The sequence below is a fragment of the Neopelma chrysocephalum genome, unplaced genomic scaffold, assembly GCF_003984885.1.
Source record: "Neopelma chrysocephalum unplaced genomic scaffold, ASM398488v2 Primary Assembly neopelma1_42b, whole genome shotgun sequence".
In the NCBI taxonomy this organism is placed as follows: Eukaryota; Metazoa; Chordata; class Aves; order Passeriformes; family Pipridae; genus Neopelma; species Neopelma chrysocephalum.
Window position 1 is genome coordinate 3,841,079 of NW_020897701.1, and position 144,179 is coordinate 3,985,257.

At 40.6% G+C, this 144,179-nt stretch overlaps 4 protein-coding genes across 7 annotated transcripts in view; 1 reads left to right on the forward strand and 3 right to left on the reverse strand.

Moving 5' to 3' along the window:
• Positions 1 to 751: 751 nt before the first annotated feature.
• Positions 752 to 29,785, reverse strand: UBA6 (ubiquitin like modifier activating enzyme 6). The gene is made up of 34 exons (XM_027676980.1): positions 29,667 to 29,785; positions 29,226 to 29,353; positions 27,143 to 27,205; positions 25,548 to 25,642; positions 24,690 to 24,718; positions 23,808 to 23,902; positions 23,170 to 23,281; positions 22,039 to 22,119; positions 21,344 to 21,466; positions 20,344 to 20,467; positions 18,977 to 19,080; positions 18,039 to 18,101; positions 16,916 to 16,992; positions 16,191 to 16,257; positions 15,640 to 15,783; positions 14,932 to 14,999; positions 14,583 to 14,661; positions 14,308 to 14,388; positions 13,862 to 13,939; positions 12,380 to 12,561; positions 11,702 to 11,807; positions 10,896 to 10,985; positions 10,705 to 10,785; positions 9,991 to 10,119; positions 9,068 to 9,119; positions 8,899 to 8,962; positions 8,616 to 8,685; positions 7,884 to 7,955; positions 6,620 to 6,737; positions 5,514 to 5,707; positions 4,280 to 4,407; positions 3,427 to 3,514; positions 2,963 to 3,057; positions 752 to 1,037 (listed from the first exon to the last, which is right to left on the reverse strand). Exons 3-34 carry the CDS (start codon positions 27,181 to 27,183, stop codon positions 902 to 904), a joined length of 3,066 nt encoding a protein of 1,021 aa, XP_027532781.1. The 5' UTR covers positions 27,184 to 27,205; positions 29,226 to 29,353; positions 29,667 to 29,785; the 3' UTR covers positions 752 to 901.
• Positions 29,786 to 36,265: 6,480 nt separating this feature from the next.
• On the reverse strand, positions 36,266 to 75,701 carry LOC113964664 (transmembrane protease serine 11E-like). Its single transcript, XM_027677170.1, has 10 exons — positions 75,514 to 75,701; positions 67,730 to 67,851; positions 66,912 to 67,030; positions 53,826 to 53,893; positions 50,436 to 50,599; positions 41,324 to 41,362; positions 39,531 to 39,726; positions 38,453 to 38,712; positions 37,575 to 37,717; positions 36,266 to 36,427 (listed from the first exon to the last, which is right to left on the reverse strand). Exons 1-10 carry the CDS (start codon positions 75,675 to 75,677, stop codon positions 36,266 to 36,268), a joined length of 1,437 nt encoding a protein of 478 aa, XP_027532971.1. The 5' UTR covers positions 75,678 to 75,701.
• Positions 75,702 to 83,963: 8,262 nt separating this feature from the next.
• Positions 83,964 to 99,685, reverse strand: LOC113964663 (transmembrane protease serine 11D-like). Its single transcript, XM_027677169.1, is given in 10 exon segments — positions 83,964 to 84,125; positions 84,528 to 84,670; positions 85,015 to 85,280; positions 85,506 to 85,686; positions 86,749 to 86,787; positions 87,768 to 87,931; positions 89,517 to 89,584; positions 90,010 to 90,125; positions 91,355 to 91,478; positions 99,593 to 99,685. Coding segments are annotated over 10 exon segments (1,356 nt in total).
• Positions 99,686 to 128,171: 28,486 nt separating this feature from the next.
• Positions 128,172 to 144,179, forward strand: part of YTHDC1 (YTH domain containing 1) — a 21,233-nt gene continuing 5,225 nt past the window's right edge. For 2 of the 4 annotated variants that reach the window (XM_027676988.1, XM_027676987.1), the window contains exons 1-11: positions 128,172 to 128,291; positions 132,193 to 132,294; positions 132,915 to 133,243; positions 133,376 to 133,730; positions 135,010 to 135,099; positions 135,602 to 135,655; positions 136,255 to 136,349; positions 138,186 to 138,294; positions 138,395 to 138,512; positions 139,616 to 139,700; positions 141,595 to 141,761. In XM_027676988.1, the coding sequence (XP_027532789.1) occupies positions 128,264 to 128,291; positions 132,193 to 132,294; positions 132,915 to 133,243; positions 133,376 to 133,730; positions 135,010 to 135,099; positions 135,602 to 135,655; positions 136,255 to 136,349; positions 138,186 to 138,294; positions 138,395 to 138,512; positions 139,616 to 139,700; positions 141,595 to 141,761 (1,532 nt within the window). In that variant the 5' untranslated portion in view covers positions 128,172 to 128,263. The remainder of the gene's footprint in view (positions 128,292 to 132,192; positions 132,295 to 132,914; positions 133,244 to 133,375; positions 133,731 to 135,009; positions 135,100 to 135,601; positions 135,656 to 136,254; positions 136,350 to 138,185; positions 138,295 to 138,394; positions 138,513 to 139,615; positions 139,701 to 141,594; positions 141,762 to 144,179) is intronic. The other 2 variants (XM_027676991.1, XM_027676990.1) reach the window with 1 other exon arrangement.

Here is a 144,179-nt window from a genome sequence, read left to right on the forward strand (position 1 = left end):
TCTTCGTTCGCGAAGATGGGCCATTATTATTATTATTATTTATGACAAACATCCAGAGACGTTTGCCTTTTCCTCCCTTTAAAGTCACCATGTGCTATAGTGATTTTAATTTGGTGAGGGCAGAAAGGCTCAATCACATTTTCTCTTTCTTGAAAACAGTTTTATTGTTGAAAGTGCTAATTCAGCTCTCTGATAGGTTTTCACTTTCCCCATACTGCAGTATTCTGCAAAGAACAGTCTCAGTGCAGATAATCAACAATTCCGGCTCTCTGGACTTCAGCAGAGTTTTGACAATTTACACCTGTTTCCTAGTTTTCCATGTTGAGACTGACATAAGATAGCTGCTCTGGCCACAGCACCACTAAACAGTGACACAATAAAGCAGTTTGTCTGCTCTTAAGTGGGAGTCTAAGCCTTTTGAATGGATTAAATCTCATGTGTAGATGGAAAGAATGAAATTCTTGTTTAAGAATTAAATAACATATGAAATGGATTTAAGATGTTCTTAGAACACCAGGAGCATAAAATGGTGGTTTCCCCATTTTTTGCACTCTTCTCTAAGCAGTCCCTAATTTGCACATGGGGACCATTTGTTAGGTTCACCATTCTTCTTGCTTTCTTCAGCTCCCCGCAAATCAATACAAATCTTGTCTTTAAGGTAAGGACTGTACTGGACATTCCATCTCACAGAGTGACCAATCCTCCTTTGAGCAAACAGGTTTGAAGAACACAGGAGCAGAAGAGACACAAATCCAGTTTGTCTTCAGTGCAAAGCCACTGATTTTCACCATTTAATTAAGGCTTCACCAAAAAGAAATACATAGTACCATCTTTAATAGCTGAAAATTAGCACACTCCTTTGAGAACAAATGGTCCATGAGTGACTTCTGTGTCTCTACCATCAATTGTCTTCCTGACCAAAGTAGTATCTCACTGGGGGCCCTGGCAAGTCTTCTTCTCCATCAGTCTCTGGAGCAAATGATACTGTCAAATCCACATACTTCTTATCAGTTGATGGTTTCACAAGTTTTTGCATCCTATAGAGAAATAAAGCAGAGTTTGTTAATATGCTAGAAGGAGGATTGGCAGTGGGAATTCAGGATCAGATTAGGATGAATTTCACTGCCAGCAATATATACCGGTCTAACACACTACAGGCCAAATTAAAATGAAGAATTAAGCAATTAAGCCACCTTTAAATTTTGACACAAAAGCTGTTTCTCCACCCAAGATCCAGCAAATCGTATTCAATTTTCTTGATAAAGGTAGCCCATTAGCGAGCTACTGCATCGTTCACCAACAAGTGATCAGTACAAAAGAGAAGAGCATATGGCCAGTTTTGGATGGGATTCCTCACAGACATAATTTTTCTTTGGCATCCCAGAGAGGCACAAGGCAAAGTTAGATTTCTGTGTAGGGTTTCAGTCAATGAGGAGGAATGAGTTCTCCGTCTACCAATAACGGCCCGTTTTAGTACATTAGGAAGAACCACTCCAGTGCAGACACCAGATAATAAGTTCTGATGGAAAGTAATTCTATTGGGGTTATGGCATTAAGCCCTTCAATTTCAAAGGTGAATAGTGAGGAGGGGAAAAAATAGCCAAGATCTGGGACTTCTTCCTTCATGACCACAAAGTGAGTTTGAAATATGTAAGCATGTCACATATTAGCGCAATTTCCCTCCTTTGCTCTCTGCAGTCTCAAAAGCTACAGCCAATGCTTGGAAGTTGCACACTGGAATACTGAAGCAGGTCAGCCGACCTCACTTTCATCACATATCTGTAGATGGCTCAAGATTATTTTCTTGCTAACCTGGAGCACTTATTCATGAGGCCAGCTCAAATGCTATGAGGCTGAGGAAATACAGTCAATCATTTCTATTCCTCACAGATCACTTAAGAGAAGGATTTCCCTTCTGGGTATACTTTAGTATGCAGGCCAAAAAGCTGCTTTCCCCAAAGCACTTGTTTCCTTGCAAGAACACAAAGCATTAGCCTCTTCTCAGCAGAGATACTGAGATAATATTTATTTGCATGAGGAAGTCCCAAGCTACAGAGCAAGGCAGATAACTTGCTTTTAAGGAGCAAGAAAACTTGCTTTTAAGGAGTATGGCACCAGTTAATGCTGCAATTCTGAAACGAAGAAAGAGTCTGGTAATGCTTGTCATATTACAGCATGATTTTAAGCAACTTAAGGAAAAACAAACACACAAGACAGATCAGAGTTTGCTGTGCAAGTATCTTTTGGGACTGTTTGTAACAGAACCCCAAGTTGCTGCTACTACATGGAAAGCTTGAACCAAGTCTCAGAGTGGTAAGAAATCCTGATATTCACAAGGCAGCTTCACACCATACCTTTGACTTCATTACATACCTCACTCATTCAAAATTATTTATACAGCTGTAAGAGAAGGCATATAAACAACTTCTTTTTAACTGGCTGTAAATTCTCATCTTAGTATGCCAGGCACTCCGAAGGTAGTACCAGCTTAAAAGCTCTTCTCTCCCAGGAATTTTGAAGTAGCTTGCTCATACTACTTTGCCTGATATTACCTACTGGCAGACCTTCAAAACAGGTACTGATCAATGCATCAGCAATAGCTTTAAGCTAGTTTCAAAAGGTTCTAAATTGTTCCACTTGAACCACAGTACATTCTTCCCCCCCAAAAAAACCCCAACTTATTGTCAGACTTCTTCAGCTTTCTCATTCTGGTATTCATCAGTTAGAGCAGAATTTTGGAAGTCTCCTGCCCTCATCATAGAAGTTAATTCACTTTCTCTTTTTTATTTTCTTTTTGTTTTCCAAATGAAAGAAATTATCTTTTTTCTTTCCAAAATATTAACAACTAGCAACCACTTCGAGGGAAAACACTGTTGTCAGACACACATCCTTATGATATAACCAATGAGCGTAATTTGTATGTGCATTTGCATCACTCAACCCGTTTTCCAGTTATACTCACGTGAACTTTAATCTTTTAATATGGCCTGGCATCACAGGAACATACAGCATTTTGACTCCTTGTACAACCATAGTTGGTTCAATTCCATATTTCTCCTGGAATTCACAAATTAAAGCTTATTAAAGGACTAGAACAGCTGCCCAAGGCAGCAGATATTACTGCTGCTAATACTACAAGCTAACTATTCAAATCCATAGAATCCCAACCAGAAAACTTGCTAGTGCATAGACTCTGACAGAGTTTTATTAAGATACATTTGAGCCAAATGAATTAACAAAGAATTTGAAAATAGGCTTGGATGTGTTTACTTAGATACATTCCCATTGACATTAATTATTACTAAAACTATTCTGGTTTGAACAATAACTTCATGAAAGAAAAAAAACAAAAGCCAAACCAATAACCCAAAACAAGAAATCCCTTTCCTCTTGTCTTGTACTAACCCAGTACACTAGATAACTTACTCTGACAGCATTTATGAAGTCCAACAGAGTAAAATCCTCTTTCCCATGAATTGTCCACCTGTCCCAGATGGTAAATGAAATCCCATTTCTGTTTTAAAAAATGAAAGGTTTTTCGTTACTTTAGAATGTGAACTCAGGCACTTCCTTTAAATGTGTCTTGAAGAACCACCGTGTCCTTTAGGAGGTGCTGTTTTATCTTGAGCAAAAATCTCCTCCCTCTCTGCTGCTGTTTCTCCAGCCTTCTTACCTTGCTAAGCACAAGACACAGTAAGAGCTCCAAGTAAACATGGTATCTGGCAATGAAGTTAATGAGCTTTCAGACCTACTGAAAAATAGCTCTTGTATTGAATAAGATGCAAAAGTGTCCAGGATGTTTCCTAAGAACAATGCCAGATGTCTAACTTCTCTAGATTTTTAAAGCCTCACGAGTAACAGCTTCCACTGAAAACAAAACTAAGCCCTTAAACCCACTATATTTTAAATTAGGATGGATGAGTATGTGCTGTATTTTCCAAAATGCTTGAGCAATGCAGTACTAAGAGGATCACTTACACTTTTAGCAGTATATGGTAAATTGATAACAGAGTGTGATAGCAAGCATGAAGTGATTCATCATTTTACAAGTTTAAAAAACAACAACAAAATTTTTAATATCTATGATGTTTAATTGAGTATGGTCATGAACTGTGGTTCCATCATAGCTTTGCTATGTGAGCACGTAAGGCCTTAATCTGGTTATCTGGATTTAACAACTATTCAAACTTCACATTTGTTTTAATGACTCAGCAAGTTTCAGCATCAATTAGCAGATTTCAAAATACCACCCTTGCCCTTCTGCCATTGTCCTTCCTACCTGATTTCCGTTCTTCTTACTTCAGCAGTTTCTGTAAAGACCATTATGGGAATGGCTAGGTTCAGAAAACAGTTCTTGTATGCATCAGCTGGGTAGCCACCCACAACTTTGATGAGTTCCAGTGCAACCTGCAGTAAATGAGAATTTACTTATTAGGTTTTAGGTACTGTGTAATCAGTATTAGTGTAGTTATAAGGCCAGCAACTACAGAGAAAGTTGTTAATGAGATTTGGCCTTTGTACAATCGGCAGAATAAATAACATCTGGAAATGCAACCCACTATGCCACAGAAATAAATTCTGTTGTTCCCAAGAGAAATACTTAAAACAGTGTTCCTAATGTAGGACTCTTTCAAAAACTGTTTAATTCAAGAAACCATCTCAAAGCTTGAAGTTCTGTTGAGATGCACAAATGTGAACTACTACAGAACAGATCCTCTCTACCCTTGGCAATGGCGCTCTGATGGAAGTTCTTATTAATGGCAGAAAACAAACCAAAATGCTGATTTCCAATTCTTTGTGTCCAGCAAATCAAAAAGAAAAGCACCAAAGGCTTAGCATGTTAAGGAAACTTCCCTGTCTGACCATCCAGGAGCCACTCTGGTAATCATGTTAACAGATTGTGCTGGGGCCGAAGCCCCTTCACAGCAGGTAGCTTCTCAGCGGGTGCCCTGCTTGACTCACTACCCATCCCACCCTCACAGTCTTCATTGGCTCAGCCCTGGGTTTCCCACAGCAGAGTCTCAGACCTCTGGTTCCTTTAAGTAATTTTATCATAGTACAACAACAGAGTAACAGCACGAGCTGGTGCCTCTGGAAAGAGACCCTAAACAAAGGACTATCAGGGCTTTTGTACCCTCACAGTCTGTGTGCTCAACAGTCCAGGGTCTTCCAAATGAGTCCTCAAAGCTCCTGCTGTGTCTCTTGAGTGTTCTTTCACCTGGCTGGAGCCACAGGTCCCCATGCCCTTTGTTGTCCAAAGTTCACGATCTCTTGCCTAGGGTTCTCGCCACCCTGAGCTCAAGCTTCTGCTGGCACTGCAGCTGCACACCTGCACTGAATGTGTTCCACAACAACCACATCTAGAACCAAACATGACCTTTTGTATTGGTACATAAGAAGTAAATCCATTTCTTTAAATGAGGCTCTGTCAGGGTAGCACTGTACCCACACAACAGTAGTTTCAGGCAAGAAAGAGTAAGAGAAATAAATATGCACTTAAAAAGCATACTCACCAGCCCTGATACTGCAGCAGTAGCTGTTGCAATGGCAGGAATAATCTTTCCTGCAATGCGCTTTGTTTTGAACCGATCTGCTGCTTCAATGTTGTACATCTTGGCTCGCAAGTTTGATGCGGCTGTTATGAAATCTACATGTCCATTACTATCATCATCTTTTTCAAAGGATATGGGCTTCATTTGCAAGTCAGCTGCTCATTAAAAAAGAGAAAAAAATATTATTAGAAAACTGAAAATGTCCTAAACATAGGAACCAGAATCTTAACAAAACAAAAATCTCACATCCTGGAGCTTGGTTTCTTACTTGTTTTCCTATACTAGAAGTAGAAATGCCCCATCAATACCACTTGTTAAAAGAGCGTAATAAGAGAAATATCAACAGAGCTCCATAATTTTATTTTCCTTGCAACACCAGGAATAAATTTTGGACAGTCCTTATACGCCCCACCTCACTATAGCTCCAACCTGTGAGAATTCCCTCTATAAGCTTTGTTTATCTGCAACCCTTTCACTATGGACTCAGTAGCATGGGAGTCCAGAGTTTTGGGTTGACACTCCAATGGATGTGTTAGAGATAACCTAATCATTCTCCTCTGTGTTCATGGGCTAAAAAAGCTGGCATGTAGTTTTTGCCCAATGACTTCTTCATGTGGCCAGGCACAAAAGTGGGATCTGAGCACTCTCATTTTAACATATCTAGAAGATGCTGAGGAAGACTCCAACAGACTTAAGGATAATTTCAGATTGATTCCTCTAAGTAGTAACTCTCAGCCTTCTCATACCAGAATTGTTTTCAATCCATCTGGGATCTAGCCAGCACACTTTCCCTCCTTAAGAGTTCATTTGCTGCTGCTGCCTGCTTGCTGTCATCAGTGTTGTAATTACATACAAGGATAACAGAGAGCCTCACAATTTGCAGGCATCTCAGAAATACAGAAGCATAAAGTAATGCCAAGCAACAGGGCGGATATCTGCATAGCACTTCAGAAGACTTTAGACACCAGCTCTGCTTCTTGCAGAATTAAAGACCTGAATGCCGCTACTGGCAGTGCAAATGCAAGACATTACTGAGCTATGAGGTCTCAGAAGTTTGCACTACTTACCTTCCAGAGCTTCATTGGATAGTATAGACTTCTCCAGCTGGAAAATAGCATTTCTTTCATCCTCACTGCTGACTGGAACATGATCTGGTTTTCTTGCGGTTTCATCAGTCTGTACAACCTGCAAGTGTGTGCAGTGCTTGAGTAATAAAATACATGAACTTCAGACAGCACGAGTGTCAAGTGTACTAAATTTTCTGTCTTCCCTGCAGTCTTTCCTCCTCAGTTCAAGAGAGACATAGATTTACTGGAGCAAGTCCAGCCAAGGGCCACAAAGATCATTAAAGGACCGGAGCATCTCTCATCTCTCCCCTCATCTCATGAGGGGAAAGTACAGAGAACACAGATAAACTCTTTTCACTGGTGGCCAATGACAGCACAAGGGGGTATGGGCACAAATTGAAGCAAACAAAATTCCTTAAGAAACATATAAAAATACTTTAAAGAAAAAAAACACAAAAAACCACAAAAAAACACCCCAAGCAAAACTGTGAGGATGGCTGAACACTGGCAGAGGCAGCAGAGAGAGGGTGTGGAGTCTATTCTCAGAAATATTCAAAACCCAACAGGATACAGTCCTTGATGACCTGCTCTAGCTGCCCCTGCTTGATGCAAGGGGATTGAACCAGACAGTCTCCACAGATCCCTTCCAACTTCAACCATCTGTGATTCCAAGTCACAATACCAGTTTGGCCTCATAAGGCAAGCATTCAAAAGACAAGTGTTAACACTGCAAGAAAATATGAAAACACCCTGGAATACTTGATAATTTTAAGTGGTGACAAATGCTAGCCACTGCACAATAATGTTTAAGCTACTCTGAAATTAACACTTCAAAAATAAACATAAAAGTAATGACACTTCCTTTATATTAGCTAGAAAGAAATGACAAATTGACACTAGTCTTGGATTGTTTTAAAGTTGCTTATGAGTAAAATTTTACTACTTTTATTAAAATAGTATAGACTCATGTAAACTTAAAAAAACCTTGCAAAGTTACAATCACACTCATGCATGGAAAACAATGGTATAACAAATCATTTGAAAAAGGCAATCCCCCTCCATCATTTTCCATTTAGCATCTGGTACATAGATACCATAGCTATACCAAGTTAAAGCAGTCCTCTATGCCACAGTCATATTTCCCCAAAAAGCATTATAATTTGTATTTATTTCTCATTAGCATTGATGCAAGAAGTAGTTGAAGATGAGGGACACTGTTTGTGGAATATTTTATTTTTTTCTTTAAACTAAATATCACACTTACTTTGTTTGAAGGTCTAAACTCTGGTACTTTCACAGCTGAAATAATACTCAAGATAGTTTCCTCTGACAAATCCTGTTAGGTTTTGAAGAAAAACAATTTAAATTCACATCAATGCAACAAGACTGTATATCCAGTAGCATTTCAAAGAACACCAAACCCAAAAAATCTCACAAATATTCAATGATGTTTCAGTCAAACATCACCATTAAAACACCAAGTGACATTTCAGTTACTACAGCCACCCAACTGGTGGGAAGTGCCTAGCACTTGAAAACTCAATAGAAGTGTAAATGTGACTTACAGGAAGTTCCAATTAGAAAAGAAAAAGGGTAACAAGAAAAACAAAGGATAAGCAACATAGAGGCTGTGAGTAGTACAAAATAAAAACCCCAGAGTGCAGCTAAGACACTTAATTGAAAAAATGCCTTATAGAGATCTTTTTTCAGTTCAGTAGCTATATTGCACAGGAAATAGGTGCATCAGAATAATAATTCCCAAGTTCAGTGCTTACTGAAAAGATCGAATACATCGCGCATTTCTTCTCCAGATTACAGATTCGAATATAGACGAAGAAGTGTAAGCAGTTGCTGAACAGCCAGTGCTGAAGGACAGATTACTTTAAGAATCACTTCAATCAGTTTTTGGAAAGAACTGACAACCACACATCAGGCCAAAGCTGAATACATACAACTAAGTTATGCACTGGGAACACTGTTACAGTACATGGATTACCTTTTCAGTGAAAGGAACACAGTACACTGTTGCGAAGAGTTTTGCTGCACTCACAATGAAACCATAGTGCCTAAAGAAAAGAGAAAGATTTTTGGTTGGTTAGTGAAAGTATGAGACAACTCACCAAATTTGCCACAGATTTGTAAGACTGTGCACTTACACCCATCGATACCAGTTCAACTTCTAGCGCTATAAAGCCACTGCCTTGCACTTTCTGCTGTAGTTTGAGTTTTATAGATGCTATAAAACATCTAGAAAGCATCTGTGGCAGTACTATACTTACAAAGGATCATTAAATTCAAACTTCACTGGGAAAGGTGGCCTCTTTGGTGATTGCCAAAACAAACCTGTTAAGAAGAGAGAATTAAGATGAAACCCTAAGTAACCAGGAACAGCAACACATGACGTATGCCTTGAATTCACAACAGGCACAAGGGGGCATTTGCACTTACTTCCATCTTTTAATCGTGTATCAAGGGGAAAGGAATGAAGGAGCTGAAGAGCCTAGAGGAAAAGTCAGAGTAGCTCTAGTAATTTGTCATATACAGATGGACATGACCACACTAAATCAAACCTTCTTTTTAGTAATGACATGAAATCTCGATACACTCCAAATCACAGCTGAAGTAATTCAAAGAGTTAAGAAAATCTAAAGAAAACTGTGTCAAGACAGACAGCTAAAGACAAGTACTACTGGACAGCAACTTGCCCATTCATTCACAGACAATGATGACAATGTCACCTCATCTGTACAAAGTCCAAACAAGACACTTAATCCAAGAAGCAAAACATTCCCCCACCCTATTGTCACTTTAAGATTATTGCATACAAATTCACAATTGGGAATGCAACATTTTGTCAATGTGACAATTACCACCAGGGCTTCCATAGGCACAGGTATGCTTATCAATAAGCATACATCTTTCCTACAAAATTATACACATACTTTAAGCAACACTGTGGACCAGATTCTCAGAATGACTGGCTCTTATTTCAGACAACCTTTGAGAAAATCAGGGTTATGAAGCTGAGTTCAGTAACAGAAGTTTAGTGCAGGAAACAAAAATCTGTTGTCCTTTAGTGAAAGACATCTGATAATCTCACTGTTTTGGAAAATACAGTACCTAGTAAGCTGGAAAATTGCCAAGAAAACTGCTTGGAGACTACTGAACAGAGCTACTAGAGCGAGTTAATAAACCAGACCTAGAAGTGCTACAGTACAAAGGGATGCAGCATTTTTACATTTCAAGTACCTCTCATTATTTATGAAGAAATGGAAGTGAGTGCCTAGATTTGGACACCTAGTTATTAGAGCTACCAAGTTTTCTAAAATCCTCATCAGTCCAGTGCCACCTCATTCACAGGTCTTACCTACCTTATGGCTAAAATACTTCTCAAATTTTACTCTTGCTAGTTCTACACATTGAGTCCAACTTCGGGGTCTTCTACTGAGCGTTTTAATAACATGAAAACAGCCTTCTAAGCTCTCTCCTGATTTTATTCTCTAGATAAAGAAATATGAAAATGTTAAAACAGACAAGATTCCTTCAAATCCAGTCAAACAGTAAATATGTTTTTAGTAATCCATAGGCAAAAGGAAACAGAGGGTCAATTTGTGAAATATTATCCCTTATGTGATCCTCTTCCTGGGTTTTTTTCCCCAGGTGCTGTGGTCTACTTGATTTACTTCCACCCAGCCCTATGGACCACAGGCTATGACAGTCACAAGAAAAGATAGTAAACATTTGAATCTAATTTATTACATAGTTGAATTCACTTCAAACTCAGTGTATTTTTTCCAGATAATTACACATCAGTGTGACCTATACTAATCACACGCTAGCAGTGCCTCAGTCCTTCTGATATTTCTACATCATGTACAGAGGATGTGAGCTAGAGACACTTTTAATTATGAAACACACCAGAAATACTGTTCATCTGATGATCAGCTAACGACTTGGCCAAAAAAGTCTTTAGGTTTTCTGGAAAAAGTCAGAAACTAACCCAAATCTCACGGAATTTAAATAGGAACAAAATCCATAAAGCAGTAGTTTAAACCCTGTATTTTACCCTGGCAACATTCCCTTACCTGTAAAACTTCTTCTGCTGATGCATAGGTTTGCCAGAATTTGTTAAACAAAGAAGGCTTGTGAGAAAACGAACTTTCAAACTATAAAATAAAAAGAACAGATATGGTATTTTGCAAGAAGTATATCAGACCCCTCACCTTTCCAAATACACATTTAGTTATGCTGAATCCCAGTAAGCTTATTCCATTACCTTATCTCTTGCCCACTGTATTGTATGCTCAATGGCAGCTGGGAAAGACTTCAAGGTGCAAAAAGGTATTTCTTCTTCCGGTGGATCCCGCTGTAATTAAGGAAGGTTGCATGTAAATGCAGACTTATTAAAGTTTATTGCTAATAATAGCACCAAAAACTTCTAGACTATAGGTTTAAAACTCCGCTCTTGTAATATACAAAATGGCTTATTTATGCTTAGAAATTTGCTTTATGGACACTAATATTATCACTTCCTCTGTATCAAGAATTGTCCAAACTCAACCCTGGAAAGGAAAACTGAACTCTAAAACACAAACAACAGGTCAGACTGCCAGTCAGCTTTTCCAAGATGTGCAGTCCACATTCACATACACTCTCAGCATGAAATGCACCCTTTCATACAAGGCCAGAAAGACTTCTTTATAGACACCAGCAAGACTGTTAGGATGCTCAAAATCCTGCCTCTGTGTCCACATGGCATCATTGTACAGTGTTCTCAACCAGTGAATTTCTACCTTATAAAGGCTGTGTTATAAAAACTTAAATAGAGGAATATTGCAAGAGCTTGAACGTTCATTTTCCCCTGTCCCGTTCAAACAGAACTGTTCTGTGTGCTTGTAAAGAACTGCTCAAATTTTATTTCCTTTTCTTCAGAAATCAAGGAAGTAATTTCTTTCCTAATAATACTGTTCTTCAGCAGCTCAAATAGGCCACTTATTTTAAACAGACACATAAATGATTAAAGAATCAGAGGGCATTATGGGACTAACTACAGAAGGTGCGCGATGGTCTTAAAACACTTACGTGACTATTATAGGACTCTGTCAGATGGGGCACAATAACTTCTGTGTGTCCTTTTGTTCCCATAGTTCCAGAGTCTATAAGAGGACGCAGGTTTGCTACACAACGACTGACATGGAAAGACACAGACTATCAGCACACAGCGTAATCACTACACTCTTGTCTTGCAGACGTTACTGGATAGTAACCAGTTGTCTCTAGGCACTTTTAGAGGAGTGGAAATCTTACACCAAACTCAGGAAGAAATTAAATAAGAAGAGCTATTCAAGTTAGATCAGGATACCATAAACTTGAGCCTATGCAGATTATGAGCATTAGAAATTATTTTTCAATGTAAACATCTCTATTTTTATATTTTAATACATATTTTTATGCACAAATAATTCAGCTTTCAGACCGCCACAGTATTCTCCCACTCATCAGAACTTAACAGCTATTCAGTTTCAAGAACTCACTCCAAGGCTTTCTACTATGTGAACAGTAGCAGTTGCACAATAGCAGAGTTGGTTTCCACCTTGAGTATAAACCTCTTCCTCCCCCCAGCCTATAAAGGAACAAGGTAAATCAGAGCAATTTGCTATCAAATCTTATAAGCAGTTCCAAGTCAGGAAGAATAAGAACAGAAAAGCAGAGCTCACATAGAGCATGAAAAGCAGCCCTTGCTTCCTTTCCACACCCTACCTATCAATGTATCTCCTTGCTTCAACATTGTCCAAAGCGGTTACAATCACATCTTGCTTGGTATAGAATTCATCACTGTAAGTATTCTCAGTGGCTGGACAAACTTTATTAATATCTGAGTCAATCTTTATGGAAGGATTGATGTTCAGAGTTGCTTCTGCTGCAGTATAGCTCTTAGGTTTCTGAAAGTATGAATACAGAGATATATATAACTATGACACTGAGACTGAGATAAAGAACAATATTGAGATAAAGAACATATTAGACACACAAATATTGACTTCATTTGCTGATCAAACAACAATTCTCTGACAGAAATGTTAGTATGCAAAACATAGAATACAGGAAATTTTTTAATCATATACCTCCCTCATTGATATATATCTTATTAATATAGGAGTTTTTTATTTTTAGTTTTGAAGTAGTGTGCCAGAGATCAAATGGTGGAAGTGCTTGAATGGTGCAGAAGTTTATTGAGTAACTAAAACTGATGCCACATGCTGCCTCTCATGCTCTCAAAATGCCCTAAGAAAGGAGCAGTTCATGACTGTCAGAGGATAAACCCATTAGTAACTGTGACCATGTCTATGCAGCATAGACATCAAACACCTGCGAATAATCACATTACTGCAAGGTAATCCATACAAAGCCAATTTCAGAAGCTAAACTGAGAGTTCTTAATCTACCTGATACTTCTAGCCATACTACATTCAGTTATCTAGGGATCAGCACTCAAGACAGTGTGGCTTCTGAAAGCTTGAAGGATTCACATTCCATTTATCTATCTATCCAAAGTGTAACCTGTTCCCAGATTTGCTACACATAAACAGGAGGCAGAAAATTCAGCTGCTGGGTTTTGGGCAGGGGAAACCTTTTTCCACATTGTTGTCAAGATCTGAGCCACCTTTTTTATTTTGTGCTGTGTTTGCAAGTTCAAGGATGTTCTCTCTGCTTCTAAGGAATTAACAGCTGTGTCATGCACTTACTGAATGTACTTTTTTTTTCAAAGATATTTATCAGCTTAATGGAGACTGAATGAAGTCAGAAGATAGCAACTTTGGTGAAGTTCCATCAGCAGTAGCACTACTGAGGTCTATTGAGAACACTTCTGCCAGCACTGTCTGCTTTCTGTTGTTTTATTTTCCCTGAATTTCAATGCTATAGTAAAGTATTTCTGACATACTAACCCGTGGTAACTTCTTATGCAACACAGCACTCCTGATTGTCAAGTCTGAGGGATTTCATTAGTCAGACACCAGTACACATTAAGATTAGATGATCCAATTTTGCTCAACTGACACCAGTGATAAGTGGGATGCCATTGGAGTTCTAGATATTGTTTTTTAAAAGCTTGGATTTCATTATAGCCTTTAAGTCTTTTCTAGACAGAAGTACAGACACTCACAATTCAGCTCGCTGTGAAGACACAGGACAGGGAAACACAACAATAGTCCAGAAAATTTACTGAATAAGAAAGCCTACCTGTATGTGATGAGGTCGAAAAAGAAACTGCCTGTTCAGATTGGATTTCTCTATCAAGTCTGGATCTGTAATTGTAACCTAAGTCAGAAGGGGCAAAAGCAACAGCTGAAGTTACAACTTAAGTGTAGCACTGAGCAATGATACTGATGCAATCTCTACAGACACTTTCAAAACAAAGCACTGCTGTTGGCATCAGTTCTGGCTAACAGCTCTGCCTATCCTGACTGATTAAATTTTGTTTTAAAATCAAAATACAGAAGGACTGTATTTTATGTGTTCTGTTTCTAATTGCACACTTCTTCCACTGTATGCCAAGGCCATTGTACCCTCTGCACAGAGATCAACTTGAAATAAGACTCAGACTTTTAACATTTTTAGTAATTTATTTAATTATTCCTTATCACATTACTTTTTAATAAGAGAAGCAAGGTTAACAGGTGACTTACCAATCCTTTGTCTTGCCCAGTACCAACACCAAGAAGTGCAAAGTTTTTTAGCATTTCACAGCCTATCGCTCCACAGCCAACCTAAAGAAAATCACAATTTAAGTCAGATGCGTAAGTGAAAACCATGAAAACAAGTATAATAGAGAAGTCCCATTAAAATTTTGGACCATTTATTCTGTAATGGCACACATCAGAACTACCCTCATTATTCTGAAGACAGTTGACATTAGTTGTATCAACAAGGCACTTGCAAAAAGTGTGTCAGTCATACTCACCAAGAAAACATTCAAATCATGGAGCTTCTGGCACAGAGAGTCTCCAATACAGGCCCTCAAGGCATCATACCTATCTCCCCTATGCAGGCACAGGAGATAAAAACAAGAGAATAGCAAGTTGCCATTTATCATGGTAATACCATTGATGCCAAACTGCACTTTGACATAATTAAAAAAGTCAGATGGAAGCTATCATTCCTGTTCCTCCAATGCTCAAATAGGACATACATTCTTAACTCCAAACCCATTCAGTGCTGCAAACAGCACTGAATTAACTTTAGAAGACATCTTCCGTGCCTGCTTGAGACTCAGATCTGTACATAAGCCAGTAGATTGTAGTTGTATTTACCGTGGGAGAAATTCTTCAGAGCCCACCTTCTCTAGAGGCGTTACAATGTCTAACACATCTATATATAGCTGCAAAAAACAAAAAAAAAACCAAAAAAAAAAACCTGTGAAAAATAGTAATGTTGTTTTAATTTTAAAAACTATTTTCTATGAACAACAGTCTAGAAATTTAGAAACACTAAGTTTTTACTGTCAGCGGAAGACTATACAGCATTTGGTACCCTACTGTTTATTTCAGGAAAAAAGCAGGAAAAAGCAACTAGACACAGAGGGGAAAAAAGCTCACTCAAATAGGTGAGCTGCAAGGACAAGCATGTTACCCCTCCAAGACTGTGATGTTTTTTAATCTAACTGTACTCTGATATTTATCCTCAGAGTCTGAAAGTACTGTTCTTATGTATAGTAGCTTAAGCTGGCACCTGCCCTATATCACACCTTTGCAGCCATGAACTAACAAGCCAATGCTCTCTTTGCTTGTGTGAAAAAATGTGCTGTGTGAACTCCAGGTACAAAAAATTTTAATAAAACTGGCTGTACTTTTATTGTACACATAAAAACATTGTGTTTTTTACTAAATTTAGCCTTGAGTCTTTTTTTTTGTTTCCATGTTATAGAAGTTGTTCAGGTTATTTTGATCATACAGCACTTATACACAACTATCCATTCATAATATGTCAAAATAAACATCCAAAAACAAAGACAGTCTTACCCACTGCTGCAATGGAGAAAATTTTCCCGTTACTGCTTTCAAGACTTCCTGGCTAGCAACACCACCCACTGCTGCAGCCAGAGGAGGTAGAAATCCCTGAGCAGTCCGAGACAGCCATTTTACCACATCACCATTTACCTGAGGCTGAAAAGTAAGACATGGTAACAAATTTATCCCCTCAACGAGCAAAGTCAGTTCTTGACAGATTCACAGATTATTATTCTTCAGCAAAAGACAAATTATTTCACTCTGACTAGCAAAAAAGTTTCCAGCCAAGACAGATCTACCATATATCCTGCATTTGTCATATGCATTTGTTTAAAAACTGGATTCATATAGCCACAGGATTCAGCCTTCATGTCAGGTGAACATTCAGCTGAACCCTGCTGAAACACCATTCTGTTCCCTTGCATGGCCTTCAGAAAGCCAGCTGATCCATCTAAAGATGGATCCAGAGACCAGAACAAGGACCAACAACTAAAGCATGACCTTTAGGCAACTAAATAAGCACATTAAAAAATTATTTTTAATGACAATGATTCCTTACTCACTTTATTTTCCAGTGTTTCACTTATAGACATGGCTATTTTCAGCATTTCCTCAGCATCCTGAAGGCATCTAGACATCAGGGTAGAAACAATAATGATAACTGCTTCTAGAAACATGATCAATGGAAGAAAAAAGCAATGCGTACAGTAGGAAGAGTCTGGAAATTTACATTGTCTTTAACGGTGAGCATTAAAGATGTACTTCTAAACGTTAGAGTTAGCTCAGGAACAAGAGTCTCAGTGTAAAAGCCCACGTACAAGTAGAGTTTTAAGATTTACACTTTGTAAGTAGTTTTGCCTCATTTAGCTCAAAATTATGCAAATAAAGAACTACAGCTGAATAAAAAAATACTGAAAATGAAAACCAAATCCTTCAGATCTTTTTTTTTTTTAACCCATACACTACAAGATAATTCAGGATCACTGAAACAACTCTTCCATATTAATCACACAATGTGAAAAAACAAGAACAGAGAAGGCCTTCCTCCATAAGCCATTTCTGTCTACCTGTGACCAGAAAATGTCATTGCTACATTGGGAAGGCCCTGTCACACACCCAGATGCATGCAATAGGTAACATTTTTCATCTAGATTTCAACTTTTCATTTCTGTGGTCTATTAAAGTACCAGACAGACAAGGTACCCTGCTACACATCAAACCAGTAACTAGAATAAGAGGAGAGATCTGTCTGATACAAGGCTTAGCAAAGACAAAACTGCTGCATTACCCAATGTTCGGTCTGCGACCAAAGTTCTCCTGGAAGTGGTTCAAGGCAAGCATGGCAACATGGATCTGCAAAGGAGTCTGTTAAGACAACAATAACTGTTGATCAGTTACAAACTAGAGAAAAATTAAAGAAACAAAAGCAACTATTTGAACTCTTCTGTTACTATTTCACTTCCTTGTCTCTTAACCACAATGCTCAAAAAAAGTTTTTAAACAGCATTAAAAAGTGAATTTGAAATACCTTACACTAACGTTTTTACAAGAATTATTACTCAGTGGTAATGTAATACCCTTCAAGCACATTCAGCAGCCATTTCAACGAAGTCCAACTGAAGAGTCCTCAAAAGAATTTAGTGCTGAAATTGGAAAACGAAGTAATCTTCTTTTAACTAGACATTATAATGCATTGCATTTTGTCAAGTGTCAATAACAATGCCCAGCATCAAGGGTGAAAAGTAGAAAATCTTAATAGGTAAGTCAGAGCCTATATTATCATACAAACAAAAAAAAATCATTACATCAACATTGTTTAGTTTAAAATTTTAATAAGCCAGCGACTTACAAGCCTTCCATGTCCATAATACTTATCTAAAAGTGCAATAGAGGCAAATACTGCTAGTGTCCTCTCACAGATTTTAAAAAGATCTCTGAATCATTTTTTTTCAAAGAAATAAAAAAAAAGTATCCTTACACTATTAATTCCAGTTTCCAAACCACCTATGACCACCTTTTTATGATTTTCCCAGCTTTGATATCAGTGTGATTTCTTTCAACTAATATTATTAAATATAGGAAAAAAATTATTGTGTCGCTTGCAAAATTTCCACTCTCCTGAATTAAAGACTTACCAAAAGCTGAGATTTTAAACAGCAAAGGTGGCTGAGCTGTGCATTTACAACATACTTGTTGCAAATCATGGATAACAAGCCTCTGTGGTGATCTAAATCATAATGTAAATTCTGTGTGACTACACAAACTGATACCTCACTCTTCACACTTTAAAATGGTATTTAATTAATACAGAATAGTTAGGAAATTATATTATTCTAAACATAAAGCTACAGATGACAACATGTAGTTTAAATATTAAAGCACTTATGCCCATATCCCCACATTCTGATTACCTCAGGCTTGCTAAAATCTGCAACAAGGCATAATGGATTTGTTATCTGCTTCTCCAACCGTTCCTGGAAAAATAGAATTCATGACAACAACACACTACTTAAGAACACAACAGTAGCTGCTATCTGAAAAACAATACTCTTTCTGTAGAGACTAAGAAACAAATCTTTTCTTACTAGCATTGCTATTACTCTCTATTATTAATCCACAAAAGATGCTTAAAATAATCATCTACTGCAAGTTCTGTCTATCAAAAAAGGTCAGAGAGAGGTTTCACATCCTAGTGTCAAGACTCATCTTCAAATGGGTGCAATTTTTGGGGTTGTCCTGTACAAAGCCACGAGATGGGATTCCATGATCCCTGTGGGTCCCTTCCAGAAAAGGATATTCTATGATTCTAGGAAACTGCTCTGAGGTCAGTTACCAGGGATTTTATTGGCAACTGGCTGTTTGCTTGCAGAACTTCCCCACTCCAGAGGAACAGGAAGTTACTGCTTCACAGAGATAAGATACAGTGTTGTGCATTCTCACATCAGAAGCAGCTGGTCCTCACTCCCAGCTCTTTAGAAGAATGTTTGAGGGCAGTCAGGATCTACTTTCTGCAGGCCCATAAAGGCAGCATGTGTATTGCAAGCCCTCTTACACAAATTCACCCAGTTGTCTCTTCTCAGAAGGCCACCAATAAACCACATATTTGTAGACCTTTCTGAAGCCTATCCCAGTGTTAGGCTGCCCATAATTATTTTTTTTCTCTACAATGGTAGGTAACTTTGAAGTATTTCCTATTCTCTGTCGTTTAATAAATCAATATCACTATTCTCATTCAATAAAATTAAGTGAACCGAAATAACTGTTAACAAAATCATGTATCTGCTGAACTCTGTTCCAGTGCTCAGAACATTAACGCTCAAGAACTCAGCTATGTCAAGCACACACTTACAAAGTAAAACATCTTGGGAGTCTTCACTTGCACAGCTATGCCTCCGTGTAAGTAAGGCTCCATTTCTGATGTATCACCAATGCTGAAGGAATAAGGTGACACCACTGAAAAGACAAGAGAATAAATAGTGACTGATAATTCAAAGTGTCATTGGATACTACAGTTCTGTATACAACAACGTGGGGTTTTGCCAGTGCTTTTTGTGCTGTAATTTTGTAGTGTGTAACCTTGTTTTGAAAGCATAAAACACAGTTGATCCTCGTAACAGGATTGTCCCTCTGCCAGTTTCTGGGTTAAAGTATTAGTTTCACATGATCTGTTATGAAATGACCTTTTTTAAGTGGCAGCAGATTTAAAAAGAATTCTGATGACCACAGCTCTGTAACAAAAATGAAATCACACTCAGTTTTATTTACACTGTGCACAGCAGTGTCCAGAATATTGCTCAGAGTAGGATTTTAGCCCTGTGATGAGAAAAACAGGAAATCAAAAAGGGCAGTTGGACCATTTTGTCACATCTTCCCCCTCATACACGTGAAGCATGGTTCAGACAAAAAGACACAAAAAATGTTAATCCATTAACATTAACAAAACTGAAAACAAAAGCTAGGCCACGATTAAGAAGAAGAAACTGGCCACAGCATCAGCACTAGCAAAAACACATGGGTCCAGAGAAAAAAGATTCAATCACATGTTCCAAGGGTATTGTTTTTTGCCTCAGATCACAAAATAGTTAAAAACAACCAACCAACCCCCACCCACTTGCTCTCTCTTCTCCTCCGAACAAACAGGCATTTTGATCTGGGAACTGCAAAATTCCCCAGCATCCAAAAGGAACCAAGTAGTATGCCTTGAGACATGCACACTACAAGCAGAACAAAGCAGAGTAGACATAAATAATGAAAATAATTTCGAAAGCATGCTTAGAATGAGAGCCATGTCAATGCATTGCTGTACACTTAAACTGTCACCCAAAAAACCTACAAGGCAAACAGTGACACACAAAGTGGCATCCAAAACCATGACAGAAACACAGGCATTACAGGACCCTCCAAAAACCAAACCAGTTTCATCAGCCAACTAATGATGAAAGCTCAGAAGCTGCCAACTAGATTCCACTGGCTAAGCATTTCCATTGGCTCCTTAAGTGGCAAGAGTTAACTCCTCAGTGTTTGGAAAGACTTTACTAAATGGAAATGGAGTCAAGATAACACTAGAAAGAGCTTTGTACCAAAACGCAATTTTTTTAATGCAAGCTCACTGGAGGTCTGCATAATCCAGCACTCCTCTGGCTACAGTAACTAACATTACAGTGAGCTAAACCAGGCCAAAAAATAAATACCTACCAAATGAGTCAGCAAGTTTACCTGTTATTTGGTGTGTAGATCCATTTAAGCATGACATTCCATTAACTTCCCGAAAGGTTAAGAACTGTCCTGTTTCAAGCCTGTGTGGATGATTTTCAAGGCAAGTGACAATACCAGGATTTGACTGAAATAAAAAATGGCAAAGTTAGCAAGGAGGAAAGCATCTTGTGCAAAGGGGTCATTTTTTATTGTAGGCATATAGCTTTTTGGCTACTGAAACTGCAGACTAATACTTTTTACACCTCATTTCTGTCATAGTAAGAGAGTTACCTATGACAACATTTCCAGTCCTACTACTTTCAATTTAAGTGTTTCTGTAACACAAACTTCCTTATTTTCACTGTTTACAGGTCTCAGCATGTTTGCAGACTCCATTTGTTATTTCATACCAAATTCATTGTTCTGTTCTGAAATGGCAGCAAATTTATATCTGTTTTCCAAACCAAAAGTACACTACATGTACAAAGAAATTTTCACAGGCACTAAGAAATAAAGTCTTGTGAATGGTCCTTATTACTCCATGCTTCCTTTCTGTCTGATCTCCTTCAAAAAGACACCCCAAACTCATTCTTGAAAGTCAGGAAGTTTACAAAGCTGGACATCAGCATACAGGATACACAGCCTCAGCAGATCACAAAAGACTGTATGTGCCACAGTTTCTTATAAAAAGAGCTCTTTTCATGCCTATTTCAGGGCTTCCTTAGAAGATTTATCCTAATCCCACTTAAATTATGTCCTCTTCTCTCTACATCTCATTTCTTTCTCTCTCTCCAATTAAAAAATAAAGGATTCAGTACTGTGATGTTACATTGGCAGTAACAACCAGGAGGTATCAGTATGCTCTACAATGTTAACATGGTTGGTTTTGATTGAGACACAAGAATGAAGTAACTTTGTTTGCCTCTGACATACTGCCAATTTTAAACTGCTTTTTCAAATAGCCAATAACAAGTCATTATTAAAAGAAAAGAAAAGCAGCGCAACAACTTTCTTCCCTTACCTGTGTTATATTTGAAATGAAGATCTCCTTTGGCTCTTCTCCCGTTGTATCCAGCACTTCAAATTCATCACCAAAGTCACAAAACAAACGTGAACATACTCCATATACATCTGCACTGATAAACTACAAGAAAAGGTAAAAATCATTAGTATCCCTAGAACAGCACAAGTCAAAGGAATGATGCCTTACATCGAACCTTGATGAAGGCTAGTAGGTTTAACTTCTGTGGTGGAAACCTGTCATGTACTTAGGCCACTGACTACATAGCACAGCATTCACAACAGACTTTGAACTTGCACAAGCATTTCTGAACCCATACACAAAAAACAGGAATCACACCAATACAGTGAAATATTGCCATTTCTACTACTGTTACATTCAATCTCAGCACATTCTTCAGTCTCAGCACAGTCCTTCAGAACAATTGTGAGTTAACAGTGAAAACTATTTCTTCAACACTATTTTTTTTTCAATTAAGAACCAAGCTATGGTTATCTGTAGTGGTATCCAGATAATACCAGACACACATACAGAGTAGCAGCATCATATTTCCAAAACTTCTACTGCTCTATCAACATGCCATCTGCATAGAATATAGACCTCATAACCAGCTTTCTTCATTTTTGGAAAGAACATGCTGGAGGTTCAGAATGCTCATTGTACAGATTATTCACATCCTTCATTTTTTCTGTTACCTTGATAGGTGGCTGCTGAGCATGACAGAAGTCATTAATCTTCTTCTGCAGCAACAGACTTACTTCAGTCAATATGACACACTGTGAACAAGAACAGAAATACTTCTACGACACTGAAAGCAATCAATATCTTCAGGCTATGGAAAAAGTAGTACTAAGAGTAAGTTACTCAGGTGTCCTGACTCCTATCCCCCACACATAGCAGAGACAGCAGTCCTGAGGAAGTTCTCTCATTTGAACAGGCTGGTTACTGCTTCTCAAGTTCTGAAAACAAAATGAGTAAGAGTAGGAACAGCAAATTCTCTTTTTTTTTTTTACTGCAGCTGTGAAACTCAAAACTTAATTAGAACATTTACCAAAACAATTATGGATAATCTCAGCAAAAATGCAGATCTTTATTTTAAGATTAAAGCTAACAAAACAGACACAAATTATACTCATCAGTGCACACCAAGAAGTCTACATAAGCTTCAAGTACTGGCGCTCATAGAATTGCAGACATACAATTTCTGCAAGCATTCTTTTAACATCTAGGATAGTATTGGGTCCCAGTTACACATGGCTTATTGTAGCTGGGACATTCAGAAACTTGGTGTGCTTGCGTATAAATGCCAGCCATACTGCAAAGGCTCCCCACTGTTCTCCTGCACACAGGCAGGAGATAAGTGACTGACCAACTGCAAACATCCCCACTCCACCACAGAGGTGCTTGCGTTTCATTAGATACATACATACATAAATGATCTTTCTAATTATACAGCCTGTGTTTCTACTGCCTGGAATACAGCACACAGAATATATGTAGAGCATCTGTGCTATGCAGCTGCAAAAGAAGGTCACAGTTTCACATTCAAACAAAAAAAATTGTATGACAACCCCACTTAGCTATTTATTGTCATAGTAAATTCAATAATAAGTGTCATAAGAAAGTGCTAGGAACAAACACTGCTTCAGCCTTGGAAAAAAACAAGCACAACACTTTCACTGGTATAAATACAAGACCTACTTCTTTCTTTATAATCCCCTCAGTATGTACTTTAAAGTTTCTCATTTTATTTACTTCCATAAAAAAAACCCAAAGTCGCTTGCTCTGAGCCAAATACACATACAACTGCTTTAAGAGTGACATACCTGGTACTGCTTCAGAAAAGACAGATCTGTGGTTTCATCTAGTGGCACAGTTGATGCCGCTACATGGACATATGGATTGAGTTCTGCAATATGATGAAGTGTGGCCTCAGCCCTGAAAGAACAGCAATTTTCATATTTTTTATATAACTACAAAATATATTTTCAAGACAGAATTTCATTCCACGCATGCCCTACAAGAGTCCCTCATGAAGTTCCCTGGCAACAGTCATCAACTCTTATTCACACTCAAATTCCTAGCAGGTATGAGAAAAAAACAGCTCTGTCCAATATACAGCAGGACTCACTGATGGTCTGATGTCACGACTGTTGTATAGTCTTGTACGGGTGTCTGAGAAAGCCCAAGGAAGAAATGTACAGTGGCCCCCACCATTAAATTCACATTACAAGCTCACAATAACAAGAAATGAGATGTGTAACTCAGAACCTCAGTCCCAATCTAGACTTCCTCTAATATCTACCTGGGCACTGTACTTGAGCCAGCAACTCCAGGCTAAGGGTTTAACAGGTATTTGATATGTATTAGTAGCTCTTGGATAATGAAATGTTACTTTTGACATTGATGAAACTGTTACTCCTAGTCAAGTTCAGTCCTCCCTCACTCCAAAGACTTCACCAACCTGTTCCTTTGATTGGTAACATCATCTTCGTGGATGAAGAAGTTGATCCCCAAATCCCATTTAGTGCAGTGCTTAGTGTCATGAACTGTAAGAGCCTAAGAAAGTTCAGCAAAAAGCATTTACTGGAAGAAGTGTACATGGTCACAGCACCCAAAAAGATGGATTAAGTCCCACATAAAATGCTGGAGGACCAGCAGTACAGAAGATTTAGTTGTAGCATGTATACAAACAAGCTCTTCCAGCCTCTTTCCCAAGAAAACTCTTACTCTTTGAGAGACAGAAACACATATCCAATATGCACTTCATTAAGCATTTCCCTCACAGTTTGCTGTGATGACAGCATTTAAATATCAAAGATGATTTTTGCCAGACTGTGATACAGAGGCAATTGTGATCTGTAAATTAACGGACTCAGAAGCTTTTTTTATATGGGAAGAAAGAATTTTAAAAGGCTTCTCTAATAAAATTAATCCCAGCAGCACATGAGCAGATGTTAGATTAAAACACTCAACCATTCTAACGACTACACAAAAGGATTCTGATGGATGACAAAATAGGATAATGTATTTTGAATAGCTTGGCTTTTGAGTTAATATCACACTATTTAGGAGAAGCCACTTCGTACGAAAGTATTCAATATCTGATCAGCAGCTGGATAAAATATTCTACGAGTTATTTCATAGTGCAGGGGACATTAACGTGAGAATCTGACCACACCACTAGAACATCCAGATAATTGAAAGTTTCCACTCCCAGGTTCTCAAATGTTTTGCAGTCCTTCTACTGAAGAACAGATTCAGAAACCTAAGATTAACTAGGTAGTGTTGTGCCTTTTTCTCGTGCTCACCCAAGAAGATCCAACAACAGAACTGTTTTACATACCTTTACCCCAGCCAGAATGATATTTTTGGCTGAAACAAAACAAAAACAGAGTTAGGGACTGTTGTAGGTTTCTTGTAAATCTGTAACTGGATAGTTATGTAGGTGGACAATAACAGTATGTCATTGTTAAGAACTTCATAGCTTAACTTTTTTTTCTCTTTTACATTTGGCTCAAGCATTCTACAGCACCACTGAAAGCAAAATAATATGTGCAAGGTTAAAAAAGCTCTCTACATTTGTCGTTTGTCAGCTGTTCATCCCACAATTGTGTGATTACAGAGATACTAATGCCAATAAACTGCAAAACCCCATGACTGTTCTGGTATCTGGTGCAGAGAACCATTACAGCCAACTGAAGAGGTAACACCCCAGGTACGAACCAGCCAAGACATGTCTTGTTCATAAAGAGTAAGGGAAATTGTTAAGGAGTTTCTTGCACCAGGACAGTATTTTTCACCAAATTGCACTGTTCTCCTACCTCCCACCCTCCCATTTCCTACCCGAGGATAATTTGGGCTACAGCTGTTCTGTACTACATTCATTTATACTGATGCCTAAAGGAATAACTTGAATTATCTACCGTAAACCTTCACCCAAGACACAAGGTTTCGGGTAAAGCAATCTGGCCCGTGGAAGCACATTTTAAAGTAAAATTTGAAATGTTGTTCTAGTAAAATGATAACTTAAGTCCAGGATCGTTCCTGCATCTGCTATGTTAGTCATGTGCATCATGCACATATAAATTCACCCAGATACTTCAGATATGTTTATTATATTTAAAATTAAGGTCTACAAGAATTCTGTGATAGTCTATTTACATACACTTGTGTCTCCTTAAACAAATGCTATCTAACTTACCAATCTCCACACCAAGACCACCTATACCACTCAGGAATACATGGGACTGAGCCATCTTCTGCATTGCTGTGTCTCCAAGAACATACCTCTGACGACTACAGCAAAGATAAATTCAGATCAAAACACAATAGAAACAAAGTTAAGAGCATATTAAAGCAAGTTGAGAAATCCTAGTAATTAAAAAAAAAGTTCAAATGTTTTCAGTTATTCTATTATCCTAATAAGTCCCTAATCTGCAATAGCAAGTTCTGCAGGTGAGTGTGCATCATTAGTGACACACACACAGTTCTCTTTACCAACCCTCCATCCAACACACAACTGAGGACATAAAATGTGTATCTGAACTCTATAGTTCTTCAGGAAATAAATGCAGATCAAACATAATACTTGCACTCACAATCCATGTAGTGAAATGCATTTAGTACAGAGCTTGTCAGCGCCAGGCTTTAGAGAATATAAATAACTTTTCATTTTAAATCAATGCGAAACTTCTTCAGGATTATAGTTTTGTGCAATTAACTACTGAAGACACAAGCAAGCAAGTAAAAGAATTTGTTATCAGAAAACTTCAAACCAGAGAATGTCACAGCTGAACTCTGAAAGACTCCTAGCTTCCAACTATACAATTAAACCATTCAAAACACCACCTTTTTCACCAAGGAAAAGCATGACTTTCATGAGACTACTGCCAAATAGTGTAGTGATACTTACACCACCAGAATCACTGCACTAAATTAAAGAGAAGCTTAATTTGTTCAGCATACAAGTATTTTAATTTTTTTTTAATATACAAAGAAGCTTTTCATCCCACCACACTTCCAGGGATGCCATTTGTTCCAGTAGAGATTCTCTGAACTATTGCCATGCCAAGTATCTCAAGACACCCCCAGTTAACAAATTAAACTAAAACTAATAACAAAATAAATAATTTAAAAAAATCTACAAAAAAGTTCTTCAAAATCCAACACTCTGAAGTCCGGAGGATAAGACAGATACTGATGATGTTTATGAGGACCAAGAAGCACGGCAAAAACTGAGGAATTAATGAAATTATGAAGGAGATAAACTACATAATGTAGAAAAGGCGAAAAGAAGGTAGTGAAAGAAGATGGAGAACAAGAAAGAGAGGAATATATACTTTGTCAAAGAAGAAACAAGCTACAGGCAGAAAGAAATCCATATTATAAATAGGAGAAGTATTATTCCTGTTTTACAAAAAGTAAATATCATTGATACTACTGAAACTCTGTACAACTCCATAATATTTACCTATACTTTTTACTGGTCAAATACTAATAATGATCAGAAAACACCTGTTACGAGCCCAATAAAGGAACAATTTTAAGAAAGACAGATTGCATCTTCAATTCAACCGGTTCCCACCACTTACTTAGCAAGAGGTGGGTTCTGTTTCACTGGCTGAACACTTTGGGGTTTTTGCATCAGAAAAGGTGGGACACAGCAGCACAAGTATCCACACCTTTAACTAACTGGCAGTAGAGAGTGTTTTCAAGCCTTGTCTTCAACATTACTGCATGCAAACATGAGTGTTCCTGAAAAGTCAGGAGGAATGCTTAAAAGTTGGATATTCTTACCTGTACAAAGCATCATCAATTTCCATAGAGTCTGCTGCCATGATGCAATGTGATTCGTTTACACTGGAAGGGTTACAAAAAGAAATCAACTGGTTACATTGGATGCAATTTCACAGTTGGCACCCTTCCCACTCAGTTCTTCACTAAAAGAACTGAAAAGCATGTAAGTGATGTTACATAGGTATGATTTTGAACATTAGGAAGCCTGTAGAACACCACAGCACCTAGGTAATGAAAACACACAGGAGTCAGAAGACGAGCACCCTAAATCTTTGATAAATGCTTTCAAAATACAAACAGATATATTAATTTCACCACTGAGGAAATGCAAGACTTATTTCTTGTATTTGCTACAGTTAGATTTACTGAAAGTGCAACTTCATTTTATATTAACAGCTTCAAGCTGATTAACATGCATCTACCTGATCACTGGGTTTTTCTGAAGATAGGAGATTCCCGAATTACAAGAAATAGCTATTTATGCTGCATTATTTCCATGCTAATTGAAAATCCTTATGAAACAAGTTACTGTGTTAGCTAACAGAAGAAAACAACACCCAAAGATCCAAATTAATGCAACATTTAACTAAGGCACGCAGTTAATTCAATAGGATTTTAAGAAAAAAACATAATTTGTGCTATTGAGACCTTCAGCCACTAGCAAGGACTTTTTCATTGCTAAATTAGTGATAACTAAACACCAAGATTAGGAATAAACTACCCTGGGCAGCTTGTTTCTTAGTTATGCAGGCTGGGAATTGGTGCTTCCTGAACCTGGTAGGTGACTGACATCAAATGCAGGATGAGCAAAATAGATCCCACGTGTACCCTCGGACACAACTGAGGTTCCAGGTCACACAGCTTATTTCAATTCCCTACAAACTGCCTTGGAAACCAGACACAGCTGACAACCCTACCTTCTGAAAAGCACTAAAGTAGCACAGCAAGACAGTTACACTGGACACAGGCCACAAATCTCATAAGTTAAGCTCTTCCACAGAATGGAGAGTAACTCCTGCATGTAAGCTGGCACACAAGACAATCAACACGAGGCACCTCCACCACAATCTACACCACTAGTCACTCAGTGCAGCTCCCGTGCCCCTACACAAGGGCTGAAGACAAGCAATGCCTTTGTTACTAGACCATCCTAGGACCTAGAGCTCAAGCCAGAGTGCAACACACCCCATCTTACAGTCAGAGGCTTCAGTCCCTGCTTAAAAAAAAGCCTTCATTTCAGTCACTGCCTAGGACACAAGACTGGAAGTTCCCCTCACAGCAAGCCAGCATCATCTCGTGACAGAGCAGAAAAACAGTCCTAGAGCTCTTCTGCTCCTCCACAATCCCGCTCCACAAACAGCACTGACACTCTGGGACTATCCAACATAAAATGAGTGTGGTACTAGGGTAGGGAAGGTGATCTACCCCTGAACAAAAACTCAGCTTTCTCAGCTGTGGTTGCTGACTGCTGTCTCAATGCACGCGCCCTCCCAAACAGTCTTCTGTAAACAATTAGGCTGTGCAATCAACCAACAAGAGAACCTTCACCACCTATATCTCGCAGATTTGTCTGACAGTGGCTCTTCCCATGCATTTCTTAATTCCCTATTGTCCTCCTGCATTCCCAGTTACAGCACTGAGATGCTGCCAGTGTATCCATCAAGTACAGCAAAACAGATCCTTTGACAAGGAGGACTTGATACTACAGTCAAGTGACTCTAGGACAAACTTTGGTTAATGTATTCCCACATCCAAGTTGTATTTCTCATTCTAGTTTAACCAGCATTGAATCTGTTTCAAATAAATGCATGTAAAAAAGCCATTCTAACATTATGTCCTAATTCTTACCAGAGGTTCGACCTTTATACACTTGTCTATTTCCTGTTAAAAGCTACCGCTATAAGTTTTAATGCCAGGCTTGTATTTAACTGCGTAATTAATTTTTTTAAGCCTCAGCTGCTTGTATCACATAACCCAGGGACAAATTGAGAAGCTACATGTTATCAAGAAGGGCTAAGATGCTCTGAAGAGCAGCGAAGGCACAGGAGCTGTAGTGGTGTGCTGGTTTCACAGTGTTCCTTACCTCCAATCAGTGCCAGGTTGAAGCAGTGGTAACTACTTGTTGTTCAGCACGCTGGGATGGCAGGGAGGCCTGGACTCATCCCACCTATCCAGAGATTCCAGCGGTCGATCCCAGCCGATGCAGGCTCCCTGTTCAGTCGGCGGAGAAGAGAGAACGTAAGAGAGGACGCTCAGACCCACAACTACTGCCCAGCCGGGCCAATGGGGGCACACTGACACCTCGGATCTGCAGCGGGAAACCCAGAGTCCACCGGCTATGCCGAAACCAACCCGTCCCGGGTCCCAGCAGAGCCTGGCGGCTGCAGCCCCTACTCGACGCCCCGGCTCTCGGGGCGCTCCTGCGGCGCTGGGCACCGCCACCCGCCCCGCCGGACCATCCCGGACGCGCCACGGCCACGGCCCCACCACCCGCCTCGGCGGCTCCGGCGCCGCCCGCCCTCACCCCGCGGCGGCCGAGCGCGGAGATCCAGGCCCGAGCGCGGCCGGCGGCGGCGGGGGAAGAGGCAGGAAAGGGGTGGGAAGCGGCGGCGCCGGTGCCGCGGCGCTTCCCCGCCTGCGCCGACATGAGGGGCCGGGCCGATGCCGCCCCGCCCGCTCCGAGGAGGCGCGTCCGGCGAGACATGGCGGCAGCGAGCGGCTGCTTGGGAAGCGGCCGAGTGGGGGCGCAGAAGCTATTAAAAAAACACTATTTTCTGCCCAAGAGGTAAGGCGTTGTGTTGCTAAAAGTAAATAAAAAAATAAATAAAGTAAATAAATCCCGTATTGGTGCAAGCATGACCACTTTATACCACGAAGAGCGCTTCTGGGCCCTGCTCTTGAGGTACCTTCCTCAGCATCTTGCAGGAGAGCAGCAGCATGGTGTCACCTAACACAAAAATGGGCAAAGTTTCATTCAAAGGGGATCGGGAGCCAAACTGGGAATTTCTAGGGATTATCCAAAGCCAAAGAGGAGGTTTGGCAAAGAGTAGTCAAACCCAAAGTACATCCCATGCCAATATGGTGAGTAGGCTTGTGGAAACATTTTCTCTTGGTTTTTTGGTGGCAATCAACCAGGAGAGAGCAAGCTGCCACAATCACCATGCTGCTACCACCACCAACTCAACATCACTCCTATAAATCCAACATCATCTCCTGTTAATATTTTCTCTCTCAAACTCTTATTAAGATCACAGCACTGCCCACCTTCCCATCTTGCAGTTTAATTTCCCTTCACCTTAAACCTTGACTTCCCTTCTGTCACCCCTGATCATTGGGGTAGGTGAGAGGAGTTTAAATCGTTCTTGATACCATTAGCACATCTTATCTAGAATAGGGATTCATGCCCTGAAAAGTGTCCTTTCATGCAGTGTATAGAGAATAGTCACCTTGTATTTTAAAATATTTATAACTTCAGGAAAAAAAAATAAACCACAACCAAACCAACCAACTACCTGGATCCTACAGTACACAAGGAAAAAAAAAAAACACACACACACAAAATAATTCAAACAAACAAAAAAAAACCCCACAAGCTTTTTCTTTATCTTTTTTCTTTATCTGTATCTAGGGGTTTAGGGAACTTCTAAGGGCAAGAAGACCCAAGCTTTCTTCTCTTTGTGAGTATCCAGTGCATTATTCTGGCATTTACCTCTCTCTAGTAGAATTCTAGCAACCCTCAAGATTTACACCTCAGTCCAACAACACAAACAGCCTTTGTACTCAACTGGTAAGAAAGACTAAGAGCATCTGGACAACACAGTGCTTGTACAAATTTGGGCTACGCTTTGGCAGGATCAGATTGAAAATACTTGTCTACTACACTGCTTTTTTGACAAGCAGAAATAATTGGAGAAGATGTGGGCAAATTTCAAAGAACCACTAGAGGCCACTAGAAGTCTGAAATGCCGGACTGAGAGACGGGATAAAGGGAGAAAGCCGTTCAGGATGTCGACTGTAATCCTTACCAGTAAAGGAATTGATACTAAGGCTGATATTTGCTTTGTAGCTTTTTCACATGATGTATAAAAAATCAAAAATACAAGAATTAATTCCATTATTTCAATATAGTAATTTCAAAGAGTGCACGTATCTAATGAACAGAATTACCAGCAGTCCCTGTGCCCATGGGTTTGGGGTGGAAAATGAAGGAGAGTTTAAAGACAGCAAAAAAAATGTCAGTTTCATGCTTTTTTGTCACTTAGCTAATTTTTAGTCCTGTCAGTGATTTTTGCCTTTAATTTTTTGTATTTTTTCCTAAAAATGAACCTGTTAATTTTTTTCTTTTAAGGTTAAACTAACCATTCTTATTTTCATGATCTTACCAGTCAAATGTGTTCTGAAAAACAATAATAAAAAAATCTTCTACCTACCATCTTTCTGTCGAGGTCATTACGTTTTTTAAGATAACAGTCCATTTCCAGATAGTCATCTGACGTGAAACAGATTTTGCATAGTCATAGCAAATACTGACAAGCCTTTTGCCTAAGTGGAGAAACAATATTCAGTTAATTCTTTTAACTGAACAGTAACAAAGCAAAGACTAACGACGAATATAGGCATTCTAAGATAAAGTGCCAAATAAAAGTGGACAGATTCTGCTTACCCCAGAAGCCAAAGAAACTTGTTTCCAAATGCATCAATTAGATGGTGTACCCAGGAACCCTCTAGGTTGATGATACCAAATCAAAAAACATACAGTTTTTTCCCTACTTTTCCAAGACTGGAAAATTGGAAACATCTGGAGCCCTTTGACCTTTCTTTTTCCACTTAGCCTTCTTATTAAAAAAAAATATATAGCATTAAAATCTCAGTAAATCTCACTAAATAAATTCATTTTAAAGGGAACCTCTACTCCATGTTTGTATTTTATTAAAATCAGCTATAGTTTTTGATACTGGCAAAAGGTAAGAAGCAGTGGTCTCAGTTTACTGACTTACTGAAACAAGGAGCAGAATGTGGCTGTGGCCAGGAGAAAACCGCCACCTCCAGACTCAAGCCTACTCATGTCCCAGATCTCTGTAACTTCAGTTTATGTGCACCACTGTAGATCCACTGTAGATTCATTCTGCATGCAGGTATTGAATACATCTTTAGAGTCAGTATTTTCAAAAGGAGCTGAAGCTGAAATAGCTGTAAATCTCCTTTCCAACTGGTGGGAAAATCCAAGACACTGATTTCTTTTTTTTGTCTTTTTATTTCTTGACTTCCATGTGAGATGTCACATTCTTCATGTGGACCCCAAAGTGGGGATTTAGGGGGGGGAGATGCATTTGTTTCCCTGATCAATATAGTTAATAAGCAAATTAGAAAACAAAACTCATGTAATTTTTTTACCTAAAAATGTGTTATTTGAAAATACTAAGGCAAACATAATTCAGTTTAGCACATAGGCCTGTTCAGAAATTACCGTAAATCTACATCAACATCCTTCAATGGCTTTCCAAACATCCTGCCATAGGCTATGGCTTGCCATCAGCTCTTGAAGGAGCAAGGTGCTGCCTGGCAAGGCTTTGTCTCCTCTTTTTGGCACAACGTGCAGTGTAGGAGTGTTTTGATGGCATATTTAAAGGGACTCCAGCTTCCCAGTGGGGTGGGCCAAAGGATCTTGCCACTTAAAGCTGCTCTAGCAAGTGACACCTTCCTAGAAACCATGTTAATAAAGTTGATAAATCCAGATAAACAAGGCCACCAATTACATAAGCTGATTTCACATTGAGCTGTGCTTGAATGTATTTCCAAAAGCAAGAGCCAGCTTTTCCATGCCTGTGCATCTCTAATACAGGCTGAAAGTTGCCAGAAAAACATTCACTGGGTTAAATAATGGCTTTTGGCTCTCAACTCTTCTAATTTGTTAACAGGAACAGCAGATACAGAATTGAAGTTTGTACAAGCTTTACTTACATAATGCATCCCAATGACAGATTGATGTCATTCAACTAGATCTGCTCACATGATTAGGCCTTGTGCAATCAGCCTCTTCTTTCTTTCCTAATTCTGCTCCAAGCTGAAAAGTAGCATTGAGTAAGCCTCAAACAACTCAATTTGAATAAGGAGAAGCTTGGAACACATTTTTTTGATGCTTTAAATCTACCTGGGAAATCTCAAGAGAATTGGTACCAGCTGCATAGAGCTCCCCATAATGAGTTCCCAGGAATGCAATATCACAAAGGTAAGGGGTTTTTCGAAGGGCAGAAGCAAGCTGGTGAATTCTTGGATGAAGCTTCAGATCCATTCACAAATTTGCATAGTGCTATCTTAACTATGTTCACCTCTGAGTATTTTAAAGAAGCAGATGTCCCGCCTTGTCTTTGCTGAAACGTCTGTGAAGCTCCAACCACTGTTAAAAACAAAACCATTCCTAGTACATTCCTAGTACAGGAAACGAACAGAGAGCTGCAGTTCTAGAATAATTTTATATAAAATAAGGAAGATTAGTCTATTTTTTGTCATATTCAAATTTAGCTTGATTATTATTAAGCAAAAACAAAAGGACAGAAAAGGATCAGTTGTTTTTAAATACATTTAATGTTATGAAACATTGCTTCTATATTGTCTAAATCCTTGATAAATCTAAACATTGACAATAAGAAAAGTCTTTTCTTTAATCACACAATATTCTCCTTGTTTTATTGTAGGGCGGAAAACAAACAGAGTCATCATAAATAAAACACTGACACGGAGTATAAGACAAACCTAGGCCAGACAGTTTACTAAAAAGTTTATGAAAAGTGCATCTGGCTGGCTCAGGGCCCTGAGTAAGGTAGACATTCTCCCACACACCTCTTGGCTGTTTAGCCTCTTGCGAGAAAATCTGAAATAAAGGCTGCCTTTCTCATTTTAAAGGTATTGCATATACACATCACTTGCACTGTGAGGTAGGAACCAGTTTCTCGGGGCTGTGTCTGGTCTGGACCTCACCTCCTTATTGTTGCCCCTTCATTTGCTATGCAAAAAGATAGATTTAAGTGCAAAACAGAGCCCCAGCTATCGATGAAAATGAACTGTATACTTTCTATCTCATTTCATGAGTTTATTGTAAGGAAGGGCACTTGTCATAATTTTCCCTTTCAAAGTAATAAGAGGCACAAAAAACTAGACATAATTTTCTTTCCAAAGGATGCTTTCAAAAAAAGGGACTTGAACACTAGAAGAAAACAGTGCTTTCAGGTGACCTAATTAAAAACTCAATGAAGTTTCTATTTTGTAACTGAACCTGGCCTAGAGTAAATTCTTATTTGAAAAATAGCAGCAACTCAAAAGTGCATAAATTACAAACTTCATCAATAACTTAAGGAAACGGATCTGCTGCATTTAACTATCCTCCTAACTGTCCCAAGATCCTTTTCATTTTATAATGACATGGAAAATCACAATAAAGGTACTACTACTTCAAAACCAAAACCAATCTAAAACCTTCAGTAGATTTCTTTCTGAGATAAGGCATCTTGTCTTTTACCAAAATTCAAAAGATATATATAAAGACTGGAAGGAGCTCAGCAATAAGACAACCTCTTCCTCCACCACCAAGGCTTAAACATAGGCTTTTCCATCCATATGTAGACTTGTAATTCAGGGTGTGAGTTTTCAAGAAATGCCAAACATCTCATTCCCAAGGATGCTGATTGTTGGAGAGCTTGCACAGTAGGAAGAATGAGGAAAAATCCAGTCCTGAACAGCAGGGGAGGCAGGATGATTCAGTGAAATTTTCAGCTGTAGTAGGTGCAGCTGAGGGACTTGCAGTTTCATTCATGTCTCATACAGACTCTTGTGAGTCCTGCATTCACAGCCTAAGCAGTCCAGTGGCCATTCAAAGACTGCAGATGACAGTACTGGAGTGACATTTTGGATCCTCATATTGAAGACCTGGGCTTTAGAGGACCCTCTTCCATCAGCAATCCATGAGAGGTCATGCACAGAGGTAGGATAAGTGCTTATTCAGTGTATAAGGATTGGGTTTACTCTGAAGTTCTTATCAGGACTGTTATTTCATATGAAATTACTCTTCATCCTCATAAGACATATTCATATTCAAGATCATATTCATTCATGGCAGACCTGAATCCATCAGCAAAGCAAGACTACTTTCATTGCAGTGAGATGGCTTCCACTGGCTGGCATGCTCTTGGAAAAGCATGCTATTTCTTGAACAAAAAAGGTAGTTTCCAGTTTGTTTGTGGTGAATATTTATTTCTCCTTTAACACAAATTTAAATGCCCTGTTTCTTTCCGGGGAAATTGTTCATGGGGGCACACTTTTTACCAATTTGGGTAGAGCTTATGTTTCTGCATCTTAAGCAAATTGAGTGTTGAGCAGGGTAGATCTAGAAGACAACAGGTACAGAGGTAGCAGCACAGCATTGTGATGAAGTACTTCCACCATAATACCTTCAAGTAACTTGAACTTTACAGAATCCCCATAAAAATTTCCTGTTAAAAATGTGCTGTAAAATAAGAACGTCAAGGTTTTCTCTTTTCCTTTCCTACCTACTGCAAGCACAGAAATCCTGCTTTTCCTTAGCTAGGACATACCCTCAGTCCTGCTGATCCACTGTTAGTTACCAAGGCCACCAAGCAGGTTGAGCATCCGGAGTCTCAGCTGGAGTTGGTGCAGATGATAGTCTCTAACAAGGCTAATAATCAAGGGTTCGCTTTGCTAAAAACAGAGCTGTGACAGCATTTGCTTCACTGGAGGAAGAAGGTTCAGCTGCAGACTTCCGCCATGGCTGAAGAAAAATTTCTTTTTTTTTTCCCCTGGAAAATGTTTGCATTTATGAAGCAGGTAAATTGGTATCACTTAAAAGTTAGTTTAAAGATGTCAGTTCATAATTTCTGGTAAGTGAGAAAGTTTCACGGCTCAAAGATGAGGCAAACAATCTCATATGTTTAACATGAATTCGGAAGGGCATAGGATCTCTGACAGCAAAGACAGCGCTTGCTGCAGGCTAAGGTGGCTTCAACCAAAACTACATAGGAATATATATACTAAAAAAAAAACTTTTCAGAATTACAGATAAATATGAGTTACACGTAGTCTGTGTAGTTAAATCCATTTTTTACTTTTGAATTAGATGCCTGTTTTTGAGGTAATCCAGTCACGGAAATAAGTCACTCGTGTGTAAACTCCAGGTTTATTTGGTTTGGCACATTCGTCTCCCCAGCTCACTATTCCCACGAGGTACCACATCAGTCTAGAATCTGGAGTAACCAGTGGTCCCCCAGAGTCCCCCTAGAGAAAGAGGAGGGGGAAAAATATTTAATTAATCAGACGAGAAAACACAATTCTCTCCATAGACAGGAGGGCCTATCCAATAAGAGAAGTAAGCAAGCTGTATTTCAAGAGCTGCCATTTGTGCAGGAGCTAGGCTGTTTCTGAAACTTGAGTCAGAAGTCTGTGGCATTTTCCTATTTGCCATGGGACCTCCTGACCTCTGTCTCCATAGTTTCACAGTAAAAAAAAACAAAAAAGCTTCTCTTCTGTTTTGTGAAACACTGCTTCCCACCTGCCTTTTCTTCTTCCTCATACAAAGTAGGAAAACAAATATAGACAGCAATTTAAGCCAGCGGGAACTTTTTTTTTTTAACAGTAACTGCTATTCTTAAATTGTTTCAGTCACATGCAGCAATAACATTTCAAAAAGGAGCTTGGATCTCCTTTTTGCTTAGAGCTTTCATCAGGAGCTTGATCTCCTTAAGATGTTAACCTCTTTCAAAGGCTGAATTCAGATACTGTTAATAGTGTGACATGGTAATAACAGATAAACTGGAAACCTTAAAGGCTGAAAGGCAATCCTCACACAACAGACTAGATCCCCAACTTCCACTAAAATGATTTACTGAAATAAACAGCAGGTGCACCCTTCTGCATTGGTGTCTTCAATGCTGAGCCAGGCAGGAACAGAGGAATGAGCTTCCCAGACTTATGCTACAGGGAGCTTTTCTTTGGGCAAAGGTCTGTAGGACTGGGATTCAGGAAAGGGCCTGTTTTGAACTAGCACTTAAGAGACAATCTTTGAAAATAACATATATAGAAATTATGTTTTTAAAAGTAGTCATTATGGAAATATTTTTCTTTGAACATAAGCATTTCCTTGCAACATTTGCAAACCTGCACCACACGTTTCCTTCCCATTCTCTTACACCTAGCTTCCTTATAGTTATCTTTGTTTCAGATGGTTTTCCTTGCACTGAGTCAAGTGTGTTACCAAAGATCACTTCATAACAGATCTATTATGATATGATCCAGTCCAGAATTTAATTTCAGTGAGAATTTAATTCCAGTTCAGAATTTAATTTCAGTCAATTAAGATTTGGTCAACCAGATACTGCAGCCAGGATTGAAATAGTTTTCCATTCTAATTTACAGCTACAATTACCTGACAAGCATCTACTCCTCCTTCCAAGTATCCTGCACACAACATCCTGGGTGTTATGTCCCCATCATACACTTCTTTCCTGTTGCAAGTGTTTGAGTCAATAAGTTTCACTGTTGCTTCTTGAAGAGCATTTGGAGCTGGACCTAAGAGAAAATACAGTTTGGATATTTATCGACAGAATTACTTTGCAGTAGTTAAGGTACAGGAAGAGTGTTTAATATTCTCTGATGGAGGACCAGCCTGGCTTGGTTTACTGTGGAGGTTTTGCTTAAGGAAAATGTACGTAGAATCACTTGGGAACCGTATCATTAAGACAGAAGTAATGATTGCATGGTACATAGTGCTTTAAGTGTAAAGACATATATTTTTTACATATTCCGTGTGGTACCGCAGAACGCAAATTACCTAGCAATTTAGGCAGATGATACAAAGTGAAGACATCTTTTTTCCATTTCTAAATCTATTCTTAGTGTGGCCTGGTAAGGGCATGAGCTTGGGTAAGTCGCAGCTCAATCTACACATTTACCTGAAAGCCCACAGAGTTATCTGTAACTTCCAACTAGTGCTGGGAAAATAATTTTTTAGGTTCTATATAAACACATGCATGGCTGGACTACATGTCTTATGAATTTACAATATGAAATTAAAAGGCTGGGAAAACAGAACAGTCTTCTTCCTGTTTTCTGCCTCAGTGGATTGTCCACTCTAGCTTTAGAACAAGAAAGTGGTGCTTATGATTAAACAAACCTATTGCTTATAGACAAAGCATTAGGCTTGTTGCCATATAACATATGGCTACAGAAGATATATCAGTTCAGTAGCAGATCAGAGCCACCGGTTACATACCATGCAGGTCACCTGGCAGACTCAGAACTCACCGTCATTGGTAAGTGCTCCCCAGCCTGTGATGACAGCGTGAATATTGTAGGGAAAAGTCTGAGATGGCTCAGGCAGACAGACACGGTGTATGCTACTTGTAAACTCGACTCGTTTAGAGAGCTGCACAAGTGCAATGTCATAGTCATGTTCTGGGTAGAGGTACTTTTCATGAATAATAATAGTCTTGACTGATCGCTTCAAGCTTGGTGGCTTCAAAAGAGCTCCAAAAGTAGCAGTCCACTTCTGAGGGTGAGTCATGCTGAAAAAAGTAAGAGTGCTGTAAGTATTTTGCTGTAAATATATGTGTTTGGGACTTTAAATTTGATGGGCACCTTTATTGTAAAGCTCCTTCAAGCCAGTTCCCTACTAGATTCTGATGGCTTCCATCACTTTCCATAACAGTGTCTCCCACGGAACTGCAGGCTGCTGGTAGAAGAGAGCAATCCTGTGTTCCCTCCCCAACCACAGTCTTGCACTCCTCTCCTGCTCCTTGTCCCTGATCTAACCATTGTGTGGCCACAGGATGTTCATCAAATCAAAAAGCTCTTCTGCTACAAAACTCTTCCTCTCGGTTACTGTTTTTGCACGTTGATAACCTGTTCCATCAGCTGTTCCATCTTACAATGCCCTGTGGCTTCACAATTGCCATGCTTGAAACAAAGAAATGCTGGGCTTTCATGGCTGAATGGAGGGGTAGGAAGATGGGATGATAACTGCTAGTAGTAGCTTGCAGTGGCGGAAACCTCATGTCACACAAAGGAGCACCTTTAAGAAATATGTAGTGCAACGGGAAACAAATACTCCACCATTTCAGTCACGTTACCTTTTCTGCTCTTCTTTGCTCAATATGCCAAGTGACTATTGATTTCCACCCATACAATTGCCAGTTCTGCTCCAAAGGGTCAGTCTTTAATTTCTCATTGAAACATTCAAGTGATGGGTCTGCTTAATCCTGACTTTTCTCCTTCAAAATTGTTCCCTTGGGAAAGAGTCAGGGGTGTGGTGCAAATCTGGAAAGCCACATAACTTGATACACAAGGGGCACATTCTGCTGCAGATTCTAAGACGGGAACTTACTCTCTGAAGCAGTGAGCTGCAGATACAAGCCACGTGTTGCTGATGAGTGTTGCACCACAGCGATGGATGTTGTTGTACTGCAAACTAGCTTGCCATGGCCAGTCCCCAGTCTCTGCAGAAGACAATCCGCCGACTATTCGCAATGATGACGATTTTGCCATCGACTTGACCGATCTATTCTGCCGTAACCCACAGACTGTCAAAAAGGAGAAAGAGTGTATTAGCTGTTCTGCTGTTTAGTAAATATTCCTGCCAATGTCTGTGGAAAACATATGTAAAGTTATATACCATCTAACTTTTCTAACAGTATTGACATCAACAAGAAAACATACCACCCACCAACCCCCAAATCAGAGCTCCTCATGCACAACCCATTCTGTTAGAAACCTGAATGAACAACTGACTACTATGGAAAGCCACGACGGTCAAAGATTCAGGCTTAGCTGCGTGAGCAGCAATTCAGGAATCAAAACCTTCATTACACACCAAAGACAATACCCAAATATAGGGATTGCCAACTTTAATGCCCCAGGTAATTTGTCATTAGAATAAAACAAAAAAAAAGAAAAATATAAGATGGGAATGATCCCAACCATGGGTTTTTACCACGCATGCACACAAATTACATCAGCAAGATGTCACCTGGAAACAGGTAACTGATCACTGAAGTCTGCAAGTGGACCTGGAGAGGCACTTCCAGCAAAGAGCATCACACTACTCCAATCAGAGGTGACAAAGGGATGGACACCTTCAGCATGGTGTCTAAACCCAGAGAGAAATGGAAATATCCATAGTTTCAGCCACTAAACTCAGGATATTCAGGAGCAGCTGAAGCTCCCACGTAGCTTTAGAAACTTCCTCAATGAAGAGACTTCCTATCAAAACAGCATTAAATCCATCTCACCTGGACCAAGACCCACTAGTTTGCGTCCAGGTCCCAATTTCAGCTGGACATTAGGAAAGTTGACTGACAGGACTGTTGTGCCTGACATTAAAGCCACCACCTAGCCCAAAATACTAAGTTTCTTTATTTATTGGAAATCCTCCTTGCTCATTTAGTTTTACTGTGTATACCTAGGAGTCATCTGAAATGTCTTCATTTTCATATGGAAACATGGCTTAGTCTCTGCACATCCAAATGCACAATTAAGCAGACACATCGTAGAAGCTCTCACTGTAACCAGCAGCAACTGGATCAGGTTAGTAGATAAGCAAGTGTCGTGGACATTACAGTGCTCAGTCCTCACTGGCTAGGTCCTGTGATCCTTTATGGCAGGGTTTACATTTAAGATGGTACCTTCCACCTTCCAGACCAGCGCTGCTGAAGGCAGAACCATGCCACAGGCACTTATGCCACAGGACTTGTGTGTCTCCTCTAGAGCTCAACACGGGGAACTTGTATAGAGTCCTCAGCACTTGCTCTTTTCTCATTGTTTGTTCTTTCCCCACAGAATTGCTGATATTTTTAACAGAAGAAACATCTCACTGCAAAAAAAAAACCTGACCAGGGAACTCTGCAGTGGGTATGGACTTTTTCTGTAAGGGATTTTTACCTCATCACCACTATTTTCAAACCAATCTTCCTAAGTATCCCAGAAGACACAAATAAAACAGGTTTCCTTATAAGCTGAGCAGTTTTTCTAAACACACAGTTCATCTATGTGTACTACAAAGTCACATTCATTAGACAGGAGGATAAGAAAAGGCTTTTAAGGGCCAGGAAAAGTGCTCAGAGATTCTTAATGCCAATTTTAAAAACGGGACATTTCTGATGCTTAAAAAACCTTACTTACTGTCATTGAAGAGGGCTTCTGCTCTTTTTGGCTCCACATCTGAAACAAACAAACAGTCAGGGTAAGGCCAGGATAGCACAGACAAGGTTTCCCATCTGCATGGTTGTCCCATCTGGCAGCTATTTGAGTATAGGGCACCACAGGAGGCATGGCTGAAGGAGCTGCTAGAGAAACCAGTGAAGCTCATATGTGATCACGTTCTTATGCTAGCTGTTGTGCTCCCTGCAGTGCTGCTGCTTGTTCTCCAGCCAGTATCCTCTGAGGAACAAGCACTAATCCTGCCCATCCTGCTGGACCCTGATGTTTCTGAAGGGGAGTAGAGACAAAACAAGTCCTGTATTACTCAAGATCCACAATTTTCTTGGGGAGAAATTTTTGCAGTGGAAAGTTTTAATGCTCCATTTTTTTGTAAAAAAATCAACTGACTGCGTTTTACACCAGTGTGAGGGCCAGAGGAGGTCTGGTACTCTCATTCTGTGACCTTCACTGCAGCAATGCAAGCTTACAATTGCAATGGCTCACTCTCCTTTCTCCTGTCCTATTGGTACGCTATTAATACTAAAATAGATAGTTATTAGCAATTTATTACATAGCACTGCAGGTTCTAGAAATACAGCCCCTTCTTTAACATGCAAGATGTATGTTTATTGATAATACAGTATGCTCATGATGACAATAACAAGCATTGGCTCAAAGTCTAAAACTATCCCCTCCTTCCAGAATGCTGTTTTTTATTACAGCTACCATTGTAGTCTCCAGCATTCAAACTATTTTAAAAATAATATTGTATTACTATATACCATATGTATTAAAAAATAATAAAAACTATTTAAACCCCCTACAGTTTCAATACATTTTTTAAATTACATAGATTATAATTTTGTTTAAATTATATAGATCCTTGTACAGCTTCAACAAGTTAATATTTTGTGGCTGGACAGCCTTTCTCAGTAGATCCCTGTCCTTCTCACTAACTTCATATCTCTTTGCTGCTATATAGAATAATATCCTAGTTCTGATCCAAACCCACACCAAGTCAGGAGGAGTCTCTTTTGAATGCAAAGGGCTCTGGCTCATAGTTGTCGCCTGTTGGGTTTGTGTCACGTGTGTTTTGCTTGTGGGCTTGACACTCCTTCAGGTATGCAGGGTGAATTGCCTGTTTGCAATCCACCAGTACTAGACGTGTACTCATTCATTTCTTAATGTAACCTTAAGCAGATTATGATAAGAAAAGAAAACAAACAGAACTCCAGTCCATGCACAGCTTGACTACAGGAATGTTACAGAGCAAAGGCAGTGCTAGGGCTGCCATATGTGCATGCAACCACTGCTTTATTTTGTAAGGATAGGAGATGAGGTAAAATTGGACATCTATATAGCAACACAGTCTTATTCACTATGGACAGGAACACTTCACATAATAAAGATAACTAAGTTTTACTAGTGGGCAAGCAACTACTTGCAAGGTCCCCTTTCAAGTAAAAGTAAAAATTCTCACTTGTACTTTCACAACTCATATGAAGGAAGGAGGAAAAGACTAAAAGGGCAACTACTTTTGCACCTCAGGAATGCTAGTTGTATTCTGTGAATTTCCATGGATAATATGGCTTGCTGTCTCTAAGATCCCTTACATCAAAATGTAATGATATCAGAGAGTAAAAGCTAGGTCAGCAGAAGGATTCAGCAGTGGTATAAATACTACTGTTTTCTGAGATATGCAAAGGATTTGGCTGCTTCACCTGTATGTTCATATTGGCAAGAAGTGCTTTGAAAAATCTGTCCCTACTTTTTAATTTCAACTATGATGAGCATCCAGTGTTTTCCTAGAAATTCATACAACCTTCAGAACTAGCTCATCATTTGAGTCACTTATACATTCTAGATGGAAACTGTTAAGAAACCAACAAAAGTAATTCACAATGAAAGAGGACCTTTTGCCAGTAAGTGCAATATTGATAACAATGTTTTTTAGCTTTTCTTTGGGTGGAGAGACATTTACTTCATAATGCCTAATTATAAAGCCTGCAGTCAATTATTAACACTTATATTATATTGCAAAGCTCATCGAGAAGACAAAAGGAGCAACCAGCTTGTTCAAGTGCAGTGCCGGAAGCAATTCAATCGGCATGTTCTCACTGCATCGAGTTTTGCTGTGAGTCACACAGGTGTTCTGCAAGGCACCTGCCTATATCTCTGTTTGCCTTTTTTATGAGGCACCTGGGAAAAAGTATAAACCTCACATGGGCAAAATTTTACCCACTGCTTCCAGTTGAACTGACTTCTGTGTAATTGGAGAAACATGCCTTACACACACACGCTGCAAGTCTATACACCATTGAATTTCAGCATATTTTATAATAAATCCCTACTATGCAGCTGATGTACTACTCTATCCACCCACTGCTGAACAAAAAAGGCCAGTGACACCTGTCAGTAAATTCAGTGCTGTATTCACTAGGGGAGGGGCATTGCTTTGATTTAAAGATTTGCCATATAAAGTGCCCTGACACTTTATCCCACACTGGGAGCTGAAACACAAGTACTGATGAAAACACCACAGCAATGGAAAAAGCCTCAAAATAAAGGGAGTTTTTAAGAGGTGACAGCAAGTCTGTCCAGCAGCAGACCTGGGAACTCATCATGCAGATCAGGACAGGTGAAATTAAGGGCACAATACCCAAGACACAAACACCAATGTGCCAAATCCAGAACACACACGTGTTTGGAAACCTGAATTAAGTAACACTATTTTCACATAAGCCGAGCCCACAGTAGATCCCATCAAAAGCAGGGAGCACTTTGGTTTACACGATACAGCTGAAAATCAGGTTGCTTACTGGCTTACCTTGCTAGAGGCTTGCTGCATTTGTTACTGGCCTGGTCAAGAGCACAGCTGTTTGCACTGTGCCAGCCAGCATGTTGCAAGCCCTGCCTTGAAGCAATCACTTGTAAGGCTCGAGAGACAATTTCGCGGCCCTACTCATTTACTAGTTGCCCTAGTTTTTTGCACTACCAAGAAAAAGCATCAATTAGTAACAATTAAAGTGTCATTTCTTGTCCCAACCACATATGGCTGCAAAAGTAGTTGTTTATGCCACATTTAGGAAAACAGCGTTCAGGCTCCTACTGTAAACAAGAACAAGTTCCACTTGAACATGCATTGCCTACCTGTAAAATGGAACTTGCTATTGAATTCAAGCTTGCTTAACATAAAAGAGAAAACTAATGTTTAAATTAAAATCACAGCAATCTATTGAAATACAATTTAGGGATTGCATCTTTCAGAAGAGGGCTCTGTTCTCCAACTGGAGAAGTAATTTTGTTATTACAGTTATTTTGCAAATTTAGTAAACAGAATAACTCTAAAACACATTTCAACACACTTAAGTTTTTAATTTCTGACTAGTGAGAACAGTGACTTGCAGTTACTATTTAAGGTTAATAAATTATCAGTAAATAACTTTTTTACTCCTCAACATATATTCTTGAGCAAACATTGAAGGAAAAGAGGAGTAAGTAAGAACAGGAAAGCATCTTTGTTTTGGGAGCTGTTTGTATGCAATAACCAGTTAAGGCCCAAAGTCCGTGGATCTATTTGGCAACCATCTAAATGTTTGCATGTTCACAACTACCTGCAGAGTGAATGTGACATTTTATCTCTGAAGGATTCAGAGATTCCTATGGAAAAATGTGCTCACTTTTCCATGTCTCTAAATAATATCAATGTCACTGCATCAGAAGACTCAGTCTTCTCTCTGCTGCCTCATTTCATTTTAGCCACAGAGTTCAGTGTTTATATTAAAAAGAGAATAACAGGCAGAACCCTGTGACATAAGTGAATCAGACATTATATTGCATAGTGCAAGCAAGGCAAGCAAATATATTATAAGAGGATATTATGAATTTTCAGTGTAGAAAGGGCCAGAGATGGTTACAAAATTAAAGGTGATAAATTTGTTTTAAAAATCTGATACAGCTTTACCCAATTACATCATTTTTCACAGATGTTGATTCCCAAAAGAAACTTGATTTTCTATAAAGGGTTCCACACGCAATTTTCTATAAGTGAAAACGTAACTTCTAGTCTCAAAGGCAAACTGCATGTTCCATCCTCTGTTATGTCAAGTTCCCACAATTTGCTTGTCTAAACTGTTTTCACTCAGAGAAGACAAGGTAGAGTATCTTAAAAGAAGAGGAGAGGGAGGAGAGGATTGTAAACATAAATAAGAAAAAGTATGCGCTTCAATAGTCATGACACATTCTTGGACATGCCTTTGAAGCACAGCTTTATGAAATGCACCAGGGAGCAGAGGAAGCATTTTTCCTGCTGTCCTTTGCCACATTTTAATTACGACTGCCTTGAAAGGAATTACGAAATTCTCAGGTGCATCAGAAACAGGGGGCTCACTTCGTTCAGTGTTATGTAGGGTAACAACAGTGCATACAGGCAAAAAGAGAATCCCTGGCAAGTTTCAGTAGGTCACCAACCTGGGCAGCTGAGAGGAATGTCACAGAGCACATCTGTCCTGCAGTGTAGACAGAGGTGGGGATAATAGCTCTACTCTGATGCTCTTTAATTAACGTCAAAGACTACGAAGATCTGAAGTACTGGGGGGAAGTGGGAGCGAGACCAGAGAAGACCAAATTCAGTTGTTCCAGAAACTGTACCCAAAAGGAACTGCAGGAATTTCCTGAAAGATGGCAAAACATGAGCTTTGGGATCAGCAGGAAGGTCATGCTCTTGTGTGGTTATGTAGTGCACACATTCTAAAATGTCTCCCCCCTAACCTTCCAATATTCTCACTGCTCTCTCAAGAGAAATTACCTCCCCAGATTTAGGCACCCTGGTAAAAGTAGCAAAACGTGGCTTAGACACATGTGATGCAATTCTCATTCCTTCAGCAAGGTAGAGTAACCTGGTAGAGACAAGACAAATGCTTTGTGCCTCTAATTGTCCCTGTCACCCAACCATTCCCTTCCTACTGATGTTCACTGGGCCTGTCCTCACATGTATGACTCCCCCACCATCTCCCATCAGCCACATCTTAGTTCTGTCCATGTGGCAGACAGAGGTCCAACCTCACAGCATACTTACAACTCCATCCAGTTGTCCTGCAGCCCGAGAAGGGGTCTGCCACGTACCACTTGTGTGGCATGAACCCAAACTGATATGGTTTTTAGCATTACTTTTCTTCCTGACCTACATTCATGCCCCAGCTGCAATCAAGGTCTCACTACATTAAGGGCAGCCCAAATCACTTGCAACCTCTGCAGGCACAGCAAAGAAGGGGAAAACCAATTAAATTAAACTGTCTGGGTCATCTGAGAAGTCAGACTTCTGCTTAATTCCTTTATCACAAGCATGTCCTTGCAAAATATTCATTTCAAAATACATTTAAGTCCCTCTCATTTCAATCATTGTCTCTAGACTCTTACTGAAATGTACCACCTTGTGCCAAACTAAAGGCATCAAAGTGGAGGAATATCAGATCTCCACTGCTTTTCAACATACAGATGCATATCCAGTTCCACTCCCTCAAGTTGCTGTTGTGGCTGGTAAAATGCAAAAATCTAGACTGCTATATACATCATTTGATGTGACACATTCCTCATCAACCCTGTCAGACGCTCATCTGCATGTCTCCCACAGAAGACTCCATAAAGAAGTAAGGTTCTGTACTTTGTAGTTGTTAGGAGCCTTAGCAAGCCCCAGATTCCAGATAAATAGAAACAATAACAGTTGACTTGTTGATCAAAACCAATTCATGACTCATTGTTCATGGTCAAAATCCTTGGCTGTGCAACAGGTGGGAATGCTTCCTACTCACTTTCGACAGTGCCAGTGATCTTGCAACCAGCTGCTTTCTGACGTCAGAAGTACATTCCCAAAAATACCTTTTGGGATACTTCCAATCTACCTGACAAAGGGAAATAGCTTGGCAAGCTGCTCTACACTTTGTTTCATAGGGATCCAGGCTGTCGGGTGACTCCACCTCTAACCAAGAAACCCTGGAGAAAATACATCAGCCTTGTAGGAGATCTCTTTGGTGCCAGAACTATACAGAGCGCAAACTGCAACACCTTCTTGGAGTGCCAGTGGAAGAGCAAGTCCTAACATGGGTGTTTCCAAGTCATCTGACACTTTGATATCTCACTTTGATGGCCCTTGTACTGCTGTTCAGAGAAGATAGGACTTAGTTTGCTTGATTCTTCACTGAAAAATATTTAGGCTTCTATGGGGTTTGTACACAAGTGCAGAGAATTCTATCAGTTCCTATTTTCTATCAAGCCAGAGGGAATGTCTGGACATACACTGTCCTTGACCAAGGGACTATGATGTCTAGCTAAATAAGAAAAGAACTTCAGTAGTAATACATCTGAAGATACCCTGACAGAAACGTATTTTTGCAGCCCTATGTAAAGAAAATCTACTGTTTAGCGAGAGACGAACCAGAGACAGTACTATGTTGTTTAAGTTTTGCACATTTGCTATTTTTTCATATATGTATGATCAAGCTCTCTTTTTGAAAAAAAATTAACTCATAAAACATTGACAGTTTAGATTTTTTTCACCTCTTTATTTCCAATCCTCAGAAACGCAGAGGCAAAGCAAGTTGTGCCCCTGAGCTGACAGACTACTTAATATTGCAGTGGTGCACTGAACTGCAGCTGAAGGTCCCAAGTGTTGCACCCAATTTGGAGGAGTTTGTTGGAGCTGATTCTCAAGCAAATACTTTTGACTGAAGCACAGGTTGAGACATAGTGTTGAACAAGGTGATTATTTTGGGGGAGGAAGACTTAAGGAGGTTCCCTTAATCAGACTCCCCCTAGCATGCAATATAAATAAGTGTCTGACCTGCATTTGTTCACCTAGTTAGCCATGCTTAGCTAAACTGAGCTATATCATGGCCCCTAAATCAGAACCTTTTGATAAGGTGATTATTTGATGATTTTTTACAAGGTTAATGATTTTTTTCAAGTCATTATGAAAATGTTCTGGGATTGCCTCAAGAAAAACAAGGGCTACAGTTGCCCAAAAGGTACAATGAAGCAAGATTTAGAAAGGTGTCTGCAGAGCATGGAAAAAATCTAGGGCTTCTTAGGTTTCCTTGGTTTAAATACTCATGGTGGACAGGATATTTCAGGAGGGAAGAAAAAGGTAGGAAATTAAAAACCTAGATTCTTCTCTGGACTTCTAGAACCTGTTGAAAATTGTGACTTCTCCCTGGTGTGAGGAATAAGACAAGTGTTATAAATTGAGACCTGCATGTTCTCTAAAACCACAGGAGTGCTCCATTCTATACTCTTCACTTGAGTCAACTTGATTTTCTGAAAAGGCAACACCAATAGTAGCTTGCCAAAGTCTCATAGCACTGCTGAAATCATGTTAGCAAAGAAAGATCAAAAATATTTTTGGACAACCTTTTATTGTTGTCTCTTAGAAATGTCAAAGTGTTGTTTATGTTCCTTTGTTTCACCTGTAACAGTTGCATAATGTAGTGAGTAGCTGACCTATGTAGTCAGTGTTTTATTGTTAGGCTGGGAAAGATAAGAAAAGCAACACAAAGTTTATCACACATCTTTGATAAAGTAACACAGAGAATCCATCTTTTACTGAGACTAAATATTTAATGAAAACTTTGTGATTCAATTATATGAAAAAATGTTTTGACTGTCTAGTAGTTACTGTAACAGCCCTGGTGCAGTTCAAGGTCAACTACAACAGTTTTGAGTCACTTCCCACTTTTACCAGACTGAATAAAAGCTGCTAATCAGATAACTCAGTAAGATCACAGTCTTTTTCTAACAAGCATTTTTGTACTCCTTCCAATTTTATCCTTTATGTTAGGCACCAAATTAAACTGAAGATTCAAAATTCAACAACCCATGACCTGGCTGTCTAAAAATCCCCAAAACTCTTTGAGTCTTTCTGATGCCCATGCAGTATTTCTATCTGGGAGAAATTACATATGCACTTTGTTGAACAGGAACTACTGGCATTTAAACAACACTGCAGGGAAATGGCGATTCTTTGCCCAGAGGGATGTCGCCTATTATCCTAAGCCATTCCAATGAGGAAAATTGGTTGGCCGTCAAGAAACAACAGGTGTGTAACAACTCATATTTGAGTTTCATTGCATTGCCCCAATGCAATGTCCCCAGTTCAAGCACCGAGAGGCAGAACAAGAAGTTGCTCCTGCTTATTTCTGAGTGGGAGGAAGTCTGGATCCATCCAGCATGGAATCTGGCCCAGGTTGTTCTCTAAATACAGCTGTCTAGCCTCTGCATATCTCTGCTGAGTTAAGTAGTCTGGTGTGGAAAAGCAAGCAGCAAGTACCAACCTATGTACTGTACTGTCACCTTGCACTCTGGAGTAAGTAGGTCTGCAAAAAAAAATGGAGCAAGTATCTGACTCTTTCTGTCAACCAGCAACTCATTCTTGAAAAGTCTGACACCCAGAAAAATTGCTGACTACATATAACTGAAGCTAAGACAGAGACAAGAGTCTACACCCGCACAAAAATTCTGTAGCAGAACTGAGGTGGAGAAGATAGTGCAGTTAAATTTCATATCCTGCAGATGCAGGTCTGCTTTGCAAAGAAGGGGATAGAATCCCCAGCCAAGAAGTCATGTAGATAAGAACATTTTCCCTTTCTTTCCCTTTACCCTGGGGAACTTGCAAGGATTTTGATCATCCCACCAAATATTATTTTTTCAGTGCATTGGCTGTTTCCCCACTATACTTCCTGCATTTTCAGGCTCCTCAGAGAAGCAAAGACCTAGGGAGCATGGCTATGTTGTTGTGTGCTGAAGCACTGTGGTAAGGCTCCTACTCACTACCATGATAGTAGCATAAAGTTGGTACTGCAGTTTGGAGGAGAGCTGAGGCTGTACTGCAAAGTCACAAAACTGCTCCCATTTATCCATATTTAAGACATTTTTGAAAGACTTGGGGAGGAGGGTTATAAATTGCTGCTGGTTTTGTTCTAACAATTAGCAGGAAAGACTGTTATTCAGACTCAGTAACAGCTATCATCAAAAGGAGAAAAATCAAGTCCCACCAATTAGAAAATGACAAGAACTACCTTTAAGAGAGATATAATATACTTACTTGAGATGGTGGAAGATCTGACATTTATTCTCAGAGGCCCTGTGTATTTTTTCAGTCCCCTCCGTAAGATCCTTTGAACTCTTTGTCTCAAGGCTTCTCTAGAATCCGTGGCGGAGAACCAGAATGTGAGCAAAGCCTCTGCCATCACACCATCAGCATCTGGGCTACAAACCAATGAAACAGTCTGGTTACCTTCAGCCCATTTCTGCATTTCTTAGATTTTGTCTTAGCTCCTGTAGCAGTGGCAATGTAACATAAAGGATTAGATAAGTTTTCAAACATTTGTACATTTTTGAGAGAAGGAATTTCCAAAAGAAATCCAAGCAAATGCTGAACGGTCAAACATATCATAGGCTAGAAGAAGGCATGATGCTTTCTGTGAACAAATGGCCAGACCCATTTTATAATGGAGTCTAAAAAGCAGTTGCTGACTATATGCTTGGGACACGAGTAGGAAGGAATGAATCAATTTGATTGCAATGAAAAGCTGGATACACAGCACTTCAGAAACATCAGGTAGATGATTAACAGTACCTAAACCAACTTTTCCATTGCCCTGTATATATATACACAGAATAAAAATTTCCAATCATCATCAAAAAGGTACTTGAGCAAAGGGGAAAGACACACAACCTACTTCCACTACTGCAACCTCTTGGGAGAATGTTCCTAATAACCTTGTGTTGTGCAACAATAAATGAAACTCGGCAGCATACCCACAATCTACTTATTACACTCAAAGAGATGGATCACAGAAGGGGCCTTTAACACCTCACTGAAAAGTACAAATGGCACCCACACTGAGACACACAATTTCACAGTTTCTATGTAAGATAACAGGAAAGAAAAGGGAGGAAAATCTTTAACAGGTTGAATTCACCTGATAGTAGTATTTCTTTTTCCTTAGAGCATCAGATACTGCAAGAGACGGAGTGCTAGACTGCAAATACCAAAGTGTCTAATCTGGCATAGTAAATCTTGCTCTGTGGTTGCAGATGGCTTATCCCTGGTCATTACACAGAGAAGATAAGAGACTGCACTGAGAAACTTCTCTTCTGTGTCTCCTCCCACCTGAGCCAAGAAGCAGTGATACAAGCCACAACAGGTGAAATCACAGTTACTTCATACAGGTGGAAAGCTACAAGCAGGTTGCTCTGTCATTAAACAGGAAAGCAAAAAAGAAGATGTCCCAGTTATATCTCACTGTCTTGGAAATTCATAATTATATAAAGAAAAAATAAGTAAAAGTAGAAGACAGGTAGCTTATACACAAGTCATGGGATCAGGCTATGATCTTTGAAACGAACTCATACCAATATGAAACAGACGTTCTCAATATTCCCAGTGAAGGGAAGTAAAAGGCCATGTATTAATGAGCACACCAAAGCATGCCAAGCGTTTCGTAGCTGACCAGAAAGACACACTCCTTGCCTCAAGGATCTCATAATTGAGACTGAGTAGTCATACATGAACTTTCCAACAGACTGTTTTTTCCATTTGTGCCAACTTCAGCATGATTGCCACTCCATTTATTTTCCAGATATTATCTGATCCAACTGTGGGTGTTGCTCTGCATTTCTGAGGTGTTCCCTCACCTCTCCCCCCACTCCTCTTCCTGTGCTATGCCACACTGGAATTACCGTATCAACTCTTGCAAGCACACCACGCCTCTCGAAACCCTCGGGTAAGTACAGCCCACCTTGAATCACTTATTATATAGCAAAGATCCAGAGCCAAAGACACCTAGTCAAATTATTATTGTCTTTCTCAGTGAGCAGTAGTCATTATTACTAATGCATTATTTATACCAAGACAAAAAATATGCACAGTACTTTCCAAGTAAACTCACACCAATGACCCTGTTCAAAACACCTTGCAGTCTGAGCCCTAGAAGACGCATAAAGCTTGTATATATGAAAAAGCAAACAAGCTTTGGTGCATACCAGTCTTGCATCCAACACAGCAAACATCACAGCAAGTACCTCAGTCTGTCCTTGGGAACAAGAAGTAATGAAAAATATTACTTATCCCTACAAATTGGCCTCTCAGATCCTTAAATCACCCTGTGTACACTTGCAACACTCTAGTATCAAAAAATACCCCTAAAGCTACATTCAAATAATGACTTTCGTGTAACTGGGGATTAAACTAAGGCTGAGGAAGAGGCAGGATGTCACAAACCATTTAAGAGCAAGGAGAAATACTTTCACAAGAATTGGATCTTTAGATCTTATTAGATCTTAGTCTTGCAGCTTTAGCATGTCATAATGAAGACATTCAAGTTTTACATGCAAAGCGATGGGTACTGTCACTCTCCTGAGTATTGCAATAGACAGTTATATAATACCTTAGTATTGCGATAGACAGTTATATAAAAAGGTCATTTTCAGCATTCAACAGTGGTAAAAAAAATCAAATTAAACATTAGGCTTTTGGTAGTTGAACAGAGAATAAAAGAGGAAAAAAAGCACCACATTGCTCAGTGATAATCCCAACCACAAGTCTGACCCCTTTATCTCAAAAAGCAGGAACAGGAGACCTGAAAGAGATACAGAACAGGCAGTTCCTGCAAAGAATGGCAAAATAGGATGGGACTTTCAACTGAAAAAAAGAGTGGATCTTACGGGATACAAGAGAGAGAAGGGATATAATGGGAGTATCCAGTATCACTAACTGCATGGAGAGGGAGGGTAGTGATCAACTTTTCATCACCTCTTCCAGCACAAGAACTAAGGACCATTGAATGATCCAAAGAATCATTGAATGGTTCACAAGTAAGTCCTTACTAAAGGACTGAGGTGCATGGATTTAAAGAGTCCAGGAGACAGTGGACAAGTCCTTGGAAAATAACTACACCAAGGGCTGCTAAACGAACCACAACCACTTCAAGAAATCTGAAGCAGGGAGCAGGGAGCATACCAAGGAGCGGTTGTTGCAATCAACACGTCTGTTGTGCTGCTGCTATTCCCCAGGTACCTACTTAAACCCATTCTTAAAGCCACAATGAGAAGTGGGACCTTCTGAATCAGCACAGCCCAATTTTACTTGGCAAGCCCAGCAAAACAGCAATACAAGAAGTGGCATCTGCATTACAGTGAAGGAAATAGTTTTGTAAATGCTTTTTAATTTCAGATAGCTTTATTTATGTTTGCTTTATTAGCTAAAGCTTGCTCAAGATCTGAACACAAACTTGTATAGAATTTGGATTGACTGAAGTTTATCTTCTGCATCAAGATCCAAAAGGAGGGCATGGTTCAAAAGAAGATTATACTCAATTAGGGATTATGCTCTGGTGTTACATACAATACACTTTACTGAATCAGATCTAGCTGGGCTTGTTGTAAATTTCATTTTATCTCAGCTGCTTGCATTTATTATTATCTCACATACCTCACTCTGATTAAGCGTGAACGGATGTATTTTTTCCTTAAAATGGAATTGTAAAATGTCTTGTCGATCTGTTGAAAAAACAAAAAATATAAGATAACAAAAAAAAGGAGGGAAACAGACATATTGCTGGAAGGAGCATTCAGAAAACAGTATTCAGTTACAAACTCACAGCTTGCAGAGGCAAGAAATGTAATCCAGCCCAGCCTCTAGATAACATTTGTTACAGACCTTTCCTAACCATTTCCCATTTGACCTAAGGCACATTATAAAAAGCAAGCTGATTTTTCTAAATGTTCTATGACTACATAAGTGTGCCACTACAGTGCTGCCTCATCCAATCTCAGGCGTAATGAGAAATATATAAATATCCTTGGGATACACTGCTGCAGTCTCCCAAAGCGTAGCCTCCTAAAGATGGCCCACAGAAAGGATAGAGTATGCTGTGCTCTGCAGAGCCTCTCTTGTAGGGGTCCTTTCTGTGGTTCTATAGAAATCTATAGCAAAGCTACCGGTGATCTCGAATTATGTCCCCCTATCACCCTTGTGATTTTCCACATGCTAGAGGAATTGTCAAGCAATTCTCATCAGAAACTGGAAATCTAGGACTTGTAAGGAATCAATCTCCAAATGACATCTTTATTGGTGCCTGCTTAACCACATCCTGCTTTAGGCTGAATGTCATCTCGAGATTGCGTGATCAGACTGAGACAGCACAGTGTGATATCATATGGCATGAAATTCTGCCAGGAATGGCTCAGAATCACTGAAGGATTGAGAAATAGCAAAGTCACTAGTGAGTTATGCAGCAACTCCTCCTATCAGCAAGACACAGTAAATTGAACATATCCTGTAAACATCAAATGCATTACAGGAAAAACTACATAGAAATGCTTTACAACATCATGCAAGTAGTCTTTTTCGTAGTTTTTAGTCCATAAAGGCAGTCTGATTTAGCCAAGTCTCAAGATGTTCTGTCTTCCAAAGGAAAGAAAAAAATAATGGTTCTCAAACTTCTAGTATGTTGAAATCTTTCAGATATGGAAACAAGCATGCAAGCACGAAATCTGGGGTTGATTCCTCCCAAGGAACACAGAACACCTCTTTTCCAGCCTTGGTTGTCATAATGTCATGTCATTACACAGTGATATTGAAGCAGAGTAATTTCAAGATGAAGAGTGCACTTTTTTTTTTTAAGGTTATTTTAAGCATACATTAGTAAGGAAAAAAAGAAAATTTCTTAATTGTCATACATTGAGCTGATGTTTTATCTTGCTGTTGCTGGCAGTTATCTGCAATTACTTTGGCATTTGGAACAGACAAAATTCTATGGAAGAATACATCACCTGCAACAAACTACTGTATATATGCAGAATGTGCTTTATCCTGTTGCTTTGCAGATTGCCAGCTGGTACCACTGAACTGTATGAGGCATACAGTTAGAAATAAAGTGTTTTATTTCCTGTAACTCTGCAGCCTGTTCCACCACGATCCCCCTTGGTTATTGGAAGTATTTACCATCAGGCAAAAGGGGGTTTGTTTTGCTTTGCTGTTTTTAATCATAACATTTGCTTATCATTTCTGTCACAGTGTTAACTGCTTCACTGATGATTGTGTAAGCAGAAGCATGTAGCTAAGCAGCACTGCCAGCTTTGTGGCACACAGTGGCATGTGCTATCTTTGACTGCACTGCCTCTGAGAACTTTTGAGATCTCTGGGACAGGGACTTCTTTGCAGAGTGCTTTGCAATCATAGAGAGCCCTGAGCTGGGCTGAGGTACACCTCAGGCTTCTACATTGCTAACAAGTAAAGCAAAAGCAGAGTGACTTTCAGCTTCGGACTGAAGAGGGCAAGAATTCATAATCCCTTGCAAGGGAGTGTTAAGTCAGTATGACATTCCCAAATCCTTTATCTCCTCTCGACAGCTGTGTTTTCAAGGTACCTGTACTGTCTCAGATGGCAAGTGTTTTTCCTAAACTTTCCATCTGCATTTCTACAGCAGATACAGGGATCCTTACTTCTGTCATCCATTATGTATCTTTGTTTCAGCCTAAGCAGCTCATGTGACTGTTTTTTGTACTCCCAACATGTCCAGCTTTCTCCTTTTCTCCTCAGCCTGGACCACTTCCAAGATGTTCCAGACAGTCTGACCAGGTACACCTCGTGTTGCAGGAGACAAAGACTTCCAGTGACATCTGACAAAACACGACTCCACACAGTGCTTTTTTACAAAAAGAATCTAGGAAGTCCAAATGCAACTGAAATACCTGCAACAGACACTGTTTTCAGAAAATTAAATCCAAAATGGATGGTAGTTAGTTCTATGGACTGAACAGGAAGCAAACAATTTAAAATGATACCAAAATTACTAGATTTGTGTTACTTCCATTCTCTTCCATGCTTTCATATCTGATTGAGAAAGTAGACACTTTTCCCACTTGTCACTAGCTTTCCCATACTTAAGAGTTGCCCTAATATTACATCACCAACAGATAAAGAAGTCACTGGAGAGTGGTTTTGTTTTCAGTGAGCCTTTCAGAGCTTTTAACACCTTCAAACTTGACCTAGTGTTTTTCACTTTTGTGATCTGCTGTATCTTATCAGGAAAGAAAGTCTACCCAAACCTCTGCACTGTGGCCCCTGTCTCTCACCTGCTCATGAATTTTGTTGACAAATATGACCCAAATTTCTTCTTTCCTTCAACAATGATTTTGGTAACTGAATTATTAACAGTAATCTTTATATTCATACAGAGTTTATACAAGAGGAAAAGATGTAGGAGTGTGACTTCAGATAGCAACTTTCAAAGATTAATGTTCTGTATCAGGTTTTTACTGTTCATCGTCTGATAAACATTTCTCTCCAGCCTGCTTATATCTTTCTTTTCAGCTTGAGTCATAACCCTAGAAGCAAAAGCAACTAGAACTTTGTCCAGTAACTAGGTGGGACCTGGCCCTGCTTGAGAGAAGCATGTACACTCATTTTAAAGATTTTGATTTGATTGCAGCACTCAAAAGTGACACTATCATGACCAGATCCCTTAAATTCACCACTGATTAAGTGTATCTCATTTGTTTTCCTGGTCCTTGTCTAGCAACAGCTCAATGGTGACAGCTGCTGCTGCTGCTGCGGGCAAGGTCTATGAGCATTCTTAACTAAGTGCCAAGTCCTGTTCCTTTCAAGTGAGCAGCATTTTCCTGACAGCTTTTATTTTAGCATTTGTCCAAACAAGATTTTCTTTAGGCTAATGTTTGCTGACTAGTTTAGCTCAATGAATCTGGTATTTCCTCACTTTAATTTCATATCCTTTATCCTTTTTACTAAACTTCTCTCTGTGCAGTATGATTTTCTAAGACAAACTATACTTCATTCCTGAATGCTGGCCCATTCAATATAATAACTAATAGTGGCTAGTACCAAAGACGCAGTAAGGGCAAAAAAATCCCACGTGTACAAACCTAGCCACAAAGGAAATTCTTCCTTTTTCCTTGCAGCCAGCAGTTGCTTTATATGTTGATGAACAAGCCTTCTTTTCCTATCCTGTTTTGAATAACTTCAGATCTCATCATTATGCACTTTTTCTTGTGTTGCACCATGCCTAACCCTCTGAGGCCTGTGAGTAACCTACTAAAATCTTTGTGATTTCAGAGTCATCCAATATGCCCTGGCTCCCTGGGACCCAAAAAACCCCTAAGCTCTGGAAGTAAGTCACATGACAGGGATCCCCTTGCTCTGGTGTACTACGGAGCTGACATGAGCTGGGCTTGCCCAGATGTGTAGCTGGGTCTGGAAGGGACCCAGCAAGGTGAGCTGTGTCGGGCCCTTGCTTTCTCCCACCACACACTGCTCTGTCACTGCACTCAGGGTAACAGGATTTATCAAAATATTTTCTTAAATCTAGTTTGATAGAACTTTCCCCTTAAGTATTTACTGAACCCACTGAATTACTTTCATGGGATGTTCAAAAGCATTCAGTAGGTTTGGGAGCACAAATCATCTTGTTGCTCAATAGTATTGCATTTTTACCTGCTGCCATTTCAGTCCTTCAATAGCTATCCTCATACATTCTTCTCTTACTTCACTAGCTACTTATAGGATGTAAAGCCTATTATTAGTGATTTTTAAAGCTCTTTGACGGTAAATATTAATTGGAACCTGCCACTTGCTTCAGTGACTCTCCCCAGATTACAGCACAACCTGCTGAGACCCCCAGAGGTGCCCATAATGTAAATCCAGTAGCAGCTCCCTTGAGAACCTGACATTTTTCCTGCCCTGATTTCAACTAAGGGGTTGAGGGAGGACATGAGGAGAAAGAATGACAGGGACGACAAAAAAAAAAAACAACCTGGCAGTGTCCCAAACCAGGATATGGACATTACACTCTCCTTGGAAGCAGGCATATCAATTACTGCATAACAGCCCTACAGCCACAGTCCTCGCCCAAGGTGAAGAAAATGGACCTGAAGGAGAGTGAGTGTAATAGTCCATGTGCCTCCATCAAACCAGAAGATCAGAAACTTTCTTATCAGAAACCACATATTCACAAAGACTGCATGTGTCACAGCAGGCAAGAGCTATGTGACCCCAAACATCTGCAAATGGTATCCCAAACTCTTCACAGGGTTTTAAGCTGACCAGGCTCCTGAAGCTGAGGACTGAGTAAGCACTGCCTGAATGCACTAAAATAAGGTGCTCAGCTGGATGGTTCCTGGAGGTGTCAGCTGCAAAAGAGGAATAATTGTCCTTGTACAGTAGTTCCTAAAAAGATTGGTCTTTCGGATAAAAGAAATTAAGAGGACTAATACATGGCATTAACGTCAGGATTTAAAGTACCATGCTCATGCCTAGTGCAACCAATTTCAAAGGCATGTAATGACATGACTGTTTCATTATAGACATGTGTATTAGTGACAGCTGGAATTAAGGTCACCTAAGTATTCCCATTCCTACTCCCTGCTTTCAATTATCCATAATTAGCTTCCTAAAACTTTCACACTGCTATTGAAATTTTGTCCACTTAGACAGGAGATTTTTCCAACTTTTGGAGAGAAAATCAAGTTTGGAGAGAAAACCACCTGTGCTGATATCCAGAGAAGGGCTTTGCATTTGGTTCCCCCCACCCCCTCCAAATAGTACACTTTTCCCAGGAAAATGACTTTGTGCCCTCTGGGTTTTTTTAAGCAATACTTAGAGGTAAGGAGCTGAAATACAAGAGCGAATGCCTCTTAGGAAAAAAATAGTTTTATGAAATCTAAGGAAGATCATGGTGGTGTATTCAGCTTGCAAGTGCCCAGATACCATCAACCACACAACTTCAGTACTGAATTTGGATTCTCACTTCTGAAAACATCAGGTTCTAAGCAACCACTCTCTTGATCAGCAGCTCACATCTTGAATCACTTCATTGATATAATTACCTGCAAACAATGCAGTAATTCTGGATTGTGGATATATAATTAAGATAAGGTTCTACCCTTAATCATACACACTATTGATAGCTGCCCTTTACATCATTTTGAATTCCTTTTCCAGCTCAGGTTCACATCCATTTTCCTTGTGCACATTTTTTAGATTTTCATGACACACACTGGAACTGAATTAGAGTTACTTATTTGTTGGCAGTGGGCTGTTTTATGATTTTCCTGGATTTGTATGTGCTTCTTAGAACTTCTGCTTTGATGAACCAAGAAAAAAATATGAAAAAGAAAAATCAGTCAGCATGCCTATTATTTGAGAAAATTATATTTCATTAATAAGTCAAAGAATCAAATAAGTTGAAGGATTGCTGAATTTAAGTGGGAGAAAAAGTTGGATATTAGTAACATTTTTGATAACTAACCATTCATCCTGTCAATTCATGCAATTTAGGTGGAGCACACCAACAGTTTGAGATATTACAAGTGATGAAAAACACTAAACTACAGCTTCATGCACTACACTGCATCAACTCACACCAGCATTTGAAAATGCTTCATATTTTTCTCAATATTTTTTTTTGCTTCCTGTGCTACTGTGACCCATGGATACAGGAAAAACTGGAAATGAAATTTAAAGCAAGAAAACATCTCTGTTATTAAATCAATACAATATATACATATGCCAGGAGTCTTTTTCTTCTTTTAATTTCAATAAGAATTTCTGAAAAAAGCATCACAAGTGAGTTACAGGTGTTTTCTGTGAGTTATTTCCTCTCTCAGTGTACAGCACTTCACCTATCTCTTTAAGGCCACACCTGTATATATACATACTGACAGTCAAGTGTGCTGTCAACCTCTAATTCCAGACCTAAATAAACAAGTCATCAGTCTGTCATCTTGGCCACTGATCCATTGCCATTTTTTCCCAGTTGGCTGAATTACCATGGAAAATCCTTTCTGTATTGTTTCTAGCCCCAGTCACCCATAGAGGGCACCTCGATTGCACCATGCTAGTCCAAGGACAAGGCTTCCTATTTATGAGAACCATTGACTTAAAATTAAGTTTATAAAGCAGAAGTTGTCAAATGTCCTACATTTATTTTGGTATATTTTCTCTCAAAATGTTCCTCAAATATATTTTTTTACATAGATAAAAGATTTTTTTCCCATTTTACAATATTGTTTGTCAGAATAAGAAAAAAGGGAGACTATTATAAAAAAGTCTCTAAAAAACTTCATTTAAAAAGCTTCATTATTCTGGCTTCTGTACTATAGATGCACTTGTAAATAAAATTGCCTTTAGTGATGTACAAGAAAACCTTTCAATAAAAGTGCAGTTCTTTACACCTCATATCAATACTAAGTAAGCACTTGAGAGAGCACATACAGAGCCTAAGAATGCTTGGGTTTAAATAAGGGCTTAGGTTTTAGATTTTGGGATCCTTATCTGAAAACACTGCCAAATTTCTTTTGAAATTTATTACAACCAAGGAACATTCTTACTCAATTTGGTCTGGGTGCCGCAAGACAGAAAAGTCCTTGGAAAGACCTGGCTGCTGCAGATACCATAATTTCTGTGATCTGGCCGATTTATATTAAATTTTCTTTTGTTTCAGGGGCTGAGAGGGGAAAATAAGTGTTTTGGGGGGGAATAGCACACACAGCAAGTGAAGTTACATGATACTTGTAGATACTTGCACTTTTCCATTTATCGTAAAAATGAGAGTCATGTTAGACTCCCTTGAACTTCAGCATACTCCCCTTTCTTGGGGCATGTTTAGTTATCATCACTAAAATAGTCCTCACAGTCTGGTCTCCCAGAGCAAATAGTCTTTAATAATATAATGGCCCATCTTCGCGAACGAAGATTTGGGGAAAGGTCTTTTACCTTTCAAGCCTGCGCAATGGATTTTTTAGGTGAGACACAGCCTGCGCTGAACTGAGCCCACCCTTTAATCCTAAGGTTCATCTGCCGGGGCCAAGCAAGCTTGGACAATGGCAGTGAGGTCCTCAGGACGTAGGTTTGTTTAGAGTGTCCTTCTCATAGATGGATGGCCACACAGGGCTAACGACCTCCATCAGGCCAGGAGACCGGGATTTGAACCCATGGTCGCAGCAGTGAAAGTCCTGCACGCTAACCACTAGGCCACCAGGGGTCTCAAATAGTCTTTAGGAATGTTTCAAAAATACTGCTTTGGGGATCTACTCCAGCCCAAGGACCATAAGGCACTGATAGAGCAAGGAACAGGCTTCTGAGCTTTACCTAAACACCCACGTGCAAGGTGTGACAAACACATCTCATGCACAGTTTCGGCCAGATTTGCAGCTAGCTCTTGGCTCTGAAGGAATTTGTGTTTCACCTCTCTCTCTCTCCCAAATACATACACACTTCTACTCCCCAGGAAAACTCGAGGCATGTCTGACCCGAAAAGGCCAAGTGCCATGAAACAGCAGTCTCATCTGCTCACTCACTGGTGTTGTTGGTGTTTTCAGCTAGGCTTCCTTTGAGTTCAGCTGTGATGGAAACCCTAGTCAGGACTTTGACTGACCCTCTAGCCCCAGATGTGACAGTAAGTTGTTCACAACTTACATGATACAAGATATTTCCCAATATTGGGATGACTGCAAGCTTATCCCTGGTTATAAAGCAGAGAGTCTTTCTTTTACATGCATCTGATTGAAGGCTAACTCTTCCACCACACAAGGTTATCAAGTCTTAAAGCTATACTTTTCATGGAAGCATAGACGTCTACATGGGTCTTCAGAAAGAACAAATACAAAGCAACTCAAGTACTGTGATGAGGGTAAATAAAATCCAAGTGTGCCAAAGAAACTAAGCAGGTCCTTTCCTGATTACCCACAGGCACTTGAAAAATTCTTTTTTATCTCTGGGGATCTCTTCCCAGATGGTAAAGTGGCTTTATGGATTTGGCCTTTCAACTGTCTCTCCAACTCATTTTCCTGTCTACACAGAGGAGATATCAGTGCCCAGGGGCTGGCAAACTGTTCCTTGGTCATAACTGAATTGTGCTGAATCAGATGAGAATCTTCACTACTGAAGATGCAGAAGACAAAGTGAGCTCCCATTGCTCCCCACTGGTATCTTTTGAGGTGGTAGCCCAGAGGACAGCTAAATAGAGTCATTGGATTCAGCTGACAAGCCCTCTTTGTGAACCACAAAGCAGCAGGGACAGTGCAGAGCTGCAGAGAACTGAGTACCAAGTGCTGCACTTGGCAGCTCTTGGGATCCTCATCCACATTGCAGCACAAAGAACTGGAGAGGGGTGTGGAGAGGGAGGTGCATGGCACCTGCCTGCTCCTCTGTTTCTTCTCCACCCCATCTGTAGTGAGAAGTGTGTTAGTAACATCTAAAATCATCATCTGCCAAGGGAGAAAACTGCCTTCCTCCTCCCCAGTACAGGTACTCGGCAGTGAGCCATTCAACTGATCGAGAGCAGGCAGAGTCATCAGGACTGTTCTGCAGCATTTTCCTGTGGTAGCACAAGCATCTCTGCAATACTCAGTAGAGACATTATTTCTGAATTAAACCCACACTAATTCAGCTCTATCAGACAGGACAAACTTCAAGAGCTGTATTCATTAAAAACTTTCCCCGAACATCTGTACTTAAAGATGCAGAAGATTGTCTTGTCAGTTGATGTCAGTGAAGCAAGATATCTGTTTCCAGAAGAGGTGCCCTGACACACAATACTGAGTCCTGAGGTGAGAATTACTTGATGAATTTCCATTAATTCAATAGAAATATTTGGATAGGCAGTACTTTCCCAGGGAAGTGTCCAGGTATCATTTTAATATAATCCTCAACCAGTCTACCCAGATCCAGCCAGTCAGTTCTGTGTTGGTTTCAGATGGCTGAAGGAAAGGATAGCCCAGGTGCCTTGTGGATTATGAGACAACAGGGGAAATCTATACCTATCCATTTAATGGCTCAAGGCACTCAAGGAGGGAAAACAAACACCTCATCTCTCCCCCAGCCACCCAACTAGCCAAGGAGGGAGCCACGCTGCACTCATACCTGAGGAACATTCACCCACTCAGCTCCAGCCTGGCTTACCATCACATGGGAGCAGGAGCAATAGGGGATAACAGACAGGGCATAACCCCAAAAGCTGGGAAGGGTAAAGTATCTAACACAAGATTTGACAGAGGCACGTAGAATAGGCAGGGAGAAGCAGCCTGACAGCAGGGTTGGGAACAGCTGTGGCTAGAGAAGGAGACGGGGAAATACTCGGTGCCTGGGAAAGGAGAAGGGTTGCATAGACTGTCATTGAAGAGGGGAAAGCCCACGGCTTCCAGGAGAAAGTATCAGAAAGTTATTGTAGTGGCAAAAGAGACCCAACAAGTGCATTTACAAATCACTGGTGGGCAGGGTAAAGCCTGGTGTCTGATTCTATTGAGCAATCAGAAATGCACTAATGGGGTCACATGCTGTGATTGCTTTGTATCCACCTCTCTCTCACAGCTAGAAACTTGCCAGCCTTCAGCTGAGACAATTCCCATTGAGATGGGCTTGATGTGGTACTCATTTCAAGCTCTCCTGAATGCACATCTCCTTCTCTTGGGATCAAAGATGACTTTCCACATTGGACACAATGCCCCTTCACCCTTCTTCCTGCACATAGGGCAGTTACTGCAGCTGCCCAGAGGAGACAATTGGGATCATCCCAGTCACCCAGGTCTATCTGGCTGTCTCAGCTCACTCCAGACTTTGGCGTGCCAGAGAGGTTGAAGAAGCAAAGCTTGAAGCAGGGCCTTGAAAATCTCTCCACAGGATGTTCTTCACAAGAGAGTAGTTAGGGTGTCCAAGGCATTCTTGGGAAATCCAATAGAATTAATAGATTTTGTGGGAAAAGAAAAAAAATTCAAGTCTGACGCAAGAGGTGGAGAAAACTAGTGGGTGAAAGTTGTGCAGATCAGCCACACAATAAGTGAGCCCATATAAAATAGAGGCTCCTTGGCAAAAGAGTCATAGGGCTGTGACAGTGCCTTTTTTATCCAGTGTAAGAGGGGACAGTCTTGCACAGTGCACTTTAGCTTTGCAAGGGAAGAAGGACTGGTCCAACTAGAAAAACAAGGAGGCTCTGGTGCGCTGGAATATCTCTTTCACCAGTGGCATTCAGTCAGATCTGCTTTTTCAGGAGAGCACAAAAGGAACTCTCAGAGCCAGTTGCAGGAAGCCACTCAAGGAGCAAAGACCTTTCATCATCTGTTCCTCAGTCCCCCCAGCTCCACCCCAGAAGACATTTTCCAGACTTTCCAGTCAGCCCTGAGATGTTGACTGGTACACCAGCTTCATCAGCTCTCTGGCATGATCTGGCTGCATTCCCTCCCACCTTCAATGAGATAAGAGTCAGGAATGTTGTTCACACAATGGGTGTTACTATTCAAATCTGGAAACCAAAGCAAACATCAAAACCTTTCCTGCCAATCCCAAGGAAGGCATTGTAGACTTCCCTATGGAAGCAAACACATTTTTCCTGGTGAAACATCAACTCTGAAAAGAGCTCCTTTCAGGGTTGTTCTGGAGCAAAATGAAGGAGGCTGCATCAGGGAAGGGATCGGAGAAGGCAGCACTTGTCAGGGAGTTGCACTAACTCAGGTAATTTGAATGCTTCTGATTATCAGAGATGATTCACTTCTGTTCACTTTGCACCAAGTGTTGAGAAAGACATTGCATTTATCTTCATTGACTCACTGTTTCACAACATGAGCTTAAGGTATCCTTAATACTATGACAATGGGAAGGCTTGGTCATCCATATCCTGACACTAGCCAGGGAAGGACTGCAAAGGATTTTGGTAAATCCAGACAAATCAGAAAATGTGATAAAGAACTCAACTATCTCCTCCTCTATTAAAGAGGTGGCATGAAAATCTGCAAAATAAAAATGCAGATGTTCTGAGACAAGAAATCAAGAGGATATGTGCGTCTGGAAAGATTGCCTTGATTTTAATCACCACAAAGTGAGTTTTGCTGTTATAAAATCAGACTTACAAGGAACATATTGTTTCTTTACTGTACCGAGTTGTTTTCAGTAAGCTTATGGACAATTGTCAATCTCACAAATCCTTGTTAGATGGAACATCTGGAGCTAAAATCACAAAAAGTCAAAAATTATGCCAGGGACCATTTACATAAGCTGACCTAAAATTAGAACGAAGAATTCATAAAATTTATGTGTTACTTATCAGGTACAATTAACACGCTCTGAAATAATGGTTCTTACTGCTCAACCAGTATTGGTATTTACTGTTACTACCATTAGAACTGCTCAACACCCAGAAAGGAGACGGGGTTTCTAAAGCATTGGCTTCCATTCAAGCATCTAAATTGATAGCCATGCTCAGAGGAAATCTGACTGCATTGGGGACTGTCTGAAAGAACCTCTTAGCTAAAATAAGTGTTTCTTTTCCAAAGGAGCCACATGTTTTAAAAAATGATGAGGGAATGGAATGGGAGGAAGGGATACAACTGTACTCGATGAAGCGTTATTCCTCAGACTTCTTCCCAGTCCTTGCCTTCCTTCCACCTCAGCAATGCACAATGTCTTCTTGGTCAGGGGGAACATTCCCTCTCCAAGGTCCTATATCACAAGGTTAAAAAGCTGCAATTATTAGGTAATAGTTGTAAAGCAGTAGCACCAAAGTGAACGCAGCTTGTGTAAGACTCTATACATGCAGATATGCACCAGAAGCTCATCATAGGAAATATGGTATGGTCCCCAGTGGGCAAAGAGGGTAGAAAGAAAACAAATGCATACAGATAAGAGGATAACTAAGATCTCTGAGGCCCTTAACAGTGGATTTGTGAAGAGGTGCTAGCACTGCCAGATCCCTACACAGCACCCTACTTTTGCAGAGCAATGAACACCGCAGCTCACAGTTTGTTGTGGACAAGTGACATGGCCCTAAATTAAATGATAGTGGGGAGCAAAGCATCGATTGTCCTATGAACTGGGCACCTGTGCATGGTTGCCAAACGGGGGGTAAGAGATATGCATCGGATTCTGATGAGTAAAACAAAAAAAAGATACAAGCACAATCACATGCTTATTGTTGTATAGAGATGAACTTTGTAATTAGCATGTGTGGGGTAGTGTCTCAAAGAGAAAACAAGAAAGGAAATTGCAATGTGTCTATTTATTTCCATAGCTACTGTATGACTGAGAGCCACTCATCAGCCTCTGCTATTTGTGGGAGGGTTTCCCAACAAAACATACCAAAGGCGCAGGAAAAGGGCTTGTGTGTTGTTTTCTCAACATACAGTCACAGCCCAACAGGTAGAGTTCCCCACCCTGTAAAGGAGAGGGTGTAAAAGAATGCTGTCCTTAGAGACAATGGCACATAAATCACAAAGCCAGGCTCAGGGCAGTGAAAGAGAACACACACAATTGATCAGTGATATAGGAGGAAGACGACATTATTGTCAATATCTACTTCACCACTGCAGGGATAGAGAGAGGTGACACACTAGAACACACAGAGGGGGAAGTGCTTGGTCTGCCAGGTGTGATCACAACTCTCATGCTATCCATTCTGCTCACCGTGGGGGCCAAGGGTACACCAGACACTTGTGGTCAAGAATGCGCTGTTCACATTAGTGACTGTTGTACTATCATACTTCATGGAAAGGCACAACGGTCCAAACTTACCAGTCTCTCAACCCTCTCGCTCAGGTCTCTAAACCTTCCTGAGGACTGTCTGGAAAATTCGTTATTGTACCGGATGTTGGTGAGTTTTACATTGGCACTGTAATAGAACAGCTGCTGATCTGTAAGGGAAAGAAGAGGAATAGGAAGTACTCGAAGGACCAAGATGAATGAACTTTAGAAAAACACCTGGGGCTGACTGATATCCAGACATCTAGGGAGTGATGAGCCTTCACCTCTATCCAACCCATTCAAATACAGCTTCCAAAAGCTAGGAGCCCAGGAGCAAGCACTCAATTGAGTTAGGTGATCAAAGCCCAGTTTCCCCAACAGTTACACTTGTGGCCAACCAACAGCACTTCAGGGCTCACACAAGATCACAAGCTTCATCTTCCTGCTGAGTAACCTTCCTTCCTGGCCTGCCAACTCAACACCAAGCCCTGGCAGGCAGCTGCTGGTGATCAGGAACAGGGAACAGCAAAACACCACAGACAGACATGCAGAAGGCTCTGTTGCTCATGTAAGGGAGACCAGAAGACTTATGTGTTGACTTAATCACAGAAGTAGATCATGAGAAAAATGTGAAACAAGTGAAAGCAAGTGAAAGCCAACAGAAACAACAGCCCTAAACCACCCTGCACAGCAGGAAGTGTTCCTAAGAGATCTGCAAAGATGCTAAGTGAGGAAGGAAAGACAGCTCTGGAGAAACCAGTATTTTTTCCCCAAGTGAGCTTTAGACAGACTGGTGAAAATTCCCAGCACAACAGGCGCAAAGGAAATGCACTAAGCATAGGCATGGTGATACATTATGTAAAACTTACCATATGCCAGAAAATAAACTAGGAGACCAATGGTGATAGCTGCTGCCACTGCTGTTCCAATAACAATTAGAGCAATTTTCCGGGGCTCAAGATGTCTTATTTTAATAGCTGACTGATGAATTCTAGGGAAAATTAGGAACAACAAAGGGAGAAGATTAATAAGATATTCTTTTCTATTTAACAACCCCTCCCCCCAAAAAAAGAAAAAAGAAGGTAAAGTTTTCTCCTTTGATGAGTCCATATCAGTTGATTCTTCCTAGCAATATTAATTGACTTCTCACCCTTCAACACCCTTGAAAATGAAACCATGACTCAAGACTATTTTGAAATAGATGTTGGGATGTGCTAGAAGTCAAAGAACACAGACAGGTTTGAGGGTTTGTTTTTTTTATTATTAGGGCCAAATTAAATAGGAGCCACACTAAGATTATTATGTGACTCCCAGCTGCTCAATCCATTCAAGCTGCTCAATCCACTTCAGCCTTCAAAGCAGAGCTGGACAAAAAAGAGAAAGAGATTTCAGAGGGCCAGCTTTTGCTTCCTGTTTTACTTAGATTGAATCTAAAAGCAAGAGGAAAGCACTGCTTCAAGTAGTATTTGCTGAAGTGATAGTATGACAGGGAAAGGCAAGGACATGTGAGCAGACACAGGTAGGAAACCTCACCAGATACTTCTCTCTGCTGTGCTCCTAATTACAGGTGCTAATCCTAATTAACTCAAGGAAAATCAATGGACAGTCAGTACTATAGTTAAACAAAAACTGTCTGAAAAAAGTTGGTTATAGCAAATTCTGCCTTTGTTTATAAACTCAAAGACACCTGAAGATCCTTAAAGCCAGTTTTTACTTTATTATGAGCCATTACAAAAAACACAGAAGAGGAAACAACAATTTTTGGTAATGAGTTCTTCATTCTAGAGTCAGATACCTCACTCATGCAGACATACCCACCTTCAGGTTAAGGTATAGCCTACCATTGGAAAGCAGGCTGCAGGGATCCTCTCCTGAGGCTGCAAGACACCTCAGTGAGTTCCCACAGACAAAGTACACGTAGCTCACTCCCAGAACATACATCTCATGAGCCATAAGTTTAAATACATTAAAATAAGTTGAAATAATTGCAAGCAACCACTGCAACTACGTGCAGGAAAAAGACAGCAAGCACGGTGTGCATGGTACATAAATACCAAAGCAGGTCCTGATATTTCATTCTAATTCCATTGCAATGCCTTACAATTACAGCCTTGTTACTGTGGCCTGGAAAACAACTGACTTAGGCCAAATATCATGATATTTGATTGAATGAGAATGGGAATAATAATTTCTCATCTCAGATCTGTTGAGACTTGTCCTGCTTCTCCTATCTAGTGTTTCCTTCCCTCCTGCTACCCTGTAAAACACCTAGTAACTTCCCGAGTTTGATTCAAAATGCATCTGTGAACCCATAAAAAAAAAGCAAATTAAATAGTCTTATTAAGAGTCCAGAGAAGAGCAACTCCAAAATTATTTCTCAGACTACTGTATGGAATTTGCCTTAAAATTTTAACTGCACCGCAGCAGGTGAGCCTGAAGAAATTACTGCCTATCATATCAGCAAAACAGCGGTTTCAGACCAGAAGTAATATGACGGGGACACAGTTAAATAGAGCACTATAAATTTGAAACATTTTCAGCATTCTTTTTTACATAGTGTAACATTTTTTTTATAACTCTTCTTCTTTATTTCTTCTTTCAAGTTCCATGTTATCATTTGTCAAAGAGAAACCCCAGTCTGCAACAGTTACTCACATGTGTAATTTTACTCACACATGTGACTTTCACTTAACTCATGAAACCTGTTTGAGAGCATCATTTCAAAGAGGTGCAGAGGGGTCTCAGCACCAGCTTCTAAACTGAATTTCCTCAAACAAGAAGCTGTTTGATAAATACATCTTAGAAAGTCACTTAATGGGGAGGGGGCATTACTGTTGGGGACCTGGATGTCTTTTTTCTTTTTGTTTTGTCTGAATAAACTTTCCCCCTTCTTTTTACACATAAGCGTGAAACACCTGTTAAATTTTATTCTCCACTCCTAATTTCTTTTAAAAACAAAAATTGGTTTTAAAAACAAAAGGTATTTTTGAGCAAAATATCCTTGATTAGGCTGTACCATCTGGATGCTTCCCCATTTGAATAGGCATGCTGCAGACCAGGAGGATTTCAAATCCAGGTTTTCAAAGATATCTGTGAGACAAACCCATAAAGATCATTGAACTGATACTTTTCCATTCCCATTAACTTTGAGCTTTATTGCTTCTTTGCTGTATCTCCTGAGGTTCGTTCCTCAAACATTAATTATTGTATCTGACAACATGTCCCACTGAGTAAAACTGAACAGTACTTACAGGGGTTCAGTACACACAAGAGAAGTAACCATGCCAGAACTGAAACAGTTTCAATCCATGTGATGACATGTCAGGGCTTGAATACTCTGCAGAGAGCTGATAAAGTTTAACAGTGGGAATTTATTTTCTCAGATCAAGAGTCTAACAATCCTTGTTAACTCCTTTGGAACTGTCTGCCTCCAAGAGAGGGAACAGGGAGTGTAGCCTAGAAATGCACAGTAGGATTAAAAACACACCATCTGGGGAGGTCACTGAAGTCCTCCAGAGTAGAAATGGAAATGAAAATTTTAAGCCTGAACCAAATACCTGAAGCTGAAAGCTTCCCACTGACTTCAGAGGGCTTTCTGCAGGGCTTTTCTGCCTGCAGCTTAAGTGGTCCTTCCCTCTTCCCCAGAAACTCTGCTCTTTCCCAGACAACCATGCCTGTGCAGTAATCTTAAACACACTGCAATCACAGACTGGATTTCATCTCTTGGCAGAAGACTGCCAAGTCCCAGATTAAGATTTGTCCTATGAGGAAGAGGAGTGAAATATTTGCTGACAGAGAGAAACAACAAAAAATGATATAAAATTGCTCACACTGCCATGACAATTTTGCTTGTTTGTCCTCTCTTTGTTTTCTAATAATTCCAAACACTGTCTTGGTTTTTCAACTGACTCATTCTCCTAGAAATACCCACTGAGACCTTTCCTGAACAGTAGTAGGTGATCTGGAGCCCTGCATTCCGTACTTGTGTTCCTTCCCATCACACACAGAGAAGACCTCCAGGAACCTTTTCCTTAACAAGGAGTTCACACCAACAAACACAGAGCCAGAGAGATCCCTCCTGTTATGCATTTTACAAGACAGGCGTAAGACGGACACAGTTTATGATGTCTGTCAATGTTTAGTAACAGAGGAGTATCAGGAGAAAAAAATCAAAGAAAAATTTAAAACCTTACCTAATATCCTAAGATTTTTTTTAAGGGTACCATTCAGTAAACAAATGATAAAGATTTCATTAAATAAATCATGCATGCACTTGCCTCCCTCCAACCTGAAACTGTTGTTTACAAAAGAAGTTAGTGTCTTTTACCTATTGGAATTTATATTCACTTCTTGCAAAGAAGCAGAATTACAACTGCCTTCTATGAGTCAAAATGCTTGCTTCAGAGGAAAAACCTCAAAGGTCCTCCTCACTGGGGCTGAAAGCACACTTGGACATCTGTGGAACCCCTCCATTACCTGCAGTGAGCTTCATATCAGAGACCATGTCTAGCTAAGTCAGCACGAACCAGGAAAGACAGCACAGGCTCTGCTTTGGCATACACGCACTTACAGTGTCTGCTCAAGAAAGGTGCTGACAGGACAGACAGCTGAAAAGCCAAGCCCAAAACAGTCACCTAGAGATGATCTCTTGTGGGCTATTATATGTCCTTTGTTTTTAGTCGTATAAGAGAGGCATACTTGGATTGACAAATTTTCTCCACTGTTTTAGAATACATGTAGCACCTCTCTCTTAAGGTGTTTTGAGAAAAAAAAAATTAGAAAAACCACTATCAACCTTAGCAATAATTGTAATATACAAGTACAGAAATAACAGGATAGTAATGTGTTTTAATTTGTTTACTTAAATTTGTTTACTGGTATATGAAAACTATACTGAACATCACTGTGAAGGAGTTCTGCAAGTCTGATACAACAGACCAGCCCTTCTGTGATCATCACAATTTGTGTGCAGCTGTGACAGCTTATGTCTACTCAGAATATGACCGAAAGTATCCAACTTCCCCTGTAGTTTAGAAGCTTACCTTTCTGGACAATAATACATTTTTTCTCTATTTTATACTTTATGTCCTAATTTCAACTGGGATACAGCTAATTTTCTTCACATGCAGTGCTGTGTTTTAGGCTTAATGTGAGAATAATGTCGATAACACACTGCTGATTTAGTTGTTGCTCAGTAGTGCTTATTGTAAGTCAAGGACTTTTCAGATTCCCATGCTCTGGCAGTGAGCAGGGGCAAAAGGAACTGAGAGGGAGCATGGCCGGACAGTTGACCTGAACTGGCCAAAGGAATATTCCATACCATAGAGCCTCATGCTCAGTACTGTTTTTTCCCCGAATCTCCTCCACACCCCACTGGGATGGGGGGTGGGGTGTGTGGGGGGGAGAGGGTGAGTGGCTGCATGTTACTTAATTTCTGGTTGGGGTTAAACCAGGATATATAATAAACAATTAATAGGCTGGGTAGATAAACAGTGAGATGCTGTAATCTAGCAACATATTTTCACAAATTTCTTCACGGGAAAAATGCTGCTGAAATTAGAGAAAGATCCTCAGACAAGTGGTTCAGCTGATACTGAAACCCCAGGCAATTGTCCAGCGGCAGAGAAATTGGAAAATTTCCATGTTCAGTTCTGTATAAAATCTGTCCCCCTGTCATCACCAAGTTTGTCCACAGACCACATGAAGCTTTCAGATTGTCTTGTATCAGAAGCATGTCAGACTAAGCCATCCTAAGCTTTGCGTTAGTATGGCTTAATTTAAAATGAAGATCTTTATTGTAATCAGAAACACAAACACAGAAGGAGTATGTGGTGGAAGCAGAATGCCTTGATTTTAAAATCTTATGCTGACCCAAAATGCTCAATCATAAAACCACCTGTGAAAAAATCAAAAAATGAAATACTTCTGAAACATTGTATAAGAGGAATAGCAGGTGCCAGAAAAGGGCATCCTACACTGGGGCTTGCTCAGTGAATGAACATGACTAGATTTTAAGGCTCAGGAGAAGATCTTGTCTCATTCTAGTTTTCCTGTCTAAAATGGGCAGAAACTGAGTGCATGTGGCAACAAAACACAAATGGAAGCAATTCTCTGAGTCAAATCAGGTGTGGAGCGTACCAGAATCAAAAGTATTTCTCTAGGGTTTCCTAAACTCGGGATGTACTCTGGGACAAACTGACAGAATAGGTTTCTGTTTGGCACCAGGCAGGAACCACATCTGCCTCCTACAATAATCAAAGTTAACTCCCATTAATACAAATGGTACATGAGTGTTCTTGCACCAGGGCTGGTATCTATTTCCTGCTACACCTCAACAGTCTGTAATTTGCATTCATATTGCCCACCTACTGCATGACAAATTGGTGCAAGTGGCACTGCATTTCCACATGCATATTCACTTTTAGACTACCATATACAGCACTAGCTACCCTGTACCTCACCCTGCCAGGGCACAAGATCTTCACAAGGAAGTTGCAGATAGGACATTGCACTTGCGTTCCAGACTGCAGGACACAGCACAACAGAGGGACAAGACCAGCAAGACTGTCTACTCCGCCCAGTTTTCCTTAGCAGCTTTGCTTCCTGAAGGATTTTAGGGAGCACACGTTCCAACTTAGCTTGAAATGTTCTGAAAAGAGGCATCTTGGAACTGGATAAAGCTAACAATGAAATACCCCTCTTATATGGGACTAAGGCAGAGGACGATGAGCTCAAACAGCAAGGCTTACAGCTCCACACTCAGATCCACATCCCTGCCCAGCAAAGATCTCTGGGCATCTAACAGACTACAAAGGGGCTTTGATTAAGACCAGGCAGTTTCCATCCCTTCCCAAACATGAAAGTATTTAACTATCCAACACAGATTTTTCATTAATGTACTTTAGATTTTATAATAATTTAAACAACCATTTAAACAATTAAATTCTTTCCTAACTAGGAGGTAAAGAAACTGTACTCAGATGTTGTTTAACTACCCTCTAGCACACTGGTATTAAAATTATTTACACCACTGTATACATCAACAAGACCTGGCAACTAGGTTTACCTCTAACTAGAAAACAACACGGCTTTTCAATTCTGTTAGGTACAGAACTCTTACTTAGTTTTCCCTCTTTATTTAACACGCACAAACTGGTATTCACAACTGATGGGGATTTCTTCGTCACCTGACAGTAAGAGCGGCATAACTTTTAATTTGTGGATATTAAACAGAGCAGGGGATCTTGCAGTATTGAGCAGGGTACCACTAGGGAACACAGAACAAAAAGCTGAAATCCATCGTCTCCTGGCAAAGATGACATTGTATTGACTAAAATTATATTGTTCCCACAAAATAAGAAAAAACACCGAAGTGTGCATCAATAATAACTTTTGTCCATCCAGAAACAATGTTTCTATTTCAGCATGCCCAGAAATTATTTAGAAAACCCAATTTTTAAAAATATTGAGGATGGAAAAAATAAGTAGTACCTTGCAATCCTCCGCAGCCATTTGCCCAAAGCAATGCCAGAGAGGAGAGTAATATTTTAATCTTTAACAATCCACAGAAAAATTCAGCCATCCAGCCAAATAATTAGGATGTTAAAAAAATATTTCAGATTCTTTGGGATTTTCTTTCCGAGGTCAAACTTTTAAGCTTCTTCAACTTCTGAGGCAACAACAAGAAAAAAACTCATGGGAGACTGAGTATCCCCATTACCATGTGAATCCAGAATCCAGTGTGTTGAACAGAAATGAATTCCAAGAGGTTTGCTGTGCACTTGTGACACAATCTCTGGTTTGACCCAACAGAGCATAGTAGAGTGTTGCAGCTGGAAGACTTATTTTTGTAAAAATACTCTGAACTTTTCAGCACTACCTTAATTATTTTTACAGTAAAACAAAACTATGGATGTCCAGCATCTCTGACTGCACAAAATACTTTCAGAAACAGAACACCTTGTAATTCATTACTCCTGAGAAATACAAGGGTCAAAACCAGAATGATGAACCCCTATAGTGTTCCCATCATGTGGTTGTGCTGCCATCACAGAATTGACTGGGATTTTTTGCAGGATTTGGGGGAAATGTTATGGCAACTAGACCTTATCAAAACCCATAATTTCCAAAAATCATGTTACTGCATTTGATTTTGACACAAAAGAGTTTCCTGGATTCTGCACTACTGCAATAAAAGCCTACTGGAGGCAGGATGAGATGGTCACAGGGAGGAAAGGTAAATGTCAACCTGAGCCATCACATCATCTTTCTAAGCGGACAGCAAATGTTTGTGCTCCTGGCCATGGTAGAGAAGGATTTCCCTTGGCATTTCTCACTCCAGCCACATGTTACTCTTTTCATCCAGTCCACAATCTCCAAAACCTCCCATTCAGCCTGCAGTTTACTGTTTAGCTTTCCCTCTAATGCCCCTTTTCGGGATGAACATTTCAGACAGATCCCTGATGTACCCTAGATCTAAGAAGAAGAAAGAGGTAGCGATAGAGCAATGAGCTCCAAAATCAGGCAAGAGAACAAACAGATTTCTCTTCTGTATATCTATGTCCTCGAAATCCTAAAGCTTTCCCATAGACAGTATCCTTTACCACCATTACACCTTCAAGTTAGACTAGCTGAGCTAAAATGTGCCACCTACTTTTGAAGGTCCCATGGTAGGTCCCGGTAGGTCTGGTAGCCTTTCTGACCGCCAACGAAGGCTTTGCTAAAGTCTGGTCTGCGCAGCGAATGGTGCTGGAAAATGCAGGAGTCGCATTGACTGGTGTGACGGGAAGGGAAAGGTGTTGAATGAAGATCCTTCATTGAGGCACAGCTGGCGCAACACCCAGCACCCTGTGGGTTATTGCAAAATGAGGGAACGAACTTCAGAATAAAAACAAACAGAGGTAAGCATGGAGTTGATAAGGAGACTGCAACCTTCAGATCAGCTCCACATCAAAGAGCTCCCCAGGCAGGCAGAGATGGAGTGAGCAGATAAACCGGCCCAAGTAAGAAGATTTGTTCTTCACTACAGTGGAACAGGAAGTGCGTGAGATCTCTCTTTTCCAGCACTCCCTTTCTGTCCAACTTTCTGTCTCCTGAGCAGCAGCACCTTCTACCATACACTCGCTGTAAAACCCACAGGGGAGAGGCACCACACTGGCCGCAACACTAAGTCACTTCTCTTCTGAGATAGCCAACACAAAAACAAATGTGGATGTAAATGGCTTGGTCAGCCAAGCCTCATCTACCTTGGTGCTCACTCATCCACAGCTGTTCTGGATTCCCTTGGCATCAGGGACAAGACAACTATAAGTATCCAGCCTCCTAATTACATGTTAGTCATTTAATGGTTGGCATAACCCCGCCTGTGAAAAATGCTTACTCTGTGAAAAGGGCCACCAATCTCCTTGGAATTCCCTTCTCCAAGCACAAATGTGTTTCTTCAGAGCCAGCTGGAAAGGGAAAAAGTAGAGATTCACTAGTGAGAAAACCTGCACTTGCATCTAAAATCCCAAACCAGAAAGTGAAATTACCAGAAACCAAACCTCTAGTTTCTGGTTTTTGATACACTTGCATTTGTGCCCAAAAGTTTGAAGCATTTGGTTTTCCAATGAAGTCTCAAGGTTTCAGTCATTTTTATGGGAACACTTACTATCTTCCAGAAACAACCTCATCATAAAGGGAGGGAATAAAAAAAATAAAAAGGCAAGAGGAAAATTTTACCTGATCATACCAAGTCCTTTTCCATCTTTCCCCAAAGATGCCCATTCACAGGCATTTCAATGCAATTTTATAAGCACTTGGGCAGACCATTTTGAGGACAATTAGAAAAGCTGATCACTGCTGCACAGCATCTGCTATTTCTCTAACCTTGATTTCTTGCTTTGCTTTGATCAAATTAATTGGATTTTTTGGCTTCTCCTCACTCCCTGTCGAAAGGGCATTGTTGCAGTTACCTACCTCACCTGGGGCTTTACTGACACACATACCTGTCAAGTACTAATGTTCTCCCTGGGCCTACCCCCCACCCTGTTATTTTCTTTTTCAAAATTAGTAAAACTCAAAAAAGATTATGCACAAAGGATTCCCTTCTCCACCCAGAAACACACACACCCCCAAAGGAACTTCAGCACTTGATGGAGTGTTGGAGATTGATTACAAACCACTTCAATGCAGGAGTCAAGAAAATACCTTAGAAATCTTTGGAGTTTTTTTCTTTTTTACACTGGGAAACACTGGAAAAAGATGGCGCTTGAAGCATTTACCCCATGAGATGCAGAGAATTGTTCCTGGTGTGAGCAGAAGTTCAATGGCCAACTCTAACCACCTGGGTCACCTAAAAAATATATTATAGGAGAAGTAGGTTTTATCAAACATCTAGATTTTGAGACAACAGTTACTCGAAATCTTGAGCCCTGAACAAGAATGAAAAGCATTCATTAGAATTGCAAAGGGTCTCAGGAAGAAGTGCTAGAGGAAAGGTCTTGGACAACAGAATGAACTGAATGAACTTCTGGTAACTTTCAGATCACACTAGGACAGACCTTCCTGTTACTACTCCAGGATATGAATAACTAAGGTATTACAAAGAAATTATTCCATTTTCTTACAAACAAGAATTTTTTGCAATCTGCCTAATAAAACTTTAAGTAGGTTGCTTTTGTTTTCAAATTAATTAACCAGTAAAATGAGCTGTCCTGCCAAACAGTGTGAAACAAGGAAATACACTTGCCTGGATCAGTGTTTTGCATCAGAATGCAAAATCAATTTACACATATGTGTCCCCCAGGAACAATGGTACAGATAGGCCAAGAAAAGATAATAATTAAGGAATAATTTTCCTAACAATAAATTATCAAGTCTCAAAGTGCTTGATATTAGGGTGTCATTCAGTAAGCTAGGTAATTACTAATCTTTTTGGTTAATACTAGGGAAGCAGTACGGAAACTAGCTATCAAAGTGTAGGGTGGAAATCTGAGAATGTGGGTGCACAGGATTTTGTGAATGAAAGTGTAAAAAGATGTAATGACCAGTCTCTCAGTTTAACCCTGCGAAGTCAGCCCAGCCGGTCAGACAGACTGCTTGCCTAAGAATGGTAATAATAGACTTCTTTCGTTTATGTTTGCATACTTACACAGGCTCACAGGCTGTGAAGACAAAGAATACCTTTAGAAAAGACCATTGGCCAGCCCCGTAGCAATAACATCTTCGGAATTTACAAGCAAAGATATTTTACATAATTGTCTACCAGTTACTCAACCCAGGCCACACATTTTAGACCAAAGACAACAGTCAGTCGTTACTTTTACAGTGAGAAGTGATTGTTCTTCCCAGTGATATTTTACAGAACTGACAGAAGTGCTGTTAAACAGCATGACCTTAAACAACCTGAAATAATTACAGCTACTTTGAGCAGGGGTTTTGACAAGGTGACCTCTGTACATCTCTTCCAATCTAAATTGCTTTGTGATTCTGTGAGCATCTGATAAGACAAAACTGGTACACTGCAATGAAATCTTTCCCTAGTCCACTCATTTTTCCATCAGCACACCTTGACAGCTCAGCCCTCCCTCTCTTGGCTTCAGGCCTCCCTCTCTTGAAAAACACAAACATGTCTTGCATTTGGCCTTCAAAATTCAGGGGAAGATCTGAATGAGCTACATTTCTTCATACTTTTTAACTTCAGCTGTGGACATGTTGCACAACTTTACTGTTTTGACAGAAAACGTTCGCCAGTTTATTGTTGCATGTTTTCCTTTACTATATGAAATGCCTAGCCAAGGCTCTTAATAACTGATGGCAGTTAATAACTGATAAGTAGAAAAACAAAACCAGAATATCCACTACAAGGATAGAATGATTCTCCAGAGCCAATGTAAGGGCTGGGAGAAAAGCCAAGTCCTTATCTTGAGCCTTGAAAAGTCTCTTGGGGCCAGATTTTATTACACGCCCGTGCAGCTTTGAGATACTGAACACGTGGAGGCTCTCAGATGCTATAGAAATGGCCTCAAGCTCTGAAGTATGCTAGATCCTGTCCTGGTTGCTTTCCAAATAGTCCCTCTTTCCAGGCCCTTGTAACAGAAACTGCTACACCCGTCTGAGTTGCAGCCAGGGATGCCAGCCCAAAATACCGGCAACACCCTTAGACAGTAGAAGTCCCCCACTACCAGAGTCATTAGAAAGGAATTCATAGCCTGTCACCCCGTTTGAGGCAAAAAGGTGGCACATGTGTGCCTGCCCCCTGCAGCTGCCCAGCCAGAGCTGCTGCTTGGTGCAGTGAAACAGGACAGCCTGCATTTTCTTCCATCAGGGTAACTACCCAGTCTCTACATCCACTGCACGAATCCTCTGCTCCCTGTCAAGGCACACACCATCTCCAAAGAGACAGTGACTGAGATACTTACATGACTTAGACTAGGCTACAAAGAACAAGGCCCATGAAAATAAAAGTAAATCCTTTACGGGCACAGATCAAATTAAACAAAGGAAGAGCAGTATTATTTTACACATCTGAAGTGCTCTGACTGGGAGCACTTAGACAGATCTCTGTGGAAAGCAGCATACACAAAACAAGGCTTTTCTTACATCTCTACATCCGCAGAAGATAGGTAGCTTGGATTTGATTTCATATTATTTGTTAGCAGCTAAGTTGCCTGGTGGAAGCCAAGTGGAGTCTGGCTCTTTGAGATACTTTCTGCCAGAGCTATTACCTGTTCTAATTTACTCTGCAGCAGCATACAAAATCCTACATGTGATTCAGTGGTCTCATGATTTATCATACACCGCATTAGCCTTCAAGACTTCATAGACTAAATCAGACATAGGAAAATCATGTTCAAGATCTCCATCCTGCAGCTGTTTTGACTCTGGCTGTCCTTTCAGACACAGTTCAGGAGATTAGTCACTGAAAAATGCAGCATGCATCAGGCAGGACTGCACAGTACCAAATGAGGGTCTCGCTTGGTTTGCTGCCTCCCTGTGAGACCTTCTGGCTGAGCTCGCTCTCAGGTAACCTATTTTCTGCCTAGGTGGCAGAGAATGGATTGTTTTCCCTTCCATGCCCTACAGGGCCAGGCAAGTTTGGGGTAACAGCGCTGGGTATGGCATCTAAGGGTCAAGCATGAAGATGACCTGGTGTCATCTTTTTTGGGTTCTTTGGGTTGTCTCCTCTAGCTCAGGGTATGGTACAGTTTGTACCAAGATTCCCAACCTGACAGGAAAGGAACAAGAAGAAATCTGATCAGTGTCTTCGATCCACAAGAATCATCAGGAATTGTCAAAATGGGAGATCAAAGCAAGAAGCAGCTGCATGCCACTGCAAACCTTCCATCCTATCAAATTCTCAGAATTACTTTTGCTCTTTGCTATCTTGTTTTCAAGAAGGTTGACGAGCTCAGAAAACAGACCCACGATACCAACAATACCTGACAATTTACCTTTCCAGTCTACTTTTCCACAGGACAAAGCTCTGGCTTTGGTATTGCAGTTAAGCAGACGAAACCTGCTCAGCCCCTTGCTCTCACAGCCATAGCCCATAGTACGTATTTAACGTACTTAAAGGAGAGCATTTGATGCCAGCTTTCTGATGGGAGAAAAGGCTGAAACTCACCCAGTGCTGCAGATGCCTATGCTTAAAACTGAATGGCTGTAGCCCCCCTAGACTTTGCAAGAAGATTGTATGGCATCTCTGCATCTTCAAGGCAGCAGGACATAGTGCCTTGTCCTTCCTCTCCTCTCTACTTAGCTGAGAAAGCACCACCAGCAGCCAAGAGCTTAAGGTTCTTGTACAATACGATTCACCCTCTAGTGGATGACATGGGACCTATTTACCTCCACATAAATTTGGATAACCTCTGGCCAAGTGGGTAAATTCTGTCCAAGTCTGGATGACGTTTTGCTCTTCTAATAGTTATGTTCTTCTCCCCATTATACTCTTCAAACACATCAATAAATCCAGATGATTAAGATTACATAAAAGTCAGCACATAAATCCATGGTATAGGATCATAGTAACACATTCTAAAACAGAGGCATCTCCAACTTACAGGAGCTTGGTGTGGTGGAGGAAATTAGCAAGTACATGAAAACAGAAGGTAAATTTAACAGGTTTTATTAAATTTACATATAAATTACATTCCTGTGCATCGTGCATGATTGTATAGTCAGATACATCCCATTCTGCCTTGAGTGAAAATGTTCATTCCTCACAAATAGGTGAGAATGCACCTTAAAAGGTACAAATCTGCTAGACCACCTAAACCAGATAAGAAGTTTTGGCCTCAGGTTTCCATAATTTCCCTCAAGGATGAGATCAGCATATTTTTGCCACAAGTAAGGGATTCAGACCCGTCACATCCATCCACACCAACATTCCCAGTGGATGAGGGATGTTCTTTTAAGTGCTCTTCTTGATAGTCACCATTTATACTGCTTTGCATTACCAAGAGGACTCAGAGCATGTAAACTACAACTACATAACTTCCAGAGCAAACTGGATCAGAATTTTCCAGCTGCTACAAGGAAAAACTCCACAAGGCAGTCCAAAACATAGGCTCCCAAAACATACACCATGTAGATACCAGGTCCTCTTCATCCTCATCCTCCTGGCTGCACTGTGCTGGCACTCGGCATTAAGGCGGATCAGGTACTGTATCTCTCCGAATAGATGCTCAGAACTGGCAGCTCCTTAAGCAAATGACAATTTCGCTTTTTCAGCCTTGTGCGTACCTCTTTGGAGAATGAGATTTACTGCAGCACTTGATACAGTGCAAATGCTTAAGGTTTTCAGATATTGTACCCAGAAGAAACACAATCGGAAAGTTTGCAGATGCAACATTAATTTTTTGGACATCTACTTACCTGTTTTGGGGAACCAGTCAGAAAGTTGGTATTTTCAAGACTAAAAACCCTAAGTGAAATCCAGCAGGATGGGTAAACTGTTATGCACTTTGAAAACCCAAACCTAGAGTACTTTGAAAACTGGAAATCCATAGTATCTTGTAATGATGCTTTTCTTCATAAAGACCAAATTTCATTCATCATCCTGGTAAGATAATTGCTACTGCCAAGAAAAAAAAATTCATATATACTTGTCATACATTGATTTTGAGCTTCCTTTACAAGCAATATACTTCAAAGTCATGTTATGCTGAAGGGACTAAAATGAGATTTTTTGGGTTCAGACCTATGGAACCAGTCTGACAGTTTTTATTCCCTGTGTAGAAATTAAGCCACCAAGTTTTGTTTCTGAAGCTCACAACATTCCACGAGAAAAGTTCCCTGCAAAAAACAAAATTAAATGCCAGGTATACACAACTATAGAACATACAACAGCCGTAGACCTTCTCTGGGGATCCAAATATTCCAGTACCTCCAGTGAGTTTCTAGAAGAGTATGGATCTATGAACTGGCAAACAGTCAGCTCACAGGATGTGTAATCAAAATACTTCTGTTAACTGGATGGATTGCTGCTCTGTTTGGCAGCGTTTGCAGTGAGCTGCACAGTCAGAGGGGGTCCCTGAACTGCCATTGACTATGTCAACTGACTTGTGCTGAACTTGGACAAAACTTTGATCCTAAGACTGTAACCACTGAGGGCCTTTCCCCCATTCTTTTTAAGTAAGAGCACACCAAAAGCCTATTGTTAGCCTTTTCTTGTGTAAGACTCTTCTTTGCTTAGTGCACTGGACCAGCTCCAAGTATTGGCAGTGTGGCCAGTATCTCCTCTGCCAAGTTTTTTCTCTTCTGACCACAGAGGGAGAAGAGAGCAGTTGAGTGGCTCATTATCTAGCAATTAAGTCCACAGCACATAAAGTGTTGGAGAACCTGCAGACTCACCAAGAAAAGCATTCTCACTAGGAATAGGTGTGTTCTGCTGCTGAGTTGTAGAAAGTGTTTGAGACCTACCTGGCAGACAGAAACATGGGCTCCTGAAAACATCAAGTCAGAGAGAATATGAGGTTTGCGTGGTTGAGATCAAATGAGTTTGCTAAAGTCTGACAATGCAACACAGGCAATTCCTACTTTCCGTCAGAAGAGAGAGATCTTTACATAAGATTAGTGAGTCAGTCAGGAGTTCTACCCTGCTCTGAAGGAGATAGGCATTTCCACTGTAATACAAAACCTCTTTTTTTTTTACAGGATACAGCTGAAGATGCACATACTCAATAATAAAGACTTGAGAACAGCATTCACAAAAATAAGCAGTTTGAGACATTTTTTTTTACAATGGTCATACAAATATTGTTACAATCATCCATCCAGCACAAAAAGCAAAGGACTTTTATTCAGAAAAATACAATCTGGATAGTTAAAAATGGAAATTAATTCAGCCAAATATTCTAATATGACAACAGACTGGTATGAACATAAAGTGGTTTTTGGTCTTAAGTACAGCAGTCACTCTCATGGCAAATGTTGTCGTAGAGGCTGCTTACATGAAGCGGTGAGTGGGCATGCATACACTTGGTCAAAGAAGATGGACACGAGCTGGTGTTTTTCACAAATTAATTTTCAGGAAAACACAGCAAGGAAAAATTCTCTATTCACTTAAGTAAGAGTCCAACGTGATGTTAGGAACCAGGACTTTTCTAAGCTATCTTCCATTCTTCATTATAATACACTCCCTGGAATGATGCAGGAAAAAGCTCAAGAATTCAGAAGCACAGCAGCCTTGGAATCAAGAGCTGAATTGTAGCTTGTCTATGGATAGATAGGGCCTTGTGAGCAGACAGCAAATGGGTGGGCCACGTTTCAGTTATAAGTTGTCTTGGATGCTGGTAGATGATTGTTTGGGCTCAAACACTTCGCCTGGGTATCAGAGCTGGGGCCAAGACATTTGACCATGGAGAAAAAAGGGTCCGTATATTGTATATAGATGAAGGTAGTTGTCCCTCTGACAGACTACTTCCTGAGCAAACAACTGTCACATGCATCAAGTCTATTCCTGTCTGGCTGTAGACCAAACCAATTTCAAGTCCTAGACTACTCCAAGCTTGGATACATGACCACAAGCTAAGCCAGCAGCTCTTTAGACAGTGACCACAGAGTAGAATGTGTCAGAGGAATAGTTGTACACAGCCCACAAAACTTAACCTGCTCCAGGTTTCAGATGCCCGTTTTGGAGCGGATCCAATTTCGATAGTAAGTCACTCGTGTGTACACTCCTGGTTTATTTGGCTTTCCACATTCATCTCCCCAGCTCACTATTCCCACAAGATACCAGATTCCTCTGGAGTTCGCCTGTACCAGTGGCCCACCAGAGTCACCCTAAGGAGAAAAATGTCAACAGGCAAGAACAAAGTAAACAGTGTTCACCTCACTAATTCAAGTCTTAAATTGTTGTGTTACAACTGACAAGTATTTTTCTCTAGACCTCACCTATAATTCAAGTTTCACACAGTTTACTGGCAAGACAGAGGCTGACAGCCTATGTCTAATTCAGTCTCTCCCAGTCCACTCCCTTACATCTCTATTCTCTCATATGTGCATTATAAACCCCAAGCACTGAAGTTCAGACTTAAGCCCATGAGCCATGCAGCTCTTCATTTGCATCTGTCAAGATATTGAAACCCATAAACTTTAGACTCCCTAAAGTGTATTTTATTTCTAGAAAACATCAGTTTCCACTCCACCTAGTTTCTTTTTACTATTACCTATAAACAAACTTACCTGGCAAGCATCCACCTCCCCCTCCAAGTATCCAGCACACAACATTCCAGGTGTTATCACTCCACCATATACTCGTCTACTATTACAGATTTCAGTACTTATAATTTTCACTTCTGCTTGTCGAAGCTGATTAACACTATAGCCTAGAAGGAGAAGTGGTACAACAATTTGCAGACATAGTATGCAACATAAAACATGCAAAGATTAGGAGTAGACAGATCTTCCTGCAGCTTTTCTACCATCACAGGCAATTAAGGGAGCTACCTAGACAATGTCTCAGAAATAAGAAAGTTCCCCCATCCACCAAAATCCTTCAATTGTTCCCAAACATAACCCTTCTCTATCTTTTGTCATCACCAGATACTCTTTAGCATAATGCACAAAGGGATTTTTGTACATATTTCAGTACTAAATTCAACTGCAGGCTACAAGATACATCCTTGATGTGATTGGAAAGACAGGGCACAGGAAGGCAAGAGGCACTCACCATCATTCTCCAAAGCTCCCCAACCTGTGACAAAGCAGGAAGTGTTGTCTGGGAAAATGTGAGATGCTTCAGGAAGACACACACTGTGCACATCACTTGTGAACTCAATAGCAGATGCAAGTTCCACAACAGCCACATCATGTTCGTGATCAAGGATAACGTTACCGTATCTTTCATGAACAATAATTCTTCGGACAAGTTTTTTCTGTTTTGGAGGTCTCAGCAGAATCCCAAAGCTGGCAGTCCACCTCCGAGGATTAGTTCCTCTGTAAGATATTTGAGGTTATGTCACAGCCACACAAAACAAGATCCCCAAAGGAGCTGAGCTCTCCATTTAAGCATCAGAAAGCAATGTGATCAGGTTTGCCTAAGGAAAGAGAAGAGTCAAACTTCATTATCTTTCAGCAGATATAGACATTAGAGGGGCACAAAAGGTCAGAGCACCCAAGAGTCCTAAGGCCTTTAGAATCAGAAAGGCGCTGATGACTTACCCTCTAAAGCAGTGGGCTGCAGTCACTAGCCAGGTATTGCTGATGATTGATGCACCGCAGCGATGGGTCCCGTCGAGCTGAATACTGGCCTGCCATGGCCATTCTCCATCCCGCGCACGCTGCCCACCAATTATTCTCTCCACTCCTGTGAAGGAGAATGCCTCTCTTCGTATTCCACAGCCTGTCAAAGAAAAGACAGCTCTGCTTTAGCTGATTGAAGGCCCTCATGGCTGCACACGCACATGTAACAGGGCAGGGTGTCTGTCAAGAGATGACCTTCACCTAAAGCAGGGAAACCAAGTGTCATGGCCACAAGTGACTCAGGATAGATGCAGGGTAAACAAGGAAGTTTGATAGAAGAGTCAGTACTTTTTCATTAAGCCAGTTTCCAGACACACCAGTCTATATGTACTCCTATGGGAACTGAAGGTTGTGTATCTGAGACACTGAAAGAAAGGATTTTGTCAGGTCACCTCCAGATTAGCCTTGACAGCAGCAACAAAAAAGTAGTGTCCTCTTCCTCCAATAATTTACTTACAGCTACTGTGCCAACTGCACAATCATGTGTTACCCATCTGAAAAAAGTTAGATCCAATTCTCAGGGTCCATCTGAAGATGGAAAACTAACATACAAACTCTTTGAGACCATGCAGGGGACTGATGCAGTCCCCTGGGAGGATACTTATGCTTCTCCCTGTTTCCATAGGAGCTTTAAGACCTCAAGAGGGAGCACAGAACAAGAGAAGGACTGAGAATCTGCCGATCTCCAGGGCTGAGCCACTGCCTTGCTCTCACTGTGATCAGCTCTTCTCCCTCCCCCACCCTCTGCCCTTTTAGCTCAAATCTGACAGACATCTGCTGTCAAACGTTTCTGCATGGAGGAGGGGGTAGGAAGGAAAATGTTTTTTGAAAGATTCCAGCGATAGTCTTTGCCCAGAACAACTGTAGTGCTTGTGCAAACTTGCTAACAGCAGCTTATCTACATCCCCAACTTCCCAAAACCAACATTAAAGCAAGTGCTTCCCACCACCAAGTCAGAATGCTTTATTCTACAAACAGCACAGAGACAGCAAGACTACAAGAAAATGAGCTCAAGTCTTCCATGTCTCATGCACTCTCTCCTGCTCTAGTATATGAAATAAGTTCTTTTTTCAACTTGTTTCATAAAAACATCGTAATTTTGTAAACACAGAACCTCTAGAACCACGTCCCTGAACTTTTACTATAAAGCATTTGTACTTACAGTTGTTTAAAAGGTTATCTCCCTTTTCCTTATTCAACTCTGAAATTAAAAGCAAACACCACAGTGAGTATATCTCTCATATGCTCTGTGATCTAGCACAGATTCCCTCCCTGTACCTAGAAACACAAATTAAATGGGTTGCATTGCTGCATGGACTGAAGTATGGTAAAAGGAGTAATTTGCTGTGTTAGAGAAGTTCAGTGAAGCTTTTGTTCGTCACTGAAGGTGTAAGGCCACAGGATACATCTTTCTTGCCTTAGCTCAAGGCTAACCAAAGCAGCATATGACTGCAAGTAGGCCCAAGTTACATCTACACGTATAACATGCACAGTAACCAGCTAACACTTACAGACATCTTTTGAGCTTTAGTGTGTCAAGGTGGTCAAAACAGTCTTCATAAATCCTCAGTGCTGAGATTGACTGGAGCTAAACTGCAATATTTTGAATTTCTTTCCTACAAAAACCCCTCTGCCAGATTCAGATGGTAAACAGCGACAGATTCATGGGAGAGGATTACTGCCCAGGGAACCTCATGTTTTGTTACAAACACAGCAATCTGTCAAATAAGCAAAAGGAAATGGCAGAGGGTGGAGAAGGGAACCATCTCATCCTTGCATTTTTTAATAGCTTGAGGACTCTGCATTTCAGTGCCTGGTGATACAGGTTCTTGTTTAATTCGATGTGTGCCTTAAAGTAGTTTGTGAACCCCTGGTCACAAAGTTGTTTTTTTGATGAATTGAGGGGGTCTGTCTCATTCAGCACAACTAGGTCATACAGATAAAGCCTGTAACGGACAGAGGAGAGCTCATACTCATAAATCAGTGCCTGTGTGTTTTAGTGTTTTGCATGCTACTTCTTCCAAGTTCCCAGGCTGTCAGCTTAACGTACAGTTTTGAAAAGGCAAAAAAAACCCCCAAGAATAGCCCATATTTGCATGCCAAAGTGAAACTGATTACACTATGAACAGCAAAGTATGAGGAACCAATTCCTGGCTGAAAACACAAACCTAAGGCACTTGCCTGTGAGTCTAATGGTAGACTGGTCAACATCCAAGTCCATTGAGGTTGTTTTCAGCCTTCTGCGTAACACACGGTTGATGTGACCCCAGGTCGTTGCTTCACTGTCAGCAGAGGCAAATTTAAATACCAGAACAACAGATGCAAGCACTCCACCAGGATCTGGGCTACAAACCAACACAAACAGAGTGGTGTTGTCCTCTTTGCCCACTAATGCTCCTGGGTCTGCTTTGCACTGTCTGCCTGTTTATACGAGAAACGTCTGGTTTGCACAGACATCTAGAACAAATAGCGTAGCTGTGCACAAGTAAAGGAAGATGATGACATGTCAGCAGACAGCAAAAGGTTCTCACTATGACAATGATCAGAGGGAATTTTCTGGAAGCTTTTATAAGCAGTAGAGCTGAGAAGCAGAGAAGGGATTGCTCCCTTTGGCCTCTACACAGATCCTAGTCACTAGGACACAAATGGCAGTGGTAACAACACAGCAACTTAAAACCCTTCAACAGATACCCAACATGCCATTCCCAACAGCCATTCAAAAGATCCAGTCTAGAGCCACAGAAGTTAAAAAGGTCTTTTGGCATTTCTTTCCATTTAAGTCACTTGTCCATTTATTGGCCAGTTTGATCCATTGTATTTAGATACAACATGCTCAATAGTTTGAGATCACTTACTGTCATTATAAAATGTTGAGCCCAATATTTTAAAGCAACAGTCTCAAGGAAAACCAACCAAAGCCTTGAGGAAAAGTCAGCAGAGATGCAGCTAAGCTGCACCAGTGCCTAGTTGCACAAGGTATCTGTAGTGAAAATAAGAGTGGAAGAGATACACTGCTCGATCAACTTAAAAGTTGAAAAGAGGTCACTTGAAGTCTGGCTCCCAAGTTCTGCAATTTCAGTCGATGTACACTATGGGAGGCTTTTGGAAGAAACCAGCACCAGAAAACAATGTAGAACAGTTTAAGCAAACTACTCATTCCATCTAGAGACAGGTAAAGGCAAGAAAGACCAGAAGTGCTGTGAAGAAGGACATTTTTGGAAAGTTTGGCATTCTTTACTGTGTAGGAAAAAATATTCCACAGCAGATTTGAGCCTTACAGAAATACAACTCCAAAATAAGGTAGCGTGGAGGAGAGGGAAGCAATGGCTCTTACCACTGAGAGTGATGCATAATTACAGCAGAGGAAAGACTTAAAACCTCTCACCGAGGACCTTTATACCTGTATGTCCCACTTACCTCCTTCCATCTACTGTATCTACGCCTATGTTCCCTTGTCTATATTTATGTATCTCACAGTGGACTCATTTTTTCCTTCAGACCTTTTCAGAGAGGGAGTAGAATAGTACTCTCCTACTGTACACCATGCAGAGTGGTAAACACCAGCCCAAGCTTCCAGGGGAAGCAATAAGTGTGATAAAGAGCTTACTCAGCATCTCTCGAGCTGTTAATTAGTAGTGAAGACAAAGATCATCCAATAATCCAGTTACTGCATCACAGTCACAAGCAACTAGTGTTCAGGGAATCAACCTGCAGAAGTATAAGGCCAAATTTCTCTTCCTTGGTGACCTCTGAAGGTAACCGAGCCCTCAGTGTTGTGAGCACTGCAGGAGAGTGACAACCAGACAAGGCTTAGTCATCCTGCCAGTATAACCCAAGCATAAACAATCAGGAATGCTCCATATGGTCAAGTAGTAGGAAGAAAATATATTTAACACATCCCTGCTTATTCCAGGCCACCGCATTACTTACCTTAGACTGACAACGTGGGACCTGATGTACCTTTTACTTAGAAAGGAGTCCTTGAATACTTCAGACATCTGTTAAAAGAAAAGGGTGTGCTAAAATACACCTGTAATAAGTACATGCTTTCATGATATAAGTCTCATGAGCCTCTGAAGCACAAGAAAATGCTTTCAGATCTCCATCTCTACACCAAAGCTACCATTAAATTTCCATCAGAGGATGCAGATCCAAAATAAACAGCTGAGATGACAAATTTCACTGTCCGTTCTGCTCTGTGGTTGCCTGTTTCACCACAGGACTGCTGGAAGAGACAGCACCTGTGCTTACCATCTGCTTGCACACAGTCGGCAACACATCTTTAACCCACTACAGCAAGGTTTAGACAGGTAAGGCCAGACATTTAAGGATGAGGTAAAATCACCTCTGACTATTTCCAATCACACAATTGCAAAACTCCTCACCATAGCCCAGGCATGAACAGAAAAACATCTTAGTTTACCATGGTTTCAATCTCTTCACTTAGGTTCCTGAACTCATCTGTGGTTTGCCTTTCGTACTGAGGGTCGTAGTTGACATTGGTGATTAGGAAAGACAGGTTGTAATATCTGTCTTGATCTATAGAGGAGAAAAAAAAAAAGGCAGCTGATCTCCTTTGGTACAATTCAAAGACAAACAGTACCTCATAGAATACGGCACAAGCAAGGGTTTCAGGCTCTGGTTGTGATCCTATCAGCTGTGGAATTACAGCTTTAGTAGCACTTTGGGAAAAGGGGGGTCTGGACCATGCTGATGCTCCATGAACCAGCTAGGGGCTCATTTCTTCTTTGAGGACCATCTGAAGTAGCTGTAAATTACACCCACTACAACATTTCTCTGGGGTCCTTCTTTTTGGCCTGAGGTGAGCACAGCATGAGACAAATCAGCCCACATATGTCCCTTCTGACTCAGTAGACACACACTCCTCCCTGGCTGCACTCTGGCATGTCCCTGCCCCTCTGAAAGGCAGGTGACACAGAGCTATTTGCATCCATTCAGCAGTTGGGTTATGTTTAAAATCTGGTTCTCCAGTGAATGGCAGAATGACCCCATAATATAGGGTAGCTCTGCCACTGCTTCTTCTAGTGTCCTAATGCAAGCCACGACCTCGTTGACTCCTGGTGAGCTGACAACATGATTAGTTCCATTCCAGCAGGAAGGCATTTCAAAACCATTCACACTTGTATCTCAGAGACTGGGAATGGAATGACTTGGCTTCATTCATGAGCCAAGTGGCTGGGAATGGAATGACTTGGCTTCAAGTCATGAGCCAAGATGGTTGAACTTGGTAATCGTAAAGTTCTTTTCTAACCTTAACAATTCTGTGATCTGCTACTGAAACTGAGCCCTTGGCAACCAGGACTGACTCCTGGGCTCCAAAAAGCCCAGGAGCTCTGCCCTCTCTGTTTCTGTAATATTCTCATCTGGAGGTGCCAGGTTAAGTTTCTGCAAAAACCCTGTTCAATACCAAGCTTACTATGCATAGCCTGAGTACTAGACAAACCTCTGGCTTATACAGAAGACTGCTATCCTTTGGTTCATCATGGATAGCAGTGGAGGCACCAGCGCAAAACAAGAAAAAAATAGATGGTTAAAACTGAAATCCCTGATTCAAGTAAAGAGTACTTCAAGTATTCTTGCAGGTTTTCAAATCAATTCAGATCTTGAATAGGGTTTAGAGAGTTTTCTCATGGGGTTTCTATACTAGGGGTGAATCGCGTACCTAAATGATTAGACAAGACAACAATAGCAGGTGAAACACAAGAGATTCCTGAAGACTTGTGACAACAAAAGAGTGGTGCACTTACCATTACACAAAAAAAATGTAATCAAGCCAATGATGAGGGCTAAGCCTACTATCACCGACACAACAATGATTGCTATCTTCCATGGCTCTATACGCCTCGTTGCTCTGTCCATTTGGATCACTATCTGTATTGAAGAAAACAACATGGAGAAATTCAGCTCTAGTACAAAACCAATAGTACATCCTGAGTACACAGCTTAGCTCAGCTGGAAAACCTCACAAAATGAGGTAGGTAGAGAAGGACCCTGGATCGCCTGTTTAAACTGGGTCCCTCTACAGCAGGTTGCTCCAGTTCTTGTCCAGTCAAGGTTTTAATATCTCCAAGGATAAAGATATCCCAGTCTCTCAGGATGCCTGGTCCAGTCTCTGCCCACACTCGTGGCAAAAGCTTTTTCTTTATATTTAGTGAGAATTTCCTGTGTTCTAACTTTCCTCAGTTGCCTCACATACACCCTGAGAAAGAGTTTTGCAGGTATTGCTTGTAGAGACAATTTCCCATCAAGAAATATTATACAGATTTCAAGTGTAGCGGACTGCCCACCCAGGTACTCAAACTGAACATAAATGTAATAATTCATGACTGATGAAATATGTTCTGCACCAAGGATACTCTAGGCTACTGGACATGCCATATAACATACAGCTTTGGTTATTTTTAGTTGGTATGAGTAGTAATATTCACTGATTCCCTACAGGGTTTGGGGTTTATTGCACCGAAGCCACACATACATTGTAAGAGACCACATACTGTTTCCTGCCAGACAGTCTGTGAGAGAAAAAGCTACTTATGTAAATGTGACATGGCAACAAGACCCAGAGTTAGGGACTTGCTGAAAGCCAATAACAGATCTGTAAAGGAGTTGAGAACTTGACTCACACATGGACAAAGGCACATAAGCCATTCTCCTACATTTATGTCCTCCAGTGCAGCATTAAGCAAGAGAACAGTAGGAAAACTGCATTTTTGCACATGTCCTCAGTAACTTTGTGGAAGGATGATGCAAAACTCTAAGCACAATTATTTAAGACCCCCAGTAATTCCACAGCACACTATGTAGTAATTGTCATGTCACACACTGAGTCTCCACGTCATGGTCTGCATTAGCACAAGGTAACAGAAAAACATGTGAGATAATCTCTCAGACATGCCTGGAGTGACAAATGGCAGCAGCCAGCCCTGGGAGGAGGTCTGAGCTGGCTAGTCACCACGATGTTTTAAATCCATTGATCCATGGTTGTATTTCTGTGGACCAGACATACTAAATGCTGTTTTCCCCTTTTCAGGCCCATGGCACAGCCATTTCTGAGCAACATCTGAGAAGCTGGGGGCAAGAAGAGACAGAAAGGCAGGCAGAGAAAATAAGTCTTGCAGGTTTTCTGACTACAGGGTGTCAAAGAAAAAGTCACAGTAAAAAGAGAGCAGGATACCAGAAGAGGTTCTGTCTTAGGAAATGATCTGAGGGGGCAGATGAGGAGTGAAGGCAGGGGTATGGTGCACAAATCCCAAAGAGCAAAAGACAGTGAAGCGGTGGGAGAGCAGAATGATGTTATACACTCTGCTCTTATGGCAAGAAAGCCAAGTAAAGCCACAAGCAAGAGATGGCAAGTAAAGCAAACAAAAACAAAACCCAAAACTGACAATGGCAACAAAAAAAACCAACAGCAAAACAGAGAGCACTACAGAGGAAGAAGCTGAGAGGTCTGCAGTCAGGATATGCTCAGCAAGTGACAGGGGAGTTGAAAACAACTAAAAGTTTAATCTCCTCACATAAAACCTTGGTTTTGGCTAGTCAGAGTGCTGTCAGGTATCTCAGTCCAGTCCATTACTTAAGAAGGGAAGCAGGCTAATTTTTACCTGCTGAAAGAGGTGGCATACTGGGAAGAAAGAGTTAAACAGGATAGCTTCAGCCAGCATCACAACTGCAGGTAGACACAACCAGCAGCTTAGTGTTACAAAAATACACAGGACAGGTGACCAGGAACAAGTCTTCTGCTTCAGAGTCACATACTACGGAGAAGCCCAGTATCTATGCTTCTGTTGTTCCTACTTTACAGGGCAAAGTTCTATTCTGGCAATGCACAGCCCAAGTTTTCTCCCCAGTAGAGTAGCTCAGTTCCGTGATGGCAAGGCTCTGCAAAATAGACTGTAGGGCAGTTGATAGGAGCCTGAAATCCCAGGCTGGCCAAAGTTACTTTCTTTGCAAACTCCAAGTTGCAATAAAAGCACATAAATAACACACATTGGAACTCAACTGCTTCCAATGAGGCCTTGACTTCTCGACATCTAGACCTTCACTGTATAAACTATCCATTAACCTTGAGGGTTTAACTGATGGAGAGATTCAGATAAAAACCCAAGACCAGTGGGACTGTTCTGCTTGTTTCTTTAATACACTGCAGCCTCCCATGAAGTACTCCCACACTCATCTCACAGCTCATAGTCTTTCACAGTCCCAGTTTATGGAATTGCAGCATACCTCATGGGCAGTGAATTACTACCCTCAAGGGCAAGCCTCTTGGCTCATCAGAATAGCCCACTTCAGCAACATGCCTGTGCCCCTCCTTAGCTAGCCACCTCCCAGGCTTGAAAGATGCTGCTTTAGCATCTTATTTTGCTCTCCTCACTGGAGAGTTTTTGCTTCCAGCCTGAGCCCCTACCATCCATCTCAATCAGACTGGTTCCCCGTGTTGCAACTGTCCTCACCCCAGTGTGCTTCCACCAGAATGGCAATTGGAGCACCATTCCTTCATTGCTCTTGGCACAGAGAAAGCACAGCACAGTCCTGGTAGCATGTGGCTGACCCTGCAGATATTGAGGCAACAGTACTCTGGTATTATAACTGCCGTGTTTCTTGAAATGTATACAGATTTCATCAAGACATGGCTTTATGCCTCAGCTACAAAAGCTTAAGATTCAGAAAACCAAGCATCTCACTACCTGTGGGACTCACGCTCTCACAGGCAGCACTGTCCTTCCAACAGTCTGTCTCTATTTCCTTTTTGTGCAAATACAAGCTACAGCAACAAACACTGGCTGCACAGACCTGCTTCTCCTCCAACATTTCGGAACTGCTTGTTCTCTACAGGTCATATAGACTTGCAAGGGGAAACAGATACCTCAGGAACTGCTGTAATGCCAGGGGAAACAAAAACATGGAAGATGAGGAATAAAAGCCTACTCCACTTCTGATACTGATTTCACTTGGAATTTTTTTCAGAAAACAGTTTAAAGGAAGCACTTCCATATATTTCTGCTTTCATATCACAGAATCACAGAATGGTTTAGGCTGGAAGGGACCCTAAAGATCATCCAGTTCCAACCCCCCTACCATGGACGTGGACACCTTCCACTAGACCTGGTTGCTCAAAGTCCCATCCAACCTGGCTTTGAACACTTCCAGGGATGGGGCATCCACAGATTCTCTGGGCAGCATGTTCCAGTGTCTCACCACTTTCAAAGTGAAGAATTTCCTCCTAATGTCTAATGTAAATCCCTCTGTCAGTTTAAAGTCATTCCCCCCTATCTTATCCCTACATGCTCTTGTAAAAAGTCCCTCCAACTTTCCTGTGGCCTCTTTTAGGTACTGGAAGGTGCTATAAGGTCTCCCCAGAGCCTTCTCATCTCCAGACTGAACAACCCCAACTCTCTCAGCCTGTCTTCCTAGGAGAGGTGTTCCAGACATCTGGTCATCTTCATGGCCCTCCTCTGGACTCAGTCCAACAAATCTATGTCCCTCTTATGCTGGGGACCCCATAACTGGATGCAGTACTCCAAGTACTCTGCAAGAGCAGAGTAGAGGGGCAGAATCACCTTCCTGGACCCGTTGGCTACACTTCTTTTGATCAGTCCGGGACATGGTTGGCTTTCTGGGCTACAAGTGTACCTTGCCTGCTCATGTTGAACTTCTCATCAACCAACACCCCCATGGTGTCAACCAACATCCCCATATAGGTAAATAATATGTATATAGGGTATATATTAGTATATAGGATATATAAGTTAAAGTGGAAATATCTTTTCAAAAAAAAAGGTTTCCTCCCTTCAGCAGGATGTTTTCAACTTCCATCTTGCTAAGATAAGTAACAGAACAGGAAAAAGGATTTCTTTTGCAATGGAAGGACCAAATCTCACCAACTCCCACAGTGTACAATTGCCAGTATCCTTCAATTGTACTGTCTGTGTGCAGAATCCAGCTCAGCAGCCCCCATATTTTGGGGGTTTTTTGTCTATTTTATCTCACAACTAGGTTGGCCTAGCTCTGCTGAGACAGAGGCTAGGATGGTTAGTGAAAGCCAGTTCTTGTTCAGGTTATGACCAGTCAATGCATTCATTATTCATACACATTACACCTCCAACTAGCTCTTTGCTCGCGTAGACTTCTTGCTATTGTGCCACAGAGGGCAAGCTTGTCATGCTCTACCAGAATAACTACCTGACAGGGATTCCTGTGCTTGGGACATCCAGCTCCATAGTTAAATAGTTTAGTGGCAGGTGGGACTCCCTGTTTAGGAATCAGACATGGTTTCTCTGCACTCTAGTAACCAAGCAAATTCTGCTCCATCAACACTTGCTGGCCAGAGAAGCACTGATCCTCTGCAGTGCTGATGAAAGCAGAAGCAGAAATTATTTCATCACCTTCAGCACGGATGCATGATTTCTTTCTTCTTGTGGCAAAGAGGCAGTGCTTAATAGACAGGCATTTTCCTCAGAAGGCCCCCCAATACCACAACTGTCTGTGTAAATGCCTTCCAGAATCAGCCCCACTTGTCGTGCTTCCTTATATCACAGGTTTCGACTTTTTTTATTGCCCAAACTCCAGTAAGCTGCAAACTAACTCTTAGTGGGGCGGACAAGGGAATTCAGGTAACACCAATCCATTCACCCTCTAGCATACCTTAGCAAGAGATCAGCATCCAAATTCCACTGGGACACCTGGAAAGCCAAATCCTCTCTGCTCTGAAAACCACCTCCTCACAGCTATATCTGGCAGCTCTAAGTCTGCAGTGGATTCTTGAGAAGTTTCAAACCCACGATCTTTTATTTCAGTATGAAACTGCTTATCTTGGCAATATTATCGGCGAAAAAGCCCTGTTTTCATTGTAAACTTATGCCATTCCCAAAGGGCCCAAGACAATCCATGGAGACAGCAGCACCTTTCTATTTTATATCACAGTTAATTTGGGTCCGGAAAAGTGAACTATTAAGCCTCCTAGTTTACACACCTTGGCTCTGAGCCAAACATTGTGGTTTGATCATCAAAAAGTTATTCTATACTGAAAAAAAAAAATCCAAAAGAATTATTATGAAAATAGCTATGTTTTTATATAATTAAGTATTTAAAATACACTAAAGTTTTGTTTAGATAGAGATATATTAAATCAAACCTCAATACAGGATACTCTAGTAAGTGAAATACAGCAAGAAATAAAGCTACATTAGTAGATATAGGCACATTAGGAAGAAGAGTTGCACTGAAATTTGACAGAGCTGAAATTGTCTGGTCTTCCTTCTGAAACCAACTATAAAACACATAGGATTTCAAGTTGGATTCCTGATCAGCACCAAATGAATTCTTTACCTTTGAATTTGGAACATTTACCCAAAAGCAAAAGACAAGCACAGTACACAGGTGACAAACTATTTTTCCTCTCTCATCATGCACCAAACTCCCTAAAAGGTTACTATATTCCTTCACAATACAATTAATGAGTGTTCAGCTCCCACCTCTGCCTGACAGGATTTGATTCACTATATTGAGCTTATCCATCTCTTCTGGTTGAGTTATTGTGAGTTATCAAAAGCCTCAGCAAAAGATACCAGCAAACTGATCAGAAAATGTCTGCTCAGACAAGAAAAGGAAGTATAACTTTATCATGTGTCCCTAGTCACTGAGCTGCTGGATAAGCAGGGAACAGCTACCCTGTTCTGTTTTACAGATCTGCCCTCGACATTTTTTTACTTCTTAAGATAAGTCCTCATAGCACTCCAAACTAGATTTGCCTTTAGATTAATGTTTTCTGGTACCAGGTGTTTACTGAAGTGTATTGCCACACTCTGCATAGACGAAAACATGTAACCTCTTCTATGTGATCTGCTGTTGCCTTCCTATAATGAATTTATTATTTTATGTTTTATTATTATACACCTGCTAACTGATAATCCAATACTCTCAGAAGAGCCAGTGGCAGAGGTTGGGTGGATCTGCTGAGGAGGATCTCTCCACATTTATGGTCATGTCTGTTTTTTCCAGTCAATGTTGGATTCAGGTACACGTCTACAATCACTCTTACTAGACACTCTTCATAGGACAACTTAACAGATTAATCTGCTGGCCTGGTGGGTGAGATTGGAAAATCCGAACTAGGTCCCTGAAGCTATCTGCCTTGGCAGGGTGGTTGGTAATGGCAGCAACCGAAATGCATCTGGCTTAGTGCAGGAGCCCTGTAGCAAAAGCACAGGGCCACAAAGCAAGATATGCTGACTTCACTCCCACCTTTACCACAAGCAATCACACCAACCTAACACAGCTCCTATGCTCTTTTGTGGCATACTCAGGACACACACACTTAAAAGAATGGAACAACCTCTACTACTTTGAGAACTGAAACAGAGGAAGCTAGTGCCTGCCTAAGTGAGACCCTTGTTTGGATGAGGTCAGTTACCTACCAGTCTCAATTACTCAATGTTTAATTTCTCCTAAAACAATTCTGATACAATGGAAGACTTCCAGACATTGAAGGGATCTGCTGAGAGAAACGAAATGTGTGTTCTTCTATGCGTCACACTGAATCAGCTTGATCTCCCCACACCCTTGAACATCCCACAAAAACAGTAGGTGCTGCATGCCACCCCTCTGCAGTCAGATAAAGCATCAGTAATGTATTTGCCACTTACTAATTGAGCTCCTCCCCTTAACCCTCCAATTTTACCAAGGTCTTGCTGCTTCCCAAGAGCACATTTCAGCTGGGTAAAGACAACAGCTCCAACTGTTCTTGTTACTTGCATGAAGATTCAAGGGCAGCATTTCGATCTCTGGGATGTCTTACCAGCAACCATATCCATGAAGGAAAAATGGTGCTTATACAGGCTTCCCTGATTATTAGATCACCTGTGCAATCAGCACAAAAGGTTTGTTGTTCCTTATTCTCTCATCCATTTTGCATACAACTCTTTGGAAGCTAAGAGCTCTTTAATTGTTGGAATAGAGCTAGGCTCCCATACCACTTCAACAGCCTGTGGGACATAACTGTAATGCCAACAACTGAAATATCCTTGATCAATAATGTGTCTTTCTATAGTTGACTCCCACAGCCAACATCTTGAAAAAGACTCTCATACTCTGAAATCAGCTTTAATAGAAGTAGGAGGGCTACTCACTGCATAAGGACTTTACAATCTGCATCAACATGTCAGAGGCTATATCAGTGTAAAGAAAATATTAACTACAAGCTACTGATTACAGTTGGTTTAGGATAGGGTTCTGTAACTTCTACATCGTCTTTACCACTCCGATTTCCACTTCCAGCTGTGTTGGTCATCGTAAAGTGTCTTGTTCTGTTAGTTTGACAGTCACAGATTATGGCAGTAGATCTCTGCTTTTCAGCCTTCAAAAATAGCTCTGCCTGCCTCCCTTTGTCCTTCTTTGAATGGTTGAAATCTACTCCAAAAATGAGGCAACACACTAGCAGTTGTAGTCTTTGTAGGTTTTCAGTCTGATTTTCATTCCAAGACAGGGTGGGAGAAAAGGTCAGGTGCCAGATTTGGTGTGTTTCCAAGCTGATTCTGCACAGATTAACACTTCACTGGCTGCACACTAAGTCCATGAAAATAAACAAGAGCACAAGAAGCTACTATTACCAACTGTACTCTGCTCATCCTCTAGTTCAGCAGTTGAGACTGCAACACATTCTAACTGCAACAGCACAGACAGTAGATCAGAGTCAGGGTACAGTAAGATGGCTCTCGCCTGCTCTCCACATAGGCCACCTCAGTTTGTCACATCATGCTGCAGAGGAGCTGCAGAATTCTCAGAAAACAAATGCATTTTAGTTGAGGAGAAAGGCTGAAATATCAGAAGGATATTTGCATGAAAGGCAAATCAAATCAAGAGCAAGCTCAGAACTGGTGCCACTCTCCCCACGCTCTCAGTCAAAGCTCAAACTGCCCTATAAATCTACACATGATATAGCCATGCTGTCCAAACTACCAAGGAGCAAGACAGAAGCCTGTGGCACTCACCTCTGGGTACCACTGAGAGGCTGGCAAGAAGTTCTTCTGTCCGGGAGATGCACTGTCCTAAACGCCACAACACACTGTGCAGCATCTCAGCATAGACTTGAGGCTTTATCTCCTGAATTAAGAAAGAAAGGAGTCATAGGCAAGTCAGAACAAACAAGTCCAGCAAGTCTCAGTGACAGAGGCTTACCCAGTAGCATGATTCCTCCCCTAAAACAATAACAATACACTTCTTTCATCACACCCTTCATCCAGGAATCCCGAAGCCTTCTCAGAGTATTAGCTACACCCTGCAACACCCCAAATCAGAAGAGCCATGAAAATTTTGCAAGGACGCGGAGTGTATTTCCTTCTTTGGTATAATTAAGAACAAATCAGAAATTATGGGCAGGACCAATGCAGAAAATTTGCATGCTCAAAAGAGACAATGTTCAGTCCTAGGCCAGATACAGACCTGACATAAACAGATGGAGAATCAGTGGCATGTGCCTCTTAACTCCCTTGAACTTCCTTGAAATTGGTCATTCGGCCAGACAAGAATTTGCCCTCATAGCAACAGCTAAATTTAAATTTTTCATTCTTCTTTAACTCCTTAGGTGCTAATTTTAATTGTGGTCACCCAGCCACACACACATTTCTGTCCTGGAAAAATTCTTCTATGTCATAAACATTTCTGATATAAAGATTTGCAGGTTGTCTAAATAAGAACTTCCACTTCTGCTAGTGACAGCAAGTTAGCTGGCAATCAATTAACACAAGCACAAACTCTAACCTAAAGTTAACCTAAAGTAACATTTCTCAATCTTTTCTTGGGAATCCTTTTTTCGGTTTTAAGTTTTCTTAGTACCATCAAACTTACTAGAAGATATATACTACCACATAGCCCTACACAAAGATTTGTTTCAGAAGGCAAGTAAAGAAGATAGAACAACACAAGATACGCGTGTGGCACTTATTTTCTTTGCTCTGTTGCAATAAACTTTTTAACCTCTAGGGCTCTTTTCCTCCACCTTACTGACCTTCCTTTGACCCCTCTACAGCTCAGGGATCACCAGCTTAGTAACACACTGATGCAAATACACCTTACATGTCTGGAGCTCTTCCTTTCACCTTATAGTAAGTCCATACCCAAGTAATAGGAAGACTGACTTTCAGAGAAGGCTAGCTTCTTTTGAATGAAACATAGGCTAAAGATAAGCCTCATCTTCTCATAATTTAAATTCAGTCAATGTCTCAGCATAAATTATTACAAAACAGGATGAATATGGTTGTTAATGACACATAGAATGTAATTGCTTCTCAATTCTTTAACTGGAAGCTGCACCGCCATCCCATATAGGAACACCTGAGTCAGTCCAGATGTGCAAGAGAAATGCAGTCAGAAGCCTAGCTAGAGGGTGACAATTCCAGGGTAAAGTATCAAGTGTCACATGATTACCTGACCTGTGTGTAGGTGGTGCAAAGACATATTCATTCCAGGCACCCCATGATCCTCAGACATAGAGCCCTTTCTTGTGACTTGATTGTGCCATAGCTGGAAGAATGCACAACACAGAGCCATCATGGCAATCCCCGAACAGTCTCACCAGCAGGCAAAAACCCTGTTGCTGCTTAAGGAAAGAGGTAAAACTGAGGAGGCTTCTTTAGGGCACTGAAAAGCTTTTCCAGCCCTAGTTTCATGACAGAAAGGCACTAAAATGATAAAGGATGTAATATTCCTGGTTGATGGTCCCCGTCTCTGCACAAGGTGTCTATCTTCTTGTACTGACAAGACTTCCCTGCAGCAGAAACCCCAGCTGAGAAAAAGGGACAGGAAACAGCCATACATGGTTCAGTTGCCAGATACCAAACAGATTTAGTTCCTGATTCCAGAGAGAGTGTACTGATGTGCCCTCTGGTGCTACACTGCCAAACTTCAAAAAAAGTCTGGACAAGTTGGGAAATGCTGGGAAGGAGCCAGGTGTTGTGGTCTAACTGGGCACCACACAAAAGAAAGCAAAGACATTCTGGAAGCAGGACATAAGATGCAAAAGACAAGGACCCCCACAATAACCTAGCTGGTGAGGAGGCAAAGTCTCAATGCATGACTAAAGCAACAGAGTAAGGCAGTGAGGCTCAGGTTCACCAGGGACTGAGGAGCTTCTAGAGTAGATTAGGCCCACTAAAGGATGACCAAATTTCCACCAGAAGTGAGAGGGAAACAGGATTTGTACTCCACATCAGGAAGACCATACAGAAATTTCAAACTGACAAGTAGGAGAAAGCAGACTTATGCACACAGAACGCCCTGTTCTGAATCCTATGGTAGATATTACAACCTCAAGTAAAGAATGGGATAGAAGTTGACAAAAGTGAAAGAATAAACAAAAGAAGTTTAAAAAGTCTGATATGAACAGGATACAGTGGCAGAACGCCAAAACAGTGCTTTCTGTGTTTCTCAGAATTCTCTAAGACATTGATGGCGCAAAACCAGAATGCTTACCTTAAACAAGGACTTGGACACTGCAGGAATAAAAGAAACATGGGGGCAGGAAGGCAGTGGAATGGGGAAATCCCAGGGAACTACTATTCCTATTATTTTAATTATTCTGAAGTAAAATGTGAAACATTTTACAATAATCACTCAGATAATACTGGATTTCTAGACGCTGTGAAGAACTGTTTCAGGCACAGGCAGCTAGGAAATCCACAAAATGGGAAGCAGATCTTGATTCAGTTCTGACTAGTACAAGCGATTGGTTTATCATTTTTCTGCCTGAACTATATCAGCATCAGATTCACCATTTCTACAGACACCCAAAGGCAGAAGATCAAATACTATCATGCAGAATTTTAAAGACAGGAATCACATAAAATTATAAAAATCCTCTAAAAGGAGAACCTTGAAGTACATGTTTTCTGGAGACAAAAAGACTATTTCAAGACATCATGTTGGTCTCAGAGCAAACTACTTACCAAGAGAACAGAAAAGCAAAAGGAAACAAAGTTATATCACAATATTAATCCACATTACACCTACATCCTGAATATTCCATTAAATTCTAGTCCATTTGCCCATCTCTGATACAGAGTAACAGTAAAAGGTCCCAAAAGAAGCAGTACAGCTGATCAAATGAACAAAGCAGATTCTATGTGTGGGATGCCCAAATAGACCAGGATTGTGCAACCTGACAAAGGTGTAGAGGAAGGGATAGGGGTCTAGAAAGTAACATGTGGAGTAGCAAATGTGAAGAGGAAAACACTATTCACTGTTTCTTCTCATACAATAACTCTAGGACTTCAAACGAGCAGTAGATTTAAAAAAAGAAAATACTGTCATATATTATCAGATCAGGTACCTGACTCCTTGATGCATGCAAGGAATGTAAAATGTCAAATATTTTACACATTCAAAGGGAATAATCTTTCAGGGAAGAAAATGCCACATAGAGCTCTTAAGTATGATGATTTCACCTCTGTGATCCAAGAACTCCCTGACTCAAAGCACCAGAAATTTAAAAAAAAAGCTATCAGGAAGCACTATAATCTGGTTGCTGTATCTCAAATTCCCTAGGTGTCCTCCGTTGATTACTCCACAAGGATCTAGTTCATTCAACTGCCAGGCATTCCTTCATGAGAACAATAAAGTACTATTAGTCCTGTGATAGAACAACTGCCAGCTTGGAATCGATGTTTTCCCCACCTGTCTTCTGAGCAAAATGTGGTCTGACCTGCCTAGCTAGGTCAGTAGCCACAGGAAGGATGAATTGGTGTCTTTGCTCTTAGTCAGCTAAGGAACCATGGCACACTCTCATCAGAATAGTTCAACAGTACGAGGATCATCTAGTCCAATTGCCAATAAACTATAGGCACCATGCTTCTCAACACTCAACAGCACATTAGGCTCAGGTACAGATGAAGCTTGTGCTCTGCAGCAACCAGTATTCCTGGTCACAGAAAGCCCTCTCTGTGTAGTGTCTGTATTTGATGACACATCAGACTCCAGAGAGGGGCTGTGGCCCCTCAGGTAAGCTGGATGGCATTTCTCTGATCTGAAAGAGCCTAAGGTAACAGCACCTCATACCTTGCACATGACCGAAATTTGCCACTGTCCTTTCTGAAATTAATTTCAGACATTGAATTTCAGACACTGCAATTTTCCTAGATTCTCCCAAAACTTGGCAAGTGAGGTGTGGTATACAATGGGCACTTACCTGAAATCAAGGCAGAGACTTACTTTTTCTTTCACATGTGGACACTGGGATGACATTAGTGCATCAGTGATTGATGAGCCAAGCATGTTCTTCATATTTTCTCCTCCAAAGCTGCCCAGTTACCAAGGCACCTGCCAAGGAAACAAAACCCACTTTATTCATAACAATCCTATATTAACATTAGAATAGAAACTTCCTGAGAGAATATTTGCATTTACAGAGGGCCCTGCCAGACAAATTGCTCTTCCTTGAAGGAAAAGTCAATACAAGTAGAGCTTTTGAGGTGAGGACCTCACCACACTTTTGTAGCCACAAGTTAAAGAGAGTTCAGTCCCCGGTGCAGGACACTGCAGCTGTGTCGCAGTTGTGATCTGCAGCTAATTCAGGAAATAAAGGCTACCTATAGGCTGTGCAAATTGGAATGGAAAAGGTTAGGCCTGTATAATTAAAGGCACAAAAAAGTTTGCAACACAGCTCTGTTGCTACCCATTGTTGCAAATGCAAGTCCAAATTCCATACGGTATGTTTTTCCTCATGGTTGCACACAAGTTTCTTAGTGGCACACTAATATATTAGCAATATTTTAAATATTAAGCACAAATATGTTTTAAATCATTCTTTTCAAGTATTCAGGAAAGGCATATTCAAACTTTTATATGAGGAAAAAACCACAGTATACACCCAATACACCTTATGACTTGGCTTGTCCCTAAGTTTGAGTGTCCTTTCCTAGAAGAGAACATCTTTATCAGGATAAACACACAAACAATAGCTACTAAATCTTTCCTTTCCAATTTTATTGAGGTAGTATCTTTCATTATGAAACTTTGGGAGACAAGTTTTCACTATGCAAGGACCCTCATTCACATTTGCTTTTTCACTTGGTAGTGCTGCTGTAGCTGAGACTGTCATAGGGCTGTGATTGATTACCACTGCCAGAGGATTTACTGCCAAGTTTATTTTATTAATCATCTGTTTAATTCAAGTCAAAATATGCTTGGAACTTCAAGCCTTCAATCCAAATTGGGACTCTGCTCTAGCCTGAGTTTTAATCTACCTGGTATGTCCAAACCAGATAATATTATTGAGGTCAGGTCCCCCCGAACATGATAATCAAAGTAAAACTCAGGCACAGTAACTGCAGGAACTGAAGCTGGAAAAAACTTAATAAAAAGCTAGACTTTTAAAAAAAGTTTTTAATAGTATCTGAGCAGAAACACCCTATGGTAGCAAAGCATGTGTGTCACTTAATTAACCATGGTTCTGTTGTTAAAGAGAAAGAAGAAAATCCATGAGGGAGTTGACATGTGACTGATTCCCAGAGCAGATTCACAGCTTCATCTTAAGCCCCCAAGTTTCCTACATAGCTTAGAGAGTCTGGAGTCTCCCCACAAAGTGCTCACATCCCATCTGGTCCACAAATGCTCTGGTACATTTAGTGTCACCTTTAGTGTCACCTAAATAATCCCACATCCTATGACTTCATTCTCATTCCTTGCATAAAGGACACACTAAGTATGCCATAAGCAAACAAAGGTAAGTGTTGTTTCAGGCTTTGAAAAGGCATTTGGTAACTTCCTCCTTTTAGAACACTGCTTTGACTTGCCCCTAACAAAACACTAACAGGATAGGTTGCTTTGCTAGAACTCTATTAGCACAAGCTACAGAATATCCAAGATTCTGTTCAGCAGCAGCCAGTCCAAACAGCTTATGTACAAGCTGGAAATTACTTACAGCAGAGCTTACTGCATAAGCAAACTTCAAACTTCAGCTGTCCTTTTTTATTGCTGTGCTTCCAACTTAATTGAACTCATGCCTATTGCAAACAGATGGAGAGGGATCCAAAGCCAGTGGATACAGCAGTAATTATTTAATACCTGTGACCCTACAATTTCTTTTTTTCCATCTTGTTTTTCTTCCTGCACCCTTAAGAGCAAATTGTATAGTTTCATCTAAGGCTTGAGTCAAGCAGCATTTACTCAGTCTCTCACTTGGGCTAATCCTAAAAAAACCCTCCTCCTTATTAAATTACTGTGAAGAAATTTTTTTGTTTGGAGCCTCCTGCTACCTTGTCAATCTCTTCCCTAATTGAGAAATGTACATTATCCAGAACTGCCCTGACTTGCAGAATGCTGAAGAATTGTCTTAAACACTAATCCGTTAACAAGATCCTGCTCTAGTAATGTGTCACCAGAATTGCTTCAGCAACCCTTGTAACTCCTCCTCATCATGTTTGCCACGACAGCTCTCATTTTCTTCCATAAATGCTATTGAGACATAGACTTGCCCACAGTACATGCTATCACCACAGTATTTAACCTCTCCTTGGGCAGTTCTTCTTGAAACACAGAGAAGCCAGAACAACTGGCTGCTGCTGTAATGAATTGCCTGGGTAGGACTCAGTGCAAGAACAGGAACTGATAGGCTGGTGCAGGTCTACCGATGACTCAAATCATCTTCACTGGGCTACCCAGCACTGAGCTGTGCTAATATCCACTAGCTGAAGATTTCTTCACGTTACTTCAGGGGTGACTGTTCAGATACAGGCAACAACACATGTGCTTGGAGACTAAGCTACAAGTCTTTTTAAAGGCAAAGTAAAAAAGGGGAAAAGGAACAGAGAGATTAAGAAAAAATATCCCTCCTTACAATTTGTTTTTGCATTTACGTACATCTCTAGGGAATGAAAGATGACTCCAAAAAGAAAAGCAATTTGGTATTTGTGTTTTCTGTTTAACACAATTGTTTTAGAAAGTTGAAGAGATATTTAATTAACTTATTGCTATTGCAAAAGATGAAATTAACAACATGTCCATGAGAAGACAAGAATAATTCCAGGTTATCAATGGTCTGTAATGAAGAAGGAGACTCAAGGAAATAGAAGCGGACATGATCTCAAGCACAGGTATGGTTTCTAAATCAGGAAAGGGAAAGTGGTGGTGAGGAACAGTAAGACGAGAATCAAAAATACTGGAAATTAAACCTTGGAGCACTTGCCCATGTAGGCTGAGGCTGCTACAAATGACAAGAAACTAAACTCAGCTAAGCAGAGGAAAAAAAATGGAAATTTTTATTATTCTCATGCCTCCAGAAAGGAGCAAGGAAAATTTGAGGAATAAAAAAGAATACCAATGTTTGAACTGCTGAGTAGCAAAGAGGAACAGCTCTTCAGTACCAGCCCAGTGGACCCTGCAGTCTCACGGAGTCAGAAACCTTCTTGTCACACTAAAGGCCATGTCACAGTCACAATACAGAGATACCAGACTCAGGGAATACGGAGCAAAGATGCCATGCAAGTAGCCACCAACATATGACAGACACAATCCATGTTGCATTTCATTGCTCCTGTCCATGCTGTGCAGAGCTGCACTAGACCATCACCAGCAAGAACAGTGTTGGCCTGGCTGTATACAACTGTCTGCACCTCTCAGCTTCAGCAATCAGAGAGGGCTTATTCTGACAGACTGATCCAAATTCCCTCCTGCGCTCAAAGTGTCCCAGCAGCAAAGATTAGCAGCAACCACAGATGACTTGTCTAGTAAGCCTGGAGTTTCATTACCTGCAGGAAACAGAGAAAAGTGCAGACCATGGGTACCCTGTAACACTCAGTAACACAAATAGTGCACAAGGTGGGACACAATCTTTCCATAACAAGCAACCTTCCACTGCAAACATTGACAGTCTGTGCTTCAAGATTTTTACTAGCTGGAACACAGCATTTTTAAGGATTATCTTTTTTTTCTTTTCTTTTGGATATAAGGGGACTGCCCTCCCCCCGGTACTTGTACATATTTACACTAAAGCAGGAGACATACATACGGAATACTTAGCTATAATAGGGCTGCAATAACAACGCAGTAATATTTTTGTGCTGAGCATACAGAAGAGCTCCCTGCAGTCAGGCAGGGTTCTCAGGATGTTTCACCCTTCCTACCTGCTGAAACTGGGTGGGCCAGGCCCTGGTTTGGGTTGCTAAAAAAAGAGAACGCTGGTGCAGGGAGTCAGGCTCACAAAGCGTTTGGGTGTGGACATGGAATCAAACAGTGCTGGTGACAGCTGTGTTTCTCAGGCTGTATCTGCATGCTACAAACAGACTGGGTATCTCCCTTACATGGGGAGAGATGAGGCTCTTGGACTTAAACAGAAGAAGCCTCCATCTCTCTCAATCATCTCTGCTATGCACAGACACTGCTAGGCACCATGTGTTCAGGGAGCCAGGTCAGCACACTCCGGCACGCAACAACTACAAGGTGACAAGTTTTGGCAGTGGCAAGCCAGCTCCTGTGTTGTGCCTGTGCAGGGACGAGTCAGTAAGAAAATTCTGAGACCATCTGGGTAATGTTAGAGACCTTGGTGACATTTGCAAGGGATGCAGGGACAACACCTCAGAGCCAAATGGGCAGAAGTCACTCCCCGCTCCCAGTTGGCAGGGGAGCAGAGCTGGACTGAGTGGACAGTCAAGGGCCTGCTGCAGGGCCTGATGCTGCTGTGGTTGGTGACCCCTATGCTCCACTGACAGTGAGAAAGATGGTGTGCACAGTGTGAGACACACTGCACCCACACCCCCTTCTGAAGGCACAGCAGTCATCTGCTTGTAAGAGACCATCCTAAAGAGCTTAGAGAGCTGATATACCTAACAGCATGGTCTCATCAAAATAGTTACTACAAGTAAGGACAAAGGAGAAAAAATTCAGCTCTGAAAGCTCTCAGGCTAATATGAGAGTACACGGAGGCTGAAGTGGATCCTAGGGATTTGGAAACAAATCAGGATTTAATTCAAAAGTAAATCTAGTAGTAAATACAATAGTATGCAATAGGGTGAAGTGAAAGATCAACACTTGTAGGCTAAACAACAACTCAAATTCTGAAAGATCACCCACAGAAGAGGGGAAAATACTTGACCGCGCTGTAGGCAATCCAGAAATGGCTTGGGGCCAGGATTATGATCCACCCATCAAAAAGGAGAAAACAAATCTAGTCAGTATTGCAGATGAGCTGCTCAGAGACAGAAGTAGTATGTTATGCACTGCAACACAAACTACCCCTGGAGTATCATGTACAATTTTACTGCCACAGATTAATTATACCTAGAGCAGATATGAAAAGGTTTGTCAAGAGAATGAAAGAAATGGAGTGCCATTCTTACAAGAGGAAGGAAAGAACTAGAGAAGGCAGAGCTCAAAGTTCAGTTTAACAAGACACAGAAGACAAGAACTAGGCAATCAAAATCTGTGTGGGTTGTTACTTCATTTTGAGACTTGGCTGGAATTAGAAAATCTGCAATAATGTAAGCACCAAGCCATGCAGTGGAATAGCAGCCCCAAACTGCATGGTAAGCCATGCATTTTTTCTGAAAATAGGCATACTTTGACATTGAATGGCCTGAAGTTGTGTCAGGGGAGGTTTAGGTTAGATATTAGAAACAGGTTCTTCGCCCAGGGTGTGATCGGGCACTGGAACAGGCTCCCCAGGGAAGTGATCACAGCACCAAGCCTGACAGAGTTCAAGAAGCATTTGGATGATACTCTCAGGCACATGATGTGACTCTTAGGGATGTTCCTGTGCAGGGCTAAGGGTTGGACTCAATGATTCTTGTGGGTCCTTTCCAACTTGACATATTCTGTAATTCTGTGATTGCACCTGATGCATTCATTTTGTTTATGACACTTTAAGTGCTGTTTTGCATGGCATTACTCAACATTCTCAAAAACAAAAGTCTTCAATGGCAGGGGAAAAACACTTGGCTGGCTGCAGGGAATTAGAGGGAGGAAAGTATCTCACTGGTACTCCTGGATGGTAGCTCATCCTTGAGGAGTTAGCTCCACCTTGACTAGTCTTTTTTTTGCCAGATTCTCTGGGCTTGAGTGGAGGAAGCAGAGGAAAAGAATCATTTGGAAGGGGACAAAAATGGATTTATGATGTTTAAGGAAAACTGATTGCATTATATTTTATATAATTATATAAACTATCTTTTACCTCACAGCTGATAGCATGAAGCCACAGGGCAGCAAGAAATCAGTACATATAAACCTGTCACAGTTCACCCAGCAGATTTCATTGCTAAGCCACAGAGAGAAGTGTTCTGAGCTTTACTAGACTAACTACAGTGGTGTTCAGGAGAGGAAAACATTCACAAAGGGTGACTTTTAAACCTTCTTCTGTTCACTGCCTTTCTAAAAGGGTGACTTCCCTGTAGGATGGCACACAGAACAAGGCAATTTTGCTGCAAGGTGAGCTCAGGCCAGCACATGGCCTCCCGGTCAGCTGATCAACAGCAACATCTGTGAAGCCCTCTCAGTTTTTACATGCTCAAGGGTCTCAAGGTGAATATAAAGGATTTATCAGGATCAGTGCATAATATCAACCAGAAATTGGTCTTGCACCCATTCCAGAAGAATTGCTTTGTATGAACAAGTGTTGCAATGCACGTTCTAGTCAAGAGCATTCGTGACTGTATGACTTGGCTGCTAATAAATAACAGGAAATCTCTTTCCCTCCACACTGTAAAGACAATCAGTATTGTTACAACTTGAAGCCATGTAAATGCCCTCTGTGCTTGATCCAAAACACATCCAACAGAGCTGTTAGCACTAGCAGAATGCAAAAGCCTAGAATTTTGCATGATTTTTAAGTCAGGAAGGCAATAATATTCACACTGATGCAGTCCACAAAGCGGATCCTTTGCAATGATGGGGGTGACTCTATAGAGTTTGGCAGTTGACTTTGCACAGATCAGTGCTCATCCTTTGTAAACAGTGTCTTAGTTCAAATACTCCAGAAATTCCCCAGGCCGAACCCTTAGAAAGTGCTTGGCAACCCTAAATCTTATGCTGGAGATAATGACTATGTATTCAAGATGTTCAGCCATACATGACATTCCCACATGAGTCAGCAAGACCTGGGTTTTTGAGAAAAAAAAGACTTCAACAAAAAAATTATGACTTTTCAAAGATATCTTAACTGTGGTCGTCTCTGCCACCAGCAAGACTAGAATGAGTGCTAATCCATTTGAAAAGGAAAACTGAAATTTCCAACATCTCCAGCTGCAGAGGGAGGGGAGGAGCTCTCTTACTACTAGTTGTGCTTCAAACATTGACACACTTGTGGTAAAACTACCAGTAGCTGACATTCACAAGTATCAAATCCCCTACCCCCTTAGCCTAGCAGTCAAGTGCTGCTGGACTGGCTCTTCTGCGTCTTTCTTCAAGACCAAAGGAGCCAACAGCAGGCAGCTCTATGCCTGCACTGGTGTTTGCATCACACACGGGCTCCAGCCGCTGCTCAGGAAGGGTGAGGGTCTGACCAAATCCTATGTACCAGGCCCAAGAGGACATTGCAGATACCCCAAAGTGTCTCAGATAGTGTTAGAAGCCAGTATGATGACAACTGAATCAAACCCAAGGGGACACTGCTCTTTCCAATGCAGGGACAGAAATTTCCATTACACTGGCAGCATAACGCGCTTCAGATATTCTCCCTGCAAGTTCAGCGCTGATGGAGGAAAATTAATTCCCAGACACGACCAGGTAGGAAAGTGCTGTTTATACCACAGATAATCCAGGATCCTTACATTGAGAACAACCTGTGAGAGACACTGCTAAAGTCATTCAGACTTAAATTTGCATCAAAAACAAAAACTTTCAGCTGGTAGGCAATTAAGCAGACAATTCTTCACAAATAGCTCCAAGGATTTTTGAAAGAAACAGCAAGCTCTACGCCTAGCACCTTTGAGAGTCCTGTGTTTGAACACACAAGCTTCCCTTCCAAAGCCACCTGTCTTTAACCCCCGACGCTGGCAGTTAGGATCACGAGGCACAGGTGTTGTGAGGTGGTCCTGTAAAGGACCTGCGGCTGAGGAGAGTTGCCTGCTATCAGTTGAGTCACCATACATTAGCTAGCGACCAATTATCTGCTAAACTCTAGTCTCTAAACTGCAGGGTGACCTGAACTTACTTCTCTCTGATTTATAACAACATGTTAAGCTAATATAATCTTGCTTTGTGCTGTGATGGGACAGAAACAACCATGCAGTCAACATGACTCAGCTGAGCTGTACCATGTTGAACAAAAGCAATCCAAAGGCCACCTCTTTTTCCAGCGTCCCCAACCATCCTTCCTGTAACACTAGGGTGCGGCACCTTTGCAGCATTATTAGTAGATAACTATGAACTCCTTCCCCTAACCTGAAGGAAAATATAATAAAAAAATTTTGGAAGAGAACGTGAGAAACCTGTTAACCATGAATCTTTTTTTCCCCTCCGTCTCCCCTGCACGTCCTGTATCATTGTGGTCATTCTCAGAAATAGCCCCAGGACTAGTTTATTTAATTTATATGTAACCTCTCTTAATTAATGATGGAAAGAGGTGGAGATGCTGTTGTAACAGCAAGAGGCAGTCTGTCACTAGCCACAAGATACAAGATAAAAACCTAACAGGCAAAATTCTCCCACACACTCTACCAAAGCCAGACAAAAATCTGAATATAATCAGTTTGAGAAAATCTAAGCTCATGTTACTCTACTCCATGTGTAATGTTTGCCAGTAACATGGAAAACTTAATTGTGTGAGGAGTGAAGACTCAATTGTATCATTTAGGCTACTAGGGCTTCATTAGACATTCCTAACTGTTAAGTAAAGCAGCCTGCTTTGTTCTAAACATTATCCATGACTGGAATACCGTATGCTGCACTGCTTTATATTTCAGATGAAGGTCTCCACCTTTCTGTCTTGAAAATCAGTATTCCTTGATTTCCCCCTACCTCCACGTCTGGTGTCAACTGCACTACCTTCCTCTGTAGACTGCAGGTTTTAAAATAACCGCTTGTTTATGAGCTACATTCAGTTGCACCTCCAGGATGGAGAGGACTAGCTGCTACTGTCTGAACAAATATCAAAGACAGGGGTTAAGAAAAAGTCTGCTGAAAATGGAGTATCAAAACATCCTTTTATTCAAAGATACTTCACTAGGACCTAGATTCTGACCATCTAAAATTTCTATACAGAAAGGTAAAAAGGATTCAGTTTGCTGCTTGCAATGGCATGTTACTAATGCATGATATATATTATATCTCCACATATTTAATAACAAAGGGTGGTTTATTTCTCTTCAGTTCTTCATTCTCTTTCACTAAAGAGAAGCCAAACAACGAAAATCCATCATGAACAAGAAGCCACTGGGCTCCAGCTGGGAAAACACCAGTGCTTACTGTTGCTAGATCATATAACCCCAACAGCTGAACTGGTCTCTGACTGGAAGTGGTTCTGATTGCCATTCTCTTCCTGGGACCCCTGTGTACTGGTATTGAACACCTGAAACTCAGAGATTATCTGTCTGGAACGTACAGTTTTATACTGCAGATGGGTAGGCAATTCATATTCAGATACACCACATCAATAAACTAAGGTTTTTAAAGTGTTGATTTGGAGATACATCTACTTAGTGCTCCACTAATGCGCTCCAGTACCGCTGCCCACAGTACCCACAATTTAACAGGGACAGTTTCAACTCAGCCCCTTCTTGTAACACCTTACAAACATTATCATGGACTGTCACTACTGAGTATGTGCCAAGCATTAGCTAATTGCTTCCCAGCTCTACAAGACAGGAGATAGGAGAGGGAAACCCAGCAAGAGCAAGCACAAAACCAGCATCCCCAAGAAGCCAGAAATGGTGAGGTCTGGCATGAGAAGACAGGCAAACTTCACTTAGGTTTTATGGCTTCCACCTGTGCCTACCAGTCTTCAGCCACTCTAGCTGGGTATTTAAACCCTGAACCCACACAACAGCTCTGCAAAGGATTAAGAAAGGCCACATTTGCCACTGACACAGCTCACACTGTTGCTCAGCCATAGCTTGTAGTAGGAAGAACTATTCTTCCTCCTTGGTCTGAGCATCTTATGCAAAAGGTAGAGATGCTTTCACGTGAGCAAAAAAACCCAGATTAGATAAATTCTAAGTCTCATCTGCACCTAAATGAATATATTAACTTTTCCCTTCCCAGCACAATATATATAAGCCAGTTTCCTTGTTCAAATTCTCTAGCGCCACACCAACCACACTCTTCCTGTTTCCTCCAAGAGCCACCCCTGCCACTTGCACATGGGCTACCACCAGTCATTCCTTCCACACCCTTATGAAGCAATCAAGGTTGTCCATAGCCATCTTTTGCAGTAGTTTTCCACAGCAAGAATGCTACAAAACTGACTGAAAGCTTATATCAACCTTTGATTCTTCCTGACAAAAGAGGAAACAGGAAAAAAAGACAGTGCAATTCCACCCCTGTGATGACTTTTCCAAGCATAAGACAGTCACTGTGTAGACCGAGTATGTACCCATGTGTGGGTAGAATTTTCTATAGGTACCTATACCAAACTATGTTAACATATGCCATAGTGAATCAACCCAAACAAGTAGAGAAGCAGATAGGTAGCACCACTGCAGGTTAATTACTCAAGTTATTCCCTCTTATTGCTTCTTAGGCAGCTCTGGCAGCCCCTACTGATCTTAGCTGGTCAGACATCTTCAAGAATGCAGTTTATCCAATTTAATGCTACCTGCAGGATGTCTGCCACACATCCGGTCCTCCAAGTGACAGCAGTGTGGGTGTGTTGGACCTATTCTTAGTGTCTCCCATCAGGTCTCGACAACTGAATGGGTTAAACACTTCTAAGAAATATGAAGGTTGTTTAAGGTCACCATGCTGGAAGTCTGGACCAAGTTTATTCTCTGGTCACATAAAAGGCTTTATAGATAAGGGGCAAAAGGAGACCACACAGAGCAGAGGAAGGGAGATTATTAAGAAGGTGCACTTCAAAAAGCTGGTGATATCTCCAAATGCAGATGGCAAAAATAACAAACTCTTGTTTGTAAAATGCCAACATAATGAAGGCTCGGGTAAAGATTCAACAAAGAGTTTGGTCAACACATAAACTGGATAATAACTTCTCTTTCAGGATGTTATGTAGAAAGTCAGTAGGATCAACAGACTATTGGACTATTAAAGGAGTAGCAACTGAAGATGCGTTTGAAATAAAAAGTTAAGGGAATTCTTCGCACCAGCCTGGAGAAGTTTGTACTCTGGAATTTTATTTAGAAATAGATTATCTCCTGTGTTCTCCCCAAAGTAGATGTCAGCAGAGCAGAATTTGATTTTATTCATTTTTCTACTGCCACTTACTAAGGTCAGGTAATATTCACCCAGACATTCAAAAACAACTCCTATGAAGTGGAGCTGGAGGAAAGGGAGAATAGAAGCTTCCCATCCTGAAGATTCAGACTTGTGAGAACAGCTAGGAAGGAGAGTTAGCACATTAAAACTTGAGCTAGTTCTCAAGATGCTGCTTCCCCGCATCTAAGGTAGCTGGCAAATCAGAGACCACCAGCACATAACAATAAACACAAGAGCAGAAGTGGGACAGGCATCAAAATTTCTGTCAGGTTCTTAGCTAAACCTCAAGAGGGAATGAGATGAAAAATCCGAGCCCTGAAAACCTCAGCAATCCACCTAGCAAGGCGGCAAGCAACGAAACGTGCCTCTTAAACAGCAGGGAATGATGCAGTGCGATAGTTTTAATCATTCTGTATTTTCTGACATCTCTGCCAACATTTCTAAGCACCTATAGCCATTACAAGCCTCACCCTTTCTCAAGAAAAATGGAAGTACCTTCTTTCTGGCATTTGCTCCTTAAGACAGCATGACACACAGGCAGAGATATCACACTGGAGAGGAGGCACAACTTAAACACCTGCAGGACCAGGTTTAAGTTCCAGCACTTATAAAATTATCAAACAATGCAAATGCTACAGGCACTTAGGGAAATTAAAAGCAATGGTTTTACAGTGGTTTTTTACACATTATAGAATTACTACCTTGCTGTAAGATATGATTGTGACAAACAGCTGTGTAATATTTATGAAAAGTAGCAAGCAGTTTACTATCCAGCTTTAAATAACAGGGCAGTTCTGGGCTGACATCACTGTTACCTGTAACTGGAGGGAATTTGTCTCCAGCTGTGGCAACACTGCAGAAATCCTCACTTAGCATGTTACAAAGCAATCAGCAAATGGGTCATAAAACAAGGATCTCCCAAGGACATAATCTCCTGCACCACTGACATTGGCTGCTAAGAGATAAGCTAAACCTGGATCACTGTAAGATACAACTGTTCTGGTCTTACCCAACTTGCATTTGGATAACTATGTTACAAAGCTGTAGAGGAAAAGGGAAAGAACAAGCAACAAGCATATCCTTACAGTATCTCCCACGGCAGATGACCTGGTCATGGCACTATACCCACTTCTAGTATTTCTATTTTTCTTTTGAACTACAAGTGAAGTAGCAGATCTGGTTTTGGATCTGTATCAGACTGGTATCATACCCATCCTATTTGGTATGGGAAGAAAAAATACCCAGCCTGGCTTCTTATGGGAAAAAGTCATCACACTTCCTCTGTATTTACCCTCAATTGTTCCATACTCCCACACAAAAGGGAGGTGATATTTACATCTGTACTGATGAAAGCCTGGAGTTTGAACTCAGGTCTTCTAGACACAAGAGAACTCTCACGAAAGATGTGATCAATGACAAAGCCAACACCCCTGACCAAAAGCCAGTCAGATAAAGACACATACAAACCAAACTTCCTTGGCCTCACTGCACACAGCAGGTATTTTGAGAAGGCAGCAGACATGCTGACTTTGGCTCTGTGAAGGGTGCTAGCCATTCAGACAGACAGCAAGAACTAAGACAGGCATGGACGTATTGCTTAATGGCTAAAGCCTCTGATCCCAGAATAAAATAGAAAGCCTCTAGTCTGTTAATCCACTAACAGTGTCTACTTTTTAACTCGGAAGAAAACCAAGTCCTACTCTCCCATTCAATAGCAGAAGGGAAAGCCATTGCATTCCTTGCCAGCAGGTTCTCAAGAAGCCAGTGCCTGTGCACCCCAGGCCAGTTGGGGCTGCCAAGCAGCCTGCCTGCTGTCTGCTGCTATCTGTAACACATCTCACCTGGCAAGATGACCCCCCTAACTGCATCGCTGCAGTGGCAAGCTCTGCAGAAATTTAGAAGACTTTTCAACTTGAAAAGGCAAATTTTACTAGAAAGTAAAATTAACTTTTTAAGCAGGAAAAGCAAAGCGCCTATGCAAAAATGAAAACAAAAAAAACCCCCAGAAATAAAACACATGTATAGGTAGGTCCCTTCTAAGAGACTTTTTCCCTTTTGCAGGTTTCATTCTGGTCACTCTGATGGGTTTCTGGATTGCAGCAAACCCTGCACAATCCCTCCCCCAAAGAAGTTGCTCTATCACAAGGAGTGTGGTCACCTGCTCCCCAACTCTATAGCATCCCCCCATCAGTGACAGGCTCCCAAGGCTCTGGCATCCCTTTTGCCACTTACCAATCAAGCAGAGATTATGTCCTAAGCATTAGGTTTCATAACCCTTTATTATTCCCCTCTTTCCTCTGGGAAAACCAAAATTCACGTTGTCTGGGTTGCCTTGATACTGCCCATATTTCTGTATACAATCTAACTCCATCCATTTAAGAGTTTTTATTTCACTGACCAAATTAAAGTACCTGGATGTGATGTGATCTACTTGGTAACACAGGAACCGAATCGAGTACCTTTCACAAATAATCCCATAAGCACTGTAAGGTGGCTGAGCCACAAAACAGGGCCCACGCACTCTCCCACAGAAAAAGGGCAGCTGAGAACCAAGGGGTCCACAAAATCTGGGAATGTCTATTCCATAGAGGGACAGCTGTCATCCAGCCTTTCAAGATGAGGTGACAACACGATCAGGAACCAAATCTGAAGGTTTCTGTATTCCTCAGTGTCACAGCCACCTTGTCAGATTTAAGCATAGAAGACAGTTACTGAAGTTGAACACAATATCCTGTGGCCACATCTCAATATTATAGGCATGACAAGCAGAATAAAGTGGAATCGATCAAGTTGAAGTGAAGAGCTCAGATACTGAAATATTTTAACACTTTTCCCTACAGAACAGCTTTTAAAAAAGGTAATTTTAAGTTTTGTTTTTAAGAAAAAATATAGAAGCCTTAAAACTGAAGTAAACTAGCATTGCCAAAATGACCTTGAGAGGATATAAAAAACTTAAATATTTTTGTTCCCAAAACAAAGTTATTTCTACTGCTCTTTGGATTGTCAAGTTCTTATCTAATATATCCACGTTTGAAGTAACTATAATACCCAAGGAAGCTGTAATTAAGATAATTAACCTATCATATACACATAATTATTATTTCTACTTCAATACTTGGAAGAATTACTAACATGTTGCTACATGATACAAATTTTAAAAGACTTCAAAAGCAGCAGTTAGTAGGTTATAAAATAAAACAGGAGGCAATTAAAACAGTTTAACTCATTGCAGAGACTACTATCACAGCAGTGTATATTTGGTCTGGTGTACTTGGTCTGGTTGGGATGGAGTTAATTTTCTTCACAGCACCCCATATGGTGCTGTGTTTTGGATTTGTGACCAAAACAGTGTTGATAACACACAAATATTTTAGCTATTGCTGAACAGTGTTTGCACAGCAACAAGACCTTCTCTGTTTCCCAATCTACTTTTCCCCTCCCTGCCAGCAAGTAGGCTAAAAGGTAGGCAAAAGATTGGGAGGAGTCACAGACAGGATAGCTGACCCAAACTGATTAAAGGGATATTCCTCACCACATAATATCATGCTTGGCCAAAAGTCCTGGGGGTCGTATTTTCCAAAATAATTGTTGCTTACAGACTGGCTGGGCATTCCACTGCCTGTGGAAGGTGACAAGTTACTGCCTTTACATCACTTGTTGTACACACATACACACCTTCATTGAAACTGTCTTGATCTTGACCCAAGAGTTTTTCTTGCATTTGCTCTTCTGATTCTCTCCCTCATCCTGCCAGGTGGGCCTGAGCCATCAGCTGGGGGTTAGTTGCTGGCCAGGGTCAACTCCCTTTAGAATCACAAAAGACAGAGTTACTCCTAACAAACCAAGGAACCAGGAGTCATGCAGGTGAGATTAAAGAAAATTTAGGACAACTTAGGGTTTTGGAACAAAAAACTACAGGTGAATTAAAAATTTATTGTAATAGCTAGGGATTTCAAGAGCTGAGAACAAAAAGAATATGTAGTTTTTTCAACACATCAGAAGCCAGCTAGCTAAACAGTTTCTAAACTAGATATAGCAGATAAAGTCAGCAGTGAGACTTCATATTTCTGCATCCTCTTTCACTTTAGGAGATGTGGAACAGAAGATCTTCAGGCTTGTGTTAACTTTCTTCAGGAAAATGTAAAGTACTTCTTGGGAAAAAAAAAATAAAGAGCCCAAACTCAAAGTATAAAAGCCCATAAATATGCTCATTTGGGTCCCATAGTTCATGCCTGAGGAGTCCAAGACCTACAAAAGTGTCCTAAGTATAAAACATTAAATCCTATATCAGAAAAAAGCAGACAAGTGGAGCTTGTGACCCAACGGTGCTGACAAACTCAAAACCACCCTGCAGATTAAATTAGATCTGTGTATTATGACTCATCTGAATAATTGCCCAGCAAGCTGTGCCTGAAAAAAACATCTCAGCATGGAAGAATTTCTACACCTGGGTCAGAGAAGGTGAGCTGTACTCAGTTGCCTTGCTTTGCAGCAGAACTTGATGCCTTGCAGAGAAAGCCAGGTGGCAGAGGAGGAGCAGAAAGGAGACCAAAAAAATGACAGTTCTCAGTACAGCTGCAATGAGCTGCAGAATCAGATTAGTCCAATAACAGACAGAGAGAGAACCGAGGTTGCAAAGAAAAGGATAAGCCCTATTTCATATACATCAGAGCTATATGAAGACATTCAGTGAATAGATGTTCCCAGAAAACATCTGAAAGATCAAGTTAAGTTCTTAAGTTTTTCTGGACTGAACCACTACTGCCTTCATCTCAAATCTACTCCACTTCATTACCTGCTCCCACAATAACTCCTCTCTGGGACAAACCCCATGAAGGCACAGGAGTTGCCTAAGGCCCCTCCTGGTACGTCTGACACACGTGCTGTCTCCCTGACAATCGCTGTTTCATCAAGACTTAGCAAGCCCCACAGGAAGCCTTGCCACACAACTGGCACCTCAGCTTCCAGCAGCAGGACTCAGTCACTAAGAGTTAGCTCACACACATTATCCAGCCAAAGCACTGTACTGCAAACACACTCCATACAAGGAGAGGGGGTCATCCACATTGTATCCTGGTTTAAAATGGTGGGAGTTTTTTTTGGGGGGGCAGTGTGAGAGGCATATACATCACTGGGGAAACTTAAAGCTCCAAATGTGCAGAAGCCCTTCAGCACATAATTTAAAATATTACTGATTTGAATGATTCTAGAAGGACACATGCATAGGCTGAGAAGTGGCATTTTAAATAAGAAATATTTCTTGAATCCTATTCATGCACAGTTTCTTGAGAAGGATGAACAATTCTTTGATCTTCAACTTTTTCAGTGCTATACTGAAACCTACTATATGAGATCAAAACTTGATCTCATGCAGTCCTGTCAGTACTGATTCTGATCACTGATTCAGAGCCCAACCATTTCCTTCCACTGTTTCACCTCTTACTACTCATCTACTGTAGACAAGATACTTCCTGGTAATTGACTTTCATTTATTTAACATTTATGGTGAGGCAAAGCATCGAAGTATGAATCCTACTACTTCTAAAACTCAAAGGCAATAGAACACCCACCCATATGGTGTCTGAGCTCTTAATAATTGTCCATCCTGTTTTCCCAAGCTTCAGTTACAGATACTCTGAAACTTCTGTAAATAAACAATCATGAGCACTTAAACTGTAGTTGATCATGCCTGTGGTGGAAGAGGAATCAGAAGACCCAGCAATATCTTTTCAGCCCCAGTTTCTATTATAGCTCTAATGTTTATCTATGAAACCCCATAGTTTTGCTATCTGACTCATGATTCTAAGCATCCAGTGAGGGCAACACAGATAATCATTTGATAAACAAACAAACTCATACAGAAAAAAATTATGTAACTTAAAATAATTCAAACAGGACACAGAATGAGCAAGTCTAAACTCCAGTCCTATGAAACATGAGTATTCCAGCGGCCCTAGAAACAGAAAAGCATTGTGGCTTAAAAATAGGGTGTGATACCAGATAACAGCAATGATTCACCTGGAAGACAATGAGAGTACAAAAGCAAGAGACAAGCCAAAACCTGAACTGTAATGACAACATACAGAGTCACAGCCTTAACATCTCCTTTGGTGCTGGAATGAGAGGTGAAGAACAGGGCAACCTGTTTCATGAGTATAAATCATAGGAAAAAACTACAGCCATCACAGAAGCAAAAGCTATCAATCACAGACACAAATGGCTATTACCAGCTTATCTACCAATGGTGATGCACACAGTAGCCTTCTGCCATTAACCACAGTAAGCCACTTCTTAAATCAGCACAGCTTTCGTAGTTTGAATAAAGATGTTTAGTCACAACCAGAAGTCTGACCATAAAGATAGCAGATGTACAGAGGGAACATTATTGGGAGCAAATGTATTTCCTGCCACAGTAAAATGTACGTCTCAACTTGACCGCTATCCACATGCTTATATGTGCAGAATGAGACAGTGACTCCTTATGCAATTGCTAATGTCTATTTACACACTCCCCTTTTTTTAGAACAAACATAACATCTGGTCCCATTCATATTGGTTCAGGTTTTGGGGTCAAGAGATGGATATATACACAACCTCTACCCAAACCCAGAAATGCATACCAAACAAACATTTCTCAAATTATGAGAGGGATTACATTTTTCTTAGCTGCTTCCTGCCCTTCAATTCCCCTTGGATATTGCTTCTAATAGTCTACACTTCTGAGCAACTGCTACTTTGAACCTTGTTTTCAAAGACAGACCATTAATGCAGACAGCGTTTCCCAACAAACTCAACAGGCCTGAAAGTTTAAGAGCTTGAAGAGAAGTTGGGGAACAGAGTAGGAAAAGAGGCTACTGCCCCTATTGAGAAAGACACTTATGCTCACACTTTGTTAGACACCAGTAACTCTGCTACAGGCAGACAGGTAACTGGGTTTTGCTTTGGTTAAGCTTAAAAATAACTACTTATTAACAGAAAAACCCTACAAACTCACCAAACACAAATTTTCTTCTGCCTCTAAAGATGACTTCCCAGCCATATTATCCCAGTGATTACATTCAGTCTTTAATTAGACCTTTAACCCTGAACAGCTCTCTGCAGAAGATGTTCAGAACTGTCAGCACAGTAAAGCCTCGCTGTGCTTGGCACCGACAGGCAGAGCTGGAAAAGGTGACTTTTACAGTCTGGTACTTAAACAGCACAAGGTGCTGCCTCTCTTGCAGTTTTTATTTGAAAGACTGTACTATCAGAAAGTAAAATCCTCCACATTTCTTTCTCAGGACAGAACAGAGCAAAAACATGCTGGCACAAGACAAGGAAGCCTGACGTGTGTTCTTTCCATGATGTTATTGAAAGCTCTGTCCACCGTGTACATCTTTAAACCATGCTGCTGCCAATGGGTGTGAATACTGTGTGCAGAGCCCTGGACACTATTTTTGTGACCAAAAAAATTCCTTGGTTTTCATCAGGGTGCTATTCATCTGTTTCAGGATAAGTTAAGGTAGGGCTATCTAGCTAATAATAGGGTCTATCATACTACCATGTAGACACCTAGTCTTGTCAAGCTTGTTCTTTAAACCCCTGTCTAATCGGGCTAGACAGTTTGTACCACACAGTAATTGTTCATACACTTCCAGTGAGGTGACAGCTAGGAAGAGAGATGTACTTTCAGCAACTGTAAATCACAGCAGAGGGGAGTGAGTAGAGAATGCCAAATACATACCTCATCCCTTCAGTGCAGAAGAGCATGTAAGCTGAACTGCAAGTATAGGGCTCACTGGCAATAAAGAGTAACTGTAAAACAATTCAGCAAGGACCACAAGGCCATGCTTAACTTCAGGCATCTGGTTAGGTCCTTGTGGCTACCGTAAGGCTCAGGCAGGAGCACTCATAGTTCTCTAAATGCCCAGCTGAACTCAGGCCAAGCAAATGCAAATGTCAAGAACAGATTTGAGAAACACATCTCAGGGATGACCTTAATTGCAACCTCACACCCTCTCTTGTTTCCCAGGAAAACAGACACCACACAAGGAGCAAAAATGTACCACTTAAAATATCACTCTGAACAAATCCTGCCATCTCTACACAAGTTCTAGCTATCCCAAGCAGCACTCTCAGGCCAGTGATCTTGAATGAACCCTGCATCTCCCTTCCTTTAGCCATAACCACTGTAGACTCTTCTTGTGCAGCAAAGAAAACAAAATAGTTCATGTTGGTCTGGAATCAAAATGTGCACCAAACGCAAGATGCTACCATCTCCTGATTCAGTAGGAGACTGACCTAGAAAACCCACAAAGCTGTACCAGGCTGCAGCTGGACTGAGCACATCTAAACACTACTCGCTGCTGCCAAAAGGGGGCAGTCACCTTTTCCCTGTGTTCATCATGCTTCTTGAACAGCTATTTCAACTCACGTTCTGGAAAGTTATCCATTAAAGAAAAATTAAACTTTTATTTCAGATAAGCAATTTAAATCAGGTCAGTGATGATTATGAGAACTGGGGGCAGCACAACTGAAAGCAAAGGGCAGGCAAGATAGAAGAGAAGGTCACCACATCCTGCAGCAGAAACACACTGACCACCTTGGCTGTATCATGTAACCCTACTTTAGCGAATTTGAAAAGGCAAGCATGGGAAAAACATTCTGCTCTCTACAGTGGAAGTGCTTATAGAAGTGAAAATTGCAGTGATGATTACAAAATGCAGATTCTTTAGGTCCTTCTCTGCAAAACCAGATTCAATGGGACCATTCAACAAATTCAGCCTTGTCCTAACTTACTTGTCACTGAAGTGACTATTCAACCCTTCAGGGTCAGTCTGTCTTACAACATGCACTTCCAAAACATTTATCAGGTTTTATCTATTTGTTCAGAAAAAATCTCACCCTTCTTGAAACCCAGTGCAAAAAAATAGATATCACCCTTAACACTATCAGCATGAGAATAACGTCACCTAAGGGGAGAGGAGAGAGGGAGAGGAGGAAGAAGCCTGAGGGGGAAAAAGAACAGACAACAAACACGACCAGAAAAAACAATGGGGAAAGCAGCCAAACCCATATATTTTAGGAGACAGAATAAAAACTTCTTGGTTTCCAAGAATTTAAGTTTCTCTTCCCTGTCCCACTCCATCTTATTAACTTACTAATTAAAAATAATTTTTTGAGTAATACTTATTGGGAGTTTCCTGTTTACACAGCAGTAACTCCATGAACCAATAAACTCCCTGGCCCGAAGTACCTGGCTCTGATACACAGTCAGTCCAGAATACAGCTGTTGTCTTGTAAACAGGAAGCATGCCAGTGCACCGAGGTACAGGAACAAGAACCACACAGAAGCTACACTTCTGCACTAGCACCTCCTGCAGCTCATCTCAAGAGCAAATCAGAAATTAAATCAAATACAAATAATACTTCATGGATGTCTACATCAACAAGTGTTTGCCAGCACTCTCTGAAGCTTTCTTGAAAAATCAAGAAAGGTTTTTTAATTGTAAACATCTTTCATGGGCTGACATAGCCAAAAGACTTTCAGGCGTCATAGGGTGGCTTTTGAAAGGTTTTTATGCATAAGCAAATTAGAACAAAGCAGAGGAAACTTTTGTTATAACCTGCACTTTACTATTTCAAGGTTGTAAGCAGATGACAAGGGTTAGTGCTCATGAATGGTATCGGACTGTATGGGAATCACACATATGGTAACACCAGCCAGATGTATGGGTGTATCAGCAGAGACAAATATCAGGATGCAGCCATACAGATGGCTCCCTGCTCTCCCTGCTGACTTGCATCATAGAAGTGTGTTTTTTGAGAAGAGCAGGAGCAGTAACAAGTCTTATCCTCCAACCCGGAAGACAAATTCAAAATCAGTGGACTTTGCATTTTATTCTTAGACACATTAACCTACTTTACAAAAGTGATAGTCCCACCTCATCTTGGTTCTCCACAGTTCCAAGTTATACAGACTACAACAGGCCTACAAAAAAATAATTTTCAAACATACACCTCTCGAACAGTGAGCAACCATCCCCACTCAGTATCTTGAGAGACAGCAGAATGACTGGACATAAAAGCAAGCCCAAATCTGTCTCTATTGCAGAATACAATTAATCTCAGCCACCATAGCCATTTCTCAGCAGTGGCCCATCTCCAATACACAGTCTTCAGAGACTGTCCATCAGCAGTTACTTGCACGAAAAATCAAGGACAAATCAACTAATATTAAGATGTTATAAAAATCATTTTAAAGGGAGAACTTCCAAGCAGCTGTAGTAACCTGGTTCTGAAAGGCATTTGGCTGACACCAAGGGAATTCTTCAGCACTCCTTTTAAACAGGTTTGGGCAAAGCAATTAGCTGTACCTTTAAATAACCGTATCTCTCAAATCTCTGGCACAGCAAGATCTAAAAGGAAACACTATCAAGCTTGACACCATTTCTTCCCTCTCCTTTCCATTGGGATTTGCTATATTGTAATCCACGTGGGAAGCTACAGCTACCAGCTGCTTTGCTGCAGTAAGGAGTCTCTCTTACCCTGTAAATCTTGAACAAGAGCCCATCAATAACAAAACATATGAATGATTAAGGCTGAAAGGGACCTCTGGAGATGGTTTGGTCTATCTAGAGCCACTACACCCTTAAGAAAAGCATCAGCAGCTATGCTCACTTGCAGACCACCCCACACACACACACACATCCCCACACCCACACCATACTCCAGCAAAGGCACTAGACTCATGCTACCAATATTTAAACTTTGTGTCATGTGAAAGGCATTAAACCCATCAAAAAGTTCCATGATTGGATTTAAAGGACAGCCTTTCCAAAGCTGTCTTACTGCACCTGCAGATTCAAAAAGAAACACAAAAACTGGCGCAAACAGAAGCTCTTTATTTAACTCGTGCTAACAGCACCATCTAGTGCATTACATGCAAATAAACCTTTTTTTTTGTTTTTTTTTCTTTTTATATAGGTAACAAAACATGCAGTAAAGTTAATACTACACAGTAATATTTAGTAAAATTTAAAAATTCAGATATTGCTCATAAATGATGGACGTAAAATACACTTGATGTGTGCATACCAGTTGCTGAAAGGTCACTCTACAAGCAGCTTACCCAAGTGATGATCAATGTCATCAGAACAGAGACACAATTGCTTCAGCCTTTAACTACAGAATCAAGAGGCTGAGTAAAACTACTACTGTCAAGTCACGCATATTTGACTAAACAATACTCCAGAGACTGGATAAAGGCTCATGGAAAAAATGTTGAATCAGTTCAGTTATAGCACTACAGCAATAACCACGTTTAATCAGGTCAAGAAGCCGATACAAAGTTGAAGAATAAGTATCTTCATTAATTTCTGTAAATTTCACAATCACCTCATAATTTTCACCTCACCACATCTTTTATCATCTCTCTGCAAAAATATTTCAGTTCTTTAGGGCATGCTTTTATCCTCTGTTCAGACCTTGCTTACACAGCTTTGAAGTGAGATAGACATCAGCAACTAGAGTGGCTTTTGTGTTCCAGCCTTCATCACTGGGAAGGAAAATGCTTCCTTAAGCTAGCCAACAGCTGCAGTGCTGACCAGACATTTTTACCAACCTATCCATTCCAGGACCACAGGCATACACGCCCAAGTGAACCTTTGACTGAACACCACCCTGCCAACTAGACCGTTTCACTAAGTGCCACGTCCAATTGCTTCTTGAATGCTTCCAGGAATGATGGCTCCACTATCTCCCTGGGCAGCCTGTTCCAGTGCTTAACCAATCCTTCCATGAAAAAATTCTTATTGATGTCCAAACTGAACCTCCCCTGGCATAGCTTGAGGCCATTGTCTCTTGTCCTGTTGCTGGTTGCCTGGGAGAAGAGGTTGACCCCCACCTTGCTATAACGTCCTTTCAGGTAGTTGTAGACAGTAATAAGGTCTCCAGCAAGCCTCTTGTTGTTTTGGGTGAGCCATGGACTGCCAGCTTCTCCAGGAGAATGCTGTGGGATGCGATATCAAAGGCTTTACTGAAGTCCATGTAGACACATCCACAGCCTTTCCCTCATTCACCAGGCAGGACACCTGGTCATAGAAGGAGATAAGGTTGGTCAAGCAGGACCTGCCTTTCCTAAATCCATACTGTGGGCCTGATCTCCTTGTTGACCTATAAGTGCTAATTAACTGCTAAATGCCACCTAAGTGGCCAGGCTTCTTCATAAGCTGCCTGAAAGGGTAACTAAGATGAGGTGGTAAAGTTTTCACCTAGGTTATGGTAGGAAAGGATGACACCCTAACCCCACATTTAGTAAAAGATAATTTAGATGGATGAAACACACTTGTTTCATATTTCATAGAATCACAGAATGGTTTGGGTTGTAAGGTACCTTAAAGATCATCTAGTTCCAACCCCACTGCCTTGGGCAGGAACACCTTGCACTAGACTGGGTTTCTCAGAGCCCCATCCAACCTGGCCTTGAACACTTCCAAGGATGGGGCATCCACAACTTCTCTGGAAAACCTGTTCCAGCGCCTCACCACCTTCAAAGTAAAGAATTCTTTCCTAATATGTGTTCTAAATCTACTCTCTTGAGTCCCTTGAAGACTCTCCCCCTTGTCCTCTCACTACATGCCCTTGTGAGAAGCCTCTCTCTGTCCTTCCTGTCGGCTCCCTTCAGGTACTGTAAGGTCACAATTCAGTCACCCCGAAGCCTTCCCTTTTCCAGACTGAACAATCTCAATTCTCTCTGTCTTTCCTCATGCGAGAGGTATTCCATGCCTCTGATCAACTTGGCGGTCCTCCTCTGGATTTACCACCAGGAGAAAGAGGGGAAAAAAAAAAAAAAAAGCTAAAAGACAATAGAAACTAGAGAACAGTGACACCTAACACCAGGGGAAGCCACGGTCACTTTGCCCCACTCAAGGCTTTCAGGAAGGGCTCCAACACTCACAGAACCGCCTAGACACAACCCTGTGCCCTGGGATGACCCTGCTTGGGCAGGGAGCTTGTAACAGGTGACCCACTGTGGTCCCTTCCAGCCTGAGCCATTCTGTGCACACTACACATAGCTGTACAGGGACGAGAATTTTTTTTTTCTGTTTTTTTTTTTTTTTTGAGAGGGCAGAAACCCCTTCCCTACACCTCTTTTTCCCCCAGTCAGGGAAAAAAAAAACAACGCCAGGGACTAAAATGGCGGGCACGCCCTCAGCGCCCGCCCCTCCGCTGTGACGCGCGGAGCGTAAACAAAGCGGCGCCCTGTGGGAAGAGGGAAGCGCTACGTGCAGGAAGAGGGAGCCTCCATCTTAGGAGCTCGCCGCGGCGGCGGGATGGCGACGGATAGCCGGGAGGAGAAAGGTATGAGGCGGTAGGAGTGGGGGCAATCGCTAGGCCCCGGGGAGGAGGGAAGGCTCGGGCAAGAGGGGGGGGGGTTCCCTCCCCCGTCCGAGCCTTCTCTCTTCCCCGGGGCCAGCTGGGGTGCTGGCGCTGGGCCTTCACGCCGGGAGACATCCGTCTCCTCCCGGAGGGGCGACGGGGTCGGGAGTGAGCCTTCAAGGGCGATTTTCACAGGGGAGCGCTTCCTGTGCTGCGCTGGGGTGCTGGGGGTGGCGGGGCCCCGGCTAACGGGGCGTCCCGGCGGCAGCGGGTTCGGGGCAAGGTGACTCGAGCAGCGAGAGCGGGGATAAGTTCGTGGGCCCTAAGTTTTACGTTATCGGCAGCGACTTACTCCTTGATATCTTCTCGCAGAAAGTATCCGCTATTTTTATTTTTTATTATTATTATTTATTTCTGCTTGGATCGCTAGGCCTTTTCTTTGTTTGCCTGCTTTTTGCAGGATTTTCTGTGGACGGATGTAGTTACTTTACTAAACAGAAGCTGGCGTTGAAATAATTATTTTGGCAATTGTCAGAATTGTGATTTGGCTTTTTGCAGTCAGCTCTGCTTTCTGAGCACTGTGGATAAATATATTTGCCTTAGAGGAATCTGACGTTTCCAGAGTCATTACTCTGGAATAATAATCTGGATTATTTAATTAATCTGGAATAATTGCTCTGGAATAGTATAATCACAGCTCTTATAACCGACTGCCGCTATACAGGGAAGCTGAAGTGATCCGCGTGTTATCTGAGAGATTTTATCAGTCACACCTCACAAAATAGTCCATTTAACAAGCAAAACCAAAGTTTAGACATAGAGGATTGCCATTTGGTCGTTAGTGCAGATAGTGGCAGAGTTATAAAAAAGATAAAGTATCACTATGGTGTTGTGGTTTGCTTTGAGTTGGTTTGCATTTCTATGGGGAATAGGTTTCATGTAAAGCTTTTTGCAGGACATGTGTCCATAAAAGGGTTTTGTCAGAGTGGTGAAGGTTTGCTGTCTCCAATATTTATTGTGAAACTATATCACATGGAACATTCCCTATAGATTGTGTTAGAACTGATAAATAAAGTTATTGCTGGTGCTTGATCCTTAATGCAGTATTATTGTAAATTTGGTAAATTAGGATACAGTCAGGTTGTGTTGAAACAGATCTGATCTGCCACCGTGGATGAGCAGTGAATTTGAAATGTTTGCTGTTGTCATCTATAAATTTCTGTTCATATAATTATTTATCCACTTGGGCTTGAATATTTTTTTTGTTAGTATTTTTTAGTCACTGATAGTAGTCAAGTCATGAGTAGCAGATGAGATATTTTTGTTTTGTGCTTTAATTTGCTTTTAATTATTTGTCCTATGAAGAGAATTTTTTTTACTGAATAGCAGGTGTTGATGCACGTTTGTTTGCAGCTGAAATTTCGGCTCTTAGTGCTCCTTTTGGAAGAGAAATGCTATTTCACTGCTTTAAAAAAGTAGAAATAAAGTTTGCAGACCTGTTTAGTTTGAAATCATCTGGTCTTATCTTCTCTGTGTGCCAAATCAGATTTTTGCTTGGACCTTCTGGTGAATAGATCTAACACTAGCGGCCAGTAGAGAAGAAATGGCCTCCCAGGTTACTTTACTGCTGTTTTGGGTGAGTTACATTTGTTCATGGAGGGATCCAAATAAAGGATAAGTTGCAGGAGAGCCCTGTTGGGAGTATCTGTAATGAAAAGGACTCAATTCCCTTCAGTGGTGATGAACTGTAAAAAAATCTGTCCTCTGCCGTTTTTCTCCTTCTGTATTTTTCCTGATACTTCTCTGAGATAATTTAGCTCATCAGGTTGAACACTAGCAGTGGCAGTTCAGTGAGAGGAATCATTTTGTGGAAGTCACTTGAACAGTATGTCCGATGCAAGTGAGAGACAAGAACCAGGCTGCTAAATAAACCTAGAAATGTGTTTTTAAATTAAACAGGTCAATATATCTACAGAAGGGGATGGGGGAAACTTATCCTGCTCTTTGCTTAAGGTTCCAGCTACAAATGAGGCCCATCAAACGTGGAAGGGATTTATCAGAGAGTGTGTGCCAGACTTGCATTTTCTGTTAAATTTTCCTTCTGATTTGTTTCTGAATGAACTGATACAGGAGTCTTTTACCACCTCTGAATGCTACTGCAGTAGGTGGGTTAAATGTCGTTTACTCAAGTATGCTGCTGTCTCACCAAGAGGGAAATAAACCTGACGTTCAATATGTGTGATCTGAGATGGATGATATGTTTAGTATTTTAATCCTAGTGCACTTCTTTTTCATTAGTATCCAGTAAAAAAATCTTGTGCTCTGGACTTGCCAAGTCTTCTGTGGGGAAGCAGAATGCAAGCCAGGAAATTGCAGCCTGTGTTTAGCAGTTGCACACCCATGAATCTGACTCTCATATATTTATCAGTAACAGCGAGAATATTTGCTGTGGATATATAGGTATCTACAAACATAAAGGGCTGTTCCCAAGAGAATTACGATGCAAGTTTGTGTTGCATTTGAATGCCAGCCATCTATAAATTGCCAGGAAAGGTTTGATCACCTCTCTCTGCACAGCTTCCTTTGCATTAGCTACACCAGTTGGGCTGCTCAGGGATCACTTCGCATTCCCCTACCACTGCAAATGTGGAGTAGTGCCAGCTGGAAAGTTAGCACACATGCTGACTTTAGATTTGATAGTATATGGTAGAGAGACAATTATAATACTAACTTTTAATTATGTGGATTGTGTATTTTTTTTAATATCAAGCTGTAAAACTTCTTTTGTGTCTTGGCACAAGATTTGTGATAGACAAGTTGCCAGACTATGGAGGACTTCTGCATTGCCCCAGTTTCATCCAGTATAGGAGTCCTTACCTGCGTGTTCTACAGATACTGTCAACTAGCTGAATCCTTGGAATTTGCTTTCTTTTTCATGAGCACAGAAAATAGAATCCATCATAAAGTGAAAAGAACTAAGAATTTTGGAGTTTAGGAGAAGAAACAGGAGATTCCAAAATTAATACCTTTTTTATTATTTTTCCCTTCATGTGCTTAGGCTTTGTTCACTTCTGTTTTTTAAAGTGCTTGAAACATAGATCTGCTACCTTAAAGCTGGTGAGTCCTTCTGCTAGAATCACCTTTGGTTTCAGGCAAAGTGAATCAGTTGGAAGCAGTGACAGATTTTAAAAGTTGTGTGACCAAGTGTAGTCATTTACTGCTTTTAGCATGGATTTTCTTAAACATTTGCCCTTTTGATCAAGGTGAATTAGTTGTGGGAGTTTTTTTTCAGAACAGCTCAAGACTTAATGATGCAGCAAATAAGTAGGGCTTTCCCCTTCTTTGGTGGGGTGACCTAGCTTATATTCCTGTTGTTAAGTTACCCTGTTGCGTTTTTTTCTATTTGTAAGTGAACCACGAACCCCACCCTCCTAACACAGCAATGACAACAAAAATAGTAGGTCAGGAAGGGAAATAATTTAAGGTGCAGGTTTCAGGATTTTGAAGAGATAAGGGTCCCTCCTCTTTACTAGTGGCACTCAGACTATCTCCCAGTCTCCCTTTTTCTCAAATTTTGTGCAGGACTTTATGTTAAGCTTTCATTTGTAGGTCAGCTTTCCTGCAAAGCTTGTGTGACATGAGGAGCCAACTTGGATCTTATTCAGAGGTCTAAATGCATCCTGTGATGTATTTTAATTCTTTTATTTGCTTTGTTTGCTCTTTCCAGCTGAAGTTGTGGAAATAAATCAAGAAGACGTTAATTTTTGCTTTGTGGCAGATCTGTAACCCTAAAGGAAATGTCTGGGTTTCTAAATACTCGTTCTGTAGTTTACATGTCCAGACTTTTTATAGTTGTTTTTGACCTTTTTTTGTGTATTTTCAGATGGTGAACTGAATGTTCTGGATGACATTTTGACTGATGCTCCTGACCAAGATGATGAGTTGTATAACCCTGATAGTGAGCAAGATAAAAGTGAGAAAAAGGGTAGGTGACTTGGGTAGTGAATGTCCTGCAGGAATGTAAATGGTAAAAAATGTCTGTCTCACTATAGTTAAAATCTTTGGAGTAGCAGATTTTATAACCTGATTCAAGGAGTGAGAGTTTTTTAAACGTCTTTATTTCCACGGACATGAGTTTTCATCTGACCTTCCAAACAAACTGTCAACTCTGTTTCCTTTTGTCTCAAAAGCAATTGCTGAGTCTGGCTTGTTTTGAATTCATTTGCTGTTAGAAAAGGACTGTCTTTTTTGGTTTGATGAAGTGAGATGGAAGTGGAACAAGGGGGTCTCAAAATCTGGTTCCAGCTTGTTGTTGCTTTGGCTTTAGGCCAATTCCATAAGCATTTAATTTAGAATTCTCATATATAAAATTTAGAAAACACCTACCAAAGCCTAAAGGATTGCTCTTATAAAGAAAAATACATGTTTTGGAACATGAGCTGTTCACGAGAAGCAGTTTTGAGTGTTGCTCAAAGCCTACAACTGGGAGATGCTTCCTGTGACTGCAGCAGGGGAATTAGCTAAACAGAGGAAGTAGGAGCCTCTGTACAGTTTTTGTTTTGATACAGGAAATAACATTGAACTTGATATTTCTTTCTATTTAAGGATCAAAAAGAAAAACTGACAGGATGGAAAATGCTGAAAGCAAGAGGCAAAAACCTTCTGTGCATTCATCGAGGCAGATGATGCCAAAGCCTCCTAGTTCATCAGTTAGCAATAACAAGAGAATAGTGAGTACCAAAGGAAAACCAGTATCAGAATACAAGAATGAGGAGTATCAGAGGTCTGATAGAAACAAGCGCCCAGATGCTGATCGAAAGATGCGCATGACAAGCAGTTCCAGGGAACCTTATAAAGGACAACCAGAAAAAACCTGCATGAGGAAGAGGGATATTGACAGAAGGGCAAAGTCTTCTACACCGGATGGTTCAGAGGTATTAAATATTCTTGCTGCCTTATAAATGAAGCAGTTTTGTGAGACTTTTATAAGGCACGTTCTCTTAGGACTGTGTGTGCATCCTGACAATGTTATATGACTGCTGATTCACTTTTTCTTTAAACATCAGAGAATCAGGCATGATGTGGATAGAAGACCAAGCAGATCTAGCCATTCTTCTAAAGAAGAGGTGAACTCTGAGGAATATTGTTCAGATCACGAGACTGGCAGTAGTGGTTCCTCTGAGCAAGGCAACAGTGAGAATGAGGAGGAAGGAATGGAAGAGGAGGAAGATGATGAAGGGGAGGAAGATGAAGAAGTGGAAGAAGATGGGGAGGAAGATGAAGAAGAGTATGAACAGGATGAGAGAGATCAGAAGGAAGGAAATGACTATGACACACGGAGTGAAGCCAGCGATTCTGATTCTGAATCTGCCTCTTTCACAGATGGGTCAGTCAGATCTGGGTCTGGTTCAGATGCATCAGGTAGGCAGCAACATGCATGCTAGTCTGAAATACCTTGCCATTGAAAGTTTGGCTGCTTTTAAAAATAACCACTTCCTGACCATGTTAAAAGTAAGCTGTCGTAGCACAAGTCAGTAAGATGTTAATTATGAAATACCATAGGCAAGGAAAAAGTGCACTAGAAAGTGGTATTTTCTTACACCCAAACTTTTGAATATCTGGATTACCATATGGAGGATTCATAGTGTTCCTGAATGATTTGACCTTGCTGTTCAATGCTTTGAAACATTAAAATTAGTGTTTTCTTGAGTACCTAGTGGCTTAGCCTCCCACACAATTCATTTTAAGTTGTTGTTAAGCTGTTCAGTATTCATCTAGATGTGTGACCAGGCAGACTGGTGTAATAAAAGCGCTATCTCCCCAGGGAAGTATAATTCAATCTTAAATAGTGCCTGCCTTTAGCTTAGAAAATGTAAACCTAAGTTGAAAATATTAGCTATTAGGGCAAATTTAGAAGGAGTTAAATGTTTTAAGCAGAAACTAGAAACAAATGCTTCACAGTTTTGTATTATGACTGGTCCTAACTTACAGATATGAAGTGCTAATGACGTAAATACTTTTGGGTTTGGCTGTTCGTTGTTTGTTTTTTCTAGGAAAGCAACTTGCAATCCTGTTAAGATTCCTATTGTGTATCTTCCTTGTCTGAAGTCTCCATAGGTGGTCATCCTCCTTAACATGCTGCCTTTTTTAGCTCAGCTCTGCTGTTTGGAATTAGAGAACAGCAAGGTGTAACCTAAAGAAAAGTGAAGCTGTAATAACTGTTCTAAAAAGCCCTGTGGTATAACATAACACATTTTTAGAGTGGAAATAATTGCCTGTGTGCCACAGTGTTTTGTTTTCCTATCTCTTGCCATTTTGTTGAGCTCTGAGCAAATGAGCTCATATCACTATTGCAACGCAGTTTGTGCTTGATGTTGCACATTTGGGTGAAGGCTGTAGAGAAGAGCTAACCCACCCTTACTAAAACACTGGGAAGATAAATTCTGTCTCAAAACATTGCATAGAATTACTAGTTTTGTGGCGGGCATCTTCCTTTTGTGAATGAAAAGCTTGAGTAATTAGCATTTGCTTCTTTCGTGCATGGTAGTTTTGCAACAACAACCACAATTTTAATGTGCAAGCCAAATGCTAACTTCACTTTTACTGATGTTGTTTTCCTGTCTCAGTACTTCTTAATCTCAATTTTGCCTGACAGTTGGTGTTTAAAATATTGCTTTTATTTGTTATGCTTTCTTTTTAGATGAGAAAAAGAAGGAGAGGAAGAGAGCTAGAGGTATCTCTCCCATTGTTTTTGACAGAAGTGGAAGTTCTGCATCAGAATCCTACGCAGGTATTCTTTCCTTTTATTGCTTGTCATCGTGACTTGCATCAAATCTTAAGGTGTAATCTAAAATAAATGTAACTGGCTGTAGAGATTTATGGGGTATGTAGCTTTGTATAATTTGGTATTGACTTCTGGCATGTTGTGTGTGGATACCTTTCAGGGGGAGTAGGCTTTCTTGTTACTTTAATGCTATTCTGTTGCTTAAGTGGAATTTTCACTTTTTTTTTTTAAACTTGGAAGATGATGATTCAGTGACTAGTTTTCTGAGTAGGAAATTGTTCAAATACTATTTTAAAAACCAATCCCAAATCAAACAACCCAAAAACAAAACCAAAAAAAAACCAAAACAAAACACTCGTGCACATTGAATAGTATTTTTTGTGTGTGTGGGTGCGCGCCAGAAAGCATAATTTGTCATGAATGAAAATTGTATGTAACAAGGCTGTAGAAATTGTATATTATCTCTATTAAGGCTCAATCTGAACAAATGTACTTTGGCTAAACACAGGTTCAGAAAAGAAGCATGAGAAATTATCATCTTCCGTTCGTGCTGTCCAAAAAGGTATCATTTAAATTTGAATTTTTAATGCATGCCCCATAGCAAGCCATTGTCTCTGTTGATTGAATTACCTGTAAGTAGTGATGTTCCGATATAAATCAATTTGAGCATGTAATTGTTCTGAGCATGATAAGCGAACCTTGAGCTACTTTTGCATGTGTCGAGAGTGATATGCAAAAAGTTCAGTCACTTTGCTCCTTGCAGAGGCAGCAAATTAGAAAAGAGAGTGCTTAAATTTGAAAAGAGGAACATTTCAGCATTCTCTATTGGACAACTTGTGCTTGTTGTATGTGTTACCCAGTATTTATTCAAAGACTCTTAAGCAAGGAAATAAGTCCTGTATATCGGAACATCACTGAATCATGCTGATTTTATTTTTTTCCTTACTTGGATATCTAAGTTTTATTTTTGTTTTCGTTTCCCCTGGCATTTTGTGCTCTACAGCTTAGACTTCAAGTTGGGTGGCTGTGATAATATATAGGTAGGAATTGGGAGGGATACTGTGTATTTTGAAGGATGCAAACAGCTATCTACACTCCAAGCAACATGCTTGGTAACTAAGTATTTACACATCAGCTTATTTGATACTCTGTTTTTTTCAGACCAAACAAGTAAACTTAAATACATTCTCCAAGATGCAAGATTCTTTCTCATCAAAAGTAATAACCATGAAAATGTATCGCTTGCTAAAGCAAAGGTATGTTGAATTTTCTTCAAAAACTTTGTTTTCAAAGATAGCTATCTTAGGATAGAAGAGCATGTAGAGCAATGGGTTCTTTTCTGCATCAGATCTCAGTAGGTGCAGAGATAAAAGCTGCTTAACCCTGGTTTCTTCTGCTTCCACTGTAACCTAGAAAAGTTTCTAGACTCAGTCATTTATCTTGGTAAGAGTAGAGTTAAAAAGGGGCCTCGGGGTGTCTTTGATAAGGTCTTAAGCCAACCTCCATCGGGAATGCTGGGATGGTATTTTCTCCCCTTCATCAGCACCTCTCTTTGTATCACTGTACTGTGAGGAAGTTCAGAAGGTTGTTTTGTCTTTTGTCTAATGCTGTGAAAGTAATTTTTCTCAGTTGACTCAGGGATCTGAAGCCTTACTGTGAAAATGTATGCCTGGCAGTGCTCGTGTGAATTCTTTGGGAGGAATTCCAGAGCACTGGACTTCAGCTGTTGAGGAATTGCACTAAGTGTCTGTTGCATTAGGCCACTCTGGTGGTTTTGTATTGGCATGGAACAACTTATAGAGAAAATATCTTATTTGCTGTTACACAATATACACAGAGCAGGCTATTCTATTAATGAAGGTTTTCTAAAATAGGATGGCATTAAGATGATTAAACAAATCTCAAAATTCCTGGACAGATTTGGCTTGTACCCCTGCCCCCATCTTTATGTCTGATCTTTGCAGTGAACATCATTGTAAGCGGTTTTTGCTTTAGCTCTGTAAAGGGGTATATCCTTTTTGTGCCTCATCCATGCTCAGAGCTGCAGTAGTATCCTTGTTCCTAAAGTTCTTGGAGGGGATGGTTTTTTTTTTTTGTGTATAAGCATCAGTGCTATGCCACTCCGTTTTTGTGAAACTTGCTTTTGTGGTGCCAATATAATAAGTTGTTCTAGTTCACAGCGGGGCTTTAGAAGCAGCCTAAAGCCATGTAATCTGACTGAAAGCTAGTAAAAAAGCCAAATAGTTATCTGGTGACTAATGAATTGCCAGTCAAACAAACATTGATCTGAGCTCAGAGCAGGACTTGTATACACACCTTCACTAAAAACAGTAAGGGGAGGAACATCTTCTTTGGTAGATCTTAGATCCTATTCTGAGGCTCAAGTTTGTTTGCACAGAGAATGGACTGAGGAGTAATTCAGTAAACTGATATTCTGTATCTCAACTCAGCTGGTACCTTAAAACAACTTGGGTTTTATCGTGCATGGCTACATAATGGCTGGTGGAAGCGGTAGTAGCTAATAGTTGTAGATGTGGAAGGCTGAACCAAGTGGTTTGAGTTGTATTGTCAGTTTAAAGTGTTACTCTAGTATCTTTCGTGTTGCTGGCCTTTCACTGAAACAGTTCTAAAGTCTGCAGACTGCCCTCAATAAATCTGCAATACTGTACTGAAGTCTATCTGCCCACCTTTAAGTATATATGTTTATGGTTTTTCATAATTTGTGTGTTATATAATACATGAACTCCCAACATCACTTAAAACATACATGAAAACTTTTGCCTTTAGTATTTTTGAGGTATCTGTCCATCATTATAATGTTTCATTGTAATTACAGGTGGTCTCAAAGCATCTTTCAAAAAAAGTTCAAAAAACATTGAAAAGCCAGTGTTCTAAAAGTTTTAGCACAAGACAGGCTAAAAATATTTCTTGAAGGACATGAATTTAGCAATTCATTTCTCTTTCCATTATCTTCTATCCCAGTACACTATTTTGGTCTTGTTTTCCTCATCTGCACTAAAATTTCTGTTAGCTTAATCATTTGAGATGAACTCTGATGTTTTGGTGGTGGGGCGGGTGTTGTTCTGTTTTAGGGAGTATGGTCAACGCTTCCAGTGAATGAAAAGAAGCTTAATGCTGCATTTAGATCAGCAAGGAGTGTTATTTTGATATTTTCTGTAAGAGAGAGTGGCAAATTCCAAGGTAAGGGAAAGTAATCTATTATCAAGGTAAGTGAAAGTGAGTTTTATGTGCCACAGATTTTCTGTTGTATCTTTGTTACAATTCATATGAAATCCTTTAGGGTTTGCAAGATTGTCTTCAGAGTCCCATCACGGAGGATCACCTATACACTGGGTCCTGCCTGCAGGAATGAATGCAAAAATGTTGGGAGGTGTCTTTAAAATTGACTGGATTTGCAGGTAAATCATTGTTCATTTATGTTGCTGTCAGTAACAAGGCATTATAATACTACTTCTGCATGTTACTCACTCAAGTGCTGACCGCATCCTTCTGAAACTCGATTCAACCAGAGATGTGTCCTCCAATCTCCCCAAAACCATGCCTCCATGTTACTCTCCTTGGGACTCAGGTCTGTACCTGGCACGTGCAATGGAAAGTACGTGGGGTTTTTTTAATGTAGACAATGCATTATGGAAAGAATATTTTTTTTCTAATGTAAACAATTTTTTAACACTTGATTGCATTCCTTCACTGATCTTTTGCACTGAAACCAGAAAAGTGTATTCTAAGTGTTTGAGTAAAATAGCTGCTCACTTGAACAGGCATATAAGGGAATATAAAGGGAAAAAATCCTTTAAGGACAAATCTGTCTTTATCTGACTGAACAAAGAAAATGCTACTGTTGTAAAATAACAAATAGTACAGGTATTTTGTATAATCTGTAGGTTGTGAGCATTATGTTCATTGATGTAACTGAGTATGTTTTCACAGAAAAGGTTTTAAAACTCTCTTAAGGAAAAAAGTTATAGTAGTCCTGTGAGATATATAGTAGCATGGTTGTACAAGCACTTTAGGGTGCTTGAAAGACTAAACACAGGAAAAATGAGACTTCGAATTAGAGAAAAATCTAGGTTGGAAAGGTCCTCTGGAAGCTATTGACTCCCACTTCCAGCTCAAAGCAGTTCTCACTTCATAGTTATGTCACGTGCTCAGAGACTTTTTTCAGTAGGTACCATGAGCTACCACATCACGTAGACACTGGTCAGTGTATTCAGATGATGAGATAATAAACAAGCACAATCTCGATAGTGCACAAAGACCAAAAAAATTTTCTTTGAAAAGATGATCTGACGTAGTATGGGCTGTATTAATTAATATTGGAAGAAGTCAAAGTGAAATCTCCAGTTACCAATACATACTACATAAGAATACATTCAGAGCCCTGACAGTGCAAAGGATAACAATGTTGTTTTGTATGTAATATCCTGCTGTATGCATTTTTAAATCTTTCCGTAATGAAAAACAGAGGCAAAAATATAAATGGTGCCACTTGCATATTTAGGCGGGAATTGCCGTTCACTAAGTCTGCTCACCTGACCAATCCTTGGAATGAACATAAGCCAGTAAAGATTGGACGCGATGGACAGGTTTGTTAATTATTACTTTTTTTCTATAACCCGTATCTTCTAGTGCTTGCTTTCAGCTTTGTATGTGCAGAAGATTAGGAGTGTTTTAGTTCAGTTGTTACTTGCAGTAAAGTGCTGTAGCAAAGGCACTCTGCTTCTTTCTAATGCTGTTGTGGAAGAAGGAAAAAGAAAACAATATGGTGCCAGTTCTGTTGTCATCTTTGTGATTAACAGTGTTTGCTTCAAAACTATGTAATATTTTGGATTTGAAATGTAATGTGCCTTGCATTGTACGGTGTGCAAACCATATAGCATCAGTTTTTAAGAACAAGTTCTGGTGTTTCCAGCTGTGTTCTGCATTGGAATTTTTTTTTATATGAACTATTGCTTAGGAGGTAGATTGCCATTAAAAAGTACGTGCTAAGCAAATTTTAAGTGGAGGTGGCTCTTTGTCTTGTCAGACGTATCAGAGTGTGGGTATGTAGCTGCTGTCATCAAGTAACCAGGCCTTGGGTAAAATAATGGGTTCTGCTTTCTTACAACAAGATAGGAGTTGTATAATCCCCCCATTTAAAGGAAAATGTCAGTTTCGTACTGCATTGTTTTGCCCATACATACGTTTGCTTTGTCGTGTAGCAGAAGTAAAACAGTAGTATTGGTCTTGGTTTTAGTTTAATGTGAATTTAAAAAAAAAAAAAAAAGGATTTCAGTTAACTTTGTTTCTTTTAAATGGTCAAGGAAATATATTTTTTTTATGTTTTGTCCACTTCACAGTACAGTTACAATCTGGACATGGATTTCATCTTTTTTCATAAGATCACTATACTGTTAGGTTCTGGGCAAGCATTGTCTGATGCTTGCTCTCCCTGATTTCAGCTCTGCTTATTTCCTGAATGGTTGTCATTTATCCATTTACATTTATGTAACTCTGAATGGATCTCTCTTCTGAGGATGTGTACATTGAAATTCTGCCTTTACAACATCATTTGGGAAGGCTTTATGCAGGCCTGCTAGTCACCAGGTTGAAGAAGCACTTTTTTGGATTGTTTCGCACCTGGCTCCTGCTAACTTCATTTGATAGCCCCAAGTTCTTGTACTGGAAGAGAGAGTCAGCAAGATGATCTCTCTCCTTCTCTCCTCCAAATAACTTGTGTCCGACGGTCCCATTTTATTCGCCTTGTTCCCCATACACCACGTATTTCTCTTTTAATCCAGGCTGAAGAGACACGACCTGCTCAGTCATTGCATGTAGGAATTGTTACGCTCATTCAGTTATTCTTGGTACCCTGCTCTGAAGCTTTTCCATTTCTACTGTCCCCCTGTTTTTTGAGATGCAGGGGTCAGAACTGCACCCAATATTAAAGGTGTGGGTGGAACATGAACTTCCAGTGTGGTATAATGATTTTCTTGTTTTGTGTTCCTTTCCTAATAATCCTGAACACATAAATTGCTTGTTTTAACTGATGTCAAACATTGAGTTGGTATTTTCATGGACCTGTCTACCATACAAAGAACTCATTTTGAGTGGTAATAGTCAACTTCATCAGGCCACGGCTTTATATGTGAAGCTGGGGTGGATTTTTTTCCTACGTCTGTCACTTTTCTTTCTGTAATAGGTGATCATTTTCTTTGTGATGAAAAGCAGTCCTCTGATTTTTGTAGCAAAACAGTGATGTGGCCTGTATGTCTCATGGGAAGATATGGTTGCCCCCAAGTGTTGGACTAATTTATGAAAATTCTAAGTAGTGGCTAAAGAGTGAAAGGTAATGTAAGTGAATTTTGCTCTGTCTCTAGAGATACTGAAATCTCTTCAAAGTGTCTTTTTTTTTTTTTTAAGTGTATGTTGTCAGTGTATTTGGGGAGAGTTTCATTTCTTCAGTTTATAAACCACTACTGAACTTCTAACTAATTCTAGGAAATTGAGCCGGAATGTGGAACCCAACTTTGTCTTCTCTTCCCTCCCGATGAAAGTATTGACTTGTATCAAGTCATTCATAAAATGAGGCACAAGAGAAGAATGCACTCACAACCCCGATCAAGAGGACGCCCATCCCGTCGAGACCCCGTTCGGGACGTGGGAAGGTTAGAAACGTTCTTTGGACTGATAATAGGCACATGTATCAGAATAACGTGATGGAGGAATGTGATTCGTCAAAGCTTTCCCTGCGATAAAGAAGAGAGAAAATCCTCAAATCAAGCTGCATGGACAAGTTTGTGGCTTCATTGAGGATTTCACATGGTTCCCGGGTCTGTCAATTTTTCAAGAGGAAAATGGGGATCTTTGCTTTTGCAGAAAAAAGCTCTTAAAGTGCTGTCTCTAGTTTAGACTAGATCATTTATTGAGCTAATGCAACATGTAATGCTAGCTGTAGGTAAGCTCGGCTTGATTATGAGCAGGCTAGATGGAGAGGAGGAAATATTTATATGCCAAAAATGTGTTAATATCTTGTAAAAGCCTTTTCTTTCAGGTGTGTCTCTGGATAAGCCTTATCAAATATGGGACTTTTATAAGGATCACTTAGAATTTTGCAGAAGATGCCGCCTCATTTTGAGGATAAAATATTTAAGTTATTTTGATATTCAAGAGGAGCATTATTGGGACTGTTTCAAATTGTGTCACCGTGATGTGTTAACCCCATTGCCAAATATTCTCTAACATGTAACCACTGAATTCACACATCTTGCTGAGCTTCTGAAAACAGTAGGTTCTTCCCAAAAGGGATCAAGTGGCCCTTGGAGACCCGGCAACAAACCAAAAAGAATGGCTGTTGCTGTGTCTGTATTTACAACCTTTCCAGATGCTGGCAGTACCTGTGGACTTAAAATATTTTTAGAGGATCGACATGGTTATTGATCACTGCTATATGAACTTAACATCATTTTCCAGAAAAAAGGGGGTATAACTTGTTACAGAATTGGAGAAGTCTTGGCAAAGAACTGATATTAGCCCTTCTGCCAAACACCTTTTCCCCGTGGTAGCCACTTTGCATACAGACTGATGTATGGTTTGGGCTGAAACCTTTGGTTAAGTTTCCTTTTTGTGGAAACGTCCTGTGGTAGGTACAGAGCCCCAACAAGAGTCCCCATTTCCTTGAGCTTAAAAAAAAAAAGGACACTGTAACGAGTAGGTAGGAGGAAACCTGGCAGCACCCCCCTATTTTTGGCTTTAAAGGACTGAACACCGAGATGGCTTTTGGAGTTAAGCTAAGAGGTTTCCAGTGCAATAAAGTATATACAAGTGAAGGTTTTGCAATGGACTGCAAACTATACATATAACACCACCACACCTTCTCAAGCCTGCCAGGGCCTCCATTTATGTATGTGGCTTACAGCTTAAAGTCAGTAGTTGGACTACTATATGAACTGTTTCTATCATATTTTATACCGGTCGTAAATGCACTCTCAAAACTACAAGAAAGCGGTATGTTTATTCTTTACACCAGCTTTTATTTTCTTTGATCTGAATTTGCTGTAGATGCAACTGCTTTGGTTTTTGGGCTTATTGCTTATAGTAAAGAATCTGCTTCCATTTTAAAAAGCTTAGTAACTGGGTATGGTGGGTTTTAAAGACTGAAGTCGGGAAGTGGGGGAGGGGGGAAGAAATTATGCTATTTATAACTAAAAGCTATATGAGCTTGTTACTCAGCCAGCAAGTTGCACAGTAATTAAGTGATTTAAGAAAGTGTTAATGTCTTGTCATAAGAAATTATATTGCTGGGGTGGGGTGGGGGAAGGAATGGATTTTTAGCTGCTTTGTGTTTAGAAACACTGTTATGTTACAATTGGAGTCTCCCATTAATGTTTATGTATCTTGATGGAAAAAAATTAGCAGCCCTTTTTCAGTTCTTTATTAAACATAACAGCAACTGGAATGTAAGTTTATAAGGAAGAGCAAAGTTCTTAACATCTCTCCTGTCAAAGAGCTTTGTATAGAAAGGAGCCCTAATTATTTTAGTTATCAGGAAGCTTAAGCACTCCTAAACTCTGTAAAATGCACCAATCCATTCCTAGTAAATTGCTTAGAACAGAAACTATTAGAAATAATATAACTGGCCTACCCAATTAGGAAAGTTACAGTGAAAGAAGCAATTTCACACAGCATGCAGAGTTTTGTTTATAAATGTTATGGAAATAGACCTTTTATAGAATTCTTTACCCCATAGCTATCAAATGCAGCAGTCTCCACGCCCTCTGACTGCAATGTTCTGTGAACTCTTTTGTTATCTGATAGGTTGTTTCAAAATGTGAAAAGTGTAATGTTAATGCCTAAGTTTGAGTTTGGTTTAGACAAAAGTTACCTTTTGTTTGATATGAAGGTGTAGTTGGGTAGAGTTCCTTCCTTAACTACCAAAATTCCTGTAGACAGAAAGTAACATTAGAAGGTATGTAATTGAGCTGTTCCTGATTATATCAGTTCAGATTTAAAGCTGTAGAATATTTTGAAGCAAATGGAATTCAGAATTATTAAATTGAGATCCTGGGTAGCTCAAACTATGCTGT

Excerpts from the sequence above, each read along its gene's own strand:
- UBA6 (XM_027676980.1), bottom strand. The coding sequence starts at position 27,183 with ATGGCAGCAGACTCTATGGAAATTGATGATGCTTTGTACAG. Across the intron at positions 20,468-21,343 it reads TCATTTCAAATATAACACAG|TCAAATCCTGGTATTGTCAC; the intron begins GTAAGGGAAGAA and ends TTTTTATTTCAG. Across the intron at positions 6,738-7,883 it reads AGTTTAGACCTTCAAACAAA|GTTGTACAGACTGATGAAAC; the intron begins GTAAGTGTGATA and ends ACACACTTGCAG.
- LOC113964664 (XM_027677170.1), bottom strand. The coding sequence starts at position 75,677 with ATGAAGGATCTTCATTCAACACCTTTCCCTTCCCGTCACACCAGTCAA. Across the intron at positions 53,894-66,911 it reads GCGAGAGGGTTGAGAGACTG|ATCGACAAGACATTTTACAA; the intron begins GTAAGTTTGGAC and ends TTTTTTCAACAG. Across the intron at positions 37,718-38,452 it reads GGGAGCACTTACCAATGACG|GTCCAGCTCCAAATGCTCTT; the intron begins GTGAGTTCTGAG and ends ATTTTCTCTTAG.